Here is a 132,162-nt window from a genome sequence, read left to right as displayed (position 1 = left end):
GGAAGCAGTAAATTCTGGGCTGTTTCAGCAATTCAGTGTGATTACTTCCACCAAAAAGTACAGACCACTGACCTCTTTTCCTTCTACTACAACACTAGTGACGTTGTTAGGCATCAAAGGAGTCTTCCTGCATCAAGATGATGTATCTCTGATCTGAAATGATCCAGAGATAGGAGAATGGCTGGAGTCAGAGCACTGTGCAGCCAAAATCAATCCATTTTGAGTTAGTGCTGGATGTTTGAAAATGTCAGAGTGCCACTGTCCAGGGACAGACTCCTCTAGATGGCACAGGATTATTGACTGAACACTATCTTGCTGAACTCATAGCATATTAAAATTATAGCAGTGCATTTGAACTTGCTCTTATAGATGAAAGCAGAGATATGCACATGCTCTGTTCCTATCCAGGACATTTCCTTTGAACTATCTATCCAGCTCATCTCTTATCTGACATTAGTATTTCACAATTTTCTCTCCACTGTCAAGGATCTCAATCCTTCAGGACCAGATCCACTGTAAACAGGGGCAGCACACAATGAGCCACCAACCACTCACTTCACTGGATACAGAAATGGATCATGATTTAGAATTAGCTGGACTAGTTATTACAAACATAACTAAAAACTGTACTAGTTTCTTATATATCTTGGCAGGGTATTGCTCACCCCTGTTTCTCTTGATAACCCCCTGCATGTTCCTGCTCTTTTCTTCTTTGAGCCAGCAGAATATTTTAACCTTCTTTTTGTTTTGTTTTGTTTTCCACGGGATTACCTCTTAGTTAGATCATTAATCAGAAAAAAAAGGCAAGACTGCCCCTCTGTGCAGCAAGGTATTCTTAAAAGAATTAAAAAAACATAAACCCACATCTTTCACTGAAATGACTTTAATGCAAACATAAATTTCCAGTCTAAATGCAAAATGTTGAAAGTTCAGCAGCTTAAGTAATTGAAAAGATACAATCCTAAATAAAGAGAATGTAACTAATTTAATTATTTTTCTCTAAGTGCTATGCAGAGTCAGGGCAGAGACATTTTTAGGTTTAATGCAAATTTTGCACAGACAATTTTTTAAGACTCAGCATTTCTAATTTTTATCCTGGACAATGAAAAATAGCAGGGATATTTTGAAATAAATTCTGCAAGGAACACTAGTTCATTGGAAAGATTAATCTTTCTTCTCCCTAAACTTAAACAAAGTATCACTTTCTTTGTGCTTAATACTACATTTGGCTCAGATTCCATTTCTGAATAACATCTACAGAGCACTAAAAAGTGCGGAATAGTGATTTTTTTTTCTGCAATGGTAGAATTATAAAGTTTTTTAGCAAAATACTAATATAGAAAATATGTTTACTATTTGTATTTTGTCATTAAACATTGTCCCACATCATTATCCCACAGCTTGATAACAAATGATCTGGTAATGTACTGAAGAACTGACTAAGCTTTGAATTTAAACAAAAACCTAAATCTTTAGACTTTCAAGCACACACAGGGAACAGAAACCAGAAATGGAGAAAAGTGACTTCTAAATTACACCACACAACATATATCCACATCTGTCACTCCATTCCTCCTCTTCTGTGGCCATGAAACAACCTTGCTTGTAGATGCCACCCAGAGACACTGCTTCACCTGAGTAAGAAGCTCTGAGTCTTAGAGAAGCACATTTGCACTGAAATCTCCTTGCTCAGCACAGGCCCTATTAAAATTCTACTGAAGTCTCAAATACCCACCACTTCTGCAGAGACAGCCACTTTTTCAAAGATGTTTCACCTCTTATGCACCTGTGGTTCACTTTTTGCTAATAAAGGCATTTTGACTACTTTCCTCCTGCAGTTTCCTCCAAGTTACACTGTGTGCATATCAAAATGCTTCAGGGTCGGTTATCAATGCAAAGATGGGAAATTTTACAAATGCATTGGGCAAATCAGCACTTTCCATTGCTGCCTGATTCCACAGTAGCTAAGGAAATCATCCTGCCCTAAAAAAGCATTGCAAGATACACTGTTCCTTTATAGCAAACTTGTACACAGCAGCTTACATGTGGAGAGATTCTCACTTCTTAAGAGACTTGTCACAAGTTTTTCTTATTCTCATAAAAGCAGTGTAGTGCAGAGTGCTAAACAGGGGGTAACAGAATCAAGATGAGATCTTTTAGTTCAAGCTAGTCCTCTGATACTCTATTTTATCTGAAGCACTTTTTAATTACAAGCAAATTACAAGAGTGGCTTTTCCCATCCAGTTTCTATTAGATTTATCAGTTGAGCTTGGCAGAGGATCTCTTGCAGCTGAAGGTCTATTATCTTAAATTAAATAATAACTTTCATATTGTTATTGAGTAATGTTATCTCTATTCAGCAGGCCTGGAGAAACTATACAAAGCACTCTGACTCAACAGCCTGCAATTAGTAGAATATTGTCTTGAAAAATACCCATGATCTTAGACCTACTGGTCTAAATCATCTCTTCAGCAGGAGAAACATCTAGTAGTCAAAGTCTTCAGCAAAAGGCTGAAGAACATGCTTAAGAACAAGCAGAAGTGTTTTATTGAAATTAAGCCATTTCCAGTTATTTTGTATTAGTCTGACACCAGTTTCCAGTTTCTATTTCCTGAAGATTAGTTTCAAATTTGAGCTTAATTTTAAAAGTATTCCCAGTGCAACTGAGTTGGCTTGAATATTTTCCTGTATGTGACACAGAGCTGCTCACCTAAATCAGCTTTTTCAGTCTTTCTTGTCAGATGCAATCCAAGTGATAAATAAAGGGCTTTTAACTGGATAGCAGTGCTTTCATTCCAGAACAACAAAAGAAAGAGGTCCTGTGTGCTGTCGTCGTCGATGGAGTCACCAGTTAGCTCCCTTCATCCTCTATTTTCAGCACTGTTTTCCATGAACGTGACTGCTGAATGTGACAACACAACAACTGGATGAAAGCATCACTGACCACACTGTTGATTTACTGATGGAAAGTATTTTTATTTGTAAGGGTAGTTTCCTATAGATAATGTATTTTCTTGAAAGCTCACAATTTTGTAGTTCAACATATAGATCTGTAAACTGCCCATTGAAGGCTAGGAAAGCTTGGTTTCCCCTCAGAAGGGATTAAAATAGACGTGAGTTATCCCACAGACTAGAAGACAGCATACTGTTTTGTATAAACCTCCCTGTGTTCAGTAAAAACAAAAGAACATAATTACTCATACCACAGAGAAACTCACCGCCCAAGGCCCTGAGTCTGAGGAAAATGTGGATGAGCAGCCCAGGGTTTTTTGACTGCTTCAGTAAAACAGAAAATGAGGGAAAAGAAAATGTCCCTTACTCAGATGGAACTGCTTAAATGTGTTTGACTTTCTTTGTTGCTACATGTTAAACTGCTGCCAGGTCCAACCCACTTGCTAAACATCTGGAACAACCACAGTCCATGCAGGACATAGGCACACAAGGGACAGACAGAAATCAAGGAACAGGCAACAGCATAAAACTTGATGGAAGACCAGTATGGGTGAGGAGGAGAGGGATATGCCCACTCTAACCTTCAGCTATGTGGTACCCCATGTACCAGTCTGAGGAACAGGGGAGGTCAGAAAAATCAGAAGCACCTGAAGGGGCACAGTCTGTGTTGAACATATTGTACGAGAGAGTCCCAGGCCTGCTGAAGCTCAACATGCTCATTTTGAGTAACCATTGCTCACTGAAGCAAGAAAACTGAGGACATGGTTCTTCCCTCAGCAGGATCCAGGCTCCTACAGGGCTTTTGTCTCAGCAGGAACTGGAAACCAGGGACTACACTGTCAAAAGCAAAATCTTGCTGTCTCAGTGTAACGCAAGGCTTCCAGCTACTGTTGTCAGGGTGCAAGTCTTGACTGTTGCAGGAGAGAAAATTTGCTCCATGGATGCCATTTGATATGTAGCTGCTGTTTGCCACTATCCCACAAAAGCACAAGGTAGATTACAGCCCCCTTAGCAGGTTTGGACACTGGTAAAAAGTGAGAAAATGCACATTCTTCCCAGAAGGTGAGGTCAGTCCTCTCTTGAAGAGTGGCATTTCTTAGCTGTCACTGAGCCCACAGCTGTCTGCTACAGTGGCAGGACCACTGAGAGCCCACCTCACTGAGAATTCAGCAGCAGCTTTATTGTTCACCCCCAAAATGGAGACAAACTAACTTTCACCATATGAGAGCAAGTACTTGGCATACATGTATCACCCTCATCTTGAGCACTGAGCAAAACTGCAGACTCCATCACTTCTCTTCCCAACAGGAGGTGAGGACTGCTGCTCATGAACTCCTCAGTCAGGTGAAGCGACAGCTTGTGGCTACACCAGGATTGTTCCTTAATGTATTGACAGGTGTAAAGATGGTTGAAAGCTTCATTCAGATAATCTCAAGCAAACAGTGCATACACACATACAGTGCACATTACACTTACTGAGCAGTGCAGTGAAAACTTTACCCCAATATATAACTTACATGGAGTCAGCAGGAGATACAACCAGAGTAACCTGGGTAAGATTCACTTCTGGGTTTTGAGGTACCAGAAAAAAAATGTTACCACTGCACTTCAGATTAAGCCAGAAGAGTGCCTCTTCCCTTAGCTGAGATCAGAACTACTGTGTAGGAACCCAGAGTGCCGAGAATATTTCTCTGCCTGTTTTTAAGGGTTCTTACCCCCCTGAACAACACTGTTTTAACCTCCAACCTTGGAAAAAATTACCAACAGTCAGACAAGAACTAGAAAATACAGTGGTGTGAATTAGGTGATAGACCACTATGTAAGATTGTCACAGGGTGAAAAATTTAGAGGTTTTGGGCTTCTCTTTGTAGTAAATAGATAAGAGTAAAAAATATCAAAATGGAGGATTGCTGTTGTTCCCTAAACCTTCTTCTCCTTCTTCTACTACTCCATGTTCTGCAGTAAAGTAGTTTGGAATGATTGGATAGAGAATTCCGCAGTTCCTGCCCGTGTTACTGAATAATTGGTAGGAAAGTGAAAATAATATATGTTTTTAGTAACTATTGGTTAAAATATCTTTAAAAGGCTGTGCAAATCTTGATAATGAGAGACCTCACTCCTGCTTTCTGTGCTCTATGCTGTACCTGGGTCACACTAGTGGCTCTGTTCCTCTGATAAGACTCAATGAACAACTATCTGGAAGCATTGAAACTCCAGGAAAAGTCTCGGTTTATCTTTGAAACTCCTTGCAAGGACTTTTAGAAAATTCTCTCCCATCAGGAGGGATTTGATTTATGGCACGGTTCAGTGTCACTACTGCAACCTTTTTACTATGAAATGGGAGACAACAATATAGTAGGAGGAAAGGTAAGTGTACTAATGTGTTGTCCAACAAAAGTGCTGTTTGTATCTAGGTTAGTTAAAGGTGCAAGACTAAACAATTCAATGGAAAACTCCTGTGAGAGTACTTCCTTTTATGAAAGGAGAGGGTTGCAGATTGAGGGCAAAGACAGCTCAGCACAAATGCGATACAGATAATGGGATGCTGGGTTTTTTTTAGACTACAGCACACAGAAAGACCAGATGGTGCCAATATACAGTGAAGTTGGGGCCAGAAGTCAACTGAAATTCAACTAAAAACTGGGAAATTATTTGGGGAATGAAAATAAGCAACTATGCAACAGGGGGTTTTACAGGAAGGCAGTCCAGGAAACTTCTGGTGAGTTTTCAAAATCCAGCAAGTGCTTAAATACCAACCCTGGCCAGCACCTTTGACAGCTTCCACTACAACTTGCTCTTAGGGATGTCTGAATCCATCAAATGTTGCCAGAAAAAGGCCTGTATCCTGCACCATGCATCTTCTTGGGCTTTAGCATGCTCTCTCCACTGCCCTCCCCAATGCACCAACATCCCAAGCACCCTGTGGACGGAAACTTTGCACAGAGGCAAGTATGGTGGCTCCAAGAGGTGCCCTGCTCCAGAATAGGAGTAAAACTCCACTTCCCGACCGTGCTGCCGAAGGCGCTGAACAGCATCCCGGCAATAGAGGTCACTTTTCCAGTTCATGTCATCCAGCCCAGACAGGAAGAGGAATTTGGCTAAGGACCTCTCCACGGGAATGCGACAATCCCAAGTTGCTGGGTCCGTGTGATCATCTAAGACGTCTGAAAAATCTACTAGTCCAGACTCATCACTGATCTTCATCCTCCCCAGGTCATATGGGTGGACAGGAATAGTGAAGCCATCCCCCTTCAGGGGAATGAAGGAATTAAAACTACTTCCAGATACGCTGACAGCTGCCTTGATGCCAGGTAGAAATGTGGCCATGGAAAGGGCTAGATCGCCTCCTTTAGACAAGCCCAAAACACCAATCCCAGTATCTTTCACCTGAAACAGAATTATGGAAACAGTATTATTAACTACTCTTTATTTCTTTATCTCCAGTTCCGCTTTCTCACCCCTTATCCAACAAAGACCACTCAAAATTTGCCCCTTCCCTCTCTCTGTTCAGGTTATATTACTCCCTCATCCATCCCACTGCTGTGCCTCCAAAAGAGTGACCATGAATTCTACAGCTCCTCAATGTTTCTCCTCCTGTAACACATTTCCCTCCTGGTGACCTGTATAGACAAAGTGTCTTTGCACCCTCCACATCCTGGCTTGGCCAGCTCTCTGTATGGTGTCTTTTACAGCTCCTCTCTCCAAGCCACTTTTTCCTGGGTTTACTTGCATTGAATTTCTTTATTGCAGTTTCTTCTATACTCTCCTACAGCTGACCTGTTATTTTCTGTTTTGTCTTGGAAGACATAATGTTCATTACACCTCAGGCTAAGTGAGCCCAATAGCTGTTTAAATCAACTTATTTCTAGTGAAGGCCCTTCACATTGAATTCTAGTTTTTTCAGAGCTCTATGAGGAACAAGACAAACAAGCAAGGCTGAATTCTGCTCTCACACTGCCTACAATCCTGGTGTCCATGTGACAGAAAGTAAATAACTTTGCAAAATAAATACACTGTAAATAGCATTCCATTAAAATTGATTTCTACTTGATTTCTTTTGGCCACTTTTGGGTTAAGTATGATGATACATTGCCATAAAGTATCTTTCTTGTCCTACACACTTGCTCAAACACAGCTTCAGCTTCTTAAGATATGGCACGGCTCCAGTGCTACAACTGTAAGGGATTCTGTTGTTATTACTGTCCTGCAAAACTTACTCAGAATCAAAAGCACGTAATGTCTCAGAAACAGTAGAAAAGCCAATGGATTTTTTTTTCCCTTCTAATATTTTAAAATATGCGAAACTAGTAAAAAATTACTATTTCCTCCTTAAGCAATTTTGTACTTCTAGTCCAGGAACCAATAAGAAAACTGGAAAATAGTTTCCAACAGGAAGAGCACCATAATTTGTCTCTTACCTGCTGCTGCTTCCGCAAAAAGTTCACAGCCTCCTCAAAATAGCTCAGTTCAAGAACTTCTGGCATAGCAGGGATATCTTCAAAGGACATGTAAGCAAGAGCCAGAGTTGCAAAGCCTCTGCTAGCCAGGAGACTTGCTCTGTATTCAATAAGACCTCCTCCAGATCCATACAAATCAATAAGTCCAGGGAATGGGCCAGGTCCTGCAATGAAAGGAGGGTGTATATATAACCAAAAAGTTCCTACAGGTGTCCTTTTGTGGTGCCCCCTCAGCACACATCAGGAGCGTAGCTATCAGAAGAAAATCATCCTCTGAAGCTTTACATGGTGGCTATCATTCTCAGGAACACACAAAATGACTGTAAGGACATGAATTTGCATCTTTCTTTTCTCTCTTAGGACCTCATTATAGGAAGCTCATGTTGGACATCCTTCTCTCATCCTGAATTTCATCTGTCATCGGCCTACAAGTCCTCAGGCCACTGAGGATCAATGAACAAACAGTATTACTGCACGAGTGGTAATCCATCTTCCTTAGGAACTATGCTAGCAGATATGCCATGGAGGGGATACTTGGGTTATGAAAGATACTCACAAACACCAGCACCAACTCATGCCAATTCAGGCTTCAGTAAGATCTGGGTAACTACCCCTGAGCTCCTCAGCTCTCCTGCAGCAATAGGACCTTCCTTTCCTGATGCTGCTCTACCCATTCTCATGGTCAGATTTCCCTTACAAGATGTGACATTGCTGCAGCTGCAAGGGACTGTTTGTTAATTACAAAGCAAGACAGCCATGTTTAAGTTCCATTCAAGGAACAGAAACACTTCAGGGCTTAAAGCAGCTTTGCACAGGATCCATTCTCAGCACTGTTTGTGTACAGCGTTGTGAAATATGGCACCTGCTTAATTAAAGATCATGCTTTTCCCATTTGTCTCCCATCTTCCTAAGTATCCCATGCAGTCCAGCTGCTCAATCAGGTCAAAACTTCTTTTTTTTGGCTTTTCCTTAGCTAAAGAGAGACAGAGAGAGAGACAAGTCCAGTGTCTGCAGGAAGATCTGTAGCAGCTGCTGAGCACATGGTTCTTCAGCCTAGGCTGGCTGCAGCCTGAGTCCAGTGCTCCCACCATGCCTCCTTATTCACTCCACGGCCAGAGCTGTCATGAATCACAGCTCTGCCAAGGACCAGGGGCCTCTTTGTCCTGTCAGCTAAACAGAAAAGCTAAGAAATAAACACTTTTTGACAGAGGTCTCACTGCAGGAGACGTCAAGACACTCAACTAGAACAACCATGAGACACTCTGTGTTACCACTGCTGCCCTCCCTTCCTCCCTGCACCACCATACCCCCGCCTTGGCCCTTGCCCCACCGGGCAACACCTGCTCCTCTTTGCTCTGCTGTGAAGTATCTGGACTTCAATTATCCAAGTATCTGGACCAAGCACAGGCTGAGGGAAGTGTTAGCTGAGGCTTTGCTCTGGGTTGCTGAGTGCATTCAGGGACCACGGGGCATAACACACGGTGTCAGTCACACCTGGAAAACCGGAATGGAATTAAAACTCACCCGGAGGGAGGAAGAGGGTTGCTCTGAGACGACCTTCTCTGACGGAAATCCTCTTAACCCCCTCTCCTAAAAACCATCGTTCATTGGTGCATTTTCCCAGCAAGTGGCTCATGTCCCCATGGCCCTCGTACACCTCCAAGTCCACACAGAAAGGAGTCAGGACGTTCCTCTTTGCCAGCCGCTTATGGGGCGTTTTGGACTGCAGAGCCCAGAGCAGCCCCATCGGCTCCACTCCCAAATAGCTGCCCCCCAGCGCTGGGGAGCGGCTGAGGTCGAGCTCCCCGCTGCTCCCAGCTCTGTAGAGCGCGTGGGCTTGGAAAAGCTCCCCGCTCTCGTCCACCAGGCTGGCTCGGAGGGTGACCGCCTGCTGCGGCTGCAGACCGGCCACACGGATCTGCACAGGGTCATCGAACAGGCACCTGGCGGAAGGCAGGACGGACACCCGCACCGCCATCCCAGCTCGGCTGCACGGAGAGCTGCGGCCCTTCTCTGGGGCGAGGCACGGGCCGCCGAAACTGCGTGCGACACGACCCGCAGCAGCCCGTCCCTTCTCGGGATTAAAACCTGTGCCCGAAGTCCAGGAGGAATCACCGTCACCACTTCCTTCAGTCGGCCAGCACGGGCTGCTGGGAGACGTAGTTCAGAGCACGCCTGCCTCCAGACCCTCCGGCACGGCGGCACGCTGACACCTGCCACTTGCACGGGCACAAGCTGTCACTTGTTCTTGGCGAGTGCTTTTACTTTTGATTAGAGCGAGAGACTAAATTAGAAACCCCAAGGCAGCAAAAAGAGATATCCAAATTGCTACGTCCCCCCCGCCCCCCAGCTGCTGGAAATTCCAGATTTGACTGCAGAACTGGCTTGAGAGCCTTTGTCAAGGCACAGTAAACACAAACAAGCTGGAAAGCCTAAGAAGCATGACATCTTAATCTAGCCACAAAACAAAGCCTGTTCTTAATCCCTCTCGAGCTTTCTGCAATTTTTGGATAAGCACCACAAGTTCAAATGAAACTTTTTGCTATAACTATGGTTCTTTTAAAAAGCAAAAGAAACAAAGTAAAACAATTACTATATTTTTCTTCCCAATAATTAGTTTCCCCCATACGCTAATGTTTCTAAGGAACTGTTTGAAGATTTGACAATAAACACCAGGTCTTGGTTTTCATAAACAACAATACTACATTTTTGCAATGCCTGTGTATTTAATAGCCTTCTAGTCCTACCCTGGAGGTCTCAGACATGTGAGTAGTCTCATCCCATTCTGTGGAAATACAAATGGGAATTATGGCTGTTTGAACCAAACCCCTGGTTCAAACAATTCGCCTGACCATGCGCTAAGCAGCAATTAATGGCAAAAAGAATGAAACAATCAATGAGTTTACAAGCTGCAGAATCACACCTCATGCCATGAGACCACAGATAATATGCAGATTGACTGCAGATCTGGCAAAGCAACTCTAAAATCATCCCTCAGGATGCAAGAGAATGCAGCTATGATTAAATACAACAGTGAAAATAAATAAAAAACAGCAATAAAAACATGTAGCTTAACACAGAAAATAGCCAACATTGACTTTTACATGTCCTCCAGCCATTGTTTACATTGAAAAAAAGAAACAAACTAGTACAGAAATAAGCTTTTAAACTGACCTATTTATTGCAGAAGTTGTAGTTTCTCACCATCAAAACACCACAGCCACTGAACTTAGAGAATTATAACAGGACAGACTTTTGCCTTAAGTAGAATGCATATGTTGGACTGATGCAGTCTGATGCACAGGTGGGTGACAGAGCAGATCCTTCCTTGTCCACTTGGGTTGTTATGAAAACAATCTGTAGATCTGAACAAATACTCAGGGCTTCCATTTGGGGATTTTCAAAACCTGGATTGCCTCTCTTCAAATTTTATTTTGCTTACCATCACTGAGGCAACATAAAAAGGTCTAAAAATCCTATTATCAAAGTTCTACTTACAAGCCAAAAAATCTGGCCAATTGATCTGGAGTCTGAAATCAAGCAAAATAGCCATGATGTGTTTGGGAGGCGTTGCTGACGATAATTTAATGTTCCGTTCTTTTTGTGGGAATCATGTTTGTACTCCAGTCACAGGTGCTGATGATTGTATCACATCAGAAACAGACATCACAAGCTCAAGTCTCCCACCTTTGCTATAGCATTTTCACAGTTTTTGTGAGACAATCTAGTAGTTGATAGTAGCTGTACTTAATGTCATATTCCATGTCATACCAATAATTCACTGAGGAGACAAGAAAAGGGAAAAACATTTTAAGGCTAGAATGCAATGATTTGCGAATGTGTTCATAGAATGCTTTACACAGTTCAGTTAGCACAGGCTTTTCCTTATTACTGACTGAACTTTGAAATGGGCAAATCTTTGACTGCAGCCAAAAATAATGTTAGCAAACAATGGAGTTCTTCAGTAATGCTGCCAACACAACTCTGTCTTAACCCAAACCAACTTCAGACTGTGTAGTGGAGATTCATTAGAGCAGAAACTGGAAAAATGCTTAGGTACAGAAAATGTAAGCTTCCATTTAGACAAAAAATACCAAACTGCCAAGTTTAATATCTGGATGGGAACCTCTCTTCTTGTGTAAAGGATGGCAAATTCACCACTAGTTCACAGTGTTCATCAAGTAGACAGTGCTTTAATTCTGCTTCTCATGTTAATTTTGGGGTATGTCTCCTAGGAAAATTAGGCTATCCACTGTAATATTGTACTGTAATATTGTACCAATGCTTTTTGGAGGAAGATATGCTCTAGCTTCAGACATTCACTGGACCAGACCCAGAGAATATTGATTTTTCAAGACTGTACTGCAGTTAACAGACTAGAGGACAAATAAACTCTTTGTGATTTCTGATAAACAGAGAAAAAAAAAAAAAAAGAGTGGCCAGGGGCTTGCAGCTGGAAACAACTCTACTATTTCTAAAAATTCTTGAAGGAAATACTGCTTTACTGCTAGCTTGTCTTTTTATCACAGAATCACAAGAACTGAAAAAACTGCAATATTTGCAGTGTTACACAAATACTGATGTTATGCTGTTCAAAATACTTTTTTTCTTGAACAGCATTATCAGGATTATTCCAGATAAAGGACAAGCAAAAATTCCAGCAAAATCTCTTCCTCAAACCTTGCAAAACTTGACCAACATAACAATAATACTTTGCACCATCCCCACCCCTCCATATGTACCAAATGAGCAATGCTGGAAATTCTGGAATTCACTTGGGGAGAGAGGGGAAAAAAAGAGATAGGGAGATTATGATAAATCCTACAAAGAAAGAGATAACAAGACTATTGGTAAGTGCAGGGGGACAGCAACACAAACACAACCTTATCAGCAAGGCAAGAGACTGCGTCAGAGCAGATTTCAGCTCATATGAAAACAGAGTATCTGTTGTGTCTATATTCTTGCCTAAGTCGTTCACTTTCTAGTTTCCTTTTCTTCCTACAGCTTTTCTTTTGCCATATGACAACGGCACATGCAACATGCAGTTTCTTTGCAAAAGGGATGTAGATGACCAGTTGCAGTGAGCAAGCTAGACAGACAAACTGCTTAGCTGCATGTCTCAAACAGAAAGTGGATCAGGTTCACTGCATTAGCTATCCTTCTCCAGACTTGACAACTAGAAGACTTTGTCTTCTGCTACATCCCTAGCACTTGTCAACATAGCTACAAATTACAAGCAAAACAGGCTACAAGAAGGCAGTCCCATGGGACCAGTCAAGATTGTTATTCCCTCCTGCAGAGAGGCAGAAAACCTTAAAGGAACCTTTGGTCCCACTGATGCTTTGCTGTGAGATACCTAGCTGCACACCCACCATAGTTCAAAAATGGATCCGGAAATTGTGTCTATTTTACCTGCAATACAGCCATGTGATTGCTGAACATGATGGAACCAGAGAGAAGGCAGATACAACATCTCACCAGCTTTCACTGTACACTGCAAAGGTTTTGCCTGAGCATACTCTGGATACAGTTCTAGATCTGGGTTCAAGGGGTCCAGAGGGATCCAGGGCACCTAAAGGCAAAAGATCATGTATATGGTACTGACCCTGACAAAAAATTACAGCAAGCTTCCAGAAAAACAACTGATAATCAAACTCACTAGGTTACAAAATATGTACTTTGTCTAGCAAAACATGTACAGTTACACAGTTTTTCACATTCAACTGGGAATAGGTCAAGGATGCAAAAATGTGCCTCCTTCAGTGACACATTTCTAATTAGGGAAAAGGCAATAAATGTCATCCATGAAATTGCAGTCTCGTGGCATACTTTCAAAACACCTCCAGCCCCTGAAGTTACTTGTTCCTCCTACATTCAGTACTTAGATATTTTATCTGCACCACTCTTTTTAGAAATTCCTTTCTTCTTCTTAAGCTCTCAGGTCTAATTTTTACTCATAGCAGCTAAAACACCCCTTCTTGCTGGGAAGTCCCTCTAGCCTGCATTAATTTTTTCTCTGCCCTACAAAATTATAAACCTCAGCATTCCAACCTTACTGCATTACAGCAATGAGATTCCATAAGCACCACTCTGGAAACAGAGAACAAGCCCCAGCTCAAGTTCTGTTGTAGCATCACTCATACTTTGCAGAGGGATTAGATTTCTAGTGAGGTTTGTAAAGTAAATGTTTAGTCCAGATCTAAACATTTTAAGCAAATAAATATTGCTACTAGTAAGAAAATACAGTTTATTCATTCAGAGAGGTATGTTTTATTGCACTGGGTGATTCCACTGTAGACCTGAGTAGAGGGCCAAAGGAAAGTGAATGTAGAGGGGTCTATTTCAGGGATAATGCAATCACTTCCTTTATTGTTGATGCATTCAGAAGTTCTTTAGTGGATCTGTTTAAGTCTGGTGCAAGGCAACACTTTATGATATTAATGGTTTCAGGTGTGCAGTAAAAATTTTTTTCTGGAAGCTGAGTATCCTTTGCTAATAGTAAAATACAAGTGAAATATCTGGGCATTCTCTTTCCAGTAATGAAGTATTTCTAAATATCAGTCAATATGCTTAGTTTGAGGGCTCAGCAATGCCCCAAACTCTCCCTACTGTATTAACTGCATTCTTTATAAAATTTTTACCTTCTCTGCAGTCTTCTCATCCACAATTTCAAATGAACCATCTTCTGATACGTGGTAGGTTGCTGGCTGATAGAGCTCTGGAACCAGAGAAAGAATTAAATGACACAATTCAGAGCAACAAACGGCAGTGCATGTCATACTTTCACCAAGTAAAAGAAAAATTAAGACAAAACCATTTTCAACTTACAGTATTCACTATCCTTCCCTTTTTCCATTTCAAATTTTATCTAGTTTCTTAATATACTTTTTTTTTAAGTCAGTCTGTATACTAAGCTGCCTTCCTGTTTGGAACTCTAACCTTCTTTCTTCTCAGAAATTACTCTCTTCCAAGCCCATTTGTACCCCAGTCCTATTTTGTTCCAGTAACTGTCTTCTTTCCTTTTCATAAGTCATAAATTCACCCCTGACTTACACATCGTTCTATAGTTGGGTATATCTTCTTAGGCCAGTCTACCAAAGAAGAACTCACATGAGTTATTAGTTGGTTGTGGCCAGCCTTTCACTTCTAATTTTAATTGATAGGGCTCATTAACTCCTTCAGATACTGCCGGTTGCTTTTGTTTCATTGCTTCAGCACATGTGGTTTCCTAAGCCCTCCCTTGGGAGAGTTTCTCTCCATTAATTAACCTAATGCTCAAAAAGATGGAATTCTATTTTTACTACACACTCTGAAATGCAAGCATTATCTCTGTTCTATGCTATAACAGTAATTTGTTTTACAAAGCAGGACTCCTATCACACGCATGGATTTCATACATTCACATACATATGACACCACCTGTCCAAGAAAGGCTGAGGAGCTGGGGTTGTTCAGCCTGGAGAAGAGAAGGTACTGGAGAAACCTCCTTGTGGCCTTCCAGTACCTAAAAGGGGCTTATAAGAAAGACAGAAAGACTTTTTACCAAGGCCAGGACAAGGGCTAATGGTATCAAACTGACACAGGGTAGATTTAGATTATATAAGGAAGAATTTTTTTACAATGAGGGTCATGAGGCACTGGAACAGATTGTCCAGAGAAGTTGTGGATGCCCCGTCCCTGGAAGTGTTCATGGTCAGGCTGGATGGAGCTTTGAGCAATTTGGTCTATTGAATGGCAGGGGCATTGACTCAATGATGTTCAAGGTCCCTTCCAACCCAAACCATTCTGCGATTCAATGACTTCAAGGTTGTAAACAAAATAAAAAGAGTGTAAATAAAATATTGTAGCAGCACAGGTCTAGGCAAAATTATATTTGGGTCATAGAGCACTCTGCATTCACTTAATTTGATGGTTTGAAAGTCAAAGAATGGGAAAATTAAGGCATAAACTTAAGCTATCTATCTTCTAGACAACACTGTAACAAAAACTACTGCTGTGCACATAGGAAAGCAACATAAAGAAACAGAAAACAGGCAGTGTGAAGCAAGAATGCTGCCACAATAATCTCTTTTTTCATTTCTCAGTTTCCAGAGATTCAGTTAGTAGCTTGAATATTTCATCAAAATACAGCTAAGTTTTTAGCTTCCTGGCTTTTTTTCCTAGAGAAAAGCAGGCAGGAAGAATCCAAACTTCCAAACCTGTAAAACATCAAAGACGACATGCTACAACACTGACAAAATACTTAAATAATTCAAATATTCTAAAGCTGAAGAGACTGCCATGAGTATCACAGAAACGATTAGGCTGGAAAAGACATCAAGAGATGAGATCTGAGATCACCTGAGATCATCAAGCTATGACTGAACACCACCTTGTCAACTAAACCATGCACTAAGTGCCACCTCCAGGCACATGTCTCCACCACCCCCCTGAGCAGTCCATTTCAATATCTAATCACCCTTCACATGAAAAAATTCCTCCCAATGTCCAATCTAAACCTGCTCTGGGCACAACCTGAGACCATTACCTCTCATTCTGTTACTGGTTGCCTGGGAAAAGAGCCTGACCCCTACTTGACTACAGCCTCCTTTCAGGAAGTTCTAGAGAGAGAAAAGGTCTCCCCTGAGTCTCCTTTCCTCCAGGCTAAAGAACTCCAGCTCCCTCATAGGACTTACCCTCTGAAACCTTCACCAGCTTTAATGCCCTTGTCTGGATTCGCTTCAGCATCTAAATGTCCTACCTGAATTGAGTGGCCCAGAACTGGACATAGAACCCAAGATGTGAATCAATGAGCCCATTACTTTACTGGACTGGAAAACCTAACCTCAGAATAACATTTGTATTACAAACTACCTGCTGCACAGGATAGAAATACACTGGAAAGTGTAAGACTGCATAAACATCAAAATGTTATCACTGCTTCCTTTTTTAACATCTTTCAGTGTTTTAGTCTGTCCTCTTTCCAACCTCCAGACATATTGCACAGCAAAATGCTATACCGTATGGGATGAAGGGACGGTCACTTGGTGGATGCAGCAGAAAATATTTCTCTCCAGATACCACACAGTACAAGTTCTCATAATGATCTTTATGTACTAGGATTGAGAAAAAAAGAGAAATGTGGAGAAAGAAAATCAGTGCTATTTCCTTCTCTGCAGAACCTATAGTAAACTGAAAGTGTCAGCTTCCTCTATTATTATCAGGCTGCTTCGTCCTCTTGCAGCCAGTGGGAGAGGAAAGTCACAATATCATGCTGCAGCAAATGCTGAAGCAAATTGTCAGTGCCTTGCCTCACACAATGCCAGGTAGATGCACCCAGAGACTCACCAGCAGGAGACTGCAGAAGGGCGGAATAAAAAAATGCAAAAAAAGCATGTTAAAATAGAATTGCCTTGTCAGAAAAACCACACCATCCTCCTGAGCCACTAACTCTAAACATGCCACTAACTTAAACCTATGCTGAAATCACCAGAAGATTTACGGTGCCATAGGATACATACAAGATGTCACAGCAGCTGACTCCCCAAGCCAGAAATTCACAGCATCAGGCTTCTTCCCTATATGATTAGGGAAAAGAGATATGACGTCAACAACAATGAAAAACTGTGTCATTTTAAAAAGCTCCTCAAATAATTTTCTGCCAATTTCTGTCCTGTAACTTCATTCACAACTATGACAGGTTTCATTGCAAATAGTGCTCTGTGAACAACAGCAACCTGCTTCTACACTGCAAACACTGAGCCAAAACACAGCTCTAGATCAGAGAAAAGCCACTCCATGTAAAGAAGTGTTACATGATGTTTTTTCAGTTGTGAGGGTCCCAATACACAACAGAGATACTGATTCCAGAGTAATCCAATGCCAAAACTTGGATTACACTATTATGTATTTTACCACTCCTGCTTTCTAAGAGGATGAAACCAAACTGAGCTGTGGCATTCAGAAAGAGAACAAGCATTCACCATGTAGTACATGTAGTGTGGTTGTTTTAAAGTTTCATGCAAAACATTTACTGAACACGTGAGAAATAGAGGGTTTACCCAGTGCCTCACTCATCCATGGTATGTCAGGCTGCACATCACAGACAAGTTCAGGGAACTCCTCGGTGAGGTTTGAACACTGCTTCTGCACATAGAATACGTTGGGAGAAGTCACCTTCTTCTCCACAATGTCCAAAAAGTCCATAAAAGGCATTTGGCGCTCCTCTGGCATGACAAAACGGTCCTGAAACACTGCATCTGCATAACCATTTGGTGTCACTGCCACACTCACCACCTTGGGACCTACTACCTCCCTGCAAAACAAGTCAAGGGTTTATATCCAGACCCACAGTTAGCTCATACAGCACATACTGGTTATTTTAAAAACATGTTTCAAGGGCAGCAAAAATAAGATGCCTGTCTTTCCACGGATGGGTGTCTCTAGATTAGATTTTCTGCTGTCTGGTAAGGACTCTGGCATTCTGCTCCAATTTCTCCCTGCACTCAAGGCAACTCTAGTTTTTTTTTCCTCTAAATTCTTTCCTAACAGGACAGTTCACAAAGGAGCTCCCTTTTCCTCCATGCAGAGGGCCATCTTCAGCCACTTCTTTTCATCAGTCATGGCAGAGCTTGATATTATTGGGGCCATTCAACCCAGCCAAGTCCAAGGGTGCACATTTTCGAAAGCAATTAAGCAGGGGGTGGACAGAAACTGATAGATACAGACCCCATGAGGCTAACACTCCTTAGTTCCATAAGATCTTTAGCTTTAAACCCCACAGAATTAGATTTGCCCCACAGATTTTACGTCAAACCATAAATTCTCTCTTAAAGAAGGAATTTTCTTTAAAATTTCAGTCATTGTTAAAATGCTCATCATTTAGTTTTTTGAAGAAAACAAGCTGTGCTCAGTCACAAACAAGCCAGTCTGTTTTTACAGCGTTACAGCCCCACTCCAGCTGGCTGGGTTTCAATAGCTGAGTCTTTTGTCTGCACACAGCCAAAACACCTACCCCACCTGCCAGCATTGGAACTGGTAGGGCAGTAAGTGTGCAAGGAAGACACTTACACCTGATCTTGGGAAAACCGAACACCCTCACACAGAGCCAGGAAGGAATCGGAGCTAATCTTACAAATAAAAGCAAAGATTAACCAAGGGGTTTTTAGTGAGGTCACCTGAAATTGAACACCAGTCCCGCTCCACAGCTCGCTCATACCTGAGGTACGCTGAGGTCCATTTCTTCAGAGCTGGCCAGTGGCTGATGGCGTTGCGAATTATACAGGGTTTATTCGGACTCACCCACTCTCGATAAAACTGCAGCGGGGATGGAGGCCTATCAAGATAGGGTATGGACTCCGGCCAGCCCAGCTCTGTCCAGGCAAACGATAAACAGTGTTACTCAGCATCCCGAGACAAGCACCTCCTGTCAGCACACGGGCTTCATGCGCCACACCACGCTGATACCAAGCAGTGCCCCCCACGGATCCAGAAATCCCTCTGTTAAAACCCAGAGAGTATTAGGGGGGTTTCAGAGCCAGATGGAAACCTCAGGCCAGCGCCTGAGGATAAAGTGATAAAGGGCCTGTGCTATAGGAGGTGCACCTCCCATACAGAGGTGGTACCACAGGATCGTTTTTTGGAAGCTGGAATAGTGCTTTGTTTTGCTATTTTATACACGAGAAACAACCATTAAAAGACCGTTTTCTCGAGTTTCGCTTTCTTTTTGCGGCAGCCTTTGCTTCACCTTGACCTCGGAGCCATCATGCTGGCAGCGGAGTGGGTGCCGCGGTTCGCCCCCCGCCGCTGCCGCTCGCCGAGGCGGCCGCGCCGAGCTCTGCTCCCACGGGCGGGCCGGGCCCCGGGGAGGCGGCGGGGCCGGCCCAGCACCACTGCCCGCCCCGGGCGGGGTCACCGCGGCCTCCCCTCCCCGCTCCGCGCTCCGGCGCTCACCGCGGGCCTCCCGGGGGAAGGCGGCCAGGCAGCCCCTCACGGCCCGCAGCGCCGCGCCCTCCGCCATGCACAGCCCGGCCCCGCAGGAGGCGGCCCCGCCGCCCCCGCCCTCCTGCCCGCCCCTATCCCTGCCCACCCCTTCCCCCGGAAAACGAACCCCGGGCGCAGCTCCGAGGGAGTCGCGCAGCTCGGTAACAAATGGTCACGTTTTTATTGAAACAGTTTAAGACACGAAGTACAAATGGATACAGAGTTAAAAACAGCTCCCGCGGGAGCCTCACAGTGGGAAAAAAAAAAAAAAAAACCCAACAACAAAAAAAAAACCCCAACAAACGGAATTTTTAATTTTTTCCCAAATAATAAGTAAAAAAAAAAAAAAAAAAAAAAAGGACAAAGTATTATTTTACCTAAAGCCAAAAGTATAAAAACACGCATTTATAAATAAAGCGGGGGGGGGGGTGGGGGGGGGGTGGGGGAGGGGGTGGGTTGTTTGTTTTGTGTTTTAGAAGAGGGAAGGAAAGGGCAGTGAGGGGGAACAGGGGTGAGGAGGTGCCTGCCTGGAGCGAGGGCGCAGGAAGGACACGCGGGGCGGACATGGCTTGTTCCGAAGGCGGCTGCCCGCGCGTGTCCCCCGTGGTGACACGAACACAGCCCCAGCGCCCCGGGTCATTCACACGCACGATCTCAAACATGGGACACGCCGGACTCACCCAGAGAAGGAAGCACCTGCTCTCTCGGGGGACTGCTAGACCTGTCTACCATTTCAATGAGGTTTTTTGTCATTTAGTGTCCTGGATGCTACACATCCAACGGGGTGGGGGGGAAGACACTGTATACATGCATGAATTTACCAAGGGTGTTTAAATACCTGCATTTCATTTTTTTTTTCTTATATATAATTATATACATATTTGTTCTTTTTAAAAAATTAAGTTGGTATGTTTCTACTCCCGGAAAGAAACGTCCCAATTCCTCTGAGTCATGATGAAGTCTGCAAAACGGGGAGGCTGGGGAGGGGGCTGCTGTAAGGCCATGCCCCATTCATCACCTGCGAGGTCGCATGGAAAGGAGAGGACAACCTGAGAGAGGAGGTGGAAGAAATGCGGACTCCCATACACACAGCTCCTGGGTGCTGCTGAGGGATGAGGAGGAGGACGGTGTTACCTGCCTGCAGCAGGAAATAAAAGAGTTTGCTGCCCTCTCAGGTTGCAGCCCTTCCTACTGTCCCAGTTCAAGAGAGCCCCAGAACAAACTGAGGGCTTCCACAGGCAAAGCAGTACTACTTACAAGATGGAAAAGAAACCTAAAACTTCTCATATTGATCAGGAATGTTGGGTTGAAGGGGGAAAAATATATGTAAAGAGGATAGGTAAGTCAAAATTATTTTTTCAGGCTTTATGTTAAACAAATAACTTATCTTAATTACAGGTATCTTGCTGTGCCTATGCTAACACCCACACAAACCAGTAAGAGGGATCACGAACCATTAAGAAGGATAGACTCAAATTTATTACCTCCTCCAACAAACCTCCTCACTTCCCAGGCAGTTACCATCCATTATTTCTCTACCTGGCCCAATGGACAGCCTGTGGTGAAACATGTTCACAAGGTGCAAATGCAATGCATTTATGCTCTCTTTGTTCTGTAAACTAGGGGTTTTAGGAATATTTCCTACTGCCAGCAATAGGAAGTTAGCAGGGAAGAATTAGTTGGATCAGTCTTAAATCATAAAGAGCAACACTATCTCCTCACCCCTCTCAGCAACAAACTTGTGGCACCAGCGTCTCCTTTACTGGGCTTCTACTACTCAATTCAAAACATCAAAGCCTTGAACAAGCAGCTCATGATTTTGCCATTTAAGAAAAAAAATAGTTGCTTAGAGAACAGCAAGAAGCAAGAGGCTCAATAGAACATATTTTAAAACAAACTCCTTCCAATTCATTCTTCAATTACAGCTCACCATCTCCAAGTCCTATATCTACTTTCCCAAAACCTTTTGGTACTGTATCCTTCACAGGTATTGGCCAAATGGAGTTCCTCAGACCAAGACCATCTCTACTTCTACTCTATTTTCCTAAGTCTTCTACATATACTATTCTAAATTTATTTTAAACTACACAACCATTCTCCAACTGATCTACTTGCCCAATACTTTTCTTGCCATCATTCTGATCAGATTTTACCTCTGGTTTCCTGTATACAGTCATGATCTCAAGTAAAATCCATTCCAGGAAACAAAACTCACTCTGATCAGCTTAAAAATCAGATTTGCTTCACACAACTTATTTCCAAGGAGCTTTGTTTCATATGTCTATGCCAGCTTTGCTGGTTGTTGCCCTTTACCTTCGTGGTAATTTCATTCTCACCACTGGCTCTTCTGTATCATCTCTGACCTTTTTGTCACTATCTCAAAGTTTAAATTATAAAATGGTATAAAATTGCACAAGGAAGTACTATAAAGAACCCTCAAACCATTATCAACAGTACCGAAATATACCTGGGTTCAAGGGACTGCTATTTTTCCTGAGTGTCTTGTGGCCCCAGTACAGCAAGAAATTTCCTGTATACTAGGACATACGTTCACAGTCTGAAAGTGGAGGAACTGGTCACCTCAAAAGCAAGCTTGACCCACGCTAACTCCCATCACAGATCCAACGTGACTGTCATCACACATTCCACTCATGGCATCTCCAGCTCACCTTTTCACTCAGAGACTGCCAGAAATTTCCTCTCTGGTTTCCAACTTGCCTTCCTTTGCAAAACCTGTCTGTGCAAGAGAAGCTGCTCATGGGACCAAGCACACCAGCTGATTCAGCACAATACAGTGCAGAGACAGGACTAGAAAATAACCCCTTTAGAGTTTCAGTACAAGACCATGGAAGTAAAGGTTAGCAAGGACACCTGAAACATGATTAGGCAGATTTCAATTACAGGCAGAAGTAGCTGGAAAGCTCTCCAAGAGTTCCCTATACTGCCATGTCCTGAAGCACTCAGTAGTGATCAGGCAGCAAACCTGGGGATCACAGAGAGATCTGGGGAGAGACAGAACTGCAGATTATTCAGCCCTAGAGTTACTCAGGAGAAACAGGTTGTCCTATGCCAGCCTGGCCAGACCAGTAGAAAGAAAAGCTGCACTGCAGATCTGCAGTCACAGAAAGACAGAGAAGCCAACAGACCACATTTCCAAGTGCCACAGGATTTCAGACAGAAGCAGCCAGAACAGTAAAATGAAAGAAAACTGCTTCCACCCTGTAACCTGTGCAACCAAATGATGCAGTCTGGCTGCCTCTGACTGACTTCCACAGATGCTAGCAGTCTGTCTCCCACCAAAGGCTTGTTGCTTGCATTAGGTTTATGAACTGGGATTACACTGCTCTGCCTTAAAATAAATGCAAGACAGACTGGAGATGGAAGAAATAAAACATTTTGTGTATTTGCCCCTGTTGTTGAAAGGAGTGGGAGTAAGGGGGAAGGTGCTGAAGAATTTCATTGGTTTAATATTTTTTTTCTTAGCTTATATCATTGACCTAAAAACATCACTGGACAATTTTAAGCCACAATAGACACAAGTTAGCATGGGTTTAGAGAAGCTCCACAGGGCAAGAAGAATATTGCACATAAAAATGCAAGAAGAGAAGATTTTCTATTTCTCAGACGAGAAATTCATGAAAAGCAAAGAGGCTGGAGAAATGGTCTCATTTGAAAATATCTCATTTGAAGTTCTTAGGAAATAATTTTCTGAGGGGATTTGAAACGGCTTTACAAAAGGCAAGAGAATCCCAGCTTTCTTGGGATGTAAATATCCTGTTTTCCTGTAAAGGCAAGGAGAATTCATTTTCCTGTCACAATGAAATGAACAAATGACACAGATGACCCATGGAACCAGAGATCTCTCAAATTCAGAGTCACACTGTAAGAGATGGAAACCAGCTTTTTCATGTCACTTCTCCACAAATAAATCATAACATCAAAGTCAATATCCAACTCCTAATCATGAAAGGTGGCTGAAACAAACTTTAGTATTGTATCTAATTTCAATTTTTAAAATGTCTGCAGAAAACCCGGTCTGAAGTATCAGTGTAACATCAAATTCCAGATTAAAAATACTACTAATGAATTCATAAAGTCATCTCCAAAGCACGGCCCAAGGCATACAGAGCCTTTCCCTAGAGGTGAATGCAAATAAAATACAGTGTGGGGACTGTCTTGACACAAGAGGAAAGCAGACAGGGTTGTCATAACAACAGCAGGATTACTACAGGGAACAAAACTAAGGCAGGAAAAGCAAGAACAGCAAGACAAGATCTAAGCAAAGAACAGTTCATTAATTGCACAGACACTCCAGCCTGTCTCCCTGTTGGGGGTTTATAATACAGATTGTTTCTCGCTGGGATATGGCAAAGGGATTGACAGTTTTTTTAAAGGACAAAGATAACAGCCACAAATGTGGCATAGAACAACAGTCAAGAGAAATAAATTAATAAATAAACCCATTAAAAGTCTGATTCTTGATTCTCATGAAGTCTCGGAGAGGAAGGGATTGGCTTCACATGGACTCCTTTGCTTTTAGTCAGCAGTTCAGAATTTGGATAAACTGGATTTTCTTTGTCTTTTTAGGTGTCAAACATCCTGACCTCCTGGCTATGAAGAAATTTCAAGGCAATTTCTCCAAACTCCTCTTTCAAGACTTTGTTTAGAGACAGGAAGTTGAAGACCATTGGGAAACAAATACTAAAACTGTGGCCAGCACATTGCTAAGAATTGGAACAAGTCAGTCGTTGGAGCCTGAGGAAATCAATTTATAAAGGTATCCCCACCAGCCCTAGACCAGCTGATGGTAGGTAGCATTGGTCTGAAGCTCTGTCTGTGGTCCTCTCTTGTGATTACTTCTGTGTATTCACAAACACCTGAAAGCCACCCCTCTTAGAGTTTTTTGTCCATGCGCCGTTCCACAGCTTGCAGCAATAGCTCCGAGTACTGTTCCAACAAAGCTAGTGTCTGCTCATCTCCTAAGCTCTTGGGACTCGGTAGATTGGCACCACATCCCTCATTCACTGGGCTACTGTTATCTTGTGGCTTCACCGGTGCCTCCTTATCTTTTGGAAGCTCTTCTGCATCCTTCAGAGAGTCCAATTCTTTCTTCATTGAGGAGAATGTCTCTGTCAGGAGGCCTGCTATTTTATCTTTGTCAGTAGAAGATTCTGTATCATTTAATACCTGAAAACAAAGAGGGGGGGAAAAAAAAAAGAATGCATTGGGGTTTAGGTAGAGCACCAAGTAAGCCATTTTAGCCCTTTAGGGAAGTGATGCCATAAAGACTTGCAGACCAATCAAGTCTACTTTTCTTCAAAATTTGAGACTGCCTATTTAGACATATTAGCAGGATATGCATCCAATAGTCCTAGCTGCAAAAAATCCAAAGGCATTACTCCAATAGGACAGATATGGGAAGCACATTTTTGGGTAGTGTTCCCCTTATAGTGGGCTTAAGGAGGTACTATGTCTCCCAGCTGCAGCACAGGGCCACAGTCTCCAAATGCAGCTGGTCCCAAGAACAGAGCAAGGTCAGAGAGCCGATGCAAGTGCTGTGGCCAGAGCTGCAGAGGACCATGTGGCAGATGCTCACCATCAAAGTCTCACACTCATTACAGGAGACTTGACAGATCAGTGCTAAGCAAAGAAACAAAGAGCTGTTATATTGCTCTGCATGTAACTGGTCTGGTCGTGACAGGGACAGGCAAATAGCTGCATGTTCCTATCACAGCTGGATTCCCATCGTATCCTACATTTGCTAATCCTTTTCCCAGGCATCAAAGACAAAGAACACATGAGGATAATAAAACTCAAAGCTCCTATAATATTTCATATTCCTGAAATACTGTATAACCATTAATTAATTCCCTAACACCCCTTTGAAAAAGAGCATAGTATTATCTTCAGTTTACAGATAGGCTAGACAGACTGAAAACTTAATTGATTTGCTCAGAGTACCATAGCAAACCATTGGAAAATCCAAAAGCTGGAAATCAGGAGCTCCTGCATCCCTGGTTCAAGTTGAAGATGCAGTCAAGTGGGCAGCCAGGCAGCATGTGTCACTGAACACACAGTCAAGAGGCAGCAAGCACTTACATTCTGTGTAAGATGTCTGTGGGCTGTAGCAGAGCCCGTGTGTGAGGTCACTCACCCTGCGGTAAAGGTGAAGGGCTCTGCGCATGCTATCCTGGAGCTCGGATACCACGTGCTCACACTGCTCTATGCTGATGCCTGATTCTGGATGGGAGGAAAACATAAAAGCTCAGGTTAAGGCACAGACACTCCACTATCTGCAACCTCATAGTTTCATAAGGAAACAGGTTTTTCAGTGCGTATCTGAAAGATCACATGCACACAACTTCTCATTCAATCTTCAGAACTGGTTTGAGCAAATCATTAAATAGGCACATTCTGCATGAGCTTTTCTTCAGACTAACTAGACATGCTGCTTACTTCAAACACCCCTATTTTTCCAGTCTTTAGACTCTCCAAAGTCAGCAATGTTTTTCCTCAAATTGCACATTTTTGTTACAGTCACAGAGAGTCACAGACTACCCATGTGATTTCCAATTACAATTAAAGCCATGTTTGTATGAGGGCTTCCAGTGGCAAGAGGGACTGATCCAAGGAGCCTCTAATTTAGCTTCCACCTAGTGAGAAATCTACAAGCGCCCCCTCATGCATCCTTCTGCACAGTGGACAACTAAAGCACGGAGGATGATGGATTATACTGAATTATTGCAGTGTTCTCTAGCAAGGACTGAGGTCCAGAGGAGTGGTGAGAAGCAAACTCAATCACAACAGAATTGCACTGCTGAGCAACCCATGACACACACTGCTGATACATCATAATTCAAAAATGAAAAATAAGAACAAGCAACTGAGGGACAGCATCTTCTGCCTGTCCCCACCAGATATTATCTCCAAAACATGAGTTGAAGGACTGCAATCTTTTATACAATAAACACTTTCATGAGTTAGACATAAACCATGAACAAAGACATAGACACACAAACACAATCTTCAATTTGCAAAGGCCTGGACAAAGGCCATTCGACTTCTTTTAGTTACCCAAACCCAATACTTTGTCACATTAGCACTGTAATTTCTGCAATTCTAAGAAAACCATCTTTGAGCAGACTGGAGAAGACCTGAGCTAATTTTATGAATACATCTAGATGATCTATAAACAAATACAGCTTGAAAAACATCTCTTTATACATAAACAAAAACATCTACAAAGAACAAAGGGGTAAGAACAAATCCTTCCATCTGCATTCTTTGATCCTACATCACCCATGGAGTCTGAGCACAGCGGGCTTCAGTGCAATCCAAGATTCTTGCCTTCTGCCCCCCTCCTTTCCTCTTTATGTTTGAAACCCAGCTGTTTCTTATCATGATCATTTCTGGATTTCTCCTCTCATCATTGTTTTTATGCTGGTCTCCAGGTCTGGGAGGTGCCAGTCAGGAGAAAGGTCACAAAACCTAATATAAATGCTTAAGTAACAGGCATTTTCTGCCTCTCGGGTGTGCAGAGCAGAGCTCTTCAGAAACTAGCAGAGAATATTAAACACAGCAACAGTATTAAGCACATCTACAGCATATTAACTGTAGATGTCAAAATGCTTTAACAAGAACAATTAAGTCTCTTTATTTGCAGCCATTACACAAGCAGGAAACAGAAGGACAGAAAAATTAAGTGGAAACCCAAAGTAACAGTGCAAGTCAGAATCAGAACGAGTCTCTATCAACCCTATAGTTTTAATCTAAACTGCCACATTGTGATTTCCAGAAGCCACAGTAAGTTGTTCACAGTGATGGCCAACTTGGATCTAAACAGCTTTGCCAGCATCTACCACTAAAAATTTGGGAAATGTGGTCTGCAAGAAGCTTAAGGCTGACAGCTGCCTACTGAGAAAAAAACATTGGGGATCCACAGTGCTACATCATTCTAACTCACTAAAGGATGCTGTTAAATATTCTGTCAGGGTGTGCTATGTCTTGGGAGCCATTAAAAAAATAAAATCAATACTGAAAAAAACCTTGCTCTTTCTCTGTGCTACCTGTGTTAATTCTGCAAACTGACCAAAAACCATTTGCTATGTAGCCTGATTCCCAAATCTAGAAGAGAAAACTCAGCCTAAAGAGTACAGACAACTACAATTTTGCTGTAGAATGTGATTCCACAGCTTCAGGCTGCATCTGGTGCTGGAAGAAACCTCAGCCCTGTAGGGGGAGTGTCTGAAAGTTTCAGATGCACTCACTGTTCCTCAGAGCAGCTACAGTATGGTAACTGCAGGTCCCTTAGCCAAAACATCACATTCCCTGTTTTACATAACAGTGCTTCAATCTTAAGGTGTTTGATCCCTCTAGAAATGCAAAAAGAAAAATAACAATGCATCAAAACTAGATTATCCTTCTACAATGCTTTGGTGCAGAAATATGTGCTTCCCCATTCCAATGAATTGTGCAGCAGCCTGGCACCACAGAAGGTAATTAATCACAGGATTACAGAGCTGTCCCTTCCCAGATATGAGTAAGAACAACATAACAAAGGAAGTAGAAAACTGTATAGCCCCTGAATGTACAAGGTATCAGTGCAGTGGTTAACATACAGCTTTCTAATGCACAACTCAGAAAGGCGTATTTCCTTTCAGATTGTGACTCAAAAGAAAAACCTCAGCAGATTATGTGGGACTAAACAGTCTCTTCTCTGCCACTGGAGGTTTTCCTGCCTTGGAGGGCAGGATTTTTGCTTCAATTTGAACTTGCCTGCTAGTTTTCATTTGACTGAAGTACCTCAAACTGAGGCCTGTAACAAATCTTAGAGCTGTTTTCAGCAGATGAAAGTTTTTCAGCTTGTACCTTTTTCTCCAAACTAGAGATAATTCAAAAATTAACCCACATTTTTTAGGTTCAAACCCTGCACATGCACTGCATACTCAGTTTGCAGACGTTCTCAAAGCAGGGTGATAACATCACAAAGACCTGCTTGCTCTCATAGGCACCTACAGCAAGGAGCTCACCTCCATCAAGCCTTACCTCAGGGGAGAAAATCGTATGCAAACCCTTCTGGACCCTGTACACTTGCATATTAACAAAGGAAAGTTTGAGCTGCCTGGCATAACTTCACTGTCAGTATTATCTGTGCTTGCTTGGCTCTGCTAGCACATGTTGGCCTGCACCTTTATTTGCTGGCCAAACATGCTCTGAGAGGAGTGTGGGGGATGCGACCTACACACTCAGGGGTGTGTAGGGGATTCCCAGCATGTCAGCTTTTAGCATTGACCACAAAGAAGTTTGACCCCCTAGAGGTAATTGTACAGCTAAATCACTAAAAAAACCGTGCTGAGGTCTACAAAACATTCAGCTAAGAAGGACTGTCAGACATAAGACCCAGAGGAAATGGAAACTAAAGATGGAGAAAAAGATGTTAGATTGAAGAAGTGTCTCACCATTGAGGGGATGGTTTATGGAACGAGACAGGTGCAGACAGGACGAGACAGGCCAGAAGCTGGACGTAAAGAAATGTGATGGGATCGTGAGGCGGTTCACAAAGACAGGAGACAGAAGGGGGAAGATAAGAGATGGGTATCCATGCACACCTGAGACCTGTGCCAAGGCAGTTACAGATGTAGGAGACCTCGGCCTGATGGGGTCTAGTGGGCAAAGTCCAGGTTGGCTGTCTAGCACACAGGTGATGCCGGTGATCTGCTCCCTGCCCCTGGGCAGTGTGCTCTCAGGAGACCTTAGGGGCTGGCCCTCTGACACCTCCCTCAGTTTTAGACTAGTGACCCCTGGCTCATCCTGGCAATCTGTCCTTGAGACTGGATAATCCACTGGGTTCTCCTTAGCAACTCCTGTTGGGATCTCTCTATTAGGAACCAGAGACCCAGCAGTTTGATTCTCCCTCTTGGAGGCTCGGACCTCAGGAAAAGAGGGTTTCTTTTTAGAGGCCCCAGCAGGTGACTGTGGAGACTGTGGCTCAAGCAGGGCTTTTGTTTTGGTAGTGGGTGAGAAGGAGGCCAGTGTGGGTCTATCAGGCAATGGCTTGGGAATGTCAAGAATCAGATGTGCTCGGTTTGATGATGCCAACTTGCTGTGGAAGGACTTGGGAGATGAGCAGTTTACAACTGGCTGGAGTGCAGGTTTCACTGGAACATTTTCTTTCACTGGTAGCTTAATCTTCTCAGCATCTGGTGTGGAACTAAATTGTGTCTTCTCTGTCACTGGAGGACTAGTCCTCCCATCAGTCAACATTTCAGTGGAGCAACCAAGGTACAGATTTTCCCCTACAGATACGCTCCTTGACATCTTAGCCCGGAAGCTGGTTGTGGGGTTCATGTAGGACTTTGGTTTTGCAGCCCTGACATCTTTGGCCAGCAGAGCACCAGATCCATCCATCTTCAACATACTGGCTGATAACACCCTGCAATTGTTAGGTCTGGGATCCTTCTCAACCACCAAAAGAGTCTGAGGACGCTGCTTGGCAGAGGATATCACTCCAGGACCCTTATCTGTGAAAATTAAACAGACAAACATACCAAAAATAGACAAGAGCCTGTGAATTTAGGAGTGAATTCCTAAATCAGAATTGAATGTGGCTCAGCTCAGCCCTGTGAGATGTGTACAAACATAACCACTCGTTCAGGTTAGTATCACCAAGCCCCAACATCTTTCTTTTTTTCCCATCGCTCATCCTGCTCACACACTGCTGCTTTCCTCATGAGACAGATTTGTTCTCAAAGTGTATGGTCAGAAGACCTCGGACCACTGTGACTCTTAAGAGAGAGGCCAGAGGAAGCAGGCAAAAACTTATATATGCTGTTGTGGTGATCAGGTGGGGTTTTTTGGTTTTTTAAAAAAACTTATTAATGGTTAGTAGGTTGATTGTTTCAAAAATAGAGTTATTTCACATGGAAGGCATGGATACAGTAAGATCCCTGTTACTGTCTCTTCCTTCCCTCTTTCTCTCCTCCTCACCCTGGGGAGCTTCAGTCTTAGCTTGGAGCAACCACCCACAGCAAGAGAGAATTTCTTTGCAAATACATCATTTCACCCTTGCCAGCGCTCCTCCCACAGCTGCCAAACAAATATCAGGGACTGATAATTAGAAGACCAGTATCTGCATTACAAATTAAAAATATTAAATTATATTTTAAATTAATATGGTTACAAATATTTTCCCTTGACAGGCTAGGAGTTAGAAGACATGTCAAGCCTGTAGCTCAGAATGCAGAAAGACAAGCTTAATTTAATTCCTCCACTCAAATGTCCCCATTTCATTCTCAGGTTCATACCATTATTCCAACCTGTGTCCTTACCCTCATGCACGAGGTCATGCACTGACTGTGCCTTTCTCATGACTGCATTCACAGGCCCTTCTGGAAAGGAGGCAATAACCCGTCCAGGAGCCATACCAGCTCTGCTGGCCTCCAAAGCTGATCTGCGTTTCTTCTGCACATAAATAGCTCGATTTGAATTTACACTCTCCAGGAGCTGGCTGTTCTCCAATGCATCACCAGGATGGCTGCTGTCATTTTTCAACAGGTTTGGTGTAACCTGACTGGTCTGGGTTGGTGGCTCAATGGGCTTTGAATCCAGTGTCAGATTTGATGAAGAGAGTGACAGTCGTCTAAAGAACACAATAAAGAAATCCCAGTTAAAACAAGTGTGTTCCCCTGGATAGACAGGAACATGCATTAAGTTTCTCTGGAACAAAGAGCCCCTCCCTCTCTGGACTTTCTTGAGTCAAAAATGCCCTAAGCTGTTACCACTTAATTCTACTCAACCCTGCAAGCTCTGGTCTTCAGGCATTTGACTATAGGCTGCGCAATCACAGATACCATTGGGTTGCTGTTTCCAGGGAGGACACTATAAAAAGTGAAGACAAAAGAGAAGGAAAAATTTCAGGCATAGGAAAGACTAGGCAAAGTCAGGTCAGGTCTTTTCTCTCAGCTCACCTTACTAAAATTTAAATCTCTTCAATTCTAAGATAACCCTAAGAGGAAGTAAATACACTTTCCTAACACTATGAAAGCATAATGACTTGGAAAGCTGGTCAGTATCTTTAAGAGGAAAACCTAATTTCCTCCTCTTCTCCACTTCAGATAAACACAGTGGGCTTACTTCAGAAAGGAGACAACTTTTAATCTGTCATGTTTAAACATCTGAACAGATTAAAAGCCCAGAGGTTTTCATAACCAAACAACTACTTTCCTTGTTACATCTCTAAAGCACCAGTGACTTCCCTCACTCAGCACTGCAACTCTCCAGAAGCTTACACAACAGCTAACCACTGGCTTTCTTCCCAAAAATACAGTCTCAACATGAGACAGACTAAGAGGCGCTCCTGACAGCAACAACAGCAGCTGAATACAGTAATAACAAACAAATTTCCCTAACATGCTGAATCTGGATACAGCTGGTGAACCTTAGAAGATGTATTTGAATCTGCTTAGTCCTACGTAATGAAATTCATTCGAGCTGAGTTTTAGGTTGTCATTTTAGAGGAATACAGGAGTATTTTTTGTTTTAAAGACTTATGAACCCAAATCAATAAAACCATTGACCTCATTATTTTTTAATTTGTTTTGTTGGGATTTTTTTTTTTTTTAATAACAAGGAAAACAGCTTGCAGAGGCCTTTTGGGGTGCTTTAGGGTTGAGGGGGTTTTGGAAGAGTAATATCCCTATGGGGCTTTGTGTGAGACACCAGAACACCCTGTGAAGGCATGGAATCAAGAAACAAAGCTGAGTAAGAAAGGACTGTAAAACAAAGGAAAAGTTGACAAATCTACTTTCATTGTCCAAGCTGAATGAAATGCAAAAGAATAAACAGAGCATAAACAGTGAAGAGTAAATTAGGTTATTAGTGATTCCTCCAACTTAATCAACCAAGGCATTAATCATGAAACAATTAAGCACATTGTTGAAAGAGGAAAAAGAACAAAACAATAATGTTACATCAGGAAGAAATAGAACAGCTAAAGTGACCCAGGATAGCTTGTCCAAATCACAAAGAGTCTGCAAGCAGCCTGCCAGGTGCTGTGCTAACACTTCACTGTGCCTAGGCACACCAAGGCCAGAAGTTTTCTCAACTATTTTCACCCAGGACCTAGCATGAGACCGAATCATATTAGCATAAATAGACAGACAGAAACACTCAAAACAAGCAGAGCCATACCTGAGAGCCGGGGACTGGGAAAGAAAGCGAGAGGAAATGCTGAGGTTTTCGGTTCTTTCCAGATTCCTACATGAGCCACCTAAAAATTTTGGTTAAAGGAGAAAGAAAAATGAGCAGTTTATTTACAGAACATTCTCACAGATAGCTTTTCTTATCGTAGAGACTATAAAGTGTTGCCTCATATCCAAAGGGATTTTTTTAAGCTAAAGCCACAGAGAACGAAATAATTATATTTCCTTTGCCTTTAGTGTTCTACTTCGATTACTCTGCCTTAAGCTGCTACTCTCCCTAAGGGTACGCCTCCTCCTTTTTTGCTTCCCTTTGTGTCCTATCCTGCCTGTAGGACTGAGAGGCACTGGCATCAAGCAGAAAACAAACCAAAGAGGAAAAAAAATAAAACGAAAAAAGGAACCCAAACAACTCACATAGATATTGCTGCCTTCAACCATTTTAAATTCTAAAAAGATATGCTTTGTTCTAGAGTTGGTCGATAAAGACAAACCAGCTCCTTTGCCACTCTGATGTCTCCTCTTATTCTCTCTCTCCACCCAGCATTTCAGCCTTTTCTTTTGTGACATTGGCTATGCCTTGATGCACCACTAGAGGCCACTGCGTGTCACCTATGGGGGGGGTGAACGCGCAGTCAATACCTTCCTTCACAACAGGAAAAGCCAGTCCGGGAAAAACGTAACAGCTCTTCAGGATTCCAAACTGACACAGAGGCCAATCTCGCCACAAACGTACACACAGACCGATGAAGTTAACAGATGTCACTCTTCTTTAGGCCTCTTACGCTGTTTTCCATTTTTGTCCCCCTGCCCATTTACACACATCCACGAAAGCCTAGCAGAACTTGTAGCCTGGTTTGGCTTATACAGGGGAAAAAATCAGGACTGACCTTACAAAGTCTCCCCACTGAACATAGAGAAGTACCTTTTCCATCACTGTTGCTCAGGGTCCCAAAATGCTCCTTGAGGAACTTTTCCTGATCAGGTATCTGAGGAATTTCTCCCTCTGGCATGCTAGTACCCACATCCTCTTCTCCTTCTTCTCCATCCAGGTCTGAGACACCATCTACACTTAGAGGTTCAGTGCCTTCAGAATCTGGGAAAAGACAAAAAACCCACCGTGTTGTAAAAACTTAATGAGAGTAACATTAGCAAAGTTCAAAAAAACCAAAAAATCGACCAAGATGCTAAATTGAACCTAGAATGTTAATCAGCATTACATGCAATAATTCTCGAATCTACCATATCCCACTAACAGCATAGGCTATGGCATAATCAGTACTAAACCTGCTTCCTTGGCTAGCAAGGTAAGAGAAAACCAAAGGTGCACAAGGAAAGAAGTAAAGGACATCTGCTTCACTGAGGTGTCTGTTCAAATGCTCCAGTACCAGTGTGATTAATAGGAGTGTGACCTCAGGCCAGCTCATGGAAAGCTCACACATAAATACATTTATAAAGTCTTTGCATCTTACCTTCATTTGGATGGTCTGGGCTGGACAGACGACTGCTGCTGTAATCTACAGAGCAGGCACTGTCTGGGCTGTGTTTATCTGGACATCCATTACTGTGATAACCTCTGCAGAGCTTCCCATGGGGCAGTGCTTTTACCTGGAACTCACTACAAGAGAGACAGGAAGATACAGCACTAGAAGAGAGATTTTTTTACATGCAAAGAAGCACATTTTAACTTTTACAAGGCCTTACCTGTGTCAGTAACACCTTTTATTATAAATGTAAGGCTTTAAAGAGAAAAAGAAGTTTATTTCTCTCATCATAATACAGTATATTTTTTGCATTTCATTAAGCTTGGACAGTGAAGTCCCAAGGGGACTGTCTTGATTTTCTGGGTGTTGTCAGTTCCCATGATTACCAGGCACCAGCACCACACTGCCCTGGCTTGATTTCCAGCACAGGTGAGGAACAAATGTACAGGTTTACATAATGAAAAAGGGACTAAAACCACGCCTATACCTGCAGGAGAGAAACCCTAGTTTGCCATAGATTTAAGCTCTAATACACTTTTTTCCCATGTTCATGACCTGCTTCTTTGGGCAAATTTTGTGATGCAAAATACACAAGATTCTGGCTTTGAGAAAGACTAATTTAGTGAAGAACATCATACAAAAATACAATCTTGCATGACAGGGTTACTGATTTCTGTTGTGATCTCATGAATCTTATTTTGTCAAATGTCACCAGCACTGTTCTTTTGCCTGATGCCTAAGGACTTCAGTTTTCCACTTTTTGAAATACTTTGGTTTCCAATGTACTCCAAGGCAAGGTAGGATGCAGAAGACAATCAACAGAACTGAATAGCAACTACCCCTATCAGCTCCCAAACTCTGTAAACCTTGCCACGTGTCCAGTTTGTATCCAACATCGCCAGAGGGCCTCCCTTTCTTACATGATGGAGCAGCACATGGGTCTACTCTGTCCAAATGTTATCACAAAATTAAAAATGAAAAATAAAGATAAACTAGGCAAAACCTAGCAGCCTCAACTGCAAAATCTTGGCATGCACTCTTGCATAAAAGTCTGTCTAAAGCTATCAGCCCCACTCGCTAAAACATAACAGGAGAAGAGAAAGGAAATTAAACAGCTACTAGCATCAGGTTAAGAGGGAAATGAAAGAATAAAATTCAGGGAAGGGGAAAAAATGGAGCACAGAAAAATTAAATTATATAGAATTAAAACAGAAGAAACAGCAGAGGAATAAAAAAAGGTTTCCACTGTCTCCAGTGTCCTTTTCAATTCCTTCTGTAGCATGCAAGTCATTCTATTTCCCATAAAAGAGTAATCACACACTATATTTGCTAAATTCTTGCCCAGTTTTCATAAGTAAGCATCCTGTCATTTCTCCTGGGTAGGCATTTCACAGCCACATATGTGTCACTGTCAGTGAGTTTTCCAGCTTCCAAGTTTTCCCTTGCTATTTTCAACCCAGATAAGGGAGAAAGCAAAAAGGCTGCTCCCAAGTTGTTTATTCAACAACAACAAAAAAACTTGAAGGAGACTGCTAATGTGCAGTTTCCTCAGAGGAAAATTATTTTAATGGTGCCTTCTTAGTTTCATATTCCTCTAGCATCCATCTGACATAAAACTCACAACTAAACATGCCTGACATCAATCAGGCAGTAAGTCAATTCAAAGTTACCACAGAAGCTGCAAGAAAATCAGAACAGAAACATCTGAGCCATGCACAGCAGAGAGATTATTTTTAACCTGCTAGAGTCTGTGGGATGGATTTCATCTTGCTCAGGATAGATTACACATTCCTCACTCTCAGAAGGTTCCAGTTCCTGAGAGAAAATCCCCTCTTCACAAGACACAAGCCGAATCACTTGGGGTCGCACACAAGACCTGTTATCTTGGGGAGGTATTGAGCTGCCAACCTGGTTTAATTCAAAAGAGAGAAAACTAGATATAACCAGTGTTTTAACTTACATCAGCAAGTGCTGTGCAGGGTTAGAAAGTATGCATTACAGCACAGAATATGATCAGCAATCTGAGATCAGAAAACACAGCAATCCTATGTCTTTTCTGCTCCTTATTTACTAAACTTGTCAGACTACTGCTGTACTTTCCTGTTTTGTTTCTTGTTTGCAATTCCTTAAAATTCTTTGGTAAAGTACTCTTTGACCACACATCAGGAGTGTAAGCCATGTGGCATCAGGTTCTTCCATTACCTTCTATGGACTGATCAGACAATTCACAAAACTGGCCCACAGCTGAAAAACTGAATTACTGTACACAACAATCTCAATCCTCTTCTCAGTCACACAGTTATAGGGGAAAGAAAACCATTAATGAAGCTAGGCACTGGGACAGACTGCTACTGGAAAACAGGCACTAGCTTTCTGAGGATGAGCACACATTATTTGCTGTGATCCATCGATACAGAGATTAGAGAGAATTTACTAATCTAGCACAGCCCACAACTAAGGGAATCATGAGCCACATTTCAGTGGCTACTGGAGTCAAGAAACTGCATCCCAGCAGAGTGAGCTAACAGTTAACTAGGTTTTTACACACCTGTAATTCCAAGCTCAACTTCTCAGCTTGTTTTTGACATAAGTATTCAAAGAGCTAAAAGAAAACATGAGGTTGTCCTGTCATTGAAGAGAAGCCTTGATCTCATATGGTCTCTGCTGTAAGACAGCAGAATCACACATGCAGGAGTACTAACTACAAAAGAGTTATCTAATAAAATTCCTCAGAAGTCACTTAGAAAACCTTTAACAATAAAAAGAATGGCATCAGGTAGTAAAAAATGTAGGTAATAACAAACAGATGCAGGACAGACACACTCAGAGTGGGTTCACCTCCTCAGAGTACTACTGTCCTTACTTTGTTGATGGGCACAGGAAGGTCAGTGTGCTCTTCTCTGTCATCCCCATTGCTGTTTTGAGACAGTGAGTCTCGACTTGGAGAACGGGAAACAGAGAAGGACTCCAGCTGGCGCAGGTCAAGCATGGATTTCACAGTCATCTCTATGTTGCTGGTTGGCTGGGACCAGCGACCACGTTGCCGGGGCATCTTGCTCATTGGTGCCTCTGAACGCTGGATTGCTGCTATCTCTTTGGCCTGAAGGAAATTAAGAGACAAACTATCTTAGGGACTGAGGTTTGGTGATGGAAAAACAGGAGAAAAAACACAAGACCCACAGAAAAACACAATTATGTCCATCTCAATAAAAGTCTCAAAACTGTCTGAGAGACAGCTTGAAATTGCACCATTAATCATAAAGCATCAAGTAAAAATTATACTTTTGTTGTTGCTTCTTGCACAGTTGAACAGTTAAATGTCTTGCTCAGATCCAAGTATATGAATAGCTTCAGCACCACATGAGATTCAAATCAAAAAGGAAAAGACAAAAGCATAACATCTGATGGAAAGACACTGATGTAAAAATCTCAAGTGCAACTCTAGATTCTAAACACCCTAGTCTCTTAAACTAGGCTCTATTTTGCCATCTCCAAATCATTCTTCAGAGAGGCTTCTCAATGGTTTCCCACCACAGCTGCACCTTTCCCACACATGCAATGAAGTTTTTAATCTCTCTGGGAATTTCTTCTTCAGTTTCCCTATAACAAGAAATACAATCTGAAGGTTTAGTAACTCACCCTCCTCATTTCCCATTGGGAAAGGCTTCTTGAGAGGGTAAGGTCTGGATCTGGAAAGGTAAACAGATATGCACCTAGTTGAAATCCTAGCCAGCAGTCTAGCTTTTGAACAAGCTCTTATGTCATCTTTCCATAAAGGCAGTATTCCTACACCTTTTGAACCACTGTCAACACATGCTTTCCCATGGACTGTGCAAATCATTGTATCAAAATTTTAATGGAGACATACAGTTTTATGTAAGATTTTCATTGAATCAGCAGACCACTGCAGAACACTTGCCATAGTGCAGTGCAAAAAAAGTCTGCTCTAATACACTGTAACATCTGTGGTAAAAATACATCAAATTAATAATGGCAATCTCTAAGTTTTATCAGACATCTCTAAAATGCTCTCTTTTGAGGAGATCTCTTGATCTCTTTTGGCTTCTGCAGACTTTTAATAGCTTGTGGACCCCAGCCCATGAAACTTTTAAAAAACGAATTTTTTAGCCAGTTGGAACTAGCAAGAAACTTGCCAATTTAACAACTGTATTTCTAGACAGAGAACTCTGAAATGTACCCCTCTTCTGATGCAGGAATGGGCAGCTTCACATTACCCACTGGTATCTATCCATCTGCTTCTTTTTTGGTCTCTCTCTGCCTGTACCTTGTTATCCCCAAGCGAGTCTCTCTCATCTTCTCCCTTCACATCCATGCCATTTTCCTCCATCTCTGCCCACGCCCCTCTCCCATTTATACCTGAGTCTCTCTCAGTGTTGCAGCTGGACTGAATATGGAAAGACTGCAGCCCTCGTAACTCATCTTCATCATTCCCTTCATCTTCACCATCCTTGTCGCTGTCTGATGAGAGTGCAGGCACAGAGGACAGGGCAGAGATGGACTCATGCCTGAAAGGTAGGAATTAGGAGGAGTATTATGGTTTATGCAAGAACTGCCCACCATTTCAATCCTTACACCAGCTCTCCACCTTATCTCCATCCGTATTCAGGAGGCTTCCTCAACTCTCTCAAACAGCGCTCGCTCTAGCACAACCCACCTCTGAGAGACTGGGCAAGCTAAACCCTGCACAAGGACGTGCAGAACCTGCCACAGAAATGTTCTCATATGCATGGAAGGTTGACAGAAGTCAGAAGTAAACAAGTCTGAGAAAGACAAGTGGAATGAAACTGGGCCTTCCATTTCAGACTCTGCCAGCTGATAAGGTCAAGATGGTAGATTATATTTGAAAGGCAAATATTTTTCCCACCCTTAAGCATTTCTTCTCTGGAACTGATTTACACATCAAAAATGTCAGAGATAGTCTCTGAAAGTAATTGGGTTTACAGCAAATTATCCCATAACAGAGGTTCATTTCAAGGATTGCTCCAGGCAGAACCAGAAGGCACAGCCCACACACCATAAGAGCACCATGCTGACTATTTTAGCTTTCAAGCACAAGGATCACATAAAACATATCTTGGGCAAATCTTTGATTAAAGTAGATCAAGACAAGTTTTACCACAGACCTCAGAGGCACTCCCAGCACAGAACAGCCCACTACCAATCAAGGACATTCAGTAACACCAAATTTTACCCTCCCTCTTTCTCATCCTCTTCCCTTTCCTCCACTCACTACTTCAGCCCACAGAACCAAATGAACAAATGAACCTTTGGACAATACTTAAAGAAAGAAAAATAAGCAGCAAACACATTTGAGTAGCCCTCACTCCATGGCCTTGTGCTAGAGTGCCAAATTCATCATTAGTGACATTTATAGGATATCACTGGTGGGTGTTGAGTGCCAAGCATTATTCATGAAATAAAAATAGCTCATCCACCAAATACAGAGCAGTCTGGCGAGGGACCAATTTCTCCAGCAGCTGACAGATAGCAGGCAGTATTGAAACACGGTAAGACACAGCTAAGGTATTTTAATCTTTTCTCTTCCTGTGTAGTGGCAGAACATTAATTTCCATTTTTTTTAGGAGTAATAACTACCCAATAATTTCAGATGAGCTTTGAAGTGTTCTAGCAAAAAAAAGTGAAAGTGACTGTAGCCTGCAGAGTTCTCAAGTGAAAAAGTTTCATTTTGGTCACCCACGTCTACTTTTGACATTTGAGTTTGTCAGTCCCTTCATATTTTCTACTGTCTCCTTGTATGCCCATCTTGTCACTCTCAGGTTCCTGTGTCTAAGCAGGGGAGTCCCAACAAAGCCCAAGCACTACAGTATGTTTGAGGTTATGCCATGTTCCATCCTATGTCATATATTAATTACGTTTATTTGTGGTAGGCAATATTAACTTTGTATCAGTAACTTTGATAGCATCCATCTGCTTGTATTCATCACGGTTGTTTGAGGAGTTTATTGAGACAGAAGGGTTGGATTATTAGACCTGTAAACATCTAGCTGGTTGAATACCTCACAACAATGAGGTGATATGGTGAGGCAAGATTATGTGTTTGTCAAGCTCCTATGGGTACTGTCATTGGCGTAAATGGAGAAGGGAGGATTGCTATCCATGTCTTTTATGTTACAAATAGAAAGATGGCCCCTGTCCATCAGATGGTGACTGAAAACATTAGTGAGGGAGGAAAAGGTATGTTCTAGTATCCTTAAAGTAGCAGAGTAAGAGAATGCAAAACATATTTTGGAAGTCAGATGGGTGTTTATTCATACCTCACAGGAAGTGATAAACAAGTTATGAAGTAACGTATTTGATACACATAAGGTTATCTTGCATTATCCCAGCAAAAATTCCCGCTCCTCTTTCACATCCTTCTTTTTACAACTCAGGTATGCTTTTCAAACTCAGTTCTGTAACTTGAAGGGAGACAGATGAATGAATGATATTTTCAAAATGATCCTAGGCCCACTGACTTGAAACTGAGATACTCCTGAAATGAAAACTAGGCTCACAAGATCTTGAGTGTTTTAACTGCTGTTCTTGCCCAAGTCAACCCTTCAATTCAGACTTCACTAATTCAGACTTCACTATTTCTCCTTTCTTTCCCTGCCTTCCCCCATGTACTTTGGATTTTCTCCTAAGTCCCCTGTTGCACACATCTCCTCAATACTCTTCCTCAGTTCTTTTTCATGCTTAGATGGGAGTCGGTGTAATGTACAGTGAGTTTTCAAGCGCAGAAGCTGTTTCCAAATAAGCACCACATGAGAGCATTTTGAAAATTAAGGAGTAAGACTTCTGGGGTTTGCGGAATTCCTGCTGAGAGCCAAACCCCAAAGCATCATTATATGAGAATGAACGTTTCAGAGCAGCTATTCCAGAACAGCATGTACAGACATGTCCAATTCTCATGATACATGTGACTCAGAGCAAGTGTTCTAATTGTACTTGTTCATCTTCTTTGCTGAGGAATGATCCCATTCTAGCATCATAGAATCATAGAAGCATTAAGGTTGGAAAGACCTCCAAGATCATAAAGTCCACCATCTGACTGAATATCACCATGCCCACTAAACCATATCATGAAGTGTTATGTCTATTCATTTATTAACACTTCCAGGGGTGGTGACTCAACGATTTTCCCTTGGGACCCTGTTCCAATGCTTAATGACTCTTTCAGTGAAGAATTTTTTCCTAATGTTCAACATGAATTTCCCTTGAAAGGGAAAGAGCTTGAGGTAATTTTCCCTTGTTCTATTGTTAGTTGCCAGGGAGAAGATGCAAACTCCCAGCTCACTACAAGCTGGATCTTGTTCTATATGGGGCAGCAGTGTCAGTTGCCCTTCAGCTCCCAGTTTTTGAAGGGTCAGACAGCACAGGGTGAATGGCAGGGAAGAACCTTAAATTAGAAAGTCTTCAGGACATGGTATAGACTTAAAAGCACCGGATGTCATAATGGAGTTCTAGTATATCTGATAATAGGTACTGTGTATTATTTTGTATGACCTGAATCCAACCCTGTTTTGTTTTCTCAAAACAAAACAAAGCAGACAAGAATGGCAACTATCCATTTAAAGAGGTATGTTGTCAGCATTCCTACTCTGATCTTGTGCTACTTAAACCCTCAGCTTTAGGGATGCATTTATGAAACTGTAACATCCTGTGTGGTAGGTATCACTGGCAGATTATGTCCTCCTGCTTCCCCCTCAAATGTTGAAGTGTTTTAAAAGGAGTTATTCTGGTTTTCCCCACAGAAGGATCACAGTCCACTGACTTCAGAGTTCACCTAGTGTTATAATTGCAGTAGTTCATCACAGACTGAAGCACCATTTCTGATAAGGCATCAAAAGCCTGCCCCGGGGAACAAGGCAGCTTTCCTGGACCGGACGAGACCCACTGAGAATTTGATAAGGAGCTCTTCTTTCCAAATATATCTGACAGCACACCGTACTTCTTCAGCATACATATATAGCTTTTATGCAATTTGCATAGCATTTTTATCTCCTGCTATTTATAATAGAGAGTCGAGGAAAGCTACAAATATAGTGATTTTTAAAATTAATATGAAAAAATATAAATGCCCAGATAAAAAATTACTATAAGCCTTGCAAACATTCCACAGTAAAATCAGTTTAAAACTTGAGACAAGCTTTTCTAAACTATAAATGCATACTTGGATCAAAACCAAAACCCTGCTAAATGGCCTTTACATGATCCCTTCACTGAAAATATAAAAGCCTTAAAACCAAAATGTACCAGCAATATCAGCGGAGTACAAGTTCTGTAATCCTCAACTATCAAAGCTCCTCATGTTCAGAAAAAAGCACACATCTGCAATGACCACAACCAGAAGCAGAACTCAAAGCTTTGCTCTCAGGCACAATATGGAGAACTGTGGGTCATATAGATCAGAGCAGTTCTAAGATAATACAATATCCCATAAAGGTGAGTCAGAGGAGAAACTTTAGTGTCTAAAATTTTTGGAGGGACTGAAAATGCTGGAGCTCTTCAGTTCGAAGAACAGGCTGGATGAAGGGAGGTTATGAAAAAGGTTTACAAAACCATGGGCACTACCAATAGCTGGCAGCAGAACAAAAGATCACAATATTCAGAATCAGAGGACTTTCAATAAAACTAGTAGGAATGTGTTTTAACAGAGACAAAAAAAGTCCTTTCCACAGAGAGCAGTGAACTCCAGGAACTTGCCACCAAAGAAGGCTGCAGAGGCAGGCAATACTATGAAGTTCAAAAAGAATTTATACAAACTCAATGGACAATGGCGCATGACCAGATAGTAAAGGGAACACATAGAGATGTACCTCCTAACATCCCTGATGCAACAAAGGAGCATGAGGCAAATGGACCACAAAGGCTCATACAGCAACGCTTACAGAGTGTCTCACTAAATAGCATCTTCCACTGCCACGATCACAGGCAGAATACTGGGCTTTGTGAAGCACTGATTTTACCCAAAAAGGCACCTTCTGTGTGTTTACACTGCTCATGTTACTCACCTGGGTCAGCTCCTGCCCTGACAGTTGCAACTGGATAGAAAGCACTGTCCTGAATTGGAAATCTTCATCTCCCACTGCCTCCTCAGATAAATTTTGTTACCCCAGTATTATTTTGATTATTCATCCTGTAATACGCTCATACCATGGAACTAGCAGGAAGTGTTACTTCCCCCACCAAATTCTAGCAATACTGTTCTAAAGAAGATCTAGTAGAACAAAGGAATTATCACCAGGCAGGGAACTCTCTCATACTACTGGCAGTCTTTTGAGACAACAACTTTACACCACAAGTTGCAACTCAACTCTCTACTGCAACCTACACAGACAGGCTCTGGAAACAATCAGAACAGATGCAGGGCACCTAGAAAATAAATCTCACTCAAGTTCATTAGTTTTCCTTCTCCCACCTCAATAATGCTGGTCCAATAGGCTCTTCTTCCATCGTCAGTACCAATCCAAAATGCTCTGAAGTTATGTCTTTGCTGATCTCCAGTTACCACAGCGGACAATCAAAACTGAAAACAAGCTTTCAAAGCTGACAAGCAGATTCAAGGCTTGCAAAGAGGCTACCAAACAAGTTTAATAAAGTTCTGGGCTTGGCGTGGCACTAGCACCGCCCTTCAGCAAGCGTCTGTGATGGAAACAAGTATCACCTCACGTGGAACAGGACTGGGATTATCTGTCACAGGCTGAGCTGTGGTAGGGTAAGGCTGCAGCTGCTGGAATAATGGAGAGACTGCTATAAAAAGCACATTGCTTGACAAATCCAGAACTTTATGTAGAAAAAAGGCTTCCTGAGTTTTCCCAGCATCGTTACCAAAAGCACTTACTAGACAAGACTCATTTCAAGAATGAGCAGATCAAGACTTTCCAAAACAAAACTATGCAGACAGACTTGTTACAACATTGCTTGCTCCCAAAGGGGGTGGGACAGTCCTCGTCATACTCAACAACCAGTGTGGTAAATCCTCTAATGCTTTGGGTACTTTTATATCCAGAACTTCATTTGTAGTCATTTGGGACATAGAAACAACAACAAAAAAAATCTGCGTTTATCCTTTTTTCCCCCACTGTGATCTCATATCATTTTGGTCAGGAGTCTCCCCTGCATTGCTTACAGTCCAACTAGTCTCAGGTACTTACAAACTACAGAGAAACCAAACACACTGCACTAATAATCAAAAATGCCCTGTCACTCTTGTTCTGTTTAAAACCAGAAGCATTACTTTTTAAAGAAAGGTCACCAGATAAATTTAGATCTATTTAGCTTGTAGGCTGCAGTAATTTGTTTTTAGATACGTTGTTTACCAAGCAAAAAAATAATACTATTTAGCTAGCAAGAGCTTTTTCTATTTAAATTATTTTTGTGTTTATTATTCATATTATAATTATTTTAGCTGGGTTTTTACAAAGCCTCCAGAAAATAATTAACAAAGAAACAGCAAAACTGTAAGGAATGTTTTAGAATTATGATAAATATAGCCAATTCATACAGCTCACAGGTGTACTTCAGTACTGACACTGCAGAAAACAGCCTTTAAATTGCATTCAGCTTAGATCTAGAGAACTTTATTCATGAAGGGTCACAGCTTCCCTGGTAGGATTCTGTGTACCATCCTCACTATTCCTAGGTGAACTGCTTATTAAAATTTCTGACCACATCATTAAACTAAATTAAGACACAAGAGGCATTGCATACATATTGCGATTAGTGAAGCACACTAAGCCTGTCTGAAGATCCCAGTCTGGTTTCTATATCCAAAGAAGAGGGGTACAAAACCCATGGCAAATTCAACAGAGGAATATGAGAACTTTTGGAAGACACTATCAGTGAAGACAGCAAAAACCTTACAGTTGAATCCCAGTGCCACTCTTTCACATTCCACCCTACAAAGCCAGCCACCTCTTCTCAGTCTGCTCTGCTCACCTCATGAGTCCAGCTGCCTTGTGAGGAGGAGACTTCTCCGCCTGCTTCCCTCTCTGTTTCATGTCAGACAGTCGCTGCCGCATGTTGATGGTCATCTCTGAGCTCAGACGCCAGATGAAGATGCAGCTGAAAGAGGGAAAGGTGAGGCTGGCACCAAGTCTCAGTTAAGTTTATTGGTACTAATTCCCACTGCAGAGACAAACAAGAGCCCTTCTGCCTGCAGCAGAGAGACACACGCAGAAACAGCTTCAAAAAAACTCAATCCCATCACAAGCCTCATGACAAAAGGGTTGAACCTGCCTGTCAAAGACTCCCTATGAGCAAGAGCAACTGCAGAGATACTTACACAGACCTATCTCTGATCCCATACCTTTATTTGACTATCTGACCAGCTGCTGAAGGAAATGCTGTAACAAGTCCCTCCATGGTCACCAGGGTAAGCTGAGCCTACAGATGTCCCTTGCATCCTTAACCAGTGGATGAAGTCTCTGACTGCCACTACCCCTGCAAAGGCAAGGCCTTCCTAATGCCCACCATCCCATGGAGTCTCTGTGCTGTAATAACAGTTAAGCTCATGTGGCAGTACTTTTTGCAGTCAGGGTACTCCTAATATTTTACTTGGGACTCCATACAGGACACTTGCACAGAATTTACGCAGCCATTAGCTCAGCACGTCAAAGCACAGTGCTAATAACACCAAGGCTGTAAATTCAATCCCAGTATGGGCCATTCACTTAAGAGCTGGATTTGATGATCCTTGTGGGCCCCTTCCAATTCAGAATGTTCTGTGAAATTTGACTGAGTTTGGTCAACAGATTCAAAAGCATTTGAGAGAAGGAAACCAACAGTGTGGTCTCATTTCATGAATTTCTTCAGAAATTCAGCTTAAAAAAATATATTCCTCATCACATTAAAGAATACCACATCTCTTGTTCAGCTACTAGAAAGTAAAATGACCAGCATTGTCTTTGAAATTTGACCCTAGTGCTAACTAATTCTTTTCATCTCAGTCATCTTTCCTGTCTAGCTGGGTATACCTACACTGATGTAGAAACAGAGATGGCGTTTTGGCTATCACTTATAAAATCCTGCACCCTGCTTTGGAAACCAAAGAGGATTTAATTCAGTTTTTCAAGACCCATCAGTGCCAGTACTCCAATACACAGAAGATTTTTCAATTACTGACTTCTCCCTCTTTTCTTGATAGCATGTAAACATTAATTTGCTTTGCCATTTGAACAACGACCATGAACTTTGGTCTCCCTGACCTGAGGCAAATGTCAAAAGCGCTAGGATACTGAATACCTGAATGTTCTTCATTTTTTTCTCTCTCATGAGGAAACAATTTAAAAGGTTTTAACCATATCACACCAAAAAAAGCCCATAAACCCCTGTCTGCAGTCTGTGGAGATTTTAGAGCAAAACTAAAACTTCCCTTCTTGTCCCCAGTGCCATGCTCAGGAGTACCACTCCCAGCTACTGAAATCACATACAGACACTTCCCCCATTGCCTGTGAACACACTGTCATCCTCCCACTGGAGCTTTTCAACCAGGAGAAAGGGCTGAGGCACTGTGTCTGGGAACCATGGCAACCCAGGGCAGCCAGCTGTTTCCCCTCAAGGAGCAGCTCTCTGCAAGTAACAGCAACCATAATCTGCTGCTGAAAAGGTACTGAAGTGGAGGAAACAAAATTCTGAAAGCAAATCTGGCTTGTTCGTTAATCCCACGCCCGCAGTTATCAAACCTAGAGACAAGCAGCAAACAACCTGCACTCAACACAAACTCTACAGAAGCGAGCACCCACCTACCCCTTCTTTTGCTGGGGTTGGGGAGGGGGTTTTGTTTTGTTTTTTCTTACTTTGCATTACTTTTCTCACATGAATCTCACAGTCCTTGTGTCTCTTCTGATCTCTATTTTTCTTTCTATTCTCAGCTCTATTCTTTGCACATGCTGCTGTGTGTGAACAGACTATTTTCCCTGTTCTCCTTTGAAAAAGATGCTTTCTCATCTCTTTATAGCAGACTTCTTCATGCATCCTTTCCTCACTTCTCATCCACCTCCTGCATACCCTTAGTGAAGAAAATGACCCTTTTTCTCATGGAAATGTCAACAAAAGAATGTTGCACTAAATCACAAGGATCACTAGGGATTTCAAACTTTCCATGTTTCTGGAATTTGTCAGAAGTTCACAACAAAAGGATTCTCTCTCCTGCAACTTTTTTCCCTGAACTATTTAACCACATGAAAGGAAAAGAAAGAGGAAAACTAAATAATTTGTTTATTACTGAAAGACAGAAACAACCAACTGATGAGATTTCATGTGATATATTGTATGTTCTGTAACAACTCACCCTCTAAACCCCTCTTTCCAATTCAATTGTGTTTTATTAATTAAAAAAAAAAAGAGAGAGAGAGAGAGAGAGAAAATCTGGGTTGCTCCGAACTTGCAATAGCACCCCAGGAACCATCTTTCTCAAAAGAAAAAATTTATCCAGTTCAGCTGATTTAGGCATTCACTGATTCCAGAAATAGTGGCTCCACTCACCTGTACAATCATCATACTAGGCACATATTCTCCTTTTTCCCTTGGGCTCAGTCTGGTGATTACTTAAGCTTTTAGTGAACTGATTTAGCTCATTAAATGTGCAGAAACTCATCTCAGGGGAGTAGTGATGTAGTGACCTGAATCAGCTGAATGAGGGGTCAGCTGCACCACTGCTGACTCAGGGGAGAGGGAAGAGGACCATATGGACAGGATCAAAAAGCGGGGACAGGCCTGTCCCTTTTGCTGCTAAACAAGCTCTTTCACCTGGTGAAACCTCACCAACAGAAGTAGTGCAAGAAAAAGTTTCAGCACTACTAGCAAAAATAGCACAAGATGCCTTATATTACAGACCTGAAGGCTGGTCAGGAAACAGGTCACATCTCTGTCCCCTTTCCAGCAGAGAATAGTATTTACACTCAGAAAAGGAAAATACTTCACATGGGTATTTCATAACATAAACTCTGTGAGCTTTGCCAACAGCACACATCTAGGATTCAGAAAGCTATCAGATTTATTTGGAATTCATAAAACATCCCTAAAAAAAAAAAAATCTACCTTTCTTAAGGATATCCTAGATCCAGTATGAGATGGCATGAGCCAGTATTACAAACAAGCAAAACCTCTTACCTGTCACCAGAAACAGAGATCAGATGTTTGCAGTCATTACTGAATTTCATCCCAGTTACAATCTCTGTGTGAAGTAAAGCACAAAAAAACCAATCTTCCCTGAATTATTGAAATGGACAGAAGAGATCATTAGCCAAATAGGCTAGCTATATTCAGTAATTCACACTTCACAGATCAATATGCCCCAATTACCATAACCATTTAACCAAGAATCTAGGCTTGACATAGGAAGGGGACCCCACGGCAAAATATACATGAAGACTGAATTCTCTTTTTGCCTATAATAGAACAGCTCCTGCATGGTAGGAGCTGAGAGTATATCATAATGAAACTGAATACACTGAAAAAAACACAGACTACCTTATAGGCTATTAGAAAAACTGTGTAAATAAATACATGGCTTGACATTTGTGTGTGTGTGCATTTGTGTGCAAAATGCAAAAATTGAACTTGCAATAAAATAGGCTATTACAATTTCATCCAACTACAACCTACTCAAAAATACCAATTAGGTAAACTTTGATGGGGAGGAATCTTAAGAAAGCTTTGACTAGTATCAGACCCTACTGTATAGTCATCAGCAGAAAAAAATGCATTTCCAGAAGTTTACAAGCCTTACCTGAGTGTCCATACATGGTTGCAACACACTCGCCAGAATAGAAATCAAAGATGGAGAGGTTCTTGTCAGAACAACTGGTTGCAATGTAAAGACCAGAAGGGTCTGTTTGCACCTGGTTTAGGAGACCAGAGGAATGCAAAGATCTGGTGAGAAACTACCTTCAAACTACATGAAAATAGTTCAGAACACCCAAGACAGTCAGAATAAAATGCAAGTAGCGCCCACAGGATTCCAACTGAGTACCACCCTACCCAGCATTCCAGGACAAATCTCCTACCCAATCCTGACTAGACTTCTAGGAGTCTCTCCAACCTAATCAGAGACTGAAGGCACTTAAATTAAATGCTTTCATGACTGTGAAGGCATTGCCACCAGTGGACAGACTTCTACCTCTCTCCTACTTTCTTCTAACCATTGGGGTCTTACTTTCTTCTATGTTAAGATCAAAACAAAACAACAAGAACACCCCCAACCCCAAAACACACACACCATAAAAAAAGAAAAAAAAAAAAATCACATCTGACAGAGTTAAGTGAAATATTATAGGATTCAAGTCTTCAGGAGAGAAAGCAAAAAAGAACTCAACACTGCCAAGAAACTTTGATAATGATGCTGTCACAACTCTAACATTTGCAACTCCCATTTTTCAGCTATTTTGTTCATTGTGTGTTTTTTCATATGCACCCATTTGTTGCTTTATCTTGGATCAAATAGAAAATCCCCTGAAAATGCCTGACCAGGTCTAAAGCAGCACTACACAGCAAATACAGTTACTGTCACCCAATGTCCTGCTCTGTCTTTTATAGAGTTTTAAGGAACTGAGAGGGAAAACTATGTTTTTCAAGGGAGACATGGTATTTAAATAATGGTAATTCTTCTGGTTCCTTATGTTTATTTTGTTGATGTTTGCTTCCAGCGTCACTGTTTAGGTTCTACTCATTAAACTGCAATGTGTATTATGATCTCAGAATAACATGCCAAGGAAGTTTAAATTCCAGAGACAACCATAATCCCTTGGTTACATAATTGTCTTAAAAATGAGCAAAGCAACAGTAGAAGTAATTGAGATGCACATAAAAAAAAAAACCCACCACCAAAAAGGATATTAAAAACAAAAAATCCAGCTCTCAGAACATTTCATGGTTTCTTGTCTGAGAGATCTAATCAAGCACCTAAGCGTATCAGCAATTTAAAGTGTAGCATCAATTTTTCATTTTCTTTACTCTGGCTTATAAAAAATTTGTAGGAATTATAATAGGCAAAGAGAAAGAATTTTTCATTCTCAGTAAAACAGAAGAACTGACACTGAAAAAAATTGTTTGTTTTCCCCTCCCTTTTTACTCAGTTATTTACACCCATCAATAATTTCAACTAGAAGGGAACTACAACTATCATCTATTCCTGCCTGACCAGCTCAGAGTTGACCAAATTAAAGCTTGTTATTGAGCGCATTGATCAAACACATCTTCAACACTCTCAGGCTTGGGGCATTGACCACCTCTCCAGGACATCTGTCCCAGTGTTTTACCAAACTCTCAGGAAAGAAATGCTTCCTAATGTCCAGACTAAACCTCCCCACTGCAAATTTGAACCATTTCCATATATCCTGTCACTGGATCCCAGGGAGAAGAGCTCAGCACCTCCCTCTATGTGTCCCCTCCTCAGGAAGCTGTAGAGAGCAATGTCGTCACCCTTCAGCCTCTTCCTCTCCAAACCAGGCAAGCCCAATGTCCTCAGCTGCTCCTCAAAGGACATTCCTTCCAGGCCCTAATAATTATACTACTGCATTATAGCAGTAGAAAAATTATCAGTGAAAAATAAAAATACAATGAAGAAGCTTGTTTGGCAACTTAACCTGAGAGATATTTTGATTTTGTCAACTGGTTTTCCCTCTTTGTAGATAGACAAGAATGCAGTTCTTCCACTCAACTGTGAATCTTGTACACATCAGATTTACCAGGGTAAGCCCTGGATAGTGGCAGAAACAGGCATGCTATGCTGGCCCAAGGCCTGGATGCACTCAGCAGGTAGAAAACATCAACAGACGCTCTCTAAGAAGTACCAGGCTTGTCCAGAACTCCAAGACCCAAGCTTTTCAGGGCAGATGCTATTTAATTTTATCAACTCAAAGAGTTTCCCTTGTATTTGCCCTCTGAAATCGACTTCACAAACACTGATCAACAGGCATTTCCACTTTAAAAACTAACTAACAAAACTAACTAATTCCACTAACAAAGCCAGTCAAGAAACCCAGAATGAGGTCTCTGGAGTAGAAAGTAAAATATCAAATTAAATGGATTAAACCATCTCCTGATAGATATTGGTGCAGTTCCACTTGTTTTTACAGCATGGTCCAGTGACTCACTTCAGAAACAGGACAGAGAGAAAAATCATACATCAGCTTCAGCATTCATTGACTCTTTTCCTGTTTTAGCCTCATGAAACCCAAATACATTACCAGCCCTTAAAGGTGGAAATAGAAGGAAGCAGCAGCAGGGTAAAGGACAGAGTATGGAGCAAGTGAAAAAAAAAAAAAAAAAAAAAAGAAATTACTGTATTCAGATTTGTATTTCATTTTCTTGCCCCTGAGCTGCATTCAGAGAAGCTGGAAAAAACTGAAAATGGAAGGAAAAGAAAACAGCTTACTTTGATAAGGGTGCCATCTTCACCTTGGGATCCCTTGTAAAGCTTCTTCTGCTTCCCACTGCTTATGTTGAAAACCCTGAGGGAGTGACATAAGATAACATGGCTCATTTTTGCCCAGGTACTGCTCTGGGGCTCTTGTCACCAGGATCCTTTTCTCTCCCTGTTCCTCATTCCACATAAAATACAGGAAACAGGGCCAGGCTACAGGAAGTGGAGAAATTATCTCCATGAAGTATTATCACCAATCAGTTAAATGGTTCAAGAAAAAACCTCAAAAGTAATGCAGAGGCAGATCATCTGAATTAAAATTGAAGATTTATTCCCAAGCCAATAATCAATCAGTCCTCACTGCTGTAAAAATACCTGGCCTCCTTCGTACTAGATCAAAGAGAGCAAGACACTTTATTTATGTTAGAATACAAAACCAAATCACATCCAGTAGTGATATTTAGCTATGACCAAAACTCGTACCATCTCATACAGCTATAATAGGAGACACACAACTACAGAGAGACTCCTTTGCTTTCATTCAGACTGATTGGAGAAATGGATAAAAAAGGAACAGAGAACAGACTCCACTTGTTCAATGACAGTCACATCTAATTCAGTTTTAGGTTCCCACAATCCCAGGTATTTCACAGGACCTCACAGCTTTTCACTAAGTACCTTCAAAACCAAAATTAACACAGTGCAGAAGTTCTTGCCCCACAGCTCAATGATGTGCCAAGGAAGGCACACTTGCTCTCCCAGTAGAAAACCTTTGCAATGAGTAGCCAAGAGTCCCATGGGCATTGCACATAGTCACAGCTTTTTATCAGTGAGGGGAAAGGCAGAGTTCAACCTCACAGTGCCTCAGATCTGTCTGAAAACGCTGTATCAAAGAACTGAGAGGAATAATGATGGAGATGGGGCTGCCTTGTTTATGACTGCAAAAATATTTTCAAGATGAGAAGGAAACTAACCTTATGTTACGATCCTGGCATCCAATAGCTGCGTATTTCCAGCTGGGGTCCACATCCATGTCATAAAGTGTGGTCTTCCTAACAATGTGATGTGTTCGGGTAAACTGGACCCCTTCTCCTGTCTAAACACACAGATAAAAACTGTGTCAAAATCAAGTAGGCAATCCGTTTTTAAAAACAAGTAAATCCAGATGAGTCTTCTCACACAGCCAGCACAAAACAATCCTTCCCAGGGAGCTGCTGGGAACAGATGAGACTGGAGGCACATGGAACTCTTCCCTCCAGCACATACTCTTTCACCAGTCCTCACAATAGGTCTGGCAGCAAAAGAAAAGCAGATATCCTAACAGTTCAGTGTTTCACATCTTGCTGGGAGAGGTCAGGCTGGGAGTAGCTGCGTGCTTCACAGAACTAGTTCTCTGAATGTAATCTCTTCTATCGAGTAAGCAGGAGGCACTGAGGCTGAAATAGCAACAAGCTCACACAGAAATTCTGATATCATTCTTTGAAGTAACACCTTTGTGGAGAGATTATAAATTAGAACTGTACAAAAAGCTTTGATAAGGTTACCTTCTGCGCAGTGCGGAAATAGATGCTCTTGTCCGCCCCACAGCTTATCATTCTCACTTTCCCATCGTTGGCTGGAGAGAAAAGGCAGGAGACAAAAGATAAACACATATACAAGGTGGAGGAAATGTTTCAATTTATACCACTGCTCATTTATTCCAGTCTTGATTAGCTCAGACTGACTCCTCCCCAAGCAGCAAAACAGAAGCCCCTTCTCAGGGACATTTGTCTTTTACGCTCAGAGTGCATGAGGCCTTAACACAGAGGCTTTACAGGACAGATTAGGATGTAATTCTGTCTTCTCCCTCACCAATATGCTCATACCTCTGTGTGCCACAGCACTCTGTGGCAACATGGCACATGCACACTCTGTAGAAGCAATAGGCACTTTTCAGACCTTAGACTTGGTCACACGTTTCTTGCTGCCCTATCTAACTGCAGGGGCAGGCTTCCCTTCTTCCCTTAGGACTCTTATGTAACCAATCAGCTCCTTCAGCAAAGCAACACCTGATAAAACTCCAAGCAGCGACAATGCATCCAACATCACACAGGCCCTTGGACTGCACCCACTTAGAGCATGCCTGCACTTGGCTCATAGACAGCACAAAGGCCTTTAGCTGCCAGGCCTTGAGCCCACTTCCCTCATCTCCCAGGAAGTCAGTTGGCTGCATTCAAGGCCAGCTCACTGATAAGACAGATCTGTCAGAGCAGCTTTTGCTGGCCTTGGAGCTCCTCCAGAAAAAAACTTGGAAAAGTCACACAGTTGTGTTGGGGAGCCCGTGCTGTGAAGCTTCAGAGAATCCCTTCACTCAGGAGCAGTTTTCAAGCTGAGGTTCTCATCCTTGAGCCCCAGCTGAGCTACACAGCAGCAGCATTGCAGCCACAGCTGTGCCTGGACACATATCCACAATGATCTGAATCCTGACCCAGCCCATGGACTCACCTTCCTGATCTGAACTCCATCTTGCCTTGCTGCTGTGAACTTGCCTGGCAGGCACTGAACTGTAGCTGTCCCTGACCACTCCAGACTGATCAAGACCTTGAATTGCTTGAATTCATAGTCTTATCACTATGGATTTGTCTGGTGACCTGGCCTACTGGCTGTACCTAGTTACCGCCACTGGACTTGATCTGTTCCTGTTCACGTCCTGTGGTACTTTCCCACTACCAGTGGAAAAGGCCACTACCTTTGCCTGCCTTCCTGTAACTCCTGGCTACTGGCTTTTCCTGACAGAGCAGCCAACTCTTGCTGTTCCCAACTGGTATCTGACCATCAGTAGCAACTGGGTGCTGGGGATAAAATGTGCTCCATTACCAGGAATGCAGACTCTTACAGTGGTGTGCAATGACAAATTTACTTTACTCACAACTTTTTTTGTGTGTGTTTGGGGATTTTTTTTGGACAACTGTTCACAGTTCTCCTAAATAAGAGCAACATGTAGTCCTCTGAAATTAGTTAAAGGGAGTAAATAATTACAGAGAACAGTTTTCCAAAGAAATGCTGAGGACTTTCAGGAGAGGTTTTTTCTGGGAGGAAGAAGGAGAGGAAAAGAAAGCAAAACCAGAAAAGAAGGCAAGTATCACCTTCTTTTAGGACTGCAACTAAAAAAGATGACCAAAAAAAAATCCCCCAGCTGCAGCTTCAAATTGACCTAGCCCAGTATTTAAGTAGCTGAAATTACTTTACAGACACAACGGGACAACAGCAGTGCTCAAACCCAGTTTTGGAGGGAGGCCATAATTTTCTACCTGCAAACTTCACTGCAGTGATGGAAGAAGAATGTTCATCCAGGGTTTGCTGCAGGCTATAGTCCTTCCCAGCATCCAAGACATGAATCAATCTATCCCGACTGGCTGAGGCTAAGAGCTTTAAACCTGTCAGAAAGTTAAAAAGAGTGCAAGATCATGACTTAAAAAGTAATTTTTAAAACAGCTTCCCAAGTCATCTTAGGGACAAAACATTATACTGTAGCTAACTGCATAGACAGACACAAAGTAACACCCCTGATTTTCACATTATAATACTATATATGCTAATATATATAGTATTATATATAATATACTATATATATTATATATATAATGTACTATATATACATTATAGATATAGTAATATATTATATATACTAATACTAAATTTCACATTATAATACTAAACAGAAAAAGTTTCAATCTCAACATACAATATTCCAATACAAAGTAAGAGAAAGAAGACTTTTTTCAAAGGCTGGCCCTACTGGCCCAACACTACAAGCCTGCTCTGAAATTCAGGAGTAGCTCACCATGATAATTCTAACATACCATAGTTGGACATTCTGACTTGCTCAACATTACATTTATAGGCAAAGGGGAATCAGCTCAACTGCATTTACCTGTGTCGGGTTTGGAGTATTCCAGACATAGGATCTCAGAGTCATGGGCTTCCACTTTCAGCATTTCCTTCAGAGACTGCAACTCATATATTCTAAGACACAACATGGCTCATTTCAGTACGTTTATCAAATTAACAATACCTGTTTCTGATTCTCATGTCTGAGCAGACTGCAATCTGCATAAGAAGGTTTATGGGATTACCTGAGAGTGCCTATCCTGTCCCCCGAGGCCAGGTGCTCCCCGCTGGGACTCACACAGACCGTGCGTATCCCCACCTTTGTATCCAGCACTTGTGCATCAGCTTTCTCTGCACTTCCTGCTGAGTTGTAATCAGTGTCCAGAAGTACCTGAGTGTTGTCATCTACATAGATGATTTTCATCAAGTCCTGGGGACACAATACACCCAGAAATATTTACTAGTTACCAAATATTAAAGCAAAGCATCTGCCTTAGAAACTGAGCTCCTGGCCAACATAAACATTTTATTGGCAATAATGCTGTAACTGGTAGGACCTCTTAGCTAGCAGCAAGCACTAAGCACCTTCATATTGTAGGATGAAAGTTACCAGCTGTATCTCATGATCACCCTTTTCAAAAGACTCAAGCTAGAAACTAACAGCATCTCCTGCACTACTGATGACCTCTGGGATTAGTGATTACAACATATTAGGGCATGCAGCAGGAATCTGAAAGACTTCTAGGGATCATCTAAGTCAGCCTTCTGAGAAGTGACAGAAAAAGCAAGAATTTTTTCAACTTGCTTCCTGAGATCAGGACTGCTGTGTCCACAGATCTTCCATGATCTGAAGCAAATGTCCATATGTAGTCACTGTCCTCTATGATTATGCTCCCTCTTATATAGATGAAGTGAGTGCAAGCTGTTTTTCATTCAGTTCTCCCCAACCTCTGCTTCATTTAATGCACCTTTTCCAAACAAATCTTAAAAGTGGTTACACATCACAGAGATGCAGACAAAGAGAACCAGCTCTCCTGAAGCATATGGCCCTTATGGAAGAGACTAAGCTTGATGAATCCACGGGCAGTTTATGAAAATAGCAATAGTCCCCAGGACTGCTTCAGACAAACTGTCCTTCCACCCAGTACTCCTTTCATGTTTCTTCAGGTTCATACATGTAACCAGATTTGTGCTCAGTTTACAGAGAAACCTGTGTTGACTTGGAGATCCAAAGAAATTTGGGCCTTAACTTGGGAATACCTGTGTGTGAAGAAGAGCAACCCCAAGGACAAGGAGGCAATCCAAACCTAGGTTCTTACATTGCTGAGGATGTTGCGGTGCAGGGCTGTGCCATGGATGTTGGAGCTTTCAGTGTTCCACAGACGAATGGTGTTGTCAGAGGAGCAGGTGATGAAAGAACCAGGGGGGAGGCAGGGCTGATTGTTGTCCTTCACCTCTGGATACATCTAAGGGCAGGTAAAATCAACCCCTGAATAATACTGCCTGGCATCTGCCATTCTAGATACTGGTAGCAAATTTCAAAAAAAAAATGAGACAAAAGGGTTGTCTTCTGTTTTCTAAATGTGAAAGCCAGACAGTTCTGATAAAAACCTATTTGCAGACCAGAGTTTCATACTGACTTCAAACAAATGTTCACTGAGCTTCCCTGATCACAGAAAAACCTCCTTAAGAAGCATGCAACAAGCCAGTATCCTTTGTTGCTAATAGTCCAAAGAGAGCACCTCAAATCCCAGACAATGACCATGCAATAACCACCTTGCGCTATTGTTTGCAACTTTCATCTACTACTGTCTATTTATAATTCAGAAGGAAAGGGTGTGATGCAATTAATAAATAATAACAGAGTTCTCAACCTCTTCCACTTTCTTTCCACTTTCCCCTTTCCTGACCACCGTTGGACATATTTCAACATATTAACAACTGCACTGTTTCCTATACCTCCTTTTCTTCCCTCTGTCCCTCTGAGGGAAAGCCAGCTAGACAGACTGGAAGATGACAGACACTTGAGAGACTATTTCCACATGTTCTGGTGAATATGTTAAGGAGGACCAGAGTTCAGACTTTATCACTGTTTCATGGTTTTTTGAAGCACTTGTTCACCACAGATCTCAAGCAATTTTTTGAGGTCAGCAATAATCTCTTTTGCATCCTCTAAAAGGAGGCTCTGTATTCAGCTTTGTTCAATTCTGCTTCTTCTCCCACCTCTCACTTTTTAATGGTGAGATTTTTTTTTTTCAGTAGCACACTGCATCTCACACAATCAGTCAGCTGTTGCAGTGCAGCCAAAGAACTGTTCTCAGGCCCAGTAGCAAACACACCAACCACAGGTGAAAACTTGAGTCAATTCTTTCCTTCTACAGTAAGTGTTTGCATTCAAATTTGGCAGCTCGTCTGATGACTTTCTCAGCTGCAACTCACAATCCAACACCTGTGTCTGCAGACAACATACCTCAATGTTCCACACACAGGAAGAGTGATACAAAGCAGAGTACACCTTGCCCACTTTCTTCGGGTCTTTGACATCCCACACATACAGGCTGTGGTCATTGTATACACAAGAAAGCCACTGGTTGGTGGGGTCAAAGGTCAAGGCAATCGTGTCTGGATACTTCGCATCAGCCACACCAGAGAAAAGACGGCTGCACAAAGAGAGAACAACAGCCTGGTTAATTTGTGCTCTCTAGGAGTCAGGGCAAGGAGCTCAAACAGGAGAGCTCAGATTCTCCACAGGGCACTGTTGAGGTGAACAATACACTGTGGCATATAGAGAGAGAGTAGCTGGCCAGGAAGACCTGTCTCTTGAACAACCGGAGTCCCAAAGAAGCCTCAAAGTCCCATTGCAAAAGTCTTTCTCCTTGCCATCCAACACAGAGTCCCACCACAGGTGACTGATTTTCCCTGAAGAAGGACGAAACAGGACACTTGATGATTACTGGAAATCATCATAATTTTCCCTGCATAATCATGTGGCAAAATCCAAGTCAAATAATCTCAAAACAAAGGGAAGAGAGAGTATCATCTTTTGGTGGGTACTATATCTTGTTTACTGATAGCAGGAACTGCTCTTGCCAAGTAGAAGAACAAGCACTGCACTCAAAACACAGAAGCACATCAGCACAAGGGACAAAGGAATGGTTCATTTCAGTGGCCACTTGCCTGACCTGCTTCCCTTCCACTCCCACCCCACACACAGGCCAGCGTGGTGCTGCTTGCAGCAGCTTGTGAGATGAGCAACTGCAGATGGATATAAAACAAAATGCAAATGTCCTTTCTAGTTAGGCAAGCTCTCTGATCATAACTTAGAAAGGAGTTCTGTAGAGCCAGTAAACACCTCTTTGCCCAGGTGTGGCCCAAGATCACATGGCCATGTGAGCCCTGTATCTCTTCTACAGGCGTTCTCTGTTCAATCCTGCTGCAAGGCAAACAAAAGAGCTCTCTGTTGCCCTGAGGTGAACTCAACCATCCCACAGGCTGCTAATGATATTGAGCAAGGTAATTATAGACAGAGTGCCAGGGTGTTGAGAACTGGTAATTTTAAAGCACCAATGAAGCCAAAGTGCACGTAGCACACCAAACAACTGAAGCCCTGCTTCTGCACTTGCAGAGATTTGAAGGCTGGAAGAGCAGAAGAGCACAGCCCAAATTCTACTGAAAAATCAAGTAATTGATACAGTCGTGGGCAGTTCACTGCAGGCAACTGGCATCCCACAGAGAGGCTCTGGCATGCTTGGGAACATAAGGAGTCCTGTGTTTTAAAGCTTCTTTGGAAGTAATAAATTCATTTAAAAATGTTGTTAGATTGTAATCAGCACTACAAATACATATTTAAGATGCATATGAATATTTCTGCTTAACTGATGCATGAGAATAGCAGAGTTTTTCAAAAAGTCCATATATACAACTGCTTGATTTTAGCACTACCAGAAACTGAGAGAGTTCCTTTTCCAGCTCCCTTACTGGAACATCATTATCTCCCACTTATCTTCTGGAGGAGGATTATACAGTTCACTGTTTGAACCTTTACCTAAAGTTCCCAAGAAAAGTTTAGAGTATATATCTGTAGACATGGAGACTCCAGATACCCAGTGGCATAACGGCTGGTGGATTCGTATCGTTTTTAGATTTCTTTCCCCACTAGAGACAGAAGTGAAAGAGGGCACCAGAAGAACACTGGGAAAGCCTCCAGCCAGGACTGGCAAACACCCTCTACAAGAGGCAGACTGAACTGCATAGAAATCACATTACTCACCTCAAAAGGTAAGAAATAGAAAGCCAAGACAGAAGATACTGGAGCAAGATAGGAAAACAAGACAGCAGAATGCACAAGATTGAGGGAGAAGAAATATTACAGACAATAGTAGATTTAAGTCTATAAAAGATTGCAAGAGAGCCTTTGAGAAAATGCCCCATGAGAACATGGGCATCTCTTAGCAACATCATTGCTATGGAGGAGAGTGATAAGCAAAGGATGTGCCATGGTACAGAAACAACTGAAGCGTGCCACAGCATCTTGTGCCCTCTGCCTGCCTGCTCATAGCAACCAATGCCAAAATGCTCAGGTCTGGTGGCAATATCAATGCCACCAGACCTGAGCAACCCCAGGGAGATGAAGAGCAAGATAAGCTGTGTACTCCAGCAACCAGGTTTGGGCTGTAGTCCAGTCATACAGGGCAAGGCTGCAACAGCTCAGAGAGATCTGCAACAGGCTGCCAATTTTAATCCATAAAAAGAGCATGCTCCAGATGGCAAAGGTCTGGGGAACAGTTCTAACCCCCACAAGCCTCCCTTGCTCCCTTCCACCCTTCTCCACAGTACCTGGCCTCAGTCACACTTGCGATGTCTGTTCCCAGGAAGTGTGGCTTCGGCAGAGTGGTGACAAAGTGAAGGTTCAGAGGGTTAAAAATCCGCACGGTGCCGTCAGCGCAGCCACAGAAGATGTAGTCGTGATTCACAGAGATGCAGTTTGCCACAGTGGTCTAAGGAGGACACAGCACATGAGAGGGCAAATGAGAAACGTGCTCTCACATCAAAGGTCACCAGACACACGACAGGGAGAACAGCAAATTGACAGACAAAGGAGTCATGGTCAGAAAAGCTGTAGTGAAGTCGAGCCCTGAGAATAAGGAAAAGCCTAAAAATCAATTTTTCCTTTCTGAAGAACTTTCCAGCCAAGGTCCACTACAGATCCCAAGTAGTTAGAAAAAAGCCCAGTTTCTCTGCCACCCACTATGATGAGAGGTCAGCAGAGCTACACATTTGCTCCAGCTGAGTCCTACTCTGAACTTTGCTTTTGTTCCGGTGACATTCAACACCACTGGCAGGCAAGCAGCACCTCACCCTGTACTAGCACGCCAACACATTACCTGTCAGGAGAAGACAAGAAACAGAACAAAATGGATTTTCTTCCCCTCCCTTTGGGATCTGTACAAATGGCAGAAAATGGTACAAAATGGAGTGTCGTGAAAAGGGGATGAGTTCAATGCAAAAAGTTTTTTCAACTTACTGTGAAGCTGTCTGTATTCTGAGCGAGAGTGAAAGGCAAATTTTAGAGAGGAAAGGAAAGGAAAGAAAAGAAGAGGCATTTCACTTGAGTGAAAGCGTGGATAGACTTTTTCCCTTGATTTTAATACACTGGATCCTTTCAGGTGGGCATGTTACATTCAATTGAAAGGAAAACAAGCATGATCATATTCTTAACTATGGGCCAACCTGGTGGTTTAGAATAGCCAAATCAACTAGTACCTTGGCAACCTGCATTTCAGATGCACAAGCCAAGTAAGACACTGCAGACTGGACAGAAATCAGAACCCTTCTAAAACTCCTATTTGGCCAGGCCAAGGCAGGAGGGACCATACAGGAGTTGCCATAAGGACATTGCTTTGCCAGTAGAATAGTCACTGCAATGCTGAGACAAGAGAATAAAAGAACCTCAATGATTAATAAAATCCCTTTGCCAAGAAGTAAGACTATTTTTGCCTGGCCTTCCAGAGTAAAGCACAGGGTGGCAGAGGCACAATTACTTTCATTGCTGGTGGTCAGCTTGTACCTCTGAGTGCCTTTATTATTTGTTGCTCCTGCTCTGCTTCAGCAGGCACAAATACTGCAGAATAAGAGGATGTAAAACTCACCCTCAGCTCCACCCACTTGTCTAGCAGCCTTTTTTCATTGAATTCACAGAGCAGGCCTGAGGATGTGATACAGAAAGTGCTGTCAGCTTTTTTGCCCCTTCCACAAGCCACGTCCGCAAAGAAGTTGTTCCTCAGTTCTCCAAGCAATCCCGAGCGACCCAGCAAGGGAACTGTGGCATTGACCTACCAACAGAAAACACTTTGTTAGAAATTCAGCAAGGCACTTCAGGCAGACAGTGATTTTTTTAGAACATCAACCCCTGAGTGCTGAAGTGATTCAAAGAAAGAACTGTCAACAGCCTACAAGGAGAGGTTTTACTTGCTGTTCGTGTTTGCAATTGTTCATGAGCACACAGAAAAATCACGATAGGTGGATTCTGCCCCCCAGAGAATAGCAGAACAGCTAAAAGTTTAAACACTTTGGTTGATGCTGCAAAATTACACTCACAACCTTCTGAGATGCTCATACCAATGTCAAATAGCTCTCCCTACCTCTGTGCTCCAAGGAGTTAAATGACTGCAGCTCTTTTCTGGTTTAGTTGTCCTTCAGTATATGTGACTGCTAAAGGACAAGCATGCTTCTAAGCAACTCCAGGAGCCACAGCCCTACCTCAGTGCAGGATAAGACAAGCTTTTGGTGTTATCAGCCCATGGGGAGACTGAGACTTGAGAGCCAGAGGTGGAAGGCTATCCTTGCATCCCAGCAAAATCAAGAAGTTCCCACTTCCCACAGCTCACTGGGGCAAAATCCACCTTGCTCTAAGATGGAAATGGCTGTTTACAGTTCGGCCTTGATGCACTTTCTCTCACCTTGGAGGTTTTGCTGTCATCCAGGTACCAGAACTTGATATGTCGATTTCCAGCAGTGACAAAGTAACTGCAATCCTCAGAGAATGACACTGCCGTCACTTTACTTGAGACTTTGTTGGCTGCCACTACAATGTTTTTCTGGAAATATAATTGTTTAGATTACTTAATTTCTTTGCTCAGAAGCAAAGGAACTAATTTCAATTACAGGCACATATCCAGTACAAGCACTGCAGCAGGGAAAAGACGAGGCTCAAACTATTCCCCATTCACCTCCATATACAACCTCCCCAGCATTAGCTGGGAACATTGATTTGGCAGACAGTACAATTCACATTTATATTCAATTCCTCTTCCACATTGACTATGATCAAGAACAAATCACCAGGCACCAGTGCCTGCAGGAACTTGGTGTCTGAACCATGACAAACATGTTGGTTTCACAACCACCAGGAGCTCTGAGCAAACCCATTTCCCATCAGCAAATGCAGATGTAGGCCACAACAAGGAAGAACTCTCCCAGCCCCCAGGCAGCAATGAGGGCACAGCACTCAAGATCAGGAATAGGTATTTTCATGGAGAAAACAGTACTGGTTCTTCCATAAATTCTCCCTTCTCTTTAAACACATTATACTTTATCAAAAGACCCAAAATACATAAAGACCATGCTTGTACTGGAAGAGAAAAAGCAAAATGTGTTATACCTCAAATGTGCACCTCAAAAATGTCAAAGAGTTTGGGAAAGGAGGAAGAAGACACAGGGACAGAAAAGAGGATGGAAACTGCCCAAGCAGAATGGCCAGATAGGAGGAGGAGCTCCCTGTTCACAGTGTCATTGCTCAGTTTTCCTCCCCCTGCCTTGCCCAGATAGAAGTGAGAATAAAAAAATTTTCTGCTCTGTCTGTTGTGGGTTTGCAAGCATGCAGAACATGGCTGACAACAATGCAATCCTTTTCGTTCTTTCTGTGTTTCCTTTACCCTTCCCTTCAGGGATTCAGTTGCTCCCAGTCTTCCAGACACAATTCCCTCAGCACACAAACCCCGCCACTCAAAGGGCCCCACTGGACTGTGTGCTGACAGAACTGAAGAAACCAGCACCACAGGAGTCTAGCCTGCTGCACCATCACCATAGAGGATCCCCCAACCCAGAATAAAGGAAAAGCAAGTGGGACAGCAATTATAACTTCTTTCAAAACAGCGCACAGAGAAAAGCTTCAGACCCTTGCAGACCTCAGCATCGGGATCATTGCTTATGGTCTTTCTTTAAGGAAGCAAGGGAATCCTACAGACAACATGGATTTTCTCTTCCATCACAGTCAAATTACTAGGTCTACCACTCAGGAAAAACAGGGAAATCCAAGCAGCAGCATAGAGGATAGACAGGTTGTGGTTAAAAGTGCAGGAAAATGCTTCAGGAGAGCTTTAGTCTCAGTCTTTATTGACTTTGGTCAGGTAAAGTATCTCTAGTTTTGGTGTACAGCCTGCAAAATAAAGGCCAGCTGGACCTCCCATCACAATCTGGAACATAAGCTTAAAGTGTGTGTTCCTCAGCACAGAAGAGTCAGACAGTCCTTACCTCACAAGTTCTCATGTCCACAATTATACAGTGAACAGAAAACCTGCATAAGCAAGGGAAAGCAAAACTACTTGTACTGTTCCACATATGCCATGCATTGTGACCCTGTCCAAGTCACTACTTTCATTTGTATAACTAGAAAGAATCCAAAGGCTGAGCACTCAATTTTCAACACAGACATAACACTTATGTTCTCTCACTACACACACAGTTCAGCCATACGAAAAAATAGCAACGTCAAACTTCAGCTCATACAGAAGACAACTAACAGTGAGATCTTAAATTACAGCACAGGAAATGAGATGAAAAGAGTAACATACTAAATGTATAATACAAGAGAGAAGAGAAGGCTCTGGGGAGACCTTATAGTGGGCCTCCAGTACCCAAAGGAGGCCTACAGAAAACATGGGGAGGGACTCTTCATCAGGAAGTGTAGTGATAGGGCAAGGGGTGATGGTTTTAAACTGAAAGAGAGTAGATGTAGATTAGCTATTGGGAAGAAATTCTTTACTGTGAGGGTGGTGAGGCATCAGAGCAGCCTGCCCAGAGAAGTTGTGGATGCTCCATCCCTGGAAAAGTTCAAGACCAGACTAGACAGAGCTTTGACGGGGTTTCCACCTGGTCTAGTGGAAGGTATCCCTGCCCATGGCAGGGGGATTGGAACTAAGTAATCTTTAGGGTCCCTTCCAACCCAAACCATTCTATGATTCTATGATCCTGTGAGATTTAACAGATGCATTGATTTATTTTCTTAAATCATATCTCTTTTAGAGAGGGTTACAGCACTTGAAGAGGTAGCAGGAGCATCTATTACTACAGAGGACCCCTAGCCTACTAAAAATAAATGTTTATTTTCTTATCTACAAACAACAAATGCTTAAACGTTTACTAGAGGAAAGACACAGGCTTTGTTTTTACCAAGTGTTGCCTCAATCCAGTGACAGGCAGAGTGACTTTCATCAGCTTTCACCCATTATGAATTCCCTATGTTCCCTTTCCCACCCATCAAGGATAGGATCAGAGTACCACAAACTTCAACATAAAAAAAATCAAAACAAGCCAAGAGCATCCACTACACTACAAAAGAAATCTCTGGCCAATGAGAGTTTCCTTCCTTAACCTCATAAATTAGTTTTTAACAAGCCTCTAAAAAAATCACAATGGTTTGGCAAGGTTTCAAAGTCCAGGCTTTTCTGGCTGGACAGCAAAATGTCACACATCTCCAACCATAAAGAATATCCCTTCATGGAAATTACTTAGACCTTCCCTAAAGGACCATAGCTTTCTCTCATGTCCAAATTTGTCTGTGTCTATGAATGTCAAAAACCAAACAAAAACTACAGAATTAAAAAAAGCAGAAAGCAAGATAGAATTGAAATAGTTTACAGTCAGACTGGAAGCTCTTTTTAATTTAGCAACACCTTGTGGTCCACCCAACCTCCTAGAAAACTTACCTTCCATGACCACACGTTGACAATCATGTCATGCTGGTACCCCACTGAAACAATGTACTTGGAGCTGGGGGAGAAGGCCACACAGGCCACACCATACTTGTGCTCCTGGAGCTCAGCCACCTGGGTTTGCTCAGCCACATCCCATACCCGAACTGCTGGCATGTGCCCGCTCTGGAAGGGACAAGAACAGACACAGAACAGGAAATATAACCCCAAGGTCGCTTCTGACAGATTTGAGCATGTAAATGTGCAGAAGCTTGGAAAAAGATGTCTAGATGGTGCACTCACAATAGGTTTAGAGGTTCCTTTGATCCTTTAAAGTCCAGATTTAGACTAAGAACCAAAGGAGTATATGCATTTCAACAGGTGTGCAAATTAATACCACCTCCCCTGCTTTAATCCTTTTCTTATGCTACTCACAAAATGCTAGTCCCTGTTCTAGCCAGGGACTAGAACAATACTTTTGATGCACATCTCTGGTCTTTGTAATGGGAACTTACAGCCTGCTTGTGAAAAGGATTGTAATAGATTGTTATCCCTAGACTCAGTGAACCAAAAGCCCTCACATCCTCTGCTCATAACACAACATGGACATCTGAGATATCAAGCCAGGTCCTGCCATGCAGAAACATGACATGGCTTTTGTGGGAACTCTCACACACCATCTGAGGGAGGCCTCTGATGGAATAGCAGCATCGTTTCTGTCACAAGGTAACACACGGATGCATTCTGCCCAAAAGAGTACAGGCAGGGTAATGTCAGAGAAAAAGACATGGCAGGAACAGAGCCTCTGGTTTTATGTTTGTTCTCCAGAGAAACAAAAATGCTAATTCAGCACTTTCTGCCAGACAAATCTTTTCTTTTGTTTAATTGCTTGTTATTAAGCCAAATTAAAACAAGGCGCACAAGATGAGCTGAAACGCTGGCCAAGAAATGTGCTTGATGGGCAAATCTTACTCCAGTAACTGCTCACAATTTCACATTGAAGTCTGTCAAAACAGTAGCTTGTAAGATAACATATCCATGGCAACATGGCAGAACAGTACCTTTTTGATTAGTTTTAAGTTAGTCATTCGATTGTGTGGGCGAGGCAAGCCTCATCACAAGTGAAAGCCAAAGCTTTAAAAGCTTCAAATTGTGCATGTTTTAATTGCCTTGTTCAAAAGCTCTGCTAAGCAACTGCCTGTGGCCTGGAAAAGAGCCATGGTGAGATTTAACTGCAGTTGGTACAGTTCTCCCTCCTGCAACGCAGAGCTCAGGTCTCAAGGTGGCTAGCAAGATGTTACAATGAGCTGAATCAGCTGCTCTTCTAAACAACTGCTATATTTAAATATGTACATACATATAAATATTTCCCAGTACTTTAGCATACACCCCAAGACCTTAACAAACTGAACTTGCATTTCATCTTTTAAGAAATGCTCACCAAAAGAGTGTGTGTGACCCCCATGGACAAGGACTCTACAACTCCATGCGGAGAAATAAAAAATAATAATTAAAAAGAGAGAAAAAAAAAGTTTTCTTATGAATTTGAAATATGTAAAAGACATTTAATATGTATGGCAGCCAAGGACTAACCTCCATGTTCTCCTCCCTGAAAGGCCAGCCATGCAGAAAACTAAGGTGTTATTAGGCAGAACTAGCATAAGGCAGCTAAAAGGGAGATTGACAAAGTGAACTCAGAAAGCTTTTCCCTATGGGACAGAGGTTGAACTAAGACACGACTGCTGACACCAGCAGGGGACACTGCTACACTAAGCAATAATTCAAATGTCAGACACGTGGGAGGATACTGAAAAAAAGAAACGGTTTTACAACAGGGTAAGACGAGACATGCTTTGCAACAAGGGAAAAACAAACAAAAAAACCCCAACACAAAACCCAAAAAAACCCCACAACAAGAAGAATAACAAAAAAACCCCCACAAAGTTAGTGTATAACTGGAACAACTTTTTCTTTTTTTTTCATAATTTGAATTTGCTATGTAGCCCAATGAATTCTCAAACAGGAAAGTTTGTTAGCAAGAAAAGTACCCCACATGAAAAGAATCAAGCACCAGAATTTTTTTTAAAAAAGGAAAATAAAAGAAGGCACCAGAACTGAATACCATGGAGAAAATATATCTATTAGAATTTTATATTATTACTATTAAAATATATATTAGAATTTTAATATAAAGGGGGGTTATTGTATTAAGATTTCTAGAGAGTAAGGAGGCATTAAAACATATTACAGCTATAAAACCTCATGTTTTCACTAAAAAACTAATGACAACATCTAATGATGGAAAATTTATACTTTTTCTGTGTCGTGGTAGCCTCCATCTAAAACAACTCACTCTTGTTTCTACCCTTGGTCTGATCCATACAGGATGCAGGCCCAGCTTTGGAGCCACCCAGTGACATGACAGCTGCCATCACAGTGACCACACTAGGGACCGCTGGAGCAAACAGGCTCCACCTTGACAGCTCCAGCACAGCACTTCTCCTCCCTGTGGCTGAGGCTCAGGAGGAGACCTATCTCACACATGCTCCCTCCCCATCTCTAAGAGGCACAGGGACTAGTGGTAAACTGCCATTAATCACACACAGGAGCAAACCGAGCCCAACCATATGGAGGTCAGCATTTCTGTGGATTTTTAACATCCAGCAATTCCAGCCTCATGACACAGCCCATGTCTTGAACTTCTAATGCAGAACAGACACACACTGCACTCATCCTCATTCTCCCCCTTGGGCATGTTGGGAAAGAGGAAGCAATTGTTGCCCCTAGCCAAACAAACAATGCCAAACCACAGGCACCAGCATCTTCTGTGACTATTCCTAAAACTCCACTCCACATGCACTTTTCATTTTTTCCACAACACTGTTACTGGCTTCAGTTACTTCCTGAAATCCTAAAGGGACAACGCTAAGCTCAGGCTGAGATTCAGGACCATCTGAGTACTCTTCATTGATGCTAGAGTAGAACCATGCTGTGTGTCTTTTCACTTATTTTCACTCTACCTTCAGCCCACAGGTGCCACCCCAGAAGACCCATGCCCCAAGCTGACATGTTGAAAAACTCCCAGCAGGAGCACCCAGAGCCACCCATAAGCCAGCAAGGCCACTGAACAGTGAGGCAACTCTGAAACTCATTCCTCTGTGTGAAAGCAGCTTGTTTCTTCTAAGCCCCTCTGCCCTGCTTCAAAATGCGATGGACAAGGTGCACCCTCTCTCCTCTCATACTTACCTCTCCTGTAACCAAATATTTTCCATCTGGAGAGAAAGCAAGTGCTGTAATTGTTTTCCTGAAACAGAGAAAATAACACTGAGAAACATTTCCAACATGTGACTTAATTTCAATACATCATGACTGGGGCGTAGGTTGGGATGAACTGAAAAGACACTACAGTCACCCATAATAGCCTGACATAATGGTTTTGCTTTGCCATGGGGATTCCCTGCTGCCCAAGTGTCAAGCAGCAGCTTATAGCAGCAGAAAAGCTCCAAAAGTTGAGGTTCATCACTGCACCTTTATTCCAGGTGCAGGACCATGTCCCACTGCTGGCTTCAATAATGAGGTCATCCTTTTAGGTGGAGAAAAAAAAAAGTCAGATACCATGGAGCTGTAGTAAGATCTCCTTCACATCGTGATCATTCCTTTTGGGATCACAATGCTTATGAGGTGGTACTTTATCAGCAATAGCACCTCATATGAGATGGAGCTGGAGTCAAAGCAGCAGGCAGCCTGTCTCCAAGGCAACTCTTTACCAAGGGGAATTAGCCTGGAGCAACAGCAGCTCCTGCACTTCAGTCAAACCATAAAAGTCTTGAATTCACCTCTCACAGACAGCAAGTCCAGCTTAAAGCTTTACTCACCTGGAGCTGTTTAGAATATGGTGTTGCTTATTTTTCCTAGGATTGAACAGCACAACAACACACCTAGATGGAGGAAACAGAAAACCAAAAAGAGATGACATCACCACATGCATAAAGATAACCAAAGAGCTATTCTTACTGGAAAAGAAAAAAAAAAGCAGCAAAAGTAGCCCCAAAAGCTGTTTTATCCCCTAATCACAGGCTGAGCTGAAGTTAACTAGAAAACACAAAGCAAAAGAACAGTCCAGAGGGAAATCATAAGTCTCTCCATGTTGAGGAGTACCATTTGCTAGTACCATAAATAATTACCTTTCCAGCCTACAGGAGCCCTGAGTCTGATTGTTCAAGCTGGACAGAAAGGTTGACCATGAAAGCTTGTGCAACAATTCTAATGGATTATGTCTCCAGCCATAAAAGTGACCCTGTGTACCTGGACACCAAACCAGCCTGTTTGGTGTAAGAACAAGAAGGTAAGGAAGAAGGAAAGAGGGAATCTTTTGGAAAAGATTTAGGGGGAGGACAAAGGGGAAGTAAAGGCACTAAATTTCTGTGCCTGACTTTAACAACAGACAGGACAGAAACCACTGAGTATGGCACAATAAGTGACTGGCCAGTTGAGAAGTGAGACATATGATGCCAAAAAACGACTGACCCAAGAAGTCTATCTGCATAAACAACTTGCTCTGGGGCCTTGCAGATATCTCTCAGTAAGATGAACTGCAAAAGCAAGCAATACTAAGCTCCTGGTAAGCAATATAATCACCTCCACTAGGAGCAAAACACCTCTATTGCTGACTGGGGCAGGAAGGAAGGAGAAGAGGCCCTGTCTCCCACTACTCTTGCCCACGGCATATTGCCTCTGTGCCTCAGCCCACCACAACTAGACCTACAGCAGTCACAGATACTGCAGCCTTCCCCACTCTCCACAAACACCCTATACACCATTTTTAAATCTTCATGTAACAACATTTGTCTTGTAGCAGAGCACAGTAACAACCAGTAACTGAAAATGCTGTTATGGGAATAAAAGATAGAGTAACAATTGCTCTGATGACCTATTTTTCACTTCCCCTCTGAAATAGAAACTGTGGGGTTTGCCTGTCCCTCTACAAGAACACACTGCTGGAGTTTGGAGAGTCCCAGCTCCTCCTTCACTGCAGTGTTGGGGGAGCACTGCAGGATGCCCCTGCTCCACTGCCAGCAGCCTTTGCTGCACTGGGGATTTCACCTACACCATCCTGCTGGGGCTTGCTTACAACACGTGCCAGGCTACAGACATAAATCACAGGGAGAAGAAACATGCAGGACATGCAGAAGTGGAGGAGCTGGCCTGGAGTAGAGGAGTATGCCTGAAACAGCCAAGCAGAAGGGCAAAAAGCTGAGGCATCACAGAATTCCACTTTACCTACAGACCTCACCAACATTTCAAGATAGGTAGCACACACTCATGCACAGGACAAAGCACACCTTGGCACCCCATTGCCTGGAACAAGAGCCGCATCCTTCCAGGCCCCACTCCACAACCCCAGCAGCAGGCAGGGCTGGGAGGGTTACAGGCATAGATAGCTAAGGGTTGACAGAGCCCTGCAACATCTCTGGCATCTCCTCACCTAGCCCTGGCAGCTGACCTTTCCCTTGGTCTGACCAGGCTACACTGCCAAAAGCAGTGGAAATTTTGAAATGGAAAAGAGAGCAGGAAAGAGGAGAGACACACCAATACCATGAGCTGAGAGTCCTTGATTGAAGCTGCCACACTCCATTAACATTACTAGCTCAAAGCCAGCATCAAAGCACCAAGGATGCACAGGATATGCCCTCCCCTCCTTTAGACTACTCTACTCCTCTCCAACCACGCCATTTCACCCACCCCTATCCACTCATGCCTTACCCTGATGACCAAGGCAATAAAAGCAACAAACTGTCTTGATAGTTAAAAGGCAGATAGCCATGGTTTGAGATGTAACCCTGGGGAAGAGCAGAGAAAGTGTAGGTAAGCAGTTTGTTCAGACCAGGATTGATCCTTTTGCACTTTTTACCCTAGTGAACCAAACTGGAGAGTTTCAAGTCAAAGCTATGCTACATATTTCTAAGGGATTAGTGCAAAGAAGCAGGTGGTTTGTGATCCATTAACAAGTCAGGGAAAGTTAAGCCTTGCAAATCACAAGATATGAAATAGGAAGTTAGCAGATGTGAAAATCTACCTAATCCCGAGCTTCCAGCTAATCAGAAAAGCAAAGCAAAACCCCATTATGTGGAGTTGGATAGGGTTAATGGACCAAAATCCTGCAGTTACAAGGATGAATTGTGCTTAAAATAAGCTTCAACAAACCAGAAAGAATAAAGGGAAGACATAAAAATCTTGGCAAAGACTTTCCTATGCAGCTCTTAAAATTAAGTTTCTATTTTATTGTGAGGAACTCAGCAGAGAAACCAGACTTCAGAGAAGTGAACACAGTTTAAAAAACAGAGGAAAGATATAAAATATAAACCATGGTCTTCAAACCAGGCAAGCAAACAAACAACTTCCTAGAATAGTGTAGTGAGCCACAAAGGTCCAGGGCTTTGCTATTATCAACTTACAGGACAGAACTTCTGGCAATTTACAATCCTGAATTTTAGCTCAGTGGCGCCCCAGAACAGGCTGTCTGCCCGCAGGCTTTCTCCCCCCTCCCCCAACCTTGGCCAAGTCCAGAGCCTACAGGGAATGTAAGAGCTACCACCCAGCTCACACACCGAGGCAAATCAACAAACCACTCCAAGAGCCACGCAGCCTCTAGTACCAGAGCAGCCACCACAAATGTGGGTATTTTAACTTTATCTTAAGACAACCCTATGCTTGATTCCCTAAATTTGACCCATAACTAACAAACACTGTCTGAAGGAGCAGGGGGATAAATCACAGTATCTCCTTACTGGTGTGCAACCATTGGTTCATACCACGAAACAGTAATTTTAACTCATAAGCTCAGCAAAAGAAGACATTTTGATTTGTCAGTTAATAATTAACATAACTTACTAATTACCTATGATCTTCTTGCCAACAAAGCCATTTGTCCAGGATTAACTAGTCTTCTGAACTTGCTTTCTTAAATTAACTTCTACCCAACAAAAGCTACTCTACTGCAATGCTGTCCCATACTGATTTTCCACCATTCCTCTCCTGTCTGCCACACACAAGGGCAATGAAGACTTCAGCCAACTCCAGGGACACCCTATTCAGCAAGATGGCAAACCACAAACCATCAGTCATACAGTGGGGCACAGATACTGCTCTGGGAGTCAGGAGCATCCAAGTTTGAAAACCAGCTCCCTCTCAAAATGCTTGGGAAGGTTTCTAGTCCATTCCATCCTAGAGAGTACACTTCCACAACGGGCAGAAACTATTTCTAGTTCTTTAATCTCTTCAGAGTGTTCAGAAAACGGCCTCAAGTTGCATCAGGGAGGTTTAGATTGCATATTAGGACATTTTTTTTCACAGGAAAGCTTGTCAAGCACTGGAACAGGCTGTCTAAGGACATAGTTCAATTGCCATCTCCAGAGGTATTTAAAAGACATGTAGATGTGGCATTCAGGGGCATGGTTAGTGGTAACTTGGCAGTGTTAGGTTAAAGGTCCATGATCTCAGGTTCTTTTACCTGATTCAATGACACAGGGTAGCCTCCATTGCCTGCTCAGACACTCACAGCTCAGCTCAGTCCAGCAGAACCTGCAGCAGCTTCCTAAACAAGTTCGTTCAGAGCCCATTAATACTCTGGGCATGCTCCATTTTAGCAAAGGAAATCAGTCTAGCAAAATGAATGGAATGGAGACACTGGATGATCAGGTTGCTGACCCACCATCTCCACAAAGCCTCCTAATCCAGTAAGGTTATCAAGCCCTCAGGAGAGTCAAAGTATCTACTCCTTTCCATTTATGCTTGTTTTAATCTTACAGTAGTTAAAATAATAAAAACAACTACCATGGAAAATTAATTGCATCAAAGAGCATACACCCATCCAACCATCCTCCACCTTTGTCTGCTCCTTTGTAAGGCTGCATTCAGTATTTTACAGCCAGAGGGATAAGAAAGGATGCATGCATGGTAAGAGAGCACTGATCTTTTTGTCCACAGCTTCCAGCTGTGCATGTAGACAAAGCAAAGTACTTCAAACCCAAAGTTCCACAATGGTCACATCACCTGTTCCACACACTCCACCCCTTTCCCAAACTGAAGCTTTCAAAACAAATTCAAGTTCTCAAGACACCTTTGTCTGAAGAGATATTTTTGAATGCTAGTACCAACATGCAAACTAAGGCTAGCTCCAGAAACACCTCACGTGAGACCTACAGAGCCTGGCACACATTAGCTGTTGAGAATATCAGCATGTTTAGCACTCCTGTTTCAGCACAAACCCTACCTCCTCTACAGCTGCAGGCAGGGCTTGATGATCACAGCACCTTTTTAATCCACAAGTATATTCTGATTTCCAAGACATTTATAGAAACTATTCACTGCTGTATGGATTACTGCTGTATAAACCATGTATCAGCCAGCTGAGATCAAGTGTCCTGGTTGTTTGCATGCTGGTTCCTGCAGAGGCTGTTGGCAACAGCACACATATTCAAAGGTATTATTTCTAGGTCTGTGGTGCCACCTCACAACCTTTAAGTACACCTTCCTGATGCAAGCAGCTTTCATAAACAGCTTGGCTAGGGAATCTTTCCCAGTATGCCTCTTTCTTGTAGGACATTCAGGTAACACAAGGGAAGGACAAATTAGCTCTCACAGCAGTATCAAAGGTTTTTACAGACAACATGAGCACTGTCCATCAGGGAGCCAACAAAAAAGGTTCCTTGCAGAGCTTTCCAAACCTCCATGAAGGCACTATCTTGCATGTTCACAACTGTGCATCATATGCGCAGATGAAAAACAGGGAGGGAGGGAGGAGAGGGAGAGGAAAGGAGAAGGTAGGCAGGGAATGTCACAGTAGTTTCCATTGACTCCAGCAAAAGCAAAAAGACCCACAAAATATAAAAAATAAGCAATTTTCCTAGGCTAAATATAGTAGCAGGAATGGAGAGGAATCAGACGTCAGTATCACATTTACACAAAGTATCTGACTCACTTAAGTCAGCAGCAGTGGGTCACTCCATGCAGCTTCCCCCACCTTTACTTCTGACTTTTCTCCTACTGGCATCACTTCTGCACTTACCAAAATCAAAGGTTCTGGGCATTTTACTCTTCTCATTGTCCTACTGTTTCCCAGAACATCCCTCTATTATCAGCTGCCTTACCCCAGCCATCTCCTTCCTCACCCTTCTTCAGCAAGCTGACAAAAACCGAATTTCTGCAGAAGTGTTTTCCCCTTTTCTTCCTCTGCAAGTCCCCCTTCCAAGGGATTTGGGAACATTAAAAGGCTGCAGTAGCATTCCTTTCCAAGCTACCAACCAACTCAGCATCAGCATTGCCCTATCTCATGGGACACATGACTGTAGGCAAAGTTCATGTCTCTCCCAAATGCATGCTATAAAGAGGATGCTGTACAGAGGAAAGAAAACTCCACTAAGACATCAAAACAAACATTAGCTTTCTTTCCCCCCCCCCCCCCCACAAAGTGGCCTTTCATGCCACTGCAAGAATAAATGAAAAGAGCAAGCAGTCCCATCCCTTCAAAATTTCTCAATTTCTAGCTCATACTTTGCTCTCTTCCCCCCACCCAAAGCTATTCAAATGAGAGTGCAATAGCTTCCTATGCACTAAATGCATGGGAAAAAAAAGACTTTGATAAGAACAAAATCTTTTTTACATTGCATTGGTTGCCTAGGGAAGCTTGATCAGAGCAAAGCAGTGTCTACAGAAGCTGGTGTTAATTTTCTATGTGGCAATTCTTCCTGCCAAAAAAATTCTTTAATTCACAGCCAGTACTGGGAGAGGGTTAACAGTGATGAGAGGATGTGCACACTGACTATATAACTGAATAGGTATTTTCATGCAAACTGTATTAATTACATGCATGCTGAGAAGAAAGATCTATCTGTTGAGAGGTTAAGAGCTGGGTGTCACTGCCTGAGCAGAAAAGCCTCCAGGGCCCCCTGTACCAATCCGTGACAGAGAGAACTAAAAAGGTGGGAGCCTGAGAGGTGCAGCTAAATTCACACTTCAGAAACCAGTGCAGGCTAATGAAAAGCCAAGAATACTGAACAAGGAACCCACTGTGAAAAAGAAAGTCAGTGATATATTTAGTGCCACTAAACTAACAGTATAGAAATTTCTGACTGCCAACCAGGTATATGCTTGCTCTATTTAAAAGGCTGCATGGCACCCCAAATCTGCAGGAGTGGGAGCTCAAACACATCACACAAGAGGCTCTGCTCCAAAAACCACAGGAAGAACTGTGACAAACTGAAGTCCGACTTCTTGGCCTCCAATAGCCCAGCCCTAGGGAAGAACAGGGCATATTTTAAAATACTTGTCCAGACTCTTCTCTCAGCCTCCAGAAGTCTTACTTTCAGAGATACCTTAAAACAGTGGGCACCCACACCCAGAGGAGGGAGAGCAGCAACGGGAAATTGTGGCAGAGCTGAACTGACAAAGATTTGTAGGGATAATCCCCAGACAAGGGCAGCCTCTGTTCTCACCACCATTTCAGCTACTGAATTCACCTTGCCCATCACACTAACTGAGCCTCAAAGCTGAGGGCCCTGCAAAATCTCCACCAATACCTATGTGACCTAATGACATCCACAAAAACAGGCAGCTTGCTCTCCCTGTCATCTGGCAAGGATACTGCCATCCTTGTGTTCTTCTGCTGCTAGTGTGTTTTGTGCCTGTCTACCTGAACAGGTCCTGCTGCAGATGAGGGGACAGGGCTGAGTGCCCAGAAAGTTTCTCCTCAGCTCCTGCCCCGCACAGGGAGGGCCAACACAAACTCCTGCCATGCACAGCCAACAGCTTCCACTGGCTGCTCTCAGCAGCCCCTTTACACCTGCCAGACTGTATCTTTAAAACAACCACCTGTGTCTCTGGCCTCAAGCTGCAGATGGCAGAGAACAGATGCACAGATATGAAACAGCACCCAAAACACTTTAAAAATACTTAAAAAAAAAAAAAAAGAATGGATAAAAAGATCCCAAAAGGAGCAGGGATTGTGACTGTAACATTGACCAACCCAGGCCTCTCTTCTTGCATACACGAGGCACCACTGAAGTTTCAGCTTTACCAGGACCACAGATGAGAAACTGCAGAAGTTTTCGTTCCTGCCTCCTCCTACAGTGAAGGTGCTGCCTGTCCACGTGGACTGGCTACAGTGATTTCTAGCAGGTCCAGCTGATCTCACTGCAACATATCCTCACCCCCCTGGAACTATTGCATGTGGAAAATTCTTAACCATTGAAGGTTTTCATGCTATTTCAAAGTCTATTTTTAAGGAGGCAGAGCAGAAGAAGAGGAGGATTTTTAAAACTGGCAACCCTTCTGACCCTGGGCAAATATAAGGCAGGGTGATGACTCAGGAAAACACTTCGCATGAAATGGATGCAGAGAGGAAAAACAGCCTGGGTCCTGTCTCCCACCAGGTAAGTTGTACACAGCCCCAGAGCAGCCAGACTGGAGCCAGCGACATGTGGCAGTAGTGCCCTCAGGAGAGTGATGGCTTTTTACAGAGCTGTGCAATAAGGAGGCACCTTTTCTGGGAGGCAGAGAGCTAAGCCAGACAGAGATTGTGAAAGACTTGGGAAAGAAGTGCATGTAGAGAAAGCAGAGGGGAAAAAAGGGCTCAGAGGAAAACCATGAAATTTAAACCAGCTTACTAACTGGGAACCATTACAGTTGCAAGGAAGATGAAAATGTTTCCAGTTAATTGTTACGGCTCACAGCTACCTAGTCACCAGTGATTCAGCAGGAACTTCACCTTCAAAACAACCCCATTCCCTTCAACACGTCAAAGCCAGGAGAGGCAAAAAAAAAATCCCTCATGAATGAGAAACCCTGTCCTAGCAGTACCAGGGACAGACCTGCACTGCAGACTATTCCACCTGTCCTCCAGCCTGCAGCAAAGGTAGGTAGAAAAATGAAGCCATGCAAAGCAGCAGCTGGACTTATACAGACTGAAATGTCTGTCAGTCTGCACATCTGACAAGCTTCAAAAGACACAGGGCACCGATGACAAATGCCTGTGCAGACACACACACATATATATGCAGGTATATACATACACACATGCATACACATGGCTCACAGCTGACTATAATGTACACATGCACATAGAGGGTGCACATTTCTCCCTCCCTCTCTCCAAAACCACTCACTTCCCTAGGGGCAGGGAAGCAATGCCAGCAATACACCTGCAGGAAGTACCAAATCAGCTGGGCTAGGAGTTGCAGAGCTGCATTTTATTTCAGCACTCTCGGCAAACGCTTATGGAATACTGCAGATGAGCAGCAGCCTCAGGGGTTAGAGACACGGGCAACTGATGATAGGAAGACTGGAGGAATAAAAGGATCCTTGAGATAGTTCTTGACTAGAAAATGTGCTGATCAGACAGACAAGAAAGACTGAGAAGCACTAGGAAATGGAGCCTTGAGCAGAACCTGGCTGGTTCAAAGCGTGAGCAAGAGAAATGAAACGAACAGCCAGAACATGGCTGGAAACCTGAAGAGTTTGCATGCAAGGCAGAGAACGCAAATTTTTCCAGGATGAACACTACAGAATCACAGCATACTATGTTAATTCTTGGGAATTCTTGTTTCCATAAGGTGAGGTCTCCCAAAGTTACAGCTGTCCTAGGCACAACAACAAGGAGAAAAGAACAACTATCTGTCCTGACAGACCAGCCAAGACACCTGCTTTGGGGATCTCTTGCTCCCCAGTTGTGCTCCACCCCTCCACTTGCTCTCAAGATCCAGTCCCTCTTCAATCAGTATCTGGCTGACAGCCCCAGATTTGCCATTTTCAGCAACAGGCCACAAGCTTTTTACTGAGTCTCAAAGGCCTTGGACTTCCTGGGTTTGTGTGCTCTGAACTTTTCTTGACCTGCTTGTAGCTCTGTTTTACTTGGTTGAGCTGTGACAGTAATTTCTCTAACTGACCAGGTGTCTATAGATGATTTGTTTTACTTCTGTTTATCTTTTGTGGAATACAACCACAGCTTTATATAAACAACATTGACCAACAGCTATTTTATGTAGACTGAGATATTTACAACTAAGGAGTGCATAGTGGAGAAAAATGCAGGCATGGTATGAGAGCAGAGGCCTTGAGAAGTGGAAAAGCAGGACACAGTGCAGAGGAGTGCAGGAATGGGATGATAAGAGAGGAGGTACATGCTGGGCACTGGAGACCAAACAGCTGTGAGCAACTCACGCACTGTCTGTTAAAAAAATACAGACCTGGAGCTGAAAAAAAAGTTTTAGGGGTAGCAAATAAAATAAAGAAAAATATCCAATGTGCGTTAACAACACCATATATAGCAAATTCCAGAAGCAATGTGGAGCTCTATAAGTGCAAGATGTGCAAGTATATTAGCTGACGTATAAAAAATTACCCAGATGGACCCTGGAGTAAGGAAGAATCCAACAAAGCCCACATCAAAGCCCTTCCCAGAGAAGGGCTACAAAGCTGAAGATTTACCCTCAACAACTGACTTAAAGATCCAGAGGAGTAGCATAAAGGTGAGCATAACACCAGGAAAACCAAACAGAAGCAAAGAAATGCATTACAGTTTTAGTTGCATTATCACAATTATTGAGACATTTCTATATAGAATTACCCTGATGCATTATTATTCCTTCTTTTCCTGTCATAATTAGTGGTAAAGTAAAATGATTCTTGAATTAGAGTGTTACAAATTCAGTTATACCAACAATAAATCCTGCCTTTCTTTGTTTATGCAATACACAGCCTGTAAATAAGGGGTGCTTTCTCTTTGCCCATGAACAACAGTGAGTATAACAAAGCCCAAGGGAAGCACCTCAGAGAAAAGACAAGACACAGATACAGGGGAAGAGAAAGCAATGAAAGACAAGTTGAAGAAAAAAAATCTTTTAAAAATTAAAAGAACAGGCAAAGAGCAGTTTAGAGGGAAAGGCAAGAAAAAGACAAAGAGAAGCAAAGTTTACAATAAAATTCCTGCAGGATAATCAAATCTGTCATCAAGTGCTGAGCAAATTCAGCTCTCCAGCCCAATGGTATATAACAAGATGGGAGTTCTCTCTGAAGGTACTCTCCTGGGAGCAAGCAGCTCCTTGTAGAGATTTGCAGACCCAGCTGGGATTACACAGGGAAATCCGTCTCTACACTTCAGGTTTGCACCAACTTCCCTGCAAGAGCAGCTGACACCATGCCATGAACTCTCAAAAGCTGAATATGTGTCTTCCTTTAAAATCAAGTCCCAAAGGAAAAATATATCCTGCTTTCAAGCAATTGGCCAACACCTCTGTTTCCAGCAGCATGCACAGCCAGAGTATTCCCTCATTGTGCCTGAGCAATTCAAAAGCAGGGAGAAAGATCCATAGATCAAACTAATCATCTGGGGCAGACCAACATGACAGCTCACTGCTGATGCCTCAGGGCTTTAACTGTTGTACCATGAGCAAAAAGTGTATCAATATTAAAATGGCATCATTCAAAGGAGCAAAACAAAAAAGTAATGAAATTTAACCCTGTCTGCTAGCCCCCTCCCCACCACCACCTCCCTGGATGGTCACATGTGGGGTAAGGTACTGGGCAGACCCCTCCAGGACCCATTGAGCCATTATTGATCTCTCCTGCATTGCAGAGCAGGCAGCAAAAGCCCCCACTGCAGCAAAGAAACTGGAGCAGCTTTTCCCCTTGAATGCTTCAATAAGCATAATCCAGGCTATATCTTCTCTGCAAGACAGTCAGAAACAACAACAAACCAAAAAAAACCACCGAACAAACAAACAAAAACCCACCACAACAAACAAAAAAGCTCTACACCAAACACACAGAGAGGAAAAAATGCTTCTTGGAAAGCACGAAGTTAAAAAATCACTTTCTCAAAAAGCCAGTTGTTTTCTGCTCCTCTAGGCATGGGCAAAGCTCACAGTTGCTTTGGGCAGCAGGCTGCCAGGTCCACAAAAAGGCACTAAAGCCTCCTGCCAGCCTTGCCTACTCAGCACCCTACAAGGTCAGGCTGGCAGATGCTGAAAGAAGGGGCAGGGGGGGCCTGCTTCTCCCCACAACTGTCCACACCACAATGCACAGGAAGCCTGCTGCAGCTCCCAGGCCCAAACATCCAGAGCTCATGCCAGCTCCCTGTCCCAGCCTTGCCACTTCTCACAGAAAGAACAGCTCAGACACTGCCAGATTGGCGAAGTTTAATTCTGCCCATGTTATCTTTTTAGAAGCCTTGTGACAGCTCTGCCTTTAATGAAAGATGAACATTTGCTTCTGCTTTACCTCTATCTCAGCATAACACACAGCATTTTAAATGCATTGAAATTTTTCTTCAGAGTAGTTAATGAGCATCAGTTGTCAGGAGATCTGAAAAGATGGCTTTCCTGAAAGGAGAAGCAATCACCATAAAACTTAGTTTTGCTTGTATATCTACATCTCCTGTCACAGAGAAATGTTCTCAGGTTAGAGTCCGAGACTAAGAGTACTTCCTAAAAAGTATTAGGTCAGCATTGCAAAAGCATAACAACTGACTCCAAAGGCAAGAAATTGGCCAGTAGCACCTCTATCAGTCTTTGGCTGCCAGAAAGAACCAGGTTCAGGTGCACAACAGGCCAATGTGTGCATGCATTGCAGGGCACATCTTCCAGTGCAGCTTGGAGGCGGCCAAGTCCTACATCTGGTTCCTAAGCAATAGTCAGGGCATGCTTACAATAAACAAAATACACCATTTCTTGGCACTTCTTAGCTATCCTAACACGACGCTCTTTCACCTTTAACTCGTTGCCTTCTGAAACTGAGTGAAGCCCAAGACCATCTACAGTGCCAGATCTTCCAGAAAGAAGAAAAGGAGTGACTCCCTGTTGTTCACACCTGGAGATGGGATATGTCCTTTGGACTGTATGTACTTCTTTTAAGTTAAACTCTATGATTTGTGTCAAGGTTGCCAGGAGACACAGTGCCTGTTTTGAGATTCTTAGAAAGGGTGGAGCTCAGCTGAGGCGGCTGATATCTCATTTTCATCCCAGACTTTGCTATTCAGCCCCCACTCCCCCCCCTCGCTCTTATGCAAGCTCAGTACTTGGCTCCCAGGCCAGTGGTGTTGCTGCACCAAGGCACTGGTTGCTAGGAGGTGTAACTGGAGAGACCCAGAGCAGGTGGAGCAGAGAGCAGGCTGCTACCTGCTGGTACACAGGCATTTGGGTACTCGTGCTCTCTGCTGTCCCCCTCCTTTGTCAGCTAATGGGCAAACCCCAGCAGGTTGCAGAGCTTCAAGCTGAGAAAAGGCCTATGTGTTCCAAAATAGCTGAGGCACAGAGAGCTTTGCAACACTTATCTTCCCTATTTCACTAGCATGCAATACCTTTCCAAACCTGTGAAAGCTTCCTACTTGCAGAGCTCTACCTGAGTGTTTAGATCTGTTATTAAATAAAACAGTCTTGCTTATTCTCTTGCCTCCATTTCTTTGCACATAAACTGCAAGTTTATGACCCTCACCACAGGACTGCTTCCCTGACCTCCTCCTCCCCTGCTTTTCTTTTTTTTTAAATAGAGACTTCCCTTTAGTTCACATGCTGGTTAATGAGATCAAAGCACAAAGTAACAAACCAGCCATCTACATAGGATTATTACTAGCTTGCCACCCAATTTAAAAATCCAGTTGACACACTCAAGGATTGAGGATAGTCAGAGTTTCTCTTAAGGCAGGTTAAAGTCAGATATGACCAATATAATCATTAAAACAGCAACTGCTGTAGCTGTTGTGACAGGCACAATGGCACTTTCCTTTTGAGGGAACTGGAATATTTGCCCTGGAACTAGGATGGCAGCAGTAAGAAGAATGTACTACGTAGTCTTCCTTAATATGGTTTGTCAGGCAACCCAAACAGCAACAAACTTGCAGGATTCCTCCAAAAACCCCTACCTTTCCCTGCTCACAGCCTCAGGAATCCAGCACAGGGAAATTTCAAGGGCAGTTAAGTGCTTCTGCTGTGACAAGAGTTTTCATTGCAGCCTTGCAAAGATAAAAGCATTCCCATTTCCCTTTTCTCACTTTCTTCATCACTAATATTTTTGGCAACAGTAAGAATCCACACTAACATTAATGTTCTTGAGGACTCAGCTAATACTCTTAGCCCCCCAAGAAACACTGCACAGGCAGTGCCTGGACCTGTCACACCAGTTGTGTGAGACAGTGTGGGACAGAAGCTACCTAACTACTTGCCCTACCCACAGTACCAAACTTCATTTACAGCTCACTCACACCACTGCAGCATCACATACAGAATGAAACCCCTCTCCAAGATTTCCATCACTGGTGGAAAGAGCACATGCACACTGCCTACAGACAGTGCAAGCAAGGAGCCTTCTTTGACCCATAGTAAGGATCTTGCAATTCATTCTTACACTAAAAACCATCACCAACTACACCATAAATTAAGCTCAAAAGTTGCTTACAGTTAACACAATTGTGTGCCATCCTGTGGTACTGAAGAGTCAGATTCCAAAGGTAATTAGTAATCAAGGAATTTACACCACTGAAGAGATGCTTACACAAACTCCATCCTATTTTCTTCTACAAACTATTCTGAGAGCATTTCTTTCCACCACTGCCCCATTTTGCTCTCCTCTCTCTCTAAGAACCAGGCTTGCTCAGCACTTGGAATAGGTGAAAACGAGGACACAGAAGGAGTGGAGCCAGTAGCATCTGGTGGCTTTTGCCATAATCATGTCCTTAACTTTCTGTGTCTACACATACCACAACGTCAGCTGAGCTCATGTCCCATCCGTGGAACCAGCTGTGGGACTCTGAGCAGGGGCATCACACTGCAGAGACTCTGAAAGGCAGCACAACGTGTCTTTGTGGGCTTTAACATCTTGAAGGATGGGTAGTGTGCAGTCTTGGGAGAAGAGTGTCCAAACTAGCACAGGTAAGGATTGGTGTACAACACAGCATCTTTCACATTATTCCTATTTTTTTCCTTTTTTTTAAAATACAGTCATCTATTTAATACCCAACTCCTATTATCTATAGCTCTATAAGGGAGAAAATAGACAACTGTTACTTTTATTTTTAGAAAAAGGTGAAAGCTGAGAGAAATAAAGTGATTTTCTCTACCATCCAGTCCTGTCACAGACTAAAAATATAAAGAAAAAAAATCTATTCCCTATGCCCTACAATACACTGGCTCTTCCCCATTGCTGGCTTTTTTCAGGAAAGTCTTCCTGTCCTTTGGACAAACTCTTAGTATTATTCTAAATATAGAGCAACATAAAGAATACCAAACAACACACTTCTGGTGAGACTCCAGCTGATGTACTGCATCCAGGTCTGGAATCCTCAGGACAGGAAAGACATGGACCTGTTAGGGCAGGTCCAGAGAAGGACCACAAAAATGACTAGAGGACCTGAACGCCTCTCATGTGAGGACAGGCTGAGAGCTGAGTCTGGAGAAAAAAAGGCTCCAGGAGACCTTACTGTGGCTTTTCAATACTTAATAGCAACTTACAAGAAAGATGGGGACAAACTTTTTAGTAGGGCCTGTTGTAGCAGGAAATGGGGCGAATGGCTTTAAGCTAAAAGAGAACAGATTTAAATTAGAAAGTTTTTACCAAAAAAGTTATGTGGTGAAGCACTGGAACAGGTTGCCCAGAGCGGTGATAGATGAGCAAACAGTTGAAGATGCCCCTGTTCACTGCAGAGTGGGTTGGACTAGATGGCCTCTAAAGGTCCCTTTCCAACCCAAAGTCTGTGATTCTGTGATTTCCCTGCCCCCAACTCTGCAAGTTTGAAGGTGGGAATGGGAAAGAAGAATAGTTACCAGCTCACCTCTGAACTGAACTCAGTTTTCTGCTCACCTCAAAGCAGGATTCCCAGATCCTAGGAGATCCTCAGGCTGCTCTTTCTGGGGGAAGACATCTGCCTCCTCTCATATATACGCTTTCTCTACAGATTTTCTGTGAACAAATTTGTGAAATACTTCCCAAAATGTTTCATTTCAGTGGGACCATTCCCTTGAAAAATTCTCGATTCAATCTATCAAAAACCATCTGGTAAAACAAGTAAAGGCTTCCTGTTGTGGCTTTTAGGGGTTTGGTTGGGGTTGGCTGGGGATTTCTGGCTTGCATTGTTTTGTTTTAATGAACAGCAGCAAACTTTTACCAAGGGCTACCAGACTTCAACTTTGATTCATCCTTGAGTGTAGAGAGTGGGTACTGCCTGTCACAGGTCCTGGCACTGCAAAAGCTGCAAAAGGAGGCACAGATTGTGCTCCTTCTGGGACAGGGGGTTTTGTAGCTAGATGGGGATGCAGCAACACACTCCTACACTGAGCTCAGCTGCAAAGTCCAGCTCCTTCCAGGTGCCTGACAGAAAGGAGGAATTACAAAAGCATGGACGAGCACAGGCTGATCCCAGATAGACTGGGGTACACAAATTTTTGGGAGAAAGGGCTCATATCACATGGCTTCTCTTGAAAGACAGGGAATAAACAGATACATTGGTACCTGGAGCCTTGAAGGAGGATGCCATATCAGACTTAATTGCTGATGCCAGATCCTCAAATAGTAACTGTAGGATAAAGCATCACGTTACACCTCTATTTGTCCCAAGCTGTAGCGGCTGGCTACAGAACAGCAACCCACCCCCTTGTAACCCAAAGGCTGGATTAGCATATGGCACTCTGGACAAGTCCCCAGAAGTTCTGTGAACAGAACAGCACTCTGTGTACAGCACAGCAGCAGCTTGTCTCAAAGGGACCTGGCAACACCAAACATCAGCACTGCCCTGACTAGTCTTTCAATACGAAGAGTGACACAACGTTAAAGTCACACAAGGTCTGAAGCCAAGCATTCCACAAGACTCCCGCTGTCCATCACAAGAGCCACTCCACAGCTGGCAAAGATGGCTTTAACCAACTCCCCATCCAGCATCTGAGCTCTCAGACTCAGGGGCTCAGCTCCCAACACGTTCTCTCCAGCTGTCTGACAGCACCCCAGTGCTGCAGCCTTCAGTGCATGCAGCAGCACTTTCAGCAGACTTGACACAGTCTCCCTCAGGTTTAGTAAGAAGCTTTTCTGTCCAGCTATTTTGAGGTTTTGTCCTATTTTTCCCCCTTTTCTGCTGGGCAACAGGTTTGCTGCAGGTCTGATGCTCCACAGCTAACTCATTATTTAAGATTCTACCAAATGCTATGTCCTCCACTGGTTGTCGAAGCTAAAGAATTTTAATTAATTAGACAAGAGATCAAAAGCAGCCACACACACCTGGGGACTGGCTGAAGAAAACTGCCTGGAAGTCAATTTGACAGGCTTGACTCCAATTCTGATAAAGACTTAAACCAGGGGAGTTTGCCCACAGCTCCAGGTGATTGCTAATACTGTTTTGTTTGCTTATTCATCTTCTTTTCTGCCAAACCAAGCAAGATTACAGCTGAACTGATCAATACACAACTGTTCGCAAACAATTCTACTTTTAAACTGTAGTTCTATTAGAGAGACGTCGATTAACTGTGGAAGAGTCTCCAGTACTCAAAAAAAGGGAGACCAAGAAAAAAACAATGTAGAAATTCCTGTCTAGCTGTTACGAACATGTGGAAACAGCTCACACAAGAAAGACTGCCCATACTCCAGCTGGCAGGACCTTTTCTGTCTGAAGTGCAATGATGGGGATTCAGAACTGGATCCAGCTGCTACCTAGATTTGAAGAGGGCAATTGCTCCAGACTGCATGACTGTTACTTGTGAACGTCATGGGTCAACTGCAAGAGAGCAGGGGAGAGGCCATAGTCCCCTTAAACCCACCTGTGCAAATTAAACTCAGTTACAGTTATTTGGCCTGAGAATAAAGCACTGTTGCAAAGGATATCTCCATTCTTTGGTCCCGGGTGCAGACTTTACTCTCTTGCCAGAAACTAAGACTGCATCAGCCTTCTTCAGCCCAGCCTTCTTCTCTACAGCTACTTCTTCAGCTACACCCTCCCCTCCTCCTAATATACATTAATAAAGGCAAGTAGTGAAAGGAAGTATGTTACGTCTCAGGTCTTCATGCTTTCTATCCACTGGGTATTTAAGACAGGGAGATGTGAGAGACAAAGTATCCCTGCTTATTTCTGAGAAATCTGCTATTGCTGGAGAAGGAAACGGAAGGAAGGACTTGGCTACTTTTTATCATCTTTTTGGACACATCTTTTTGAAACCCAGTGTTGCTCACTTTTGACACAGAAAATTTTGTTTGGTTTGGTTGTAATGGCCCAACTCAAACCAATCTGAAGTACAGGTTCAAATTATGTTTAATGATCTCAGTTAAGGGGATTTTCCTATCTTCATCTCTGAGCCCATCACCACAATTATGCCAGCTGGAAAATCTCCCCAGATGGCATGTTAAGCACAGTAGCCTCACAGAAGAAATGTTTTAACAGCACTCCAGGTTCCTGGGAGATGAGGAGGGAAAAGAGATCTAACTCTTGAAAGGCAACTGTCCTGTTTCAAAGAGAAGAAAGCAAGCTGCCTCTGATGTGACCAAAGATGCTGAAATTTGCTTTGAACCATACACAAGAACTTTTCTTCATTTTATGGTAGGTTTCTACATCTTAACAACACCACTGGATTCTCCTTTAGAAAAAAAAAAAAACATAAAAAGAAAGCACAGAAATTCTTTTCAGAGCTTTGGGTAAGTAAACTTGAAGGAGGCAGCACCAGCAGAAGTGGATTTATCTACTGGCAAGCAGCTCAAGTATTTCAATATCCCTGTACCAATTCAGGCTGCATTTAGGATACAGCCCAATAGCACTAGCGTTTATACTAAGCAAAAACCAGTGAAGAACTATACCTGCACAGAGCAGTAGAGCTTTGCTCAAACTGCACATGCACCATGTACTGGCTCTATAAGGAAGTGGATTCCTTCTGTGCACCCACAGTTTTCTAAAGGCAACTACCATTATGGCACCCAAGCAATGTGATCAATCAATTAATAAAAACAGGCACTGAAATAAGGAATACTTGTTATCTTACAAATTAGGATTTCACTGTCCATGTCATCACCAATTTTAACCTGGCCACAATGGTCATAAGTCTTGCAAAGATCCCAGTTCAGAACAACATTTTGCCTCATTCACCATCAGTCACCTGATAGATTTGCCTCTCACAATTTGTTACTGTAGCTCACCGACCAAAAACTTCCACTTTAAGGAAGAAAGAAGGAGCAAGGCAACATCATACCTGGTAAAATTACTCAATGTTTATCCTAAATGTTATTCTTCCATTGTGGGTTATATACAGCTTAAGGTAAAGGGAAATTGTTCTAAGCTGATAATTCATTACATTGTGCAGTAATCTATCTATATAATGATGGAAAATTATGACTAAAACTTTCCAAGAGACTCCACATGTGCATGGGCTGGAAACCACTCAGCCTTACAGCCTATCTACCAAAACTGGAAAGAGGTATTTGAGAGCAAACCAACAATCACTTCTGGAAAAGAAAAATCCTCATTCTTTCAGCTTCCAGAGGGATTTACCACTCAGCTATGTGAGAGAGCTACACATGTGTTGAGCTGGCTCCTGAACAGATTAAAACTGATTCACTCATTTCATCTGTTCATCTGTTCATCCCCTTCCTCCCTTTGCTGTGATAGAGACCATCATCGCTGCCTGTCAGTGCAGGACCTGACAGCCAGGAGGAGTATGACTCAGAAGGGCTGACAGAGTTAAATGGCTTCCACTCCGTACTGCAAATCAGCTGAGGATGAGGGATGGAAGAGGGGGAAGACACAGTGAAAAGAGATGGGACTGTGGCTGGATGTTGCTGCAGTGCAGGTTGGCACACGAGAGGCTGCTGTACTGACATCCAGCACAACTGCATAAATTGCTTAAAATAAAATTTGACCCAGACATCTGTGCAGTTTTCTGATTTGAACACTCATACAACTATTTACTTCGGAATATTACTTGTCCTCTCATAAAAAAAAAAACAAACAACAAAACAAAACAACCAAGGTGATAAAGCTGAAGAAGGAACAAGTCTAACTCTTCAAACAGATCATGCAGCAAGAAGCAGCAAGAAAAAGACTCAGTATTTTCATTTTAACTTTGATCATATAGCTCCATCTTCTATTGTCCCTCCCTTCCTATCTACAAATAAAGATGATTCATTCTAAAATAGGACAGAATACAGGCGCATCCAAATCATGCGTTCAGCAAACATACTGTGCACACACATAGAGCTAGCCAGGGGCCTGTGCTCATCCTGGCCACAGTAATTTCTGAGAGAAAACCAGAGAAATTCATTTTACTATGTCACAGAGAGAATTCTCTATATTAAACCCATATCTGTCTTTAGCAGGAGCTGCTGCATGCAAAGAGCTATGCAAGAGCTGAAAGGGGGAAAAAACAAAATATGCAGGTTGAGATTGATGAACTCAGCACACGTGCTATGTATCAAATACCAGTCTTCCCAGCAAGGAACACTAAATGCGAAGAATCCTGAAATGTATCAGAGTGGCTCCAAATTGATGAGCAGAGCTAGAGGGATGCTTAAGCTAACCAGAGCATAACAGCATAGTGTTTAAAAGACATTGCACACTAAAGGGACGAAGTGCTACGTTCCCGCTCCTCAGAAGAAAAAAGCACAGGCTGCTTCCTCAAGCAGGCAAGTGCCTCATGTGAAGATCAGGTTCCCAACCAGCTATCAGCATCAACTGAGAGCCAAGAAAAGAAGAACAATGAGAAGGAAAATAAATCAATCTGTCACATGAACCTACAAGGCTTAAAAATCAACAGTAAACAGAACACCAAAACCAAAACCAGATAAGCTGACTAAAGCTATCTCAGCAGCTGGTCTAGAATTTAAATTATAGACATTTCACACACCCTTTTTTTCCTTTTTTAATGTTAGTCATCCTCAGCCGATTGTCTTCATTTTGTTTCTCTTCTTGTTTCTAGGAAACAGAGCCCCAACTAGCTACTGCAAAAAACCTCAAAAAAGAATAAACTGAGAGAAGAGCAGGGAAAATGCAAAGCAGGGGAATAGAAACAAAAAAAGGACAAAGCATTGGTCCTGCCACATGAGGTAAAAAATTTGGTACATTTCTATGTTCCCCCCCCCCAAGAGCAGCTTTGTTACTGCAAAACACGAACAGAGATCCAGTTAAGCTACTTTGGGTTTGTTTCACTTGACAGTATAAAAACAGGTGAGTGCAGGCAGCAGATGCAAGACCTTTGCAGACGATACAATTTTCTCTCATATGTTGTCTTATTTCCCAAGACAACAGCTTTACATCAAAGTGGTAGCCTGGAATATCTGCAGCACTCAGTGCCTTTAGCCCTTTACCGCTGACATGAAGAAAGGTCTCCTATAACACAAGGATCCCACAAAAACATACCAGGGTCAGCACAGATGCCATCACACACTGCCAGAGAGGGAGCCTCATGAGGGTCAAAGCACAGAAAGGATCATATGTGCAAAAGCCAGTGGGAAGAAAAGGAAAAAATAATGTAACACTCAGCTCTTTGGCACCACAGTGGAGTTGGAATAAGTTTGGTTGCATTAGGAATTGCTTCTTTCAGTTTAAGAAACGTGAAAACTCAGAAAAAAATCACCTTTTTTTTTTTTAATTATTTTTTTAAATTATTTTTAAATATTTTTTTTAATTATTTTAGGCAAACCAGAGACCCAAATTAAGATTATGCTCAAAGAATGCCAAAGCTTTTTCTGCACAAGTCCTCATTCACATAGTTGCTTTATACCTGATGTGGATGCCTGGGGCAACTGTTTTGATCTCAACCAAATCAATCTAGGTATGTTGAAAGTGTTCTTAGGAAAATACAGAGTTGTTACGTAAATTCAGCTTTTAGGGGTAGGACAGACTGGAGGAGCAAAGCATCTGCATGTCAGCATTGCAAAACCTCAGTACATGAGCAGTGGGATGAGGAAATCACTGGACCACAGTTGAGGATGACCAAGTTGCATGGACAGGTCATGAAACAGCTGTGCATGAGCCATGCCCAGTCTGCTACATCGGACTCACGTAAGTAGTTTGGCATCCAGTAAATGCACAGTTCTGTCTGAACAACAGAACCCAGATTGTCATAATCACTGTCACAGGGTCTGGTTGGAGCCTTGTCACTAGTGGCGTCCCCCAAGGTTCAGTACTGGGCCCAGTGTTGTTTAACTTGTTCATCAGTGACTTGGATGAAGGGGCAGAGGCCTCCTCAGCAAGTTTGCTGATGACACCAAGCTGGGAGGAGTGGCTGAGATTTCAGAGTACTGTGTTGCCCTTCAGAAGAACCTCAACAGATTGGAGAGATGGGCAGGGAAGAACTGTCTGAAATCCAGCAAAGGCAAATGCAGGGTCCTGCACCTGGGGAAGAACAACCCCAGGCACCAGCACAGGCTGAGGGCCAACCTGCTGGAGAGCAGCTCTGCCAGGAGAGACCTGCAGGTCCTGGTGGACAACAAGCTGTCCCTGAGCCAGCAGTGTCCATGTGGCCAAGAAGGCCAATGGTGTCCTGGGGTGCATTAGGAAGAGCATTGCCAGCAGGTGCAGGGAGATGATTCTGCTCTACTCAGCCCTGGTGAGGAGGCCACATCTGGAGTGCTGTGTCCCATTCTGGGCTCCTCAGTACAAGAGAGACATGGAGCTCCTGGAGTGGGTCCAGAGGAGTGCAGTGAGGATGAATGGCCAACTGGAGCATCTCTTTTGTGAGGAAAGGCTGAGGGAGCTGGGCCTGTTCAGCCTCGAGAAGAGACAACTGAGAGGGGACTCATCAATGTCAATCAGTATCTGAAGGGAGGGTGTCAGAGGATGGAGCCAGGCTCTGCTCGGTTGTGCCAAGCAACAGGACAAGAGGCAACGGGCAGCAACGGATGCACAGGAAGTTCCACCTGAACATGGAGAAAGCTTCTTTACTGTTCTGGGGGCCATGCACTGGAACAGGTTGCCCAGAGAGGTTGTGGAATCTTCTTCACTGGAGATATTGAAGAACCATCTGGATATAATCCCATGCCATGTACACTAGGATGACCCTGCTTGAGCAGGGAGGTTGCACTAAATGACCCTCGTTGGTCCCTTCCAGCCCTACCCATTCTGTGAGTCTGTGTAATTCAAATAGAAACAAAAATAAACAAAATGAAGCTAGTGTACCAGAAAGGTCAGGATTCTTCCAAATGAAGAGACATTCACTAGAAATCAGAATGGGGGGGGGGAAAAAATCCCAAACTGAACAAGATGAAACTTGCATCAACTTAGTAAGGTCTGCATCAGTACCTCTCTCATGATTCCTTAACTAAAGCTCATTCTAGATTGTTAACTTGAGATTGTCTTGACTGCAGCAAATCACAACAGTATCACAAAACAGGCCAGCCATGGCACAAAAGCAGCAAGTCATATAAGCCATTAAACTTTTACAACACACATCTAATATACTCCTGCCCAGGCCATGAGATGTTACTACCAACAAGTAAGGACAGGAATTCCCCTGTAAAGCCCTAAGGAACCACATAACCTTTTAATTAGCCAAAAGAAACTCCAGGTGTACTCACACTTGATTAAATCAACATCAGGCATGCTCATCAAAGGACATTGCTATTAACAAAACTAACCTATCTTCAGCTATGCAAAGGCCCAAAATATCTGTTTACTGCACTCATTTTCTTCTCTCTCTCCTTGCCGACTTCAAGTGTAAACATATTCAGTGTCAGAAAAGATGAAGAGGAAGAGGCAAAACACACTGGAATATATTTGCCTGACTCCAAAGAGTTCAAGCATAACGGATGCTGTTGAACACTGATGTGGACCTCAAATTGTCTACAGATTAATAGACTGTCCACTGACAGAAAAAGAGACAATAGGCAGAAATTAAAACATATGAAATTCCATTTGAACACTTAAGAAAAATAAAATTTAAAAAACCCTTTAATTTCATGTTTTTATTTTGTTTGTATTACTGTCAGAGTAGTTAAACACTGGGACATGATCCCCAGAGAGATTGTGGCATCTTCACCTCTGGAGATACTCAAAAGCTGTCTGGCCATGGTCCTGGGCAACCTGCTAGAGGTGACCCTACTTGAGCATGAGGATTGGACTAGATGATCTCAGGAGGCTCTCCCAACCACAACGCTGCTGTGATTTGGTGAACTAGGATTATCACCAGGACAGGCAAAAATTCTAGCCAGTTTCACTGACTCCATCTCTCATTTTAGCCACAAACACAGAATCTTTAAATATTGCTAGCACACTTCTTGTATCCTTGAAAACATCATTTACAATTGATGTGGAAGTTCTTTTCTTCTAATTCCAGCTTTCATATCTTAAGGGTATGTCCACACAATATGAGTTGGAGATAGTGCCCTTGGTCTTCCCTTTTAGCTTGCTGACCAGCAGAACAAACAAATTCGAAGGAGAGCCAAACTCATACTGATACATGCATTCCAGCAGACCTCTCCAACCCTCACCTATGTCTCTACAGGTAGCTCTTTTGCTTTCCATCAAAGTCTCCTTCTAGATATCTCAATTTGAACTGAGACTACAGCTGACAGATGTGTTTCACTCCAAAGAACGCACATATAAGCAGGTTCAGGCTATAAGCCTGAAATCTCTCCTCATATTTGGCTGAGGAACATGGTAAGTCATAAATTGCAGGGAATCTACAAGAAGGCTTTTATCAATTCATTGAAAGCATCACTTGCTCCCTTAGGTATTTATTGGATTGAGAATTGCACTGAGTTATGCTTACATTCATCACACTACAGAACACTGTGAAAAATCCACAAAATGTATTTAGCTCCCAGCTTAGAGCAAGAGGAATGAGAGTAGTTCCATTAAAACTTGATAATGCAAACCCTTTCCCTTGCCAATTACGCTAACAGCGCTGAGTCTCATCATTCTCTGGTGTTTAAAGAGCAGTAAACAGGCTTCCTATAGAAGATGATAGTGGAAACACCCTGAATCCTTATGTTAATGCATCAGTCGTGGTTTATTTTAGCTTTGAGGAATGTGGTTAGTGACTCACCCTGCTGGATAAGCAACGAGGCCAGTTCTGGGGTCACAGGCTAATCCTCTGCCTCCTGACACGGTTATGCCCAACACCTTCTCCAAAGTCACCTAGAACATACAAGAAAGAAAACAAGAAGTACCATGAAACATGGCTGTAGTTCAAATAGATCCATAACACAGATGCTGATGGTCTGGTTCACACTGGTTCCCTTGTTCTTAGAAATCCACCAAGAAGCACCCAGGTACATAAGGTTGTTCCCATTCAACTTTCAATATAGGCATAGGCAAATACTGCTAGGGTACAGAGAAGGAGTTATCAACCCACTCATTACTTTCTCTATGCCAGAGCATTGCAAACAGAGGATTGCAAGTAGCAGATAGTACTGTGAAAAGCTGGGATGCACATTCATTGACCATGGATTCCCATCCTCCCAGTAAGTGCAACATACCACTATCTCTGGCTATCTCTAGAGATACCACAGTCTCCAGAGCTTGGCTCTTTCCTGAAGATTGTTTCCAAGTTGACCCATTCTCTTTGTTGCTTCCATCCAGTAGTGGGTTGTTCAGCCTGGCCCCAGTCTTGTTTTCCTAGGAACTAAATAGTCAGTTTTTCCTACAGTGCTTGAATTGGAAATCACAACTAGTGGTCGAGGGCATCTCTTGCCAGGAATCATGAGACAGAATGCCATAAACATTCCAAGCCTGTTGCATACCAATGACCCTTGCAAGAGACTGTTACCTAAAACGTCCCCACACTCCCCTCAGGCAAAGATATCAACTATTTTTAGGAAAAGAAAAGAAATGCAACTGGGAAGATCTACTTGGAAGATATAAAGACCTCTGTGGTAAGTAGCTGATAAAAGCAAAAAAACCAAAATGGGAAGGACGGGTGACCAAAGGACATGACACAACGTTTTGGGGAGCACTCCCTGGCATAGAAAGCATCAGAATTCAGTGATTACCCCAAAGCAAAAGGTTGCAGTGGGATTACACTGCACAAAACCTGGTTAGTGGCATGAAAGAACTCAGCCTCTCAGCACAAACCAGTTCTTAGCCCTGGGGCTATTTTGAGCGACACAAAATTATTCTCTTTCCTTTACATTTGCACAGCTTGATTTTATTTATTATATATTTGATGCATGCATTCCTCCTCAGTATTGCTGTCTGTGCCAAACTCAAGGATTTTACTGGGTCACAGTCTTCTGGTTTTAATTATCATCATCATCTAAGTTATATTTGGTTAAGGCCTTAGAGGCATGGACACAGCATAAGAAGCTACTATTGCAATAATTACTACTGTCTTTAATAGCTGCCCTGAAGACGAACATCTTGCATTTATACCAACGTGGTGCACAAAAGGCAGGGGCGGGGCAGGTTTCCCACGCCGCCCTGACCATACACCTTACCAGACCTGAGGAGTTCTGCTGCAGGGTGAGACACAAGGTCTCACTGAGCTCATGGCTCAGGTTACTAGGTAAGGGGAGAGAAGTAACCCCACACAGAGAACCACATTGATTCAGCAGGTTAAGCAGGGCTGAGGTGCTGCCACTTAACATGAGCCATCCATGCTTTCAGCTAGTTCAAATATGGCCCGCCTTCAAACCAGTGACATGGACAGTGGAAGATTTCATATTCCAATCCCTGGAATAACTTGGTCTTTTTTTCCCCTCTTATTAATAATCTACCTCAGATACTTTAAGACATTATGAGAAACTACCAAATTGTTCCCTTCCCTTGCAAATTGAGAATCTCTGAAAACGTGGCTTTTACAAAACTCCACTGGATTTTTGTTAATTAAGAACATGCAATTAAAAATGCAGTTACAAATTGACCAATAAAGAAAGGAACTAGTTTTGTTTTAACTTAATATTGGAACAAAAATGCGGGGGGTTGAGGAGAGGAGTGGGAAAGGCCAGGAGGATATCTACTCTTCCAGACTTGTTAACAATACTTCAAAACACATATCCTTTTAAAGCAGCCTCAAAAATGTACCAGAAGAACTCAGTGCTTCTGCTGCTGAGATTCTGGCTCATATCAGCAGTTCCCAGACTAGGAGAGGTTTAAATTCCTACAGAAAATACATTCTTGACAGCAAAGGAGGAAGTGGAAGAGACGTGTGCCATTCAAGTAGCTCCATCTACATAAGGCACCAATCTCTTGATGCTGTCAGCAAACATCAATTTAGCAATGCTGTGATTACACTGCTCACTCAGCACAGGCTTTAGCTCCGTCTGGCTGTAATTGCCACTATCCTAAAAGGCACTGCTTGACCTTGGCTATGCAGATATTCAGCAGCAATTCAGCAACCTACATTCACCAACAGGTATGTTTTTGCTCTGCAAGGACATTTATTGAGCCTCTCAGTGTGCAGTCTTACACCACAGCTGAGCTGATCTTACAGCAGCCTGTCTTGGAGGAGACCGTTCCTTCCTCCCTCATCCTACTCAGCGCAGTGACACCCCCCGCCATTTCCCTCACTCCAGACAGCCCTGGCATGGCAATTATCTGTCCAGAAGACCAAATCAGCAGAAAACCGTGTTCTACTTTTTGTTTTCTGTTTGACAGCCTGGGAAAAACCACAGGAAGCCCAAATCCAGGGAAAAAAACCAATACCCTTTCCCTGGCAACTGGATCAATCCAGCTGCACATCCAAAGCCCAATCTGACTCCTCCAAGTCTTTAAGAGGAAGAGAAACCAAATGGGAGCACTACCTGATTTGTCTTGACACTCTCACCTCACCATCACCAAAATGTCACCCTTACTCCAGCCTCCTCTTTCACTCTAGAGTCAGTGGAGGTCCCCTGCTGCTCTGCCAACAGATTTTTTGTGGCAATGCTAGGATGTGGAAAGTCTACCTTTCTCCTATGGTCAGCACACAGCTTGACATAAAAGGAGTAGCTCATTCTTCCAGTCTAATTATTTTACTGTCAGTGAGTATCTTCTGGCCTCCAACAGATCATCTGTTCCTTTAGAAAAAGGCAACTGTCAAGGCCACACCTCTGGTATTGACAGACCTAGTGCCACAGAAGGAGATACCTGTCTCTAGACCAAAGACTCAGAACTAACTTTCTGAAAAAGGCTTTCCCTCTTTTGTTCCTAGTCTTAACTTCAAAAACTTTCTAGTGTAAAGAACCTGAAAGGCAAACCCATAAAGCCTATCCAAAGGCAGCACCTCCACATAATAATACTCAAGTATTAAAACCAACTTGCATTGAAAAGGAGTGCATATAAATTTAAAATGTGATCTTATGAGACTTGTGAGCTCTACTCCCACGAACCTGCCCACAATACACCACAGCTTTTTCCCCATGACCGGCTTCCAGACTGGGTGACATAAGGGCAAGAGACAGTCAGCTTGTCACAAAACTTGAGAATGAAAAACATGTCAGAGAGAAAAAACAATAGGTAACAACATAGTATGAACTGGATTCTTCTCAATTTGCCAGCTAAAACAAACGAATGCTTAATATGGTTAATTAGGGCAAAAACACATCAACTTTAACTTCCTAATCTGGAATTAAGATTTGTCAGCAAAGGGCAGATCTGTTGATACAGGTCTGCTATAATCCCACTTCTGAAGTTACCACTTAAAACAAGGCAGGAACCCACTTCCTCCTGTGGTAAAGGCAGTCTCCCAGTCCTACACAGCCATAAACACTGCCATTCAGACAAGTCTCCCAAGTCGTACTTCAGCACACATCAGTCAGACATGCATTATCTTGCACACCTTCCCAAGTCTGACACAAGCTGACCACAGGACCTGGAGAGTTCCCCTGCAGATCTGAGACACTCTTCATTACCAATAGCTCCTGTGCTTGCCCAGTTTGCATCCTACAGTTGTCAGACATGTCACTGCTTGCTCAGGCCTTCACAGGCAACTAATGGGCCACCTCAACACCCTCATCCAAACCTGGGAACAACTGCAAGACTAAACCTGTCATTTGTACCTAAATTAGAGGCAGGAGAGGAGGCTGACTAGCTGCATTTGTTTCTTCATCTTGAGGCTTCTATTAATAGCATTTGGCACTTTCAGTCAAGGTTCTCTGTGTGACTTGCAAGAGTTACTGAATTGATCCATACACAAGAAACACTTCTGCAGCTCATTTTGCACTGCCACTATGCTGTCTGGAACCATCCCATCTCCATTCCTTTAAGGTCAACTTTTATTCGAATTTCAAGGCTCAATACACACTGAGGCATCAAAATCTGTGCAGCTAACACTTGTCTTGCAAAATCTGATATTCAGCCATTTTACAGGCTTAAATCTAAATTTGGTTACTTGGAACTGCACAAACATGTAAAGAAATTCTAGCACCTAAGCAGATCCCTTACCCTGTTCCTTCCACATCAAATTCCAACAGATAGGTAGGACCAAACCAGTAGAGTCCTGAATTACAGGACTCAAGGTACCAACAGGTATTCACAGCAGCTGGGCCTTCCCAGAAAGAGGGGTCTCACTGCAGCCCAATCCCACCTGGAAGTCAAAGGGCATATCCGAGAGCAGCCCTTGCTTCTATCAGGCACAGTCCCACACAGCACATGGGGAAAGCCCATGCCTGCAGGAAAAAGCCATGCCATCTCTGCCTTCCTACTGAGGTGCAGATAATCATTTTGGAAAGACTGATCTAAACAGCCTTTGCCAGCCTCATTTGACTTTTCAGAAAACTCAATGTCTGACCAGCTGCTCCCAGGTCTCAGAGTGAGTTTTGTACTTGTGTGAGCTCTTTTTGTTGTTTTGAGGAAGTTACCACAAACAGTTGCTTCCATATGCTGTAAGGACAACACAGAAATCCTTGAAGGATCAACCCAACTTCACCCCCCCGCAAACACTTTCCTCTTTCCCATCATTTGCACTCTTTCGGGACCATCTACACTTGCAAAGCCATGCAGGGATACAGGAGACAAACTGAGGCCTGCACATCCAGCCAGGATGCTGTTAGAAAGCAGTAGTAAACACACCCAGCACAGCAATAATTTCCACCAGAACGGGTGCCAAAAGGGACAACCTAGTCCCACTGACAGTCCTGCCTGACCTGTCACAGGCGCTCTGCCTACAGCTGCACTGCTTTACTACTGAACCACTGCTGCTGGGTAGGAGCTCCTGTATCTGTGCCTGTTTGCACACCAGCAGATTTCTGTGGTCTACCTTCATCTTAAAGAAAGAGAGTAGAAGAAATCTTCAAGAGAAAGCCATCTTTAACACCAGGCATCCCTCAAGGAGTCTTGACTGTAGGCTGAATAATGCTGCTACTCACCTCATCATTCTCCCCAGACCAGCAAAAGACTAAGCAGGAGTTGAACAGTATTTCAGCCCCTCATCCCCATACTCATAAGCTAAAGAAATTAGAGTTTTCTGACTTGGTTATCTCACCTCCTGCCTTCTTACAGTATCTTCATTCTCTTTTGGGCCCAAAATCTCATCATTCACTACAAGCACAATTTATTTAAACATGGAAATAAAAAAGCAAAGCATTTGAGAGGATTTGTGCTACTCTCCAGCACTCAAAATGACAACCAAGGGGAGAAAACTGATGTTACTGTACAGGGCTGCCCACACGCCCCAGTAACTACAACATTAGGCAGGAGGCTACAGCCTGAGAAAACCATGTCCAGCAAGCAGATATGTCTGTTCCAGATTTCACGAGATCAGCCACCTTGGATCAGAGACCAATATCTAGCCCTGGTTTCTTTTTCCATTTGCAGCCAAAAACAAAGGAAGAATGGTATAAAGAAATGTATGGATAAAGTTTAAGAACAGGGAAAATAAATTTGATTCTTTCTCACCTCCTGTCAGTCTTCCAGTCTCGAAATAGATATTCTCCATTTATAACTTATTTCAGTAGAATTCTCTACATCAGCTTATCCACTCTGTCTATAAAAGCTTAGCATTCACTGCATCTTTTGGCAAGGAACTCCACCAGTCCGGTATATTGCAAGATGAACCATCTTTCATTATTTGTTTTAAACCTCACTTCTAATAGTTTTATTTCACGTGCCCCAGTCCTTTACAGGAAGAGACAGTGAATAGTCAGTCCCCATCCACCACCTCTAGGTGGTTCATGATTTTGTAAGGAGTTATACTATCACCCCAAGTCATCTGTGTTCCAAGTACAAGAGTCTTCACTAAGTCACTTTGTGGCTCTCCTGAAAGCCATTGCATATCCTTTCTCAGTTCTTCTGTGAAGCCACTTCCAGGCCCACTATATTCTTCCTGAGATGAAGTGGAAACACCAAGACCACATGCAGCTTTCCAGGCATGGCCACAGCAAGTGTTTACAGAGCAGAATAATATAGTCCATTTTATTTTCCATTTTTTTCCATTAATACCTTACTCTCAATCTCCCTTTCTGACGCCTAAGATCATTTACAGAGCACAACAAAGAGGTCATCCCTGCTCAGCAAACCCACAGATAAGAACTGCCTACTGCTTTGCATTTGGAAACTTATGCTCCATTCTGTCCTGTCTGCTCCCCTATGGAATGGGAAATCCTATTCTTGAATTAATAGTTTGATTTCAATGTGCCCCTTTCTCTCCATGCCATTGTGAGCATTTATGATGAAGAGCATCCTCAGAGAGAGCTCTTGCAGCACAACTATTCCAATCTATTCCAGAATGGTTAGTTCTATAAATGTCCACAACCAGACAAGTTCTATTTTAAAAGCCTTCCCATGGGCCTATGTATAACACAGTTAACATTTGAATCCATTTAATTAAGTAGCGGCATCAAGTCAGCATGACAAGACAACATCCATCAGAGTTCATCTACCATCCACTGCACAATGTGCCTGCCTTCATCCCTCTCTCCTACCTGAAAGCAGGCATATTAATAATATATGTGCAAAGGCACACGCTCCTGAAAAAGCGGAGGATGCAGAAATCCCTGAGATACATGACCCATGAGGGTTACTTTGAAAAGCCTTCCGTAGCACATCAAGTAATCAGTTGTAACTAAGTAGCGATCTTGCATGAGAAGTGGCTACATACTCATCTGTTCTTTTGTCTTAAAAGAAAAATGCCTTTACTGGTTGACTTGAGAGCCCAGTGGTCCTTGGACCAATACACTGACACAGTGAGCTCCAACATCAGGCCTGAGTTCCACAACAGCACCGTGGTTTGCACGTCTGTCTCTACGTTCTGCTCCCAGGGTTTTCAGCACCTCTGCACGCACTCCAACATGTTTTCCATGCTGCTACACAGCAAAGTCGTATCAATGCACTCAGGCATCCAATACGTGAAAATGCTGAAAATGTAGCTGTACATTGTCAGCGTCAGCATTTAAGAAATAGCTGTCTATCTTACATAAGTGAAATTTGATACAGAGCGCCAAATCTCACAGCTGGCCCTGTTTGTACATCTCTGCTGCTGCCCCCAAGCCCCACTGCAAAAAAGCACGTCCAACCTCCAGGGACCAGTGCACACGTTGTAGGCTCTAATCCATCGTCTGAACACACTGTCTGATGTCCTGTTACTGCTGCAGAAAAACAAAGGCTTGAAGTTTTACATTTAGTTCTGCTGAGCTTTGTCTGGCACATAAAACACAGAACACTAATTACAGTATACTGTTCTACTTAAGGGGCTGTCAGCATTTCCACTGCAAAGCCTTCATTTCAGGGCTTTATAACACAGCTGTGAAATATTCATTTTGCACTTCGGCTTAACATGCAAAGGTCTGGCTTTGGACCAGGTTCCTCTGCCTGACTTTTTTTTTTGGGAGTTAGGGTTTTTATTGTTGGTCTGGCAGGGGGAGGGCTGAAGATGGGTGGATGGAATTAACTGCAGGAGATGTTTGACTTACAAAAGCACACAAAGAATGAACAAAACCACTCAGCTCCACAGTTGGTTTCTGTCCCTCACCTACCCAATGTGTTCCCCTGCTTTTGTATATGCATATAGAATATGCACTTTTAAATTTCTTTTACATATATATAATATTATATTTTTAAGAGGTTTTTCTAGCCTCTCCGTCTTCTCCAGCCTGAGTCTTTCTTCCCTCAGCAACCAGTGCTAGGAAAGAGCAATGTCTTGACAAGCCTGGAGAATGAAAATATTCCACCTGCAAAAGGCAACAGTAGCAAGCCAAGCTCCAGCACGCAACCCATTCAGAAGGTCTCTGGCTGACAGAGCAGTCTCCATTTCTCTCGCTGTAAGCCTCCTAAGCCTTGCTCACAGCCACCATTGCACACTCACACCAATTGCCCAACTGACTCTCCAGGAACTACTCCAAGACCATCAAATTGGTTTCATGCAACCCACTACACAGATATGTTCCAACATTTTAAGGTGTTTCCAGCCAATGCCCGGTTTAAAGCAGTATTCATGAGGGACAAGCATTCAGAGCTATGAACAAGCCCTCACAGTTAACCAATTTAAAAAAATAAAGTGGAAGAGAAAAAAAAAAAAAAAACCAAACACAAAGCAAAACAAAACACAAAACACCTGACCAGAACATCATAGTCTGACACAAGCAGTTGCCAACTCTATGCAATTTGATTTCAAGATAACCACTTTAAGAACATTAGGGAACAATCTCCCACAACATAAGTAATGAATGGCACTCCTTGGCACAAGAGTGGCAAGGGTAGAAACAAACTTGATGAAAGGTTTTGAATCACTGAGTTTTGGGAAGCATTACATTTGTAAACCTGCATAAAAGGAGAGGTGGAATGGTGGGTATTCCAATGGAAGCGCTGAGCCTCAGCTCTAATAGCTCTGCCAGGTGTGTTGCACAGGGGTTGCAACAGGAGTGTGCACACATTTATTAAAAATGATCCAGACAGTTGGACAAATGGAACAAATCAGGGATGAAGGTGGGAGAGAGGGAACATAAGCAACCCAGGGTCCCCACAGGCTGTCTTTCCACAGCGTGCGTGCATTCATCCATCTCTCCACAGAGCCTCTCTGGCCTGCTCTCCCCTCCTGTGCTGGCTGCTTTCAGTCCAATTCCAGCTGTCAGGGCTGCATTCCTGACCCATCAGCCCCAGCTGTCAGGGGCTACGTGCTGAATCTGCACTCTGCCTTCTTCTTCATGCACCTGAAGAAAGGCAGTCCCAGGCAGGCCATAAATACCATTGCACAGCCCCGGGGAGTGGGTGGGAGGCTATTAAAAGCACCTCTACCAGGAACCATAGCGAGGGAACTTAGAATTGGCAGCAGAACACACCTGCAAGTGTTCCTGCGGCCTGCAAACAGGACACGTCAATAATTTCCTACCAGCTTCTGCAGCACAACATAGCCATCATTAAATAATCTTCTGTTTCTTCATTTAACACCAATTTTCTCTTCCCGACCACCACAGCAAGTTCAATTTCTTCCTAAATAGTGCAGGGATGAGGAGAGGCCTGTGTAACCTTACCAACTCTGGCTAAACACGTGACAAGCAGCAGTTTCTCCTCCTTCTCCCATTCAGTCATCATTGTTACTGTACAAGCAACACCAACTCAGACTTTCGTGAGATTTCACAAAACTTGCACAAAATCTAAGCTTCAGAGATACAAGCATGATGAATGGACAAGAGACAAAGCATGTGTAAATTGTCCACCATTGCTGGTGTTGTCACGATGCTATTTTGACTTTGGTGTGGGAAACTCTTTTTTGTTGATGTAAGCAAAGTTTGTGAAGACTGCGTGATGAATGTATGAAATGAATGTTAAAAAAAGAAAAGCGACATCAAACAGGTTACAGGTATTGCTGGTACATAAAGAGTCAGTCCTGATTTGTTCCAGACTAAGCATCTGCACATGGAGTCAATCAGACCAGCTCCACAGGTAGTTAAGCCCCATGGAACACAATAGAGACACCTCTGTGTGGGCAGGCTTCAAAGAAACCCTTCCTTGAGCTCTTGGGACCTGGAATTCTGCAGGATCAGTCCGCCACAAGAACCAGATTTTTCCACTTTGCAAATGTGCATTACTTTTTCATAAGGAAAGAGAGCAGACAATATACCAGGCTTTACCAGGGTATGCTTTTGCCCTCCCACATAGGCAATTTGTCTGGTGATTTCTTTTCTTTGTAGTAGAAGATGGAGCCAATTCACCTTTCCCTGAATCAAGAACTACCTATACAAGGATTAGGTACAAATGCGAACTTGCAACACTCCCCTAATCTGTCCCAACACTGGAGATCAATGGAAGCAACTTCTGACTTTCAGGCAGTCTTACATATGGGTCTCCTCCAAATCCATGCACAGGGGCCTGAATATAGGAAAAGAAAGTGCTTCAGTGAGGACAAATACCAAAAAAAAAAAAAAAAAAAGCCAATACAACTCCCTTGGGCAGAGTTTCAGTTACTCATATAAGGGTTTGAAATCAAGCAGGAACAAACAGTTCTCTTAGTGTAAGGGTCACTGTTCATCATCATTAATCATCACTTCCCAGATAGGAAAGGCTCCTTCCCCTCTGTTTTGCCCAGGCTTTAGCACTCACAAGAAGCAAGAAACAAGAATAAGAAAAAGAGCCAAACAGCATTGTGGGCACAGGCTGGCAAGGCTGCTCCCTCTGTGGCTCTGCTGAAGTCCCTCCTCTTGGTCCCAATCCTGAGCTGAGCTTGCTCCTAAATGCAAATAGGCAACGGTTAAAAGTCCATAGCTCCTCGGGCATACACTCCAAGGAAACCATGGCAGAACCACATAATTCTTGACTCTGGAGAAGTCAAACACAGGGGCCATAACACGGCACTTCTAACACTGATACTGTCATGGCAAGGAGCTCTATCCTAAATCACCTCCTGCTGAACTCTATAAACAACGCATACATTCAAACTAAACTTGGACACAGAGAAGACAGACTGAAAGAGAGGGAGCAGAAAGCCTTCCCCACAGTTAACCCTGCTGAGGGGAACCACAGAAGAAAGCCACATCTCAGCACTTCAAGAAAAGAATCATGTTACAATCTCCTTCCCCTTAATTTCTTCTCTGGGGCTTATTTTTGGTATAAACGGATCTGTGAACTGTTTGACAAGGCTTGGGGGAGAATTTAGTGGCTGATCTTGAGTCCAAGAGTAGAAACACACAGAGCTGTGCAGGATGAAGAAAAGCCTTTTGATCAGCCTGGCTGAGGCAACACACATAATTCATCTGTGATTTCTTTATTCACCCATGACCCCATGCCAAATCAATTAATTTTTATCCTTCACCAGTGATTTACACAGCCATTCTGTCCTAAAAGTCTTCAACTGCCAGATGTCATCCCTACCTACCCAGCCCGCGTCGTCATGAAGGCAACTATGCGTTCTAGAGGGCACAGCTGTAGGAAGTCTTAAAGAAACTGGAAGTACTGTCTTACAGAGACTCTCTGTATATAAAAGGCCCACCTGTTCATGCCCAGATTCCTTACACAGAGCAGGTATCTGTCCCTGCCACAGGAGGTCAGAGAGCTCACCTCCCCTGACACCTGAAGGATCTTGCCTGTAACACCTGAACCGTTCCAGGACTAGACACCTTGTCCTCCCATGCATGCATCTCCCTAAGATTTCAGTGATGTTATGGGGGAAAGTACATACTTGCATCCTCAGGGAATGAGAAAATGGTTTTGTTGTGAGCTGATTTAAATTACGTTAAAAAATTACATATCAGCAATTTAAAAGATGCTAAAATGGGAATAAATACAACAGGAAGGACAGAGTAAGCATGAAGCATTTATCACATAGACAACATCCCTATGGAAGGAGGCAGGAGGTAAAGAGATTAGTATTCCATCTCTCCCTGAACATGGTCTGAGCTATTTGTTATTTGTTTCACAGTACTTGCAAGAAGTCCCAACAAACACAAAACCCTCCTGTACTTACAGCAGGCAGCAACGTGTACTCTCGTACAGCTGGCAATCTACAACCAAGTATAAGAGGACTGGCTGGCAATACCACACAAACACTGAGGGTAAATGTCTTGAACATGCAACAAATTAGCAACAGATCTGGGAATAATCTCACTCCCTCCCAAATTCCAGCAGCTATCTACTGTGTAGACTATGCTGCACCGTTGCAGTACCTCACTCCTGCTTGAGACCAAGGACAGTATTTTTAAAGAATGCTTAAAAATTAATCAAAAGAAAACATGAGAGATTTCTTTATTTTGCCTGAGCCAATCAGTATATACAGAAGGACACATTCAAGCTCCCTGCCCGCCCCCCACCAACACTCACTGCCTAGCTCTAGGCAATTCCTTCCTGCACTCTTCTCTGCCCTCTGCCCCAAAGAATAAGCTTCTTACAGAACAGCCTCTATCAGCATCTTGCCCTTCATGCATCCTGGAATTAAGAAGCTCTTCACATCTGTCCACCAACATGCATATTGAGCAACCAAGAGATTTGTCCTGTCAGCCAGAAAGGACACCACGTCCCCCCGGGGAAGTGATACATTGGAACATGGGCCAAAGACTGAGAAAGCAAGCTGAAGAGAACAGCACAAGCATTGACTTCCATCGTCTCCTCAACAACTCTGCTGCCACTTCCTCCTGTTCCAGTACAGGGGAAAGCCCTTCACTGTACTGATGGTGATCCCATCACTGCCCCTGCTGCTCAGTCACCACCACAGACAACTCCAGCAAACCTGTATGTGCTCACTCAGGTACCACTGAGCCATCTTTCTGCTGCAAAGATGCAAAATTGTACTCCAGGAGAATCAATCTTCATCCACAGTCACAGAAGATGCAGAATTCAGTTTAGTCTTTTCCAAACAGTCAAAATTTCTTACAAGTTTTATGACCTACACCCAGCATCCCAAAGACCTGAATACTCTTCCTGTAAGTCAGCATCAAGAAACACCATCAATCCTCTCACTTTTGCACACACACAGGAAACCACCACTAGACAATAAACCGCACAGAGACAAAAGGTTATAAAGGTAACTACAAAGCAATCCTAAACAAACTCATTAAGTTGTTCATTCAACTCACTTTCCTTCTTCACTTACTCTGGCCTTAAATCACTTCTTCCTGTGATTTTTCCCAAGCACCTTTTCAGTTTCTTTTCCTGAAGGAAACAAAGTCTGTAAATGAGGGGTACAGCAGTCCAACATAAGCTGACATATTTGAGTAGCTGTTAAAGGTGACTTAACAGAAAAAAGAAAAAAGGAGTAGGCTGCCATCTAAGTCCCTTAAAACCCTAAAAGAAAGGGAGTAGCACTGGAAAAGAAGCCTCCTCTAGTTTGCATTTAGGCTCAGGAGCATGGGTAACTGGTAGAATTACCAAATGTTAGAGCTGAGGAAGTGAAACCATACTCAGAAGAAATAATTTTTATCCACAGACTTTAAAAACACTGGTTTTTGTTACCATGTGGTTTCTGCCATATTTCAAGAAAGCAAACCTTTGCAATAACCACCATTTCTTGTTTAGAAATTCAGAAAGCCCTAGATCCAGGCACACAACCAACTCTTGTTGCTTCGACACTTCACAAAGCACTGCTGCTTTTACATGTTTAGTTCTTAGCAAAAATCCCTGTTGTAAAAAGCAGAATGCAAAAGCAGAAATTATGGAACTCCATTCTTCAGCAGAGAGCCAACACTCCCAATTTCCTGGTAAATAGCTTTAGACACATTCACTTACTCAGAAGCATTTAGCAGAACTTGTCTGGATAAGAAATACCTTTGAGTGACACATGTAGTTCAGAAATAGCTGAACTACAGTCCTAAGTACATTTCTGCAGTTAAAACGAGGAAGATAATAACACTTGAAGAGCAAAGCAACACAAGAGAGAACATCCCTGTTGACTGACATTTGTGCTGAACCACTGTGCTCACCCTGCTCAAATTGTATTTTTCTCCAGCAAAAAGAGAGCTATAAAGCTTCTATGCAGCTTGTGTCCACTCCCTGCTGCAGTGCACTGGCAGACAGGTAGTGGGCAACTGCTGGATACAAGTTTTACTGTCACCCCTGCACCAGAACTACCTCCTGCATGAAGCCAGGCTGCAATTCCCATCATGAACCAGAGAAGAGGTGTTGGATGAAACGGAGCTGATGGCCTGTCAGAGTTGAAAGAACACAGCTGATGATTTGGACTCTTTAAAAAAAAATGCAGAAAGAAATGACTGTAGAGAATTGTTCACGGAGCACTGAACCCCAGAAATGTTCCCACATGTACACAGTCTTGTCTCTCCTCTTCTAATTGCATCAGTGTGTTTAAGAAAAGACATTACTTCCACCTGCAAACTTTGCTGCAGATTGATACCTGCAATAGAGCATTTGGGAGACAATATTGTGTAAGGATCTATTTAAAAATTAGCAAAGTCAAAACAAGTACTTAGAGTTTAAAGATGGAATTAACCCACAAGCAAAGACTAAAACTGGCTGCTCAGTGCTTATCAGCACTTTCTGCTATTTCTACAGAGGTCACTTCCTACATTCCCCTCAGGTGAGATACAAATCTATTAGTGACAGAAAGGACCACAGAAATTGGCACAATCTGCCACAGCAGCTGAATTGACCAAGCAAATACAAGCACTAAACAATCTCAACAAAGAACCAGAGAGCTACTTCTAAATTGCAAGAGTTATATTTACAAGTACTGCCTGGGAGAAGTCCTGAGCACACTCCCCATGGTTTAAAAGGTGATAGCAGCATCCCAATGCACCTGTGAAACCACAAATGATGCCACTTCAAAATACTGCTCCCTCCAATGTGTAACAACATGATGACCAAGGCAGCTCCACAAGTACCCAGACTATCTGTCTAATAGTTTGAGGAGGAAAACATCTGACAATTCAAGCAAACTCAGCAGCAGTTCTGGAGTCAAAAAAACTAAGATTGTCACAGACCAAACTCTGTGGCGCTGGGCCACCAGGTTGCTGTGAACTGAATCCTATGGAATTTCTCACAGGTATTCTACCACAAGAGAAAAGAGCTGAGATCTTCAAGCAGGAAGCCAATGCTCCAGACCCAAGTACCTATGCTCTTCCCTGAAGGCATGCTGTATGGCATTTTGTTGTTGCTTTCAGCCACCTTCCACAGCCTTTTCCACTGCAGATAGAGTATCTGGGAAGTCTTCTTGAATCAGCTGTAAGGAAGGGAAGCCCTGGGTCTACCACTTTCTTCTATTTATACCAACAACATTACTGCAAGAGTTCAAATATATTTTATATATAGCTCTGTGGCTTATTTCCAGGCAGAAGTAACTCAATGCTGGTGTACATATGTTTAGACCACAGCAATTGGAAACAGTGTCCCATAAACTCTGTTAACTGCTGCTCCACTGTAACCAGAACAGGCTCTACAACTGCAGAAACACAAGCCATGATAGGAAAAAAAAATTTTAAAGTTATCCACCCACAAGATAAGTAAGCCAGTTGCCACCTGCACAGCACTGACAGACTTCCACTGTAGCCCCAGCAGATTTATAGCTGTAAGTTAACAGCCAGCTCTTGTCACATCAAGATATAGTGCCTGACTGCCAAGAGACCACATGGAGGTGACCAGGGTGTGGGCCAGCATAAGGGCAGACATGTAATACATAGAGCATCTGCCAGTATCCGCTTGCATTTTGTAAACTTAAGAGTGGGCGAACAGAAGATAGTTAGATTTGCACAGCTCTATTTGCAAACCCTGTACTGAAAATATCAGCAGTGCTACCATATTTCAATGAGTCTGATTTGAATCCAGAACCCATAAGCTCACACACTGAAAAGGAACAAGAATGGAAAGGAGTACAGCCCTGGCCCAACACCCAAAGGGTACTTAGATCAGCACTGCCTGCAGGGGCCTCAGTGACAAGTAAATAAGGAAGACACTTGCTAGAAACCTCTCAGGTTAGTGATCCCAGTGCTGAGCCTAGGCTTTAACATGGCCTCAGGTGAGCCAAGCTTCAAACAGCAGCCCACATGTAGACAAGCACCAGGTGATAATTACCATGCCTTTCACCAGCTTATCCCTCTCACAGGCTTCTAACACGACCCTGTCAGTCTTCCCAATACACATAAAAACAACCTTTCATCACATTTTTCTCTGTGACAGCTGAATACTGGTAGGGTGGAGGGGGAACAGATATGTGATTAACACGTTTTTTAAAAAAGCTTGCCTTTCTTATGCCTGAACCCAATGGGACTGAACTTTAAAGAGGAGGAAAGCATAATCAACACTTCAGAAGTATCTAAAAATGCATGACACTTTTGGTTATGGGAAGTGGAAAAGTTAATGACCACCATCTCAGGTCTCTGAAGAGACAGGCGTCTCTTCTCCTGAGATATAAATAACCTAGCTTTATTCCTGCATAAACCTGTTTGTAACTTCAGGGATGGAACTGCCCTTCCTGAACATGCCAGGTCAGCATCTTGCTTGGATCAGAGAAGGCTCCATCACTCTGTCAGGAAGCTTCTAGATGGGGAGAAAAAGGGAAACAAATTTCAGGGATGATGATAGAGGTATAAAATAAAAATGGAATTTCTCTGGTTAACTGTTTATTTGGGGAATCTGAATGAGGGAAAGTTAAACAGTCTCTGTTCCAGGCTTCACAGGACTGGTTAGCAACACGTTCAGGAAATATGGATTATTGGACAAAGGACAGCTGAGCTGGTCAAAACACCATGATGAAGACAACTGCATGATATACATATAAGGCATGCACACAGATACAGTTATGTGCATTAAATGAATCATCACACATAGACTCTGATCTTGCAATTGGCCACAAAGGCACTTATCTTTACATCCTTTGGGTGAAATTAACTACTCATACTACCTCACCACACAAAATTAAGCTGAAGCACCCACAGGAGTGGTGCCAGAGTTTGCATTCAGTTTTCTTTTAAACTTTTCAAGGTCATCACAACTCTAAAAATGCTACTAAGAGTTGTGTAACGCTGTGTACATTACAGCTGTTACACAATACCACTGTCACTTTATAAGCAGGGGAAAAGAGCAGCCTGTAAGTTACTGTACTAATAGGCACACTAAGAAAAGTAACATACACTCAACCAGAACACAATATGTTCTTCCTATTAAACACACACACACAGAAAAATAGAAACATAATCATACCATCATCCAACCAGGCCTCAGCATTTAAGTACGCTCTACAAGGCAAAACCCTGCTTGGCAGCTGTTTACAGTACTTTCCTTTCTGGGGACCTGAGAAAAGCATCCAAATGAAATCATGGTAGAGAGTGGGAGAGCAGGACACGGGACAAAACGCAGGCAGCAGACCTGGAAGTAAATTCCTCTTTCAGAGAGATGGCCGCAATGCATAGGCGGCATTCCCTCTGCTGTCCAGAAACAAGACCCTCTCCCCAGCAAGGGAAACCACCCACTTTGACATTTTATGATGGATTTTGTTTCTAAGCCTTTCCTTCTGTCCTAACTGCTTCTGCAGCTACAGAGATTGCTAATGATTTATGGTTCTGCCATCTCCTCAGCATGAGAGCTCCACAACTCAACTAATCCCAAATGCTACACAAGTATGTTTCAGGCCCACAACTCCGTTCCCAACAACCCACGGCAGGAATACCAGCTCGTCTCTGTCTAGACAGTTACAGTACTCTTTACACAGCCTCCTTCTCTCCTCAGCTAAGGCTGCCAGCTAAGGAGGGCTGGGTTGCTCCTCCCAGTGCAACAGGCCCTAAGTGCCAGAAAAAACTAGGAGCAGAAAGAAAGAGATTCTGTTGCTTGCCAGCAAACCTTTAGGCAGTAGGTGATGAGTGTTCCCAATTGTTTTAAACCTCTGGAACATACTGACAGCAAAACTAAATGCCTTATTGCAACAAGCGCTCTTCTTTTCCCAGGGGAACATCACATGTCTGTCCACAGTGAGCAGTATTTCTCAACCCCTGGTAACCTCAGAGATCCCCAGGTGCCCTGTAAAACACTTGTCTTTCACCAAAGAGGCAGATTTTTCCAAACTAATGAGACAATTCAGTTTCCTTGGCAGAAATGCAAAGCCAGAAACTGCCCAGTGCATCATATCCTCTACCACAGAGGGCAACGTTACTACCCAGGGCAACCTGGTGGTCTTACCCAGCCTTGCTGGTCAGCCTGGAACTTTGGTCACCAGAGTTCCACCATGAAGGTCCAGACACTGTATGGGACAATGCAGACTCTGAGCATATTATAGAGGGTTTGTCTAGACTGGGAGCTTGGTTGTCTCCTTTTCCCAAACGTGTGTTTAAGTTAAGCTTTGTAGGCTTACCAAGGGCCACAGGCCCCAGGCAATGCAGGGCCCTCCCCAGGCATCGGCTACCCACAGAGCCAGAGGCAGGGTCACAGTGCCCCTTCCCAAGCACACCACAGCATGTCCACAGCCACAGGAGGCTGCAGCACCTGGAAGAAGCCAGGGCAGAAGCCATGAAGTTGCCAGCAAGCAGGCAGGCCAGGCCATGCAATTGCAACCCAAGTGCTGTGCGGCCCACTGGCTCTTGCCCCAGATCCAGCAGGCTGTATAGAAGGTCATTAAGCAGCCCCCCGGCCATTTTATTAACAGCTGTGTTTACGCAATGACACTCCTGGGCAGAGACATTCATTCCAAGGGCCTGGAGCAGCTTCAACACACAGCAGAGATAGTCCAGGCACTGTATCTTCTCCCCCAGCACCACACTCATTTTTCCACTGATGGCTCCATCAAAAAAGTATTTTTTGCAGGTCTCAGACATCAAAAAGCTTATTTGCAGCCCTGCTACAGAAAATGGGCCAAGAACTTCACAAAGCAATGTCCGTAAGCCACTCAAAACAGTGACACAGGAGACCTGCTCTTTCAGAAGTTACAGCCAAAAGAAGCAGCAGCAAGGAAGCTGAAGAAAGCTGCCTCTCACCCAGAGCACCTCATCCTCCCTCAGCACCAGTTTTTCACGCTGCTGATTGCATGCTAATACATCTCAACAGCTTAGCTTGGGAAGGCAGAGACAGGCAGCACAAACCACGGATTATCAGGGAGGAAGATTATCCTGCCACTGCAGAGGACAGTAGAATCCCAATTCCAGCCTCAAAAGCTGCTCAGGCTTCTAGAAACAGCTCCGTTCATTGAGGCCTACCACACACGCATCAGAAATATTTGTTCATACATTTTATTAAGAACACTTTACGTCATCTTGTGCCCATTCCCCTCAACCACCACTCCCATAGCAGGGGTTGGAGCACAATCACTGGGCAAACACTCTCCAGCCAACCCTCACAGTTTGCAAAGATACACAGAACCATTTCTGAAGCCTGTCTGACCATGATTCAGTCCAAGAAAACTAGATGAGTTCAGACACGATGGGCTTAAGCAAAAAAAGCAGATCCCAAATTTGTCAGTTCCAGTTTACAGTTAGCAATGCTTTTGGACCCAGCTGCTCGAGAAGGATGACACCCGCGAAGCAGGTTTGAAACAACTGTGCACAGAACCACTATATCTAGTTCAAAACTGGGAGATAAGCCAAACACAAGCCCAAGTTATGCAGCTGTTTTAAAGCCCTGGATGCTGGGACACTTTGCAGTAAGTAGAAAAGTATCCTGTCTGCTTTACATTGAAGGGAAAAAAGAGGCTCAGAGACTGAAGAGCAGAGCACAGAACCCAAAAATTTTAACTGCATTTTAAAAGAAAATTACACAGCTCTATTTCAAGGTTCACTCTACCTTTATACAGATCAGCAGCACAGAAGCACTGGTTAAGAGCATGAAAAACATCACTCTTAGCCCACACAAAGCTCTTGCAGAAAAGACTAGTATTGATGAAATATAACTGGCAGAAAGAAGTCATTTCACTGGTGTAGCCTGTTTCTCTGAGGGACAAGACTGTTCAATAGACTCTTTTGATACTGTGTTACCATTAAGACAGCTTGTTTTTAGATCTCAGCTTGCAAATTATTTCTAGCACAGGCAAGTGCTTAGCCAAGTACACCCTGACAATCATGCCCCCTCAGGATACCTCCAACACCATCCCTATCCCCTCATGGTTCCAGTCACAGCATGGCCCTGGCCAAAGCACAGAGTACAGCAAGTTTTGAACACCAAGACCTGCCACCAAATAAGGAGGCAGGTCTTGCAGACACTCTTTTCACCCTCAGTCTTATTCAATGTTTCAGCATCTCCAGTATCTAGACTGCATTAGGGACTGTGCAATGAACTCAAGCTCCTTTGGTGCAAAGCCTGGCCTGAGCAATGGTGTGCTTTTTTTTGCAAATGAAAGCATCCCTAGTACAAACAAGACTTCAAAGGCAAGCAGCCCCTTATGTGCTACTCAAAGGTGAGCGGCCAATTTCAAAGCCCTTGGGAGACCTCAAAGGCTACCACTGTTGAGCACAGGAGAGGTAGCTAACACTTCAATACTGGCACTTCAAACAGCTGCCCTATGCTGGGCCTGTCTGTCAATAGGGAAGGGTTTCTGAACAGGCAACACTGTTTTTCACAGTGCCTACTTGGGAGAAAAACAGGAGCAGAAAGCTTTACAAATCTGTATCCTTGAATCCATGGACACTGCCATAAAGTTGCTCTCTCCTTTCAGAAACCCCTCAGTCTGCCTGCTCTCAAGACATTTGTTAATGTTATGACTCTACTATAGTGCAACCTCCAAAAATCTACCTTCTTCCACAGAAAGGAGTCTCTCTGGATGCATGATAGGGCAAATTTCAGACTAACTGTGTAAAATGTCAGGGAGATGCAGAAATTAAAGAAGAATCACAGTAAGGAAGGAATGTCGTTGTTAAAATTTCATGAGGTAAGAAATCTCATATTAGTTGTTACATCACATTAGCCATCTTGACCAAGTGTGAATTTTAACACTGTATTTGGGAGAACAAGCAGGTCTGATTTTATTTCTATTGACTTGGAAACTCTGAATACACCAGCAGATCATAGTCTTCCACAGTACTATTTTCAATCAGTTTCCCCACAGTAACTAACAACAGTACTGGTCTCCTGGGACACTAGCAAATTTACAAGGCTTACTGGGGTTTCCACAGCTCTAATTCTTATGGTGCTTCATCTGCTTCAGCTCGTTGGAAAGACATCATTACCAGCGCTACTGAAATCATTAGTGACAATAGGATCAAGTCAGCATTTACAACAGCACAGTTTGGGGACTTTTAAGCAAATAATCTTAAATGAACACAAGTCCCCCTCACATGGGAGGGGTGATAAACATCCCTGGTAATTTGCGAGAGGTTGGGCTTTGTGACTAAGGCTAGGACTTGGCCTTAGAGGATCAAGATTCAATTTCTAGGTCTGCCTCAGACTTCCTATGTGAGTTTGGAACGATGTCTGTATAGAAAAAGCATGTTCCATTCCCTTCATACCTTTAGTGTTTTAAGCCTGAAGCTCCTCTGGGCTAGGTCTACTTTATCCCTTCTGTCCAGTGCTCACCAAAGCAAGGCAGAGAGATGGGACGCTCCTGCAGTCTATGGTCATACAAATACGAGACACCTTTGCATCGATATTTTTGAATACAGATCACACAGCACAGCTGATTTCAACAGCTGCAGGCCTCAGTTGCATTTTCCTTACACAACACACGAACATGCTCAGGGCAAGGCTAAGCAGCACTGTGGTAAAAGGAAATAGTAGGAGGGTTTTCTGAATTGCAGTAGCCAGCCTTTGGTGGGTACAGCCTCAGCAAAGCCCACAGGGTTTCAGGCACAGGGACCAGCCCACACCTGGAGCTGGGAACCAGAGCAGTGAGCGTGCTGCAACCCTGCTACACACATACCAGAGCTCATAAACTTCCAGCTATGCGGAGGCAGGTACACCAGGCACAAACAGCAGCCTGAAGTAACTGAAACTGGGCTCGGTGATAGTTAATTATTCAGTCCTTAGCTGGGATCACTCAGCATTAATGTCAAGACTAAGCACTGTTTGAGTGCCATGTAAGCACCGCTCCTGGCACCAAACATCAAAACCTTTGAAAAAAGCCAAAGAGTAGCTAGTACACGTTGTTTGCTTTCACACTCACAGAGAAAATTGTGCCAAGGCTAATCAAGCAACTTCTCCCTACGACCTGATCAACAGGAAACAAAATATCTACTTCAATTTTCCAGGCCACCAAAATGCTGACCACCACTTTCTCAGCCAGAAATGGAGGTGGTGCCCTGTAGTTACTTTCCACTAGACACAGAGGACAGTAGAATAATATACAAGTCATTTTACAGGTGCTTGCAGATCCTTGATGATAGAAAATCAGATAGTGGCCCAGCCTGGTCTAACACCCGATCATCACTTCAACTGTTCTGCCCTTCTGAAACAAATGAGGTGATATACCACAGGTAGGGCCAAGCACAAAGCCAGTGAAACAGATGGTATACTCTGAAGGAGGTCTCTTTCCACTGTGTCTGAGGATGTCTTTCTCCACCAGCCCCCTCAGCACCACACTGAACAACAGCTCTGACTAGCAAACAGCAAATGTACCACCTGCAACACCTCTGACCAGCCCTGACCTCTGCCATCTTACTATCCCAGCCAGGTCTTTGGCAAATACTACACGCTTGATGGCCATGGGCAAAAGAGGGGCTGTGTGTGCACAGGTCACCAGCACAGCAGGGACAGCAGTGTAAAACGTGGTTACGAGCCTCTCCAGTCAGGTTAGTCAAGTCCCACATGCCCTCTCAGAGGACCCAGCTCATCTGAAAGAGGTGAAGAACAACATTCAAGGCAGAACCACAGCAGCTCTGAAAGGCTATCCAGGTAAGCAGTGTATGACCATCCACAGGAAGCAAGAACCATTTAAACCCACCAGGCAAATGACCTGGTTTGTGTTATTTATACTGACTTCACCCCAGCACATCATCATGCTTCCCCTGCCACAGAGATGTCTTCCTGCTATCTTTCACAGTAAAGACAGCACATAATTTAGGGATGGATAGAAGGATGGATCTTGCCAGTAATCTTGCCTCAAGATTGGCAAGAAGTATCACAGTGTTTTATAGATACAACTGCAGGCTGCAAGACCAAATATGTTGAATTGTTATATGCTTTTATATCCACCATACTTCAAGAACCAAAGTCAACTGGCTCTGCAGTCCACTGGCAGAAAAACTCTGGCTTTGATATTCTGTGTGTATGTAAGTCACATTTAACACTCATGTTTAGACCAGGAGAGCTAGCCAGATCACCCTGTATTTTCAGGACAAAGCATATCATTCACAGAGTGAAGAATGGAAAAAGAAAACACTGTGTGTGAAACTATTAACAAACACAGAGTCATCTTGAGCACCACATATCTGAGGATGGAATAGGGGACACCAGAGCAACCCAGCAGGGAAGCATTCAACTTCTGAGCTATGACACTCTCAGTTGTTCCACTGACTCTATCTACAGATACAGACACACCACTGAAATGCAGGTCTGGCTGTGGAGAAGCCAACCAGCCTTTGTCCTCTACTTTAAGGGACACTGTTATAAACCTGACCAGAGACAGACATGAAATCCCTTCTATCTCTGGACAGCAGGCCCTAAGCTGTCGAAGCAATTGGGTATGTTTAGACTGAGCAGTGCAGAGCTGTGAGAGAGATCCCTAGCTATCAACTGGGGTCAAGCAGTATTCATGGATGCTGAAGTACAACAGGCACAGCAGCAGACAGCCAGACCATTCCCTCAGCTGTGCCCCTGGCTGCCCTGTTTCCAGAGATGGTGGGCTGAGCACTGCTCAGACTGCAGTGGAACGAAGAGGATGAATGAGGCAATACTGCATTGAACAGCTCCTCAAAAGCACCATCATTTTGTAGAAGACCCTTCCAGATCCTGCCAAAAGAAAAGCTTATGCCAGCATCAGACAGGCTGCTCTCTAACTCCCCCACAGAGTCAGGCTGCTCAGACCCACACCCAGCTCCCTTGGGAACCCAGCAGGTTCTGCTGCTGCAGGACCAAGTTGTTCCCAAAGACTTACAAAGAATCCCACTCTGCAACAAGCCTCAGCTGCACTTGGAGTGATTTCATAAGAGGCAATAATTTTTGATGCATTTATATCAGTGAACCAAATTTGTGTGGTTTTTTGGTTCTGTTCCAGTTCAGGTTCAGCAATTCTCAGCTGATCCAGTTAAGACCGGCAGTGGTCTAACACTGATTCATGTTGGAAGCTATGATCTTTTCAAACAAAAAGGACTGTGTGCTGAAAGCAGGAAGCTACAGTCAGGACAGAAACATTCCTCCATTCTCCTGTGTCCAGGACAGCCTGTGGTCCTAGCTGAGCCCTCCAGCTTCTCAGGGGATTAAGCAGCTGGAGAACTTCATTGGGAATGACAAGACATGAGAGGTCTGAAGCTTCCATGGATGTGCTTTCCCCTTAAATCTGTGCAAGCTCACTGGCAAGACACAGAAGTACAGGTACTTGTTTCTACTGGCTGGCAGTAAGAACAGACCATGCCTCACCAAAGGAGGACAGGAAACCCTGTCCCACTAGGAGCAACTTAGTCAGGGCTCATTTTCAGAACAAAAGCTCTCAAGAAGGTTTTGCAGAGCCACGCAGTCCAACCCAGCATCATGGGGCAGGAACAGGCACTCCAGCTGCACATGTTTGCATGCTGCTTGGAGAGGGGGAGACCACAACACAACAGTTCCCTGCTGAGGAATTCAGGTTTTAGTCAAAGCGCTCTTTTAAACAAGCAACTTGAAATATTTCTGGCTCAGAAAAAACAGGAGAGATCAAAGAAACAAGCAGCAAATTCCAAATGTGTTTCTTTGATTCACTGCCTTCCCGTTTCAGGGAAAGCCTGTAGCAGGTTTTGTAGCAATTTGTTTCTACATTGACATTCACAATCTCATTTGACTTAGGATACACACACACACACCAACCCCCTAAAACAGGCACACCTACATCGATTGAAAAGAGGTTTATATTTACAAGTGTAGAGCTCAACAATATAAACAGCCCCTGCAGGAACTGTACTTCCTTAGGTACGTTACTTCTGTGAGCAGGGTACTACAGCAACCAGGACATTTTAACAATGGGAGATGGGTCAGCCCTTAGCTTCCCGACTCTCCTGACAGTACTGCTCTGCAGGGTGATTCAAAGGCACTTAGTGCCCGTTTTTAACCCCGTGTCTCTACTGGAATCACAAGCACGGTGACCAGATGCACGGCTGGATTTCTGGCAGGGCTAGTAATCCTCTAGAAATTGAATGCAGGCCAATCAACTTATCTGAGGAAATTTTAGCTTCCAACCGCCACACCAATACATTACAAATCCCAACAGTCAACAAGCCTTAGACTTAAGTCACGGTACTCTAGGTCTGTATTGGTTCAACACAAAAAACAGGGATCTGGAGAGCACAGCAAAAGTGGATTCAAGCCACAAACACCAGAAAACACACAAAAAAAGAAGTCTAAACACAAAACTAGTCAGGCAGCAACAAAAATCAGAACTCCCACAAAACAAAAGCTGTTTTCAAAAAGCAGCAACAAAACCAAACACTACATCCAATTGGTCAACAAGGTTTACTTAGAGCTCCCATTCCTTGCCCCCCTTTTTCTTTTTTTAATATCCATGATTAGCTATTGGCTCCTTAGTTTTGCTCCCATAGAGATCTCCTGGAGCTCTACAGTAAAACCATGCATTAATTATAGCAAGAAATAAGTCCTAGTGGAAGACACAAAACAAGTTCTCTCTTGTACAGATCCCAAGTAACACACTGCATGTCCTGCACAGCCATCATGCAAAATATCTCTACTTACCCACACTCCCCCTTCCACAGCAATGCACAAACAGGTCTCTACAGAGCCAGCCTCCCACAGCCTGCCCACGGCCAGCCCAGCACGATGCAGCTGCTTCGCTGAAAGGAGCCAATTTCACAGGCCTTCTCTTCAGCATGACAAACTGCTCAAGGGGTCTGTCCCTAACCACTGAGACAGCCTGGCAAGCCTCACATGCCCAAAGGGTTCTTTAGGAAAGAGCCAGGACACTTACCACTGGAGGGAAAAAAAAAAAAATCACAGCTCATGGAAGTTTAGGCAGGGCCACTGAGGGTGCTTGTCCGTCTTAAACTGAGCACCTGGTTGCAATAAAAAACTTGAGGGACTCAGAGGACTGTTGAGGGCTGGTTCTTCACCTACATCTGCATATGCAAAGCACGATATCATCTTCCAGGGATTAATTTAGGGCAACAGTCCAGCTCCATCCTACATAACCAAGCAGTATTCAGTTGTGATGACCAACTTCATAGGCCCTTCCACTCTTCCACCTGACCAGTTTCATACAGCTCTTGGAGCAGTCATTTCTCAAAAAGTCCAAGAGACAAAGATGCCTGAAAGACTCCTTCCTGCAGGTCAAAAAAGACCCTTCAGGGGTGATGTGTATGACGCTCAGTGTTAGTCCCAGTGGTTTTTACACACACACCAAATAGAAGACTGAAATCTGTTTTCTGCTACTTTAGAAAAGTAGAGCTGCTTCTCACCTTGGAAAGCAGAGGAGCACACATGTAGCAGAGGGAGCATCTCCACAGACACCCAACATATGTCAGAACTTTGGTAAAGAGCCCACTCCTTTTCACCTTTCCCACTCCAGCTAGCCCACTGATGGCAGACCCTAACTCATTTGAGCTAATTCAGAGCAGATCACTTTAGGAAACCAACACCTGCCCCTAACTCCTCATAATGTCAAACTGATTCTACCAGCAAACTCCCCATCAGTTCCTTTGCATCTCACTGATTAACAGCTCTTACTCATAAGATAGACAAAATCCAGCCCTGAAACCCTAATTCAGTGGTGAAGAATGAATCCACAATATCCCTCCCCAGGGGCTCAGACAGCCCTGGCTGCACACTGGGAGACAGCACAAAGGATAAAATGGAGCTCTCCCAAAAGGCACGTGTAAGGAAAGCAAAATGAAACATGTACCAGAGAATATCCAGGATACGTAGCAGCAGGTCACAGCCTGGAAAAGGAGTGTGCAGACCACAGAGCCAAAATCAAATGCCTATCACATGTGGGGTACAAGTACTACTTCTTCCAGTAGAAGTCTCTGCAGAATACGGACCAACAAACTGCTCTTCAGCAACACCAACAAAGTACGTTTCACTGGCAGTCCACAGGCTGCATTAAATGCACGTACATGTACACAATGAGGTCAAGCACAAGCACCAAGGACTTTCCCCTAGACAACTTTAAGGAAGCCATGCAGGTTTTTCTCTTGCTTGGCAAGAGAAGAATACTGTGTTCCTTGGTATTAAAGAGCCATCTAAGGGAAACTCTGACCTGAACAAGAGTTCTGAGAACGGGATGTCATCCTGGGGAAAGACCGTTTTTAGGTACGGTGTCATTTACTTCCCCTGAAGTTTTATATACGCTCTTCACTTCAAGAAATTTTGAAGCATTACTGTTTTGAGACCAAGGAATACACTTTTCAGACGTGTATTACAATATTTCTTATTTATTAGCAAGTCTTCTCAAAAGGGGAGGGATTAAGTTTTCTATTTGTGGAGACAGAGAGCTACACAAAGGCCGAGTGATTTGCCCAGGGTTAGAGGTGAATCAGTGGCAGGGACAGAACAAGGTGCCCTGACTCAGAAGCACCTGCTGTCAGCACAAGGCAATGCCACCCAGCTCTTGTGCTCCCTGAAGTCAGGCTTAAGTCATGCTCTCCTCATAGTCAATTCCCAGTGAGTAAGTGTCTGTCAGGAATTCTCCAAAACACCAAGAAGAATGATGGATTTTTCTGGTAGAACGAATTACACCCAACAGAAGATAAGCCCAAGGAAAGATGGTCTGAGGCACACAGATGAAAGCACATCCAGACCTATGGAACACAGACCCTATCTGTCTTGAACAGACACCTCCAAGACATGTTTCACAACTTTCATATCATCCTTCCCTTCTCCATAGGCTCACAGAACTCTGCTTTGCAGGGTGAGAACAATTGCTTACACAGAACAGGTGTTTCTGTATCCTCAGCTGCCGGTAATGCAGGTTAGCAGCTGGTAACATGGAGGAAGAGGCAGCACTGCATTTCTCCTGTCAGTCATCTGTAACAACTCCACACACCACAGTGTGGGAAATCCCAAAAAGCTTTCTGATACAGACTAGGTTCATATCACACAAGCAAAAAGAATGCTTCAGAAGAGGGGTACAGGCTTTAGGAAAGATCTGTAGCACAGCAAAGATCCCAACTAAAAGACAGACCAGTCATGCATCAGTTCCTCTGCATAATTCTACAGTTATACCAGGTCTCCCAAAGCAGCATTATCAGTACAGATGGAAACTTAGACAACAAAGTTAAAGCATGCTGGCTGCACCACACAGCACTCACCTTGCTGCCTATATCTTCTCGCTTGTTCCCAGGCTTGCTTCTCCTCAGCTTAATGGAAGGTGAGCGAAGCAGATTTTTGATCCGACTTGTTATCGTAGACCCTTCGACTGACATCATCTCCAGGTGCCACGGAGGTATTCACCCCACACACAGACTGTGCCTGGGGAACGAGCCCAGGTTTGAGACAGAAACACCACTGTGCTCAGCTTTGCTCCCACACATTCACATATCTCTGCTCGGGAACTCCACTCCTGTTACACTGCAAAGCTATTCACAGAGGCTGGCAGACTTTCCTTTTGCAGATTCCAGAGGATCAAATCAGCAGTAATCTAAACTGAAAGATGCATCGTAAGTCAATACGATATTCACAATAAATTCTAGCCCCATTCTTTGCAAGAAATGCAAATGCAAGAGCTTATAGTGATGCCTTAGGCAAGGCATAAATAGGGACGGATGCAGCATTATTATTTTCAGAGGTTTCCACACAAATTATCATCCATTTAATATCGATTAACACATCCACACCAATTCCCAAATCCAAAATTTAGATTTTGCACTTCAGTATCATCTTATGACAAAGAAAAAAATTGCCACCCCTTGCTTTAGCTTCACACACATCCATTCCACCTTATGCTTCAGAGCCTGGAAAGCATAATGCTGTACTTGACTATTAAACGCTGAGTCGCAGAAGAACCCCGACAACACACACGAGGGAGTTTTTAACTCTCACTGATCTATCTCTGTTTTAAGTCCACACAATTACATAGTGTGTGATACCAGATAATAAAGGCATATGATGTTTCCACGTCCCCCCACCCTCTATTTACAAAGTGGATCAAGTAGGCACCTATAGCTGCTGCCAAGGATTACAGACCCCCGGCCAACACCTTCACCTTTCCCGAAGCGCCGCTGGTGGCCGGGGGAAAGAGGGATGCAGTCAGAGCCTGCAGTGAATTAACCTCCCGGCTTCTGTGCAAAATGGGGGCGGGGGGAAGAAAGAGAGAGACAGAGAGAAGGGCAGAGAGAAGAGAGGAGAGGAAGAGAGAAACGTCCAAGCCAGCACAGCCAGCAGCCTCCTCCCTGCGGCGGCAGCACTGCGGGCGAGGGGCCGCGCCTCCTCCGCCCGCCCCAGCCCGCCACGCCGCGTTGAACCTCTCCTACCTGGCGCCCAGGAACGGCGATCTCGGCGCCCACGGTGCCCCGCAGCGCCTGCCCATGCAGCCGGCCTGCCCCGAGGAGGGGCCGCGGCGCGGGCCGCCCCCGCGGGCGGGGCGGGGGCTGTACCCTGGGCGGCGGCGGCAGGAAGGGGTGGCAGTGAGGGGGCGGTCCCGCAGCGCCAGGTGCCGGCCCCGCAGCGCCAGGTGCCGGCCAGGCGCTGGGGCCGAGGCCGGGCCCCGCCCGCCGAGCCCGGGAGCGCAGGGGCGCGCGCCCGCCCGTCCCGCCCCGCCGCTCCCCGGCCCCGGCCCGGCCGCCCGGCAGCGCTACGGCGGCCCGCGCGGGCCAAACCGCGGCGCCGGGGCGGCGGAGGGAGACGGGCGGCGCTGGCGGAGGGATCGCGGCGCGGAGGGCGTGCGGGGCTGCGCTGGGCCTCGGGAGGCCGCCGGCGCTGGTTGGGCTCCGGCGCGCTCTAATGGGGGACCCGAGGGCGCGTCTCCCCAAAGACTTGACACAAGAGCCAAGTGAGACCCGGGAGAAGGTCAAAGGCACGTAAGGGACCCGTCCTGCCGTGCCCGCCGCCCCTCAGGGCCCATGATAGCGGCCCCCGCCTCCATCGTGTCCCGTAACCCTGTCCATCATTTCCCTGGTTGAACCTGTTATTGTAGTGTCTCTGGCAGAATGGAACGCGTGTTGGCTTAACATCCAAACTTAATATAGTCGTTCCCAAGAATAACCAAACTACCCTTACTCTGACACCACCACCAAAAGCTAAGCAAGTATGGAGCATGCCTTGGACAGTAACACCAGGAATTTGGAAAATTGTGCCATACATAAGACAAGAGGTAGGATGACAACAAATGTCATTTAACCCATCTTGGTCTCCTAACTGGGCTGAATTGTTGGTGCAAATTAGTGTGTCTACAATTCCAACCTCATTGTTTGTGGACCCTCTGACTTTGGTTGTTCTTTCGACCACAAACGTTTACAAATCTTGGGTGCTTCCTACCCCTTGAGGGTGGGTCGTCACACCGTGCCTGGGGGCGTTGCTGTCGCAGGGGGTGTCACACTGTCCTGACTGCCCCACACACCTGTCTGGCCATTCCTGGCTTGTCACCACATCCTGCCTGTGCCACGACCCGAGCCCTGTGGGGAAGTGACAGGGAAGGGGACCGTGGGACTGTGTAACCCTGCTGCTCTGGGGTGGGAGAGGGGACAGAGGATGTCAGCTTGTGCCCCCACAGTGTGGGATGGCCAACACTTCACATCTAGTGTGTGGATCTTTTACTGGGGCTACGATGTTCACACAGGTGGTGTGGAGGCTGCTGGCAAAGCCAAACCCATAAGCAGCTGAGCTGGGTATTCCTGGATGATCACGGGAGTCCACAACCGTACAGTGGCATGGTAGGACCCCACTGCATAGATTTCCACCTATGATGAAGTCCTGGAGCTCCTTCTCAGCTCTTCAAAGGTTTTGCTAGGAGGCTGGCAGCCCACTGGCACATCAAGACGCCCATGGAGTGAGAAATTTGGACATCTGCTGGCTCCTAGCAGGTGAGAGCCTAGAAGCAAATATACTTCAGGCCAGCAAGAGGGTTTTGCCTTGGAGCTGTCTAGTACCTGTTCCCTGTGGAAAAGTTCAGAAGCCACTATGCTAATTCCCGTGCTTCCAAGTGGGAAGAGAGACAGCTGCTCTACCATGCCATGGCAGCTACTAAGCACATGAGAGGAGGTGGGGAGGCAGATTTCACAAGCCAGCAAGGCTGAATTGCTGTCAGAGGGCATACATTTAGGATGTAGTTCCCTCTCTCAGTTCAAAGAGACTGTGCATATCGACACTGGTCACACCACAGCCCTAAAGGGGGGAAAGGAAACCAGCCTTTCATAGCATGGAAAAGTCCTGCTAGCTCCCTCTTCCTTAACATGCCCTGACATTTACTGCAATTTGTCCTATGTCCTTGGAGTATCTTTCTGGCTCCCTATTGCCTACTGTGGGTGACCTGCTCCCTTTCCTGTCTTTGGTGACTGCCCTGTCTTCAGTGATAATTCAAACCCAGAGTATTCAGCAATTGGAGATGATCCTTCCAAAAATACAGGCCATGAAAATTTGCTGAAGTTCAGGCAGAGATTTACCATGACAAATGACCCACGTGGGTTATGGTCTTCCCCATTGTGGCCAGCACACTGCCACCATCACAGCTTGTGACTGTGTGAACCTGCACCACCAGAATTTCAGGAAAAGTTTGTTTGCATTCCAAGTGGGATTCTGAGCAGGCACAAGGTCTTGCAGGGCTAGGATCTTAAGGTTTGTCTGGTGAGACTGCATAAACTGATGAAAACACCCAGAGGCATAACAGGACATCCTTCTAATCTCTATCAGTAACTTGCAGGAAGTGAATTTAAAATGTCAGTGTCTAACCTTTGATAGTTTTTGTTTGGATACATGTGCCATAGAGAAATCCATGCTTGTTGCTGTGTCAAACTGTCACAAGGTTCTGGGAATTACGGTTTTTTGAAAGATACCGAATTTTGTGAGATTTACAATAAAATTGTAAGAGTTGGTAATGTTGCAATTGTTTTTAAAATAAAAGTAATTGAAGTCCATGAAGCTAAGAGTATATGTGTAGAATCATGGAATCATATAGGTGTCTTAGCTTTCGGCCCCAGACGTGGTCTGCAATCCAAGAGGTGGAACTTAAGAAAAGGATTCTCTTAGAAAATGTGAATATTGTCCATTCCTACCAAACCTCTTGTCCTATTGCTCAATAACTGTGTGTTTTTGCTAAGGGTGAGGAGAAACTCATGAAGGAAACCAGACCTGCTGCTGCAGCAAAAATAAAATCCCTCTTCTGTGAAGATTTATACATATGCTTAGTTTTATCCAGGCTATCAACTGTAGTGAGTGGAACTACTCACAGTGGATATGGAGTTTGAAATGTGCACCAGCCTGTACAGGACTGGGACCTGGCACTGCACAGGAAAAAAAATGTAGTCAGTAGTTCTTAAATTTCTGCTGTTCAACACTAAAACATCAGAGTCATCACATTTGGGAGAAACATGCATACATTTGAGAAAGAACTGAGGGATGTCTTTGAAAACAAAGGACAGCTGAGATGTATGCTTGGGAGACGCTGTTTAAAAGCAACTAGAATTGTTCGTCTTTTGTTGGAAGCTGAGCACAGCATAATGTGATTTGTGATTACAATTCTTTGTGTCTGTGAAGTGACTGAAGAGACAGGCTAACTCTGAAACATCACTGGACTTCAAAATTCATTGAAAAAGAACTGGGACAGGGAATGGATGTTCCTGATTTTCAGACTAAAGCATACTACCTTTCTAGTTATTTCTGAAGCAACATGAAATGTCACAGTTCTTCATTTTGTCCTTGGCAGTGTTTTTTAAAGAAACTTTTTCTATGGTTTCATTAATAAAAACACTTGCTCTTTTTTTCTTTGATCTCAATAGTACAAAAGGGAAACAGGCAGGAAACACCAGTTTCCTCTAGGTATTGCAGTACAAGTCTTACCACACACCTGTTTCATTGTTAGAGGTATATGATTTTCCAATTGTAATATCAAATTTGTGAAAGGTTAGTGCAAAACCCTTGCACTGACTCTACAACTACTGGAGCTTTAGCTGGAATGAAACCAGAGAAGATGATGCTGTCCTGCATGAATTCTGTTCTCCCAGCCCTATCCTCCAATAAATACCAAACCACTTGAAATGGAGAAACTGCTTTTCATCCAATGGCATATCTAGAATCAATTGGTAAACCTGCTGCTCCATGACAAGCCTCCTGATGTTGCTCTTGCTCATGGTGTCCAAAATAAGCTCTCCCATGGCAGCAGTCAAGCTGGTAATCTGCTGGCCATTGTGCCAAAGCTCATTTAAGGTCTGTGTGTGGCGTGTGCGGGGGCAAGCACTTCACTCTGTGCTCACCCACCCCAGCGACTGCTGCTGTTTCTTTTGTTGTGCCATTATTGCCTCCTCATATATTACCTTTATTTCCAAATAAGGCTTGTATTTTTACAGTATGTTCCTGTAGGGCCCATCTCCACAGGGCAGAGGCTTGACTGACATCAGTTAATGATAACCAAAAGCAACAGGGCTTTCAGCTTCACTCTAGAGGTCATGAATTCTTCCTTGACAGAAAGGATAATGTACCATGAATAAATTATGTCATTTATCTTTGGCATTTCCAGCATTTGGTCTTGAATGATGTGTTCTTAAAGAAGTCTTCTGAGGGATGCTTTAAATAATGAAAGAACAGATGCCTCAACAAATTAAATGCCATATTTTTAAGCACTAGGTAATGAAGTATCTGAAAATGTTATTCTCTGTTGCAGAAATCCTCTGTGCTTTTCTAAGAAATAGCATTTTGCAATAGTTCTGTAATCCTGTAGAACTCCAAGCAAAAGGAACATTTTGGAAGTGATTAAAAAAAAAATTATTTTCCTAGTTAAAAATATGATGTTAAAAAAAAACCCCAGAAAACATAAAAGAAGACACAAAGCAACAGAGTAGAAGTGCTACATGAGCCCTCTCAGTGTGATATTAAACCTTTCCTGAACTTGTTCTTCTTACAAAGCTCTTCTCACTACCTGTGGCCAGGCAGGGAACGTGGGGTGAGTCTCCAGCCAGCTGTGCTGACATGCTGAGGGCAGATGTATCCCATGACTGCATCCACTGAGTGTTTCCCAAGCTCCCTGTGTGATGGGGGCTGCAAAGTGCTCTGTGCCTCTGAAACCCTGATGTGCTGATACCACACTGCAGCCAAGCCCCTGAGTGCTAGCTTGATCATCTTGGGGGTTTGCCATTTTAAATTTGTTCTCTTATTCAGAGAAACGGATCCAAGAAAGGATTTCATTTTTTCAGACACTGGTGTGCTGGAGCTGACCTGCTCTCCTGGTACTAGAGGGATCTCCAAACTGGAAGCTGTGGCAGCCAGCATGAGCAATTGAGGCCAGCTCAGCGACCAGGTGAGTTAGTCAGGCACCAGCGTCACTCTCATGCAGATTCAGAGCTCCCACACAGCTCAGAAGATGGGTTGACCTTGCTTCACGTGTGCCTGCAAAAATAGTGGGGACAGACATTTTGCGCCACACCCTCACTGCTACGTTCCTGAGCAGCTTTCAGGCCAAGTGAAGAGCAGAGAACACATTTTTCCCACAAACTTTAAACTCTGTGGAAGAAGAGCATCTGGTCTTCTTCTCTAAGAGCTGCCTACCCAAGGACCATAGCAGTGCTTTCCAGTTAGGATAATGACTACCATTTCAGCCTCACAGGATGTTGATTCAGCAGGGTCATTATGCCTTTTTCCTCCTGTTGGCTTCTTGTTAGAACAGTGAACAGCAGGCACTCAGATGTGGAGAGAGGGTGGAGGAGGAAGGATAAACAGCTTTGGTCTAGTCCAGAATAAAAATAACTATATGAAAAACTAGACAGGTAGAGAGAGGATAAGAGAAGAAAAGCAGCTGCCAGGCAGTATATAGAGCGCACTTCACATTTAACTTTTCTCCAACTAAGAAAATGACTGTGAACTTAATAATAATTTCATTATTAACCTCTTAATTATATACGAATTTGCCCTGGCAAAATGCGCTGAGAATTCTTTTCTGGACACACAGAGGCCTCCAAAGCTCAATGTGCAGCGTATCAGGTGATGAAACCCAAACAGAGTTAGTTGCTTTTGTTGACTTGTTTTCTGGCAGTGAGCTTTGTCCTTCCTCTCTCTCGTTTATTGCCACAGCTACAAGGGATAAGCAGAATGAGTTTCTGGAAATTGTTTCCAACCACAGCTTAGGTCTTTTTATCAGGCTCCTGGTACCTGACTTGAAATGTTTAGAATTCAGCCAGCAGTTACACAGGATCTTTTCTTCATGTGTTCCCATGGAAAAGTCATGTAGACATCTATGGTTTATAATGCATCCAAGGAGAATATGCTTATATCATAGATCCCAGCTGTGCTTTAAAAAAAAGAAAAATATACATTCATGAATGCCATTCAGCTGGTTGCCAGGAAATTGTGCTGATAAAGAGAAACTATGGGGAGTACAAACAAAATGTGCAGTATAGAAAGTCCAGCTGAAGATAGAAATTTACTGCTTAGAAAAGGCTTGTGTCCACTAAGGATTGATAGTTTCTGTAATAAGACAAAATGTGCACAGATGTACTTAGAAATCCCAGGCTCAGCTATACTCACTTTTTTTCTGAATTAGAAGAATGTCCCCTAAAATAAAGGAAAAAATTACAAATCCATTTAAATTTTGACTCTGCTGTGGTAACAGGTGAACTAGTTTGCTTATGTCTCACTCCTGTATTTCAAGGGATCAACAAAACCCATGCCCTCAATTAAAACTATTTTTAACATAATTAGCGAAGTGCACACAAGTGTCCATTCAGCTGTCAAAGCAAGGCTGTGTTCTGACTCACCTGGTGCCTGAGGCACGTGGGCCTCCAGTGTGCACTGAGGTGTGCTTCCAAGCCTGCTGTGGCGTGGCAGATGTGATTGATAAAAAAATTATGTGCCAGCTGACTGAAGCCTGGAGGAATGGCTGCTCTACTTCCCACAGCCACCTTGGGCAGCATGTGTGGTGAACGGCCCTCAGGAGAGCCTCACCATCTCCTGAGTGCTGCAGGGGCAGACAGGCCTGGCAGGGCACTGCAGGGGCCAGTGGCTCCTCAAGAGCAAGGCCACAGTCCCCACTACTTCTGTTCCAGTCTCCACTAGTTCAATGCTAGTTGTGTGAACACCTATCCCCACTAGCTGTGATCTGGCCCACACATTTGTGCATTAGGCAGCTTGTGGAGGGAGATAAATGGTGTTACAACCCTATTAAATTTCCACTAGAAGCAGGACCTGTCTTTGCTATCCATTTTTCAGGGATCAGAATTCTATGCGGTAGCTGCTGAATGTAAACGTGTTGTGCTTCCTGCTGGCTACGTGGAGGTTATGAGGGAGGACATACATCAAGTACTGAGGCAAAACTCAGCCTGGACACTGCCTGGGGCCAGTGAACTCACCACCATCACGGCTTTGGCTGGTCAGACAAGCCACGACGTTACCCAGGCTAATCCACAGGGGTCCTTTCAAGTTTAGATCTAACAGAGTCTGGGCCCATTTACACACCAATGGACCAAATGGTTTGGCAGTCTCAAAAGCCCACGGTGGGACTCCAGTGTTGCATGAACTCTGCCCTTTTTAGAGCATAGTTATCTGGGACCTTAGGTGTGGGTAGAGACAAGAGCAGCACCATGCAGATAGGACAAGGCTGTCTCCCATTGACTGGATAGGTGCCAGTGCTGGCAGGCACACAGAGATTGGATGTTGGATACTCCTACTTGCAAGGGGACTCCAGAGCTGAAAACCACATGATAGGAAAGCTTTTGACTCAGCTGGTACTTAAATAAGGGATGCCAAATCCTTGTTCCCTTTTGTAGGAGTTGTGTTCCATTGTTCTTCCTAATTACTGCTCTCTGGAAATACATACCACAGGATGAAATCACCATTGAACTCTGTGAGGAAGGATAAAAGCTTCCCTTAGAGCAATCACTTTATACCTTTCCCAGTTTTGGGCCCATAAACCTTTTGCAGTGAGTGGGGGTGCAAACATCTACAAACTTCATCTTGTTAGCAGTGGGCTTAAAGGGTTTGTGAAAGGTGGTCGAGAAGAGCTACTTTCCACAAATGTCTTAAAAGTACTTGCAAGGGCTCACTGAGCAGAGGCTGAAAGCTGCTGCTTGACTGCTCTAAGATCACCCAGAGGCCTGTTCACTGTAGAAGGGTTGGGTTGGGCTACGTTATGTTGGGCCAGGCTAGGTTAGAGAGAGCTCCTTACTGTTACAGGCACAGAAAGGGATCACAAAATAGGGTTTTCAGTATGTGTCTAAGCAACTGATTGTCCTTCACTTGTCCTCCCTCTGGCAGCATAAGCAAGAGCATACAAACTAACACCATATTCACTCCCAGACTGTTCTGCAATGGAAAGCAGTTATTTTCCAGGTTCTGCCCTCACAGAAGAGACTTTGCAGATTTCCATGGGGCTAAGCATCACGTGGGAACAATGCCACTGCATCGCTTGGCTGATGTCTCCCTGAATGTTATGTGTTTAGGCCAGCTCTGCACAGACTGCACGGATGGCCCTCAGCACACAGGCTGGCCCTGGCCCAGGGACCTGAAAGCAGAGATGCTTGCAAACCCCTCTCTGCTGAGCTGGTGTTCCCAATGGCCTGCTGTCTAACCTCCCCCTGCTCCCCAGGAGTATGTAGGTCACTGTTCACATTGTTTTCCTCTGAGCCTCGACTGCTCCTGTTTTACCACTTTGTTTGCAATTAGCCCATACTCTTGTAATTGACCTAAATAAGCCTGTTTGTTTCATTTTCCTCCATCCTATGCCTCGTGTTTCCAGAGAGCTGTAATTAATAAGAACAATGCAGCATGAATATCTTCTACAAGCCCAAAGCAGGCAGTGCCCTGGCTGGAGTAAGTCTTGCTCTTGGTGCTCTGTAGCAAGATGACAATGTAAACCAGAACTCATGCAGCTTTGGATTTTGCCCTGAGAAAAACATGGCATGACAGATCTTACAGCTTGACTGTGCTGTATGGCCTCCACAGATGCCTTTTATTATTACTACTGTTAGCAAAATTAAAGAACTAGAGAAAAACTGTGAGCAAGCAAATATGAAAGTCCCTCTGATGGCAAGTGATGTCAAAGCGTTATATCACAAGCCATGAAACCCACCCATTTGTATCAGTTCTCGCAGCTGCTCGCTTTGTCTCCCACAATCACACTTAGCACGGTGATGATGTTCTAAATTTCCTCTCATGTCACAACCCTGTCCTCCCCATGAGGTCTGAAGTGTGAAGGGTGGAAAATCAAATGCAACAGAGCATTCAAATTACCCCACTAAATCTCTCATGCTGTTGGGCAATACTCAGCTGGACGGGTTTCAGGCACTGCTTTTTGCCTCAATTTCCCCATCTGTTCTCATGAACTCCTGCTTGGAGGGAAACATCTCATGAATGTATCATTTACTTGCACTATTTTTCACCTTTCACATCCTTAAAAGACAAAAGTAAATATCAAAACAAAACCTTGCAAGAGAGCTTTTTCCAAAACTTCCTGTTGTGTTCCAGAACCTCCCACAGAGATGTTCTGCTGCTTCCCACTGGGATGTCCATCTCTGTGTCCCCCTCCTGCAGGCAGAGCTGTGTTGGGGTCCGTATGTCAGGTTGGCACAGAGGTCAGTAACGAGGCCCACAGGGGTTCTTACAGAGCCTGTAAATAGGGCTTAGCACTGTGGCATCCCTGAACACCAAGCTCCATCCTCTCACCTCAGAGATGCTGGAGGAAGGCACAGGGAATGAAATGCAAACTACATGTCATGCTGTTTGGAAACCAAATACCAGAAATGCTGGCACGGCATCTATTTGTAGTTTTCCTGACCCACTGCTGGTATCCTGCCCAGCCCTACCTAGGAGTATGCAGTCAATGTCCAGTCCCTTTGCTTGTGCTTGGTTCTCTAGAAATGACTCTGAGAGGACTTTGGTAGGTGTTAACAGGCAAAGCACAACTCGGTCCCAGGGGAGACTGGGACAGCAGCAGCAAGCAGGGAGACAACTTGGAGAT

At 43.5% G+C, this 132,162-nt stretch overlaps 3 protein-coding genes across 4 annotated transcripts; all 3 read right to left on the bottom strand.

Moving 5' to 3' along the window:
- Nucleotides 1–4,187: 4,187 nt before the first annotated feature.
- LOC309574708 (acyl-coenzyme A thioesterase 1-like) lies at nt 4,188–9,388 on the bottom strand (the record flags this gene model as incomplete). Its single annotated transcript, XM_082284534.1, has 3 exons — nt 4,188–6,340; nt 7,372–7,574; nt 8,935–9,388. The coding sequence occupies 3 exons, from the start codon at nt 9,386–9,388 to the stop codon at nt 5,738–5,740; spliced, it is 1,260 nt and encodes a 419-aa protein (XP_082140660.1). The 3' UTR covers nt 4,188–5,737.
- A 1,228-nt stretch (nt 9,389–10,616) lies between these two features.
- On the bottom strand, nt 10,617–19,426 carry JMJD7 (jumonji domain containing 7). Its single transcript, XM_082283002.1, has 8 exons — nt 19,342–19,426; nt 18,608–18,761; nt 17,451–17,704; nt 16,911–16,967; nt 16,410–16,505; nt 14,052–14,128; nt 12,823–12,982; nt 10,617–11,191 (listed from the first exon to the last, which is right to left on the bottom strand). The coding sequence occupies exons 1-8, from the start codon at nt 19,406–19,408 to the stop codon at nt 11,103–11,105; spliced, it is 954 nt and encodes a 317-aa protein (XP_082139128.1). The 5' UTR covers nt 19,409–19,426; the 3' UTR covers nt 10,617–11,102.
- Nucleotides 19,427–19,693: 267 nt separating this feature from the next.
- MAPKBP1 (mitogen-activated protein kinase binding protein 1) lies at nt 19,694–122,663 on the bottom strand. 2 transcript variants are annotated; one of them, XM_082282911.1, is made up of 31 exons: nt 122,540–122,663; nt 121,379–121,712; nt 93,277–93,368; nt 69,157–69,219; nt 68,528–68,585; nt 65,297–65,467; nt 62,270–62,407; nt 61,460–61,642; nt 60,147–60,307; nt 57,781–57,970; nt 56,630–56,776; nt 55,556–55,740; nt 55,354–55,445; nt 54,731–54,856; nt 52,985–53,055; nt 52,415–52,536; nt 51,453–51,528; nt 48,807–48,918; nt 48,188–48,251; nt 45,014–45,139; nt 38,429–38,577; nt 37,691–37,740; nt 36,915–37,151; nt 35,790–35,959; nt 34,040–34,185; nt 33,493–33,663; nt 32,560–32,638; nt 30,699–31,009; nt 28,980–29,891; nt 25,526–25,611; nt 19,695–24,558 (listed from the first exon to the last, which is right to left on the bottom strand). In XM_082282911.1, exons 2-31 carry the CDS (start codon nt 121,493–121,495, stop codon nt 24,265–24,267), a joined length of 4,899 nt encoding a protein of 1,632 aa, XP_082139037.1. In that variant the 5' UTR covers nt 121,496–121,712; nt 122,540–122,663; the 3' UTR covers nt 19,695–24,264. The 2 variants fall into 2 exon arrangements, with proteins under 2 accessions (XP_082139038.1, XP_082139037.1); XM_082282912.1 differs by lacking the exons at nt 32,560–32,638; nt 33,493–33,663; nt 34,040–34,185 and having other exon boundaries at nt 19,694–24,558.
- Between the last annotated feature and the right edge of the window lie 9,499 nt (nt 122,664–132,162).

Source organism: Coloeus monedula (genome assembly GCF_965178545.1).
Source record: "Coloeus monedula genome assembly, chromosome: 6".
In the NCBI taxonomy this organism is placed as follows: domain Eukaryota; kingdom Metazoa; phylum Chordata; class Aves; order Passeriformes; family Corvidae; genus Coloeus; species Coloeus monedula.
This window is presented reverse-complemented; position numbering and strand designations above follow the sequence as displayed.

What these genes read in the sequence shown, in the direction of transcription:
- JMJD7 (XM_082283002.1), bottom strand. Translation starts at nt 19,408, where the DNA reads ATGGCGGAGGGCGCGGCGCTGCGGGCCGTGAGGGGCTGCCTGGCCGCC. An exon ending in ATGAGAAGACTGCAGAGAAG is followed by an intron (nt 12,983 to 14,051) that starts GTAAAAATTTTA and finishes TTTTGCCTTTAG; the next exon opens with GTGCCCTGGATCCCTCTGGA. An exon ending in ATCACATGGCTGTATTGCAG is followed by an intron (nt 11,192 to 12,822) that starts GTAAAATAGACA and finishes TTGTCTCCTCAG; the next exon opens with TGAATTATTGGTATGACATG.
- MAPKBP1 (XM_082282911.1), bottom strand. Translation starts at nt 121,495, where the DNA reads ATGATGTCAGTCGAAGGGTCTACGATAACAAGTCGGATCAAAAATCTG. An exon ending in CAACACTGAGAGAGACTCAG is followed by an intron (nt 37,741 to 38,428) that starts GTATAAATGGGA and finishes TTACCTTTCCAG; the next exon opens with ATCCAGACCTTACCCTCTCA. An exon ending in TGCCTTGGCACAGGTCTCAG is followed by an intron (nt 25,612 to 28,979) that starts GTGTGCATGGAT and finishes CCTCCCATCCAG; the next exon opens with AATCAGGCATCAGCATAGAG.